This window comes from Tachyglossus aculeatus, chromosome 5, assembly GCF_015852505.1.
Source record: "Tachyglossus aculeatus isolate mTacAcu1 chromosome 5, mTacAcu1.pri, whole genome shotgun sequence".
NCBI lineage: Eukaryota > Metazoa > Chordata > Mammalia > Monotremata > Tachyglossidae > Tachyglossus > Tachyglossus aculeatus.
In genome coordinates, this window is record NC_052070.1 from 7,608,401 (window position 1) to 7,752,579 (window position 144,179).

At 47.7% G+C, this 144,179-nt stretch overlaps 3 protein-coding genes across 6 annotated transcripts in view; 2 read left to right on the top strand and 1 right to left on the bottom strand.

Moving 5' to 3' along the window:
- Positions 1-2,492: 2,492 nt before the first annotated feature.
- Positions 2,493-60,237, top strand: ANXA4 (annexin A4). The gene is made up of 12 exons (XM_038746681.1): positions 2,493-2,580; positions 13,625-13,712; positions 21,842-21,936; positions 30,033-30,146; positions 32,642-32,732; positions 36,780-36,859; positions 41,997-42,053; positions 43,983-44,076; positions 49,400-49,495; positions 51,408-51,466; positions 55,888-56,010; positions 59,907-60,237. Exons 1-12 carry the CDS (start codon positions 2,578-2,580, stop codon positions 59,964-59,966), a joined length of 960 nt encoding a protein of 319 aa, XP_038602609.1. The 5' UTR covers positions 2,493-2,577; the 3' UTR covers positions 59,967-60,237.
- A 7,460-nt stretch (positions 60,238-67,697) lies between these two features.
- Positions 67,698-70,268, bottom strand: LOC119928287 (extensin-like). Its single transcript, XM_038746422.1, has one exon. It carries the CDS (start codon positions 70,266-70,268, stop codon positions 67,698-67,700), a length of 2,571 nt encoding a protein of 856 aa, XP_038602350.1.
- GMCL1 (germ cell-less 1, spermatogenesis associated) overlaps positions 70,266-144,179 on the top strand; it is a 78,347-nt gene continuing 4,433 nt past the window's right edge. Inside the window, exons 1-12 of one of the 4 annotated variants that reach the window (XR_005451097.1) lie at positions 70,267-70,597; positions 81,479-81,602; positions 84,020-84,116; positions 90,904-91,001; positions 102,967-103,079; positions 110,634-110,699; positions 112,282-112,366; positions 116,186-116,276; positions 123,703-123,840; positions 129,586-129,666; positions 134,390-134,465; positions 140,407-140,552. Coding sequence is in view for 3 of the 4 variants with exons in the window: in XM_038747139.1 (XP_038603067.1) it covers positions 70,302-70,597; positions 81,479-81,602; positions 84,020-84,116; positions 90,904-91,001; positions 102,967-103,079; positions 110,634-110,699; positions 112,282-112,366; positions 116,186-116,276; positions 123,703-123,840; positions 129,586-129,655; positions 134,390-134,465; positions 140,407-140,552 (1,400 nt within the window). In the remaining variant the exon portion in view is untranslated. Of the gene's footprint in view, positions 70,598-81,478; positions 81,603-84,019; positions 84,117-90,903; positions 91,002-102,966; positions 103,080-110,633; positions 110,700-112,281; positions 112,367-116,185; positions 116,277-123,702; positions 123,841-129,585; positions 129,667-134,389; positions 134,466-140,406; positions 140,553-144,179 lie in introns of all 4 variants that reach the window. The other 3 variants (XM_038747139.1, XM_038747140.1, XM_038747141.1) reach the window with 3 other exon arrangements.

The window sequence follows — 144,179 nt, forward strand, 5'->3', positions numbered from 1 at the left end:
ACAAGCGGCGGAGCCGGGATTTGAACCCATGACCTCTGACTCCAAAGCCCGGGCTCTTTCCACTGAGCCACGCTGCTTCTCACAAACTCATATTTAAGCAGTTACTATGTGCCGGACACTGTACAAGCAGATTGGGTTGGACACAGTCCCCGTCCCACACGGGGCTCACATTCTTCATCCCTATTTTACAGATGAGATCGCTGAGGCCCAGAGAAGTGAAGCGACTTGCCCAAGGTCACACAGCAGACAAGTGGAGGAGCCAGGATTAGACTGTAAGCAGAGCACTGTGTAAGCGCTTGGGAGAGTACAATACAGCAGTATAACAGACAGAGAAGCAGCGTGGCTCAGTGGAAAGAGCACAGGCTTTGGAGTCAGAAGTCAGGGGTTCATATCCCAGCTCCACCAATTGTCAGCTGTGTGATTTGGGGCAAGTCACTTCACTTCTCTGGGCCTCAGTTACCTCATCTGTAAAATGGGGATTAAGACTGGGAGCCCCCCGTGGGACAACCTGATCACCTTGTAACCTCCCCAGCGCTTAGAACATGGTAAGTGCTTAATAAATGCCATCGTTATTATTCCCTGCCCACAACGAGCTCACAGTCTAGAGGGGGAGAGAGATATTAATAGAACGTCTATAATGTCTGTAAAATAAAATAAAAAAATAAAAATAAGTAAATGACGGATAAGTGCTGTGGGGCTGCGGTGGGGTGATGAATAAAGGGAGCAAGTCAGGGCGACGCAGAAGGGAGTGGAAGACCGAGGTGGCAGAAACGTTCTTTGTCCACAGTGAGCTTATAGTCATTTGATCATATTTATTGAGTGCTTACTGTGTGCAGGGCACTGTACTAAGTGCTTGGGGGTGTACAATATAGCAATAAACAGAATCATTCCCTGCCCACAGTGAGCTTACAGTATGGAGGGTAAGCTTACAGTTTAGAGGACAAACTTACAGTCTAGAGGGGAAGACAGACATTAATATCAGTAAATAATTCCAACATGTTGTTTGGGCAAATAGAAGCGGCCGTGTCCAAGTGATGCATTTTTCCTTGGCTTTGGTTAATGGCGTTCCTGGCTCCGGGTGGGACAGAATGACTAACTCCTCTTGGAAAATCATTTTCCAAACAGTAGGTTTACTTCTGAGACTCATAAATGCAGGGAGGTTTGGGATAGCTGATGTTCCAACCTTCAATCAGTGAATCATCTCATACTGAGCACTGTACTGGGCTCTTGGGATGATGATGATAATAATGATGGCATTTATTAAGTGCTTACTATGTGCAAAGCACTGTTCTAAGCGCTGGGGTGGTTGCAAGGTGATCAGGTTGTCCCACGGGGGACTCACAGTCAATCCCCATTTTACAGATGAGGTAACTGAGGCCCAGAGACACACCGTAAGCACTCAATAAATAATAATAATAATGGCATTTATTAAGCACTTACTATGTGCAAAGCACTGTTCTAAGCGCTGGGGAGGTTACAGGGTGATCAGGTTATCCCACGGGGGGCTCACAGTCTTAATCCCCATTTTACAGATGAGGTTACTGAGGCACAGAGAAGTGAAGTGACTTGCCCAAAGTCACCCAGCTGACAAGTGGCAGAGCCAGGATTTGAACCCATGACCTCTGACTCCAAAGCCTGGGCGCTTTCCACTGAAGTGACTTGTCCAAAGTCACCCAGCTGACAAGTGGCAGAGCCAGGATTTGAACCCATGACCTCTGACTCCAAAGCCCGCGCTCTTTCCACTGAAGTGACTTGCCCAAAGTCACCCAGCTGACAAGTGGCAGAGCCAGGATTTGAACCCAGGACCTCCGACTCCAAAGCCCGGGCTCTTTCCACTGAAGTGACTTGTCCAAAGTCACCCAGCTGACCAGTGGCAGAGGCAGGATTGGAACCCATGACTTCCGACTCCAAAGTCCGTGCTCTTTCCACTGAGCCACGCTGCTTCTCTGAAGCGCTTGACGAACACCGTCGTTATCATTATTCTTATTATCCACCCCAGGGCTCAGTCGAGCGTCTGCCACATAGTAAGTGCTTGATAAGCACCATAAAAAGTCCCCCTGAACCCAGCTCCCTTTGAATGCCCTCTAGATGGTAAGCTCATTGTGGGCAGGGAATTTCACTGTTTATCATTGTATTGTACTTTCCCAAGCACTTTTGTACGGTCTCCCCCTCTCCCCCTCTTCATCCCCCCCCTCCGCCTTACCTCCTTCCCTTCCCCACTGCACCTGTATATATGTATATATGTTTGTACGTATTTATTATTCTATTTATTTTACTTGTACATATTTATTCTATTTATTTTATTCTGTTAATATGTTTTGTTCTCTGTCTCCCCCTTCTAGACTGTGAGCCCACTGTTGGGTAGGGACCGTCTCTAGATGTTACCAACTTGGACTTCCCAAGTGCTTAGTACAGTGCTCTGCACACAGTAAGCGCTCAATAGATACGATTGAATGAATGAATGAATGAAAAGGGAATGTTTCTTTTCTCGTAGTGTGGAATTGCGGCCCTCGTCTCGGAAACTATCCGACTTCTGCCCGGACGTTGCAGGGGTGATCTTGGTGGAGAGTTCGAGTCATGGTAAGGCCCCCCACAGCCCATGTCACGCCCTCCGCACTCTTCCCATCCCCACCCGCCGGATGCCCGCCGTACCAGGCAGGGCCTAGGACCAGATAAGGGGATCAATCATTCATCAACAGGGCAGACAAAGTGCAATTTGCTCAACAGATGGACCCGATTGCAGTCCCCGGGACCTCCTCATTATCTCCTCAGCTTCATATATATATAATAATGATGGCATTTGTTAAGCGCTTACTATGTGCAAAGCACTGTTCGAAGCGCGGTGGGTACAAGGTGATCAGGTTGTCCCAGGTGGGACCAGATAAGGGGATCAATCATTCATCAACAGGGCAGACAAAGTGCAATTTGTTCAACAGATGGACCCGATTGCAGTCCCCGGGACCTCCTTAATCTCCTCAGCTTCATGTATATATAATAATGATGGCATTTGTTAAGCGCTTACTATGTGCAAAGCACTGTTCGAAGCGCTGGGGGGATACAAGGTGATCAGGTTGTCCCACGTGGGACCAGATATGGGGATCAATCATTCATCAACAGGGCAGACAGTGCAATTTGTTCAACAGATGGACCCGATTGCAGTCCCCGGACCTCTTCATTGTCTCCTCAGCTTCGTGTATATATAATAATGATGGCATTTGTTAAGCGCTTACTATGTGCAAAGCACTGTTCGAAGCGCTGGGGGGATACAAGGTGATCAGGTTGTCCCACGTGGGACCAGATAAGGGGATCAATCATTCATCAACAGGGCAGACAAAGTGCAATCTGCTCAACAGATGGACCCGATGGCAGTCCCCGGGACCTCCTCGTTGTCTCCTCAGCTTCATGTATATATAATAATGATGGCATTTGTTAAGCGCTTACTATGTGCAAAGCACTGTTCTAAGCTCTGGGGGGACACAAGGTGATCAGGTTGTCCCACGTGGGACCAGATAAGGGGATCAATCATTCATCAACAGGGCAGACAAAGTGCAATTTGCTCAACAGATGGACCCAATGGCAGTCCCCGGGACCTCCTCGTTGTCTCCTCAGCTTCATGTATATATAATAATGATGGCATTTGTTAAGCGCTTACTATGTGCAAAGCACTGTTCTAAGCTCTGGGGGGACACAAGGTGATCAGGTTGTCCCACATGGGACCAGATAAGGGGATCAATCATTCATCAACAGGGCAGACAAAGTGCAATCTGCTCAACAGATGGACCCGATGGCAGTCCCCGGGACCTCCTCGTTGTCTCCTCAGCTTCATGTATATATAATAATGATGGCATTTGTTAAGCGCTTACTACATGCGAAGCACTGTTCTAAGCTCTGGGGGGACACAAGGTGATCAGGTTGTCCCACATGGGACCAGATAAGGGGATCAATCATTCATCAACAGGGCAGACAAAGTGCAATTTGCTCAACAGATGGACCCGATTGCAGTCCCTGGGACCTCCTCGTTGTCTCCTCAGCTTCATATATATATAATAATGATGGCATTTGTTAAGCGCTTGCTACGTGCGAAGCACTGTTCTAAGCGCTGGGGGGATACAAGGTGATCAGGTTGTCCCACGTGGGACCAGATAAGGGGATCAATCATTCATCAACAGGGCAGACAAAGTGCAATTTGCTCAACAGATGGACCCGATGGCAGTCCCCGGGACCTCCTCGTTGTCTCCTCAGCTTCATATATATATATTAATGATGGCATTTGTTAAGCACTTACTATGTGCAAAGCACTGTTCGAAGCGCTGGGGGGATTCAAGGTGATCAGGTTGTCCCACGTGGGACCAGATAAGGGGATCAATCATTCATCAGCAGGGCAGACAAAGTGCAGTTTGCTCAACAGATGGACCCGATGGCAGTCCCCAGGACCTCCTCCTTGTCTCCTCAGCTTCATGTATATGTAATAATGATGGCATTTGTTAAGCGCTTACTATGTGCGAAGCACTGTTCGAAGCGCTGGGGGGATACAAGGTGATCAGGTTGTCCCACATGGGACCAGATAAGGGGATCAATCATTCATCAACAGGGCAGACAAAGTGCAATTTGCTCAACAGATGGACCCGATGGCAGTCCCCGGGACCTCCTCATTATCTCCTCAGCTTCATATATATATAATAATGATAGCATTTGTTAAGCGCTTACTATGTGCGAAGCACTGTTCTAAGCGCTGGGGGGGATACAAGGTGATCAGTTTGTCCCGCGTGGGGCTCACAGTCTTCATTCCCGTTTGACAGATGAGGGAACTGAGGCTCAGAGAAGTGAAGTGACTTGCCCAAGGTCACACAGCAGACATGTGGGGGAGCCGGGATTCGAACCCATGACCTATGACTCCAAAGCCCGTGATCTTTCCACTGAGCCACGCTGCTCCTGTATATATGTTTGTACAGATTTACTACTCTATTCATTTTACTTGTACATATTTACTATTCTATTTATTTTGTTAATGATGTGCATCTAGCTTTACTTCTATTTATTCTGAGGACTTGACACCCGTCCACGTGTTTTGTTTTGTTGCCTGTCTCCCCCTTCTAGACTGTGAGCCCATGGTTGGGTAGGGACCCTCTCTATATGTTGCCAGCTTGTACTTCCCAAGTGCTTAGTACAGTGCTCTGCACAAAGTAAGCGCTCAATACGATTGATTGAATGAATGAATGAATTCATTCAACTGCTTGAATATTACTCTATTTATTTATTTTATTTGTATATATTTATTCTATTTATTTTACTTTGTTAATATGTTTTGTCTTGTTGCCTGTCTCCACCTTCTAGACTGTGAGCCCGCTGTTGGGTAGGGACCATCTGTATATGTTGCCAGCTTGTACTTCCCAAGCGCTTAGTACAGTGCTCTGCACACAGTAAGTGCTCAATAAATGCGATTCATTCATTCAATCAATCAATCAATCGTATTCATTCAGTTGTATTTATTGAGCGCTTACTGTGTGCAGAGCACTGTACTAAGCGCTTGGAAAGTAAATATAGCAATAAAGAGAGACAATCCCTGCCCACAACGGGCTTCTCCTCAGCTTCTCTTCAGCTCCTTCTCCTCACCTTCATTCATTCAGTCGTATTTATTGAGCGTTTACTGTGTGCACAGCACTATACTAAGTGCTTGGAAAGTACAATATAGCAATAAAGTGAGACAATCTCTGCCCACAATGGGCTTCTCCTCAGCTTCTCCTCAGCTCCTACTCCTCAACTTCATTCATTCAATCGTATTTATTGAGTATTTACTGTGTGCAGAGCACTGCACTAAGCGTTTGGAAAGTACAATATAGCAATAAAGTGAGACAATCTCTGCCCACAACAGGCTTCTCCTCAGCTTCTTCTCAGCTTCTTCTCAGCTCCTTCTCCCCAGCTTCCCCTCAGCTCCTTCTCCTCAGCCTTATTCATTCAGTCATATTTATTGAGCATTTACTGTGTGCAGAGCACTGTACTAAGTGCTTGGAAAGTACAATATAGCAATAAAGTGAGACAATCTCTGCCCACAACGAGCTTCACCTCAGCTTCTTCTCAGCTCCTTCTCCTCAGCTTCTTCTCAGCTCCTTCTCCTCAGCTTCTCCTCAGCTCCTTTTCCTCCGCTTCATTGATTGTCATATTTATTGAGCGTTTACTGTGTGCAGAGTACTGTACTACGTGCTTGGAAAGTACAATATAGCAATAAAGTGAGACAATCTCTGCCCACAAAGGGCTTCTCCTCAGCTTCTCCTCAGCTTCTCCTCAGCTCCTTCTCCTCAACTTCATTCATTCAATCGTATTTATTGAGCATTTACTGTGTGCAGAGTACTGTACTAAGCGCTTGGAAAGTACAATATAGCAATAAAGTGAGACATTCTCTGCCCACAAAGGGCTTCTCCTCAGCTTCTCCTCAGCTTCTCCTCAGCTCCTTCTCCTCAACTTCATTCATTCAATCGTATTTATTGAGCATTTACTGTGTGCAGAGTACTGTACTAAGCGCTTGGAAAGTACAATATAGCAATAAAGTGAGACATTCTCTGCCCACAAAGGGCTTCTCCTCAGCTTCTCCTCAGCTTCTCCTCAGCTCCTTCTCCTCAGCTTCATTCATTCAATCGTATTTATTGAGCGTTTACTGTGTGCAGAGCACTGTACTAAGCGCTTGGAAAGTACAATATAGCAATAAAGTGAGACAGTCTCTGCCCACAAAGGACTTCTCCTCAGCTTCTCCTCAGCGCCTTCTCCTCAGCTTCATTCATTCAATCGTATTTATTGAGCGTTTACTGTGTGCAGAGCACTGTACTAAGCACTTGGAAAGTACAATATAGCAATAAAGTGAGACAATCTCTACCCACAATGGGCTTCTCCTCAGCTTCTTCTCAGCTTCTCCTCAGCTCCTTCTCCTCAGCTTCATTCATTGTCGTATTTATTGAGCGTCTCCTGTGTGCAGAGCACTGTACTAAGCGCTTGGAAAGTACAATATAGCAACGGGCTTCTCCTCAGCTTCTCCTCAGCTCCTTCTCCTCAACTTTAATTCAATTGTATTTATTGAGCATTTACTGTGTGCAGAGTACTGTACTAAGTGCTTGGAAAGTACAGGATAGCAATAAAGTGAGAAAATCTCTGCCCACAATGGGCTTCTCCTCAGCTGCTTCTCAGCTTCTCCTCAGCTCCTTCTCCTTCGCTTCATTCATTCAATCGTATTTATTGAGCGTTTACTGTGTGCAGAGCACTGTATTAAGCGCTTGGAAAGTACACTATAGCAATAAAGAGAGACAATCCCTGCCCACAATGGGCTTCTCCTCAGCTCCTTCTCCTCCGCTTCATTCATTCAATCATATTTATTGAGCGTTTACTGTATGCAGAGTACTGCACTAAGCTCTTGGAAAGTACAATATAGCAATAAAGTGAGACAATCGCTGCCCACAATGGGCTTCTCCTCAGCTTCTCCTCAGCTCCTACTCCTCAGCTTCATTCATTCAGTTGTATTTATTGAGCATTTACTGTGTGCAGAGCACTGTACTAAGCGCTTGGAAAGTACAATATAGCAATAAAGTGAGACAATCTCTGCCCACAACAGGCTTCTCCTCAGCTGCTCCTCAGCTTCTTCTCAGCTCCTTCTCCTCAGCTTCATTCATTCAGTTGTATTTATTGAGCGTTTCCTGTGTGCAGAGCACTGTACTAAGCGCTTGGAAAGTACAATATAGCAATAAAGTGAGACAATCTCCGCCCACAAAGGGCTTCCCCTCAACTTCTCCTCAGCTCCTTCTCCTCAGCTTCATTCATTCAGTTGTATTTATTGAGCATTTACTGTGTGCAGAGCACTGTACTAAGCGCTTGGAAAGTACTTTATAGCAATAAATAAAGACAATTTCTGCCCACAGTGGGCTTCTCCTCAGCTTCTTCTCAGCTTCTCCTCAGCTCCTTCTCCTCAGCTTCTTCTCCTCAGCTTCTGGGGCCTGGCCAGGTAAGGGCGGCTCCATTCAATTATTTACCAAAATGGCCCGTCCTGTCCGGTCGCGGAGTTGTGGGTGCGAGGATGTGTGCGTGTGTGTGTTTAATAATAATCAATATAATTATGGGATTTGTTAAGCACTTACTATAAACCAGGCATCGTACTAAGCGCTGAGGTGGATTCAGGCAAATCGGGTTCAGTCATTCACCCATTCAATCGTATTTATTGAGCGCTTACTTTGTGCAGAGCACTGTACTAAGTGCTGGGGTGGATTCAAGCAAATTGGGTTCATCCAGTCGTATTTGTTGAGCGCTTACTGTGTGCAGAGCATTGTACTAAGCACTTGGGAAAGCACACCACCACCATAAGCATCGTGGCTCAGTGGAAAGAGCCCGGGCTTTGGAGTCAGAGGTCGTGGGTTCAAATCCTGCCTCCGCCAATTATCATCATCATCATCATCAATCATATTTATTGAGCGCCTACTATGCGCAGAGCACTGTACTAAGCGCTTGGGAAGTACAAATTGGCAACATATAGAGACAGTCCCTGCCCAACAGTGGGCTCACAGTCTCAAAGGGGCTGTATGACTTTGGACAAGTCACTTAACTTCTCTAGGCCTCAGTCACCTCATCTGTAAAATGGGGATTAAGACTGTGAGACCCTGTGGGACAACCTGATCACCTTGTATCCTCCCCAGCGCTTAGAACAGTGCTGTGCACATAGTAAGCGCTTAATAAATGCCATTATTATTATAAGCAGTGACATTCCCTGCCCACAGTGAGTCTAGAGGGGTTGGCCACAGTCCCAGTCCCACGTGGAGCTCGCAGTCTCAGATGAGGGAACTGAGGCTAAGAGAAGTGAAGTGACTTACCCAAGGTCACACAGCAGACACGGGGCGAACCTGGGATTAGAACCCATGACCTTCTCACTCCCACTCTAGCCTCTATGGGTCCCACCCTCACCAGCTCCCTGGGGGGCAGCCAGCAAGACGGGGCTGGTGTGTACATGTGTGTGTGTTTGTGTGTGTACACACGTGTGATGATGATGATGATAGCATTTGTTAAGCGCTTACTATGTGCAAAGCACTGTTCTAAACGCTGGCCCATATCCCACTTTCAATAAAAGCAGCGTGGCTTAGTGGTTAGAGCCTGGGCCTAGTTCATGGGGTTTTAATCCCAGGTCCGCCCCCCCTTTTTTTTTTAATCATATTTATTGAGCGCTTACTGTGTGCAGAGCACTGGACTAAGCGCTTGGGAAGTCCAAGTTGGCAACATATAGAGCCGGTCCCTACCCAACATCATCATCATCAATCGTATTTATTGAGCGCTTACTGTGTGGAGAGCACTGTACTAAGCGCTTGGGAAGTACAATTTGGCAACATATAGAGACGGTCCTTACCCAACATCATCATCATCATCAATCATATTTATTGAGCGCTTACTGTGTGCAGAGCACTGTACTAAGCTCTTGGGAAGTACAATTTGGCAACATATAGAGACAGTCCCTACCCAACAGTGGGCTCACAGTCTAAAAGGCTCACAGTCTGAGAAGCAGCGTGGCTCAGTGGAAAGAGCCTGGGCTTTGGAGTCAGAGGTCATGGGTTCGAATCCCACTCCGCCACATGTCTGCTGTGTGACCTTGGGCAAGTCACTTAACTTCTCTGAGCCTCAGTTCCCTCATCTGGAAAATGGGGATGAAGACTGCGAGCCCCACGTGGGACAACACGTGGAGAAGCAGCGTGGCTCAGTGGAAAATGCTCGGGCTTTGGAATCAGAGGTCATGGGTTCAAAGCCCGGCTCTGCCAATTGTCAGCTGTGTGACTTTGGGCAAGTCACTTCACTTCTCTGAGCCTCAGTTACCTCATCTGTAAAATGGGGATTAAGACTGTGAGCCCCCCGTGGGGCAACCTGATCACCTTGTATCCTCCCCAGTGCTTAGAACAGTGCTTTGCACATAGTAAGCGCTTAATAAATGCCATCATTATTTATTTATTTATTATTTGCAACTTGATCCACTTGTATCGCCCCCAGCACTTAGAACAGTGCTCTGCACATAGTAAGCGCTTAACAAATGCCAACATTATTATTATTATTATTAGAAGGGGGAGACAGACAACAAAACAAAACATATTAACAAAATAAAATAAATAAAATAGTAAATGTGTACAAGTAAAATAAATAGAGTAATCAATCTGTACAAACATATATACAGGTACTGTGGGGAGGGGAAAGAGGTAGGTCCAGGGGGGATGTGGAGGAGGAGAGGGAAAAAGGGGCTCAGTGTGGGAAGGCCTCCTGGAGGAGGTGACCTCTAAGTAGGGCAGGTGAGCTCTCAGTAGGGCAAGGCCTACTGTCCGCTGTGTGACCTTGGGCAAGTCACTTTACTTCTCTGGACCTCAGTTCCCCCATCTGCATAATGGGGATTCAGACTATATACCCCACATGGGACAGGGACAGTGTCCAAGCTGATTTGCTTGTATCCACCCCAGTAATAATAATAAATAAATAATAATGGCATTTATTAAGCGCTTACTATGTGCAAAGCACTGTTCTAAGCGCTGGAGAGGGTACAAGTTGATCAGGTTGTCCCACGTGGGGCTCACAGTCTTAATCCCCATTTTACAGATGAGGGAACTGAGGCACAGAGAAGTGAAGTGACTTGCCCTAAGTCACACAGCTGACAATTGGTGGAGCCGGGATTTGAACCCATGAACTCTGACTCCAAAGCCCAGGCTCTTAGTACTTAGTACAGTGCCTGGCACATAGTAAACGCTTAACAAATACCATAATAATAATAATAAGCCCCTTGTGGGCAGGGATTGTCTCTCTCTATTACTGTACTGTACTTTCCAAGCGCTTAGTACAGAGCTCTGCACACAGGGGAGAGAGAGAGAGAAAGAGAGAGAGTAGAGACAGAGGAGCAGCATGGCTTAGTGAGAAGCAGTGTAATTAGTGGAAAGAGCTTAGTACAAGTGCTTAGTACAGTGCTCTGCACACAGTAAGCGCTCAATAAATACTATTGATTGATTGGAAAGAGCCCGGGCTTTGGAGTCAGGGGACATGGGTTCTAATCCCGGCTCTGCCACTTCTCTGCTGTGTGACCTTGGGCAAGCCGCTTCACTTCTCTGGGCCTCAGTAACCTCATCTGCAAAATGGGGATTAAAACCGTTAGCCCCACGTGGGACAATCTGATGACTTTGTGCCTACCCCAGCGCTTAGAACAGTGCTTGGCACATAGTAAGCGCTTAACAAATATCATTATTATTATTATTATTAGTGCAAAGAACCCGGGCTTGGGAGTCAGGGGACATGGGTTCTAATCCTGGCTCCGCCACTTAACAGCTGTGTGACTCTGGGCAAGTCACTTCACTTTTCCGTGCCTCAGTGACCTTATCTGGAAAATGGGGATGAAGACTATGAGCCCCATATTGGACAACCTGATTACCTTGTATTTGCCCCAGTGCTTAGAACAGTGCTTGGCACGTAGTAAGGGTCTTAATAAATGCCATCATTATTAGAGGGAGAGAGAGAGAGAAAGAGAGAGGGGAGAGAGGAAGAGAGAGTATATATGTTTGTACATATTTATTACTCTATTTATTTTACTTGTACATATCTATTCTATTTATTTTATTTTGTTAGTATGTTTGGTTTTGTCTCCCCCTTTTAGACTGTGAGCCCACTGTTGGGTAGGGACTGTCTCTATATGTTGTACTTCCCAAGCGCTTAGTACAGTGCTCTGCACACAGTAAGTGCTCAATAAATACGATTGATTGATTGATTGATTGAGAGAGAGGAAGAGAGGGGGGTGAGGAAAAGAGAGGGGGGAGAGGGAGAGAGAGAGGAGAGTGTGTGTGTTTCTTTGTGTATCCCACCCTCATCAGCTCCTGGCAGGATGGGAAGGAAGCCTTATCCTGGTCAAACGTCATTCTAAAATCCCAATTATCCCCTTAGACCTGACTCCATCCATCAGTTTCCCCTGCGGAGAGTCAACCCGCCCTCTTCTCAACCTCAGTCCGAGCTCTTGGCTCCTCCTCTAGACTGTCAGCTTGTTGTGGGCAGGGACTATGTCTCTTCGTCATCATCATCAATCGTATCTATTGAGCGCTTACCGTGTGCAGAGCACTGGACTAAGCGCTTGGGAAGTCCAAGTTGGCAACATCTAGAGACGGTCCCTACCCAGCAGTGGGCTCACAGTCTAAAAGGGGGATACAGGGAACAAAACCAAACATACTAACAAAATAAAATAAATAGAATAGATAGGTACAAGTAAAATAAATCAATAAATAGAGTAATAAATATGTACAAACATATATACATATATACTCTTCTGTTCTGTTGGACTCTCCCAAGTGCTTAGCACAGTGTCCGGTGCACAGTAAGCACTCAATAAGTGCCGCTGATTGATTGCTTCCCGTGGCCGCCTTGTTCCATGAGGACTTATCCCCAATTTGGAAAATGGAAAAGACAGGGGGGCAGCGCTTCGCATTTGGATTTGTCCCCTTTATTCCCGCTGACCCTCAGCCCTACAGCACTTATATCCTTATAATAATAATGATGGCATTTGTTAAGTGCTTACAATAATAATGATAATAATAATAATAATAATAATGGCATTTATTAAGTGCTTACTATGTGCAAAGCACTGTTCTAAGCACTGGGGAGGTTACAAGGTGATCAGGTTGTCCCAATTCTTATAATAATAATGATGGCATTTGTTAAGCACTTACTATAATAATAATAATAATGGCATTTATTAAGTGCTTACTATGTGCAAAGCACTGTTCTAAGCACTGGGGAGGTTACAAGGTGATCAGGTTGTCCCACGGGGGCTCACAGTCTTAATCCCCATTTTACAGATGAGGTAACAGGCACAGAGAAGTTAAGTCACTTGCCCAAAGTCACACAGCTGACAACTGGCAGAGCCGGGATTCAAACCCATGACCTCTGACTCCCAAGCCCGGGCTCTTCCCACTGAGCCACGCATGTGCTGAGCACTGTTCTGAGTGCTGGGGGGATACGAGGTGATCAGGTTGTCCCACGTGGGGCTCGCAGTCTTCATCCCCATTTTACAGATGAGGTCACTGAGGCTCAGAGAAGTCAAGTGACTTGCCCAAGGTCACACAGCAGACATGTGGCGGAGCCGGGATTAGAACCCGTGACCTCTGACTCCCAAGCCTGGGCTCTTTCAATCAATCAATCAATCAATCGTATTTATTGAGCGCTTACTGTGTGCAGAGCACTGTACTAAGCGCTTTCCACTGAGCCATGCTGCTTCCTTATCCGCAATATAATTAAAGGTCTGCCTCCTCTTCTAGACTGTCAGCTCGTTGTGGGCAGGGAATGTGTCTGTTCATTATTCCGTTGTACTCTCCCAAGCGTTTAGCCCAGGGCTGTGCACACAGTAAGCGCTCAGTAAATACCACGGACTGATTCCCTCCTTCCCCTCACAAATCATCACTTGGGTCCATGCCTCCAATTTATTTCTAGTAAAGTCCGAATCCCCCTCTAGATTGTCAGTTCGTCTGAATATGGGAATATGCCCGTTCACTGTTCGATTGTACTCGCCCGAGCGCTTAGTACAGTGCTCTGCGCATGGTAAGCGCTCAATAAATGTGACCGATTGAGTGAATGAAACCTCTTTCTCCGTGCCCAGGCAACCAAAGGTGGCACAGTCAGAGCTGCTCTGCGTTTCAATGCCGCTGAAGATGCGCAGAAGCTGAGGAAGGCGATGAAAGGCCTAGGTAAGTTTCCCAATCAGCGGCGTCGTTCAAGAGCTGAGAGAGGGAGGTGGAGGCTAGGCGAGACGCCCCTAAACCAAACGGCAACACCCGACTTCATGAGAAGCAGAGCGGCCTAGGAGAGGGCGTGGGTTCTAATCCCGGCGCCGCCACTTATCGGCCGTGTGACTTTGGGCCAGTCACCTCACTCCTTTGCGCCTCAGTTACCCCATCTGTAAAATGGGGATGAAGACTGTGAGCCCCCCGTGGGACAACCTGATCACCTTGTAACCTCCCCAGCGCTTAGAACAGCGCTATGCACATAGTAAGTGCTTAATAAATGCCATCATTATTATTATTATTATCTGTGAAATGGGGATTAAGACTGTGAGCCTCATGTGGGACAACCTACCTTGTAACCTCCCCAGCGCTTAGAACAGTGCTATGCACATAGTAAGTGCTTAATAAATGCCATCATTATTATTATTCTTATATGTAAAATGGGGATTAAGACTGTGAGCCTCGTGTGGGACAACCTGACTACCTTGTAACCTCCCCAGCGCTTAGAACAGTGCTATGCACATAGTAAGTGCTTAATAAATGCCATTATTATTATTATTATCTGTGAAATGGGGATTAAGACTGTGAGCCTCATGTGGGACAACCTACCTTGTAACCTCCCCAGCGCTTAGAACAGTGCTATGCACATAGTAAGTGCTTAATAAATGCCATTATTATTATTATTATCTGTAAAATGGGGATTAAGACTGTGAGCCTCATGTGGGACAACCTGACTACCTTGTAACCTCCCCAGGGCTTAGAAAAGTGCTTGGCACATAGTAAGCGTTTAACAAATACCATCATTATTATTATTAGATAATAATGGGGATTAAGAATGGGCTTAGAAAAGTGCTTGGCACGTAGTAAGCGTTTAGCAAATACCATCATTATTATTATTATCTGTAAAATGGGGATTAAGACTGTGAGCCTCATGTGGGACAACCTGACTACCTTGTAAACTCCCCAGCGCTTAGAAAAGTGCTGGGCACATAGTAAGCGTTTAACAAATCCCATCATTATTATTATTTCTGTTATTATTATAGACCCCAGGCCCAAAAGTCAGAGGACCTGAGCCCTATTCCCATTTTTGCCACGTTTCTGCTGTGTGACCTCTCGACTGTCAACTCCTTTTGGGCAGGGAATTTATCCACCCCGTTGAGGGCAGGGAATTAAATTGTGTGCTTATTGTTGGACTCTCTCAAGTGCTTAGTACAGTGCTCGGCATACAATAAACGCTCAGTAAATGCAATTTTTTATGGCATTTATTAAGCGCTTACTATGTGCAAAGCACCGTTCTAAGCGCTGGGGAGGTTACAAGGTGATCAGGTTGTCCCACGGGGGTCTCACAGTCTTAATCTTATTACTCTATTTATTCATTTATTTATTTATTTTACTTGTACATATCTATTCTATTTATTTTATTTTGTTAGTATGTTTGGTTTTGTTCTCTGTCTCCCCCTTTTAGACTGTGAGCCTACTGTTGGGTAGGGACCGTCTCTATATGTTGCCAACTTGGACTTCCCAAGCGCTTAGTCCAGTGCTCTGCACACAGTAAGCGCTCAATAAATACGATTGATGATGATGAGCCCACTGTTGGGTAGGGACTATCTCTATATGTTGCCAACTTGTACTTCCCAAGCGCTTAGTACAGTGCTCTACACACAGTAAGCGCTCAATAAATACGATTGCTTGATTGATTGATTGATTAACCCCCTTTTCCAGATCAGGTAACTGAGGCTCAGAGAAGTGATGTGACTTGCCCCAAGTCACACAGCTGACAGTTGGCGGAGCTGGGATTCGAACCCATGACCTCTGACTCCAAAGCCTGTGCTCTTTCCATTGAGCCACGCTGCTCCTGACCTTGGGCAAGTCGCTTCACTTCTCTGGGCCTCAGTTCCCTCCCCTGCAAAATGGGGATTCGATCCCTGTACTCCCTCCTACTTCGACTGTGAGCCCCATGTGGGACCTGATTAGCTTGGATCTGCCCCGGCGCTGCTTAAAGTAGCACCACGGCTCAGTGGCAAGAGCTCTGGCTTGGGAGTCAGAGGTCATGGGTTCTAATCCCGGCTCCACCACTCATCAGCTGTGTGACTTTGGGCAAGTCACTTCACTTCTCTGGGCCTCAGTGACCTCATCTGGACAATAGGGATTTCGACTGTGAGCCCTACGTGGGACAACCTGATCACCTTGTATCTCCCCCAGTGCTTAGAACAGTGCTTGGTACATAGTAAGCGCTTAACAAATACCGTCATTATTATTATTGTTATTATTCTCTATGTCTCAGTTACCTCATCCGTAAAATGGATATGAAGACTGTGAGCCCCACGTGGGACAGCCTGATCACCTTGTGTCTCCCCCAGCGCTTAGAACAGTGCCTGGCACATCAATCAATAGATCAATCGTATTTATTGAGCGCTTACTGTGTACAGAGCACTGTACTAAGCGCTTGGGAAGTACAAGTTGGCAACATATAGAGACAGTCCCTACCCAACAGTGGGCTTACAGTCTAGAAGACTGCACATAGCCGACACTTAACAAATTATTTATCATTACAGTGTTTGGCACACAGTAAGCGCTTAACAAATACCACTGTTACTGCTATAATTATTTTTATCATTATTATCGTTATTAAGCGTGGCTTAGTGGAAAGAGCATGGGCTTGGAAGTCAGAGGTCGTGGGTTCTAATCCCGGCTCCGCCACTCGTCAGCTCTGTGACTTTGAGCAAGTCACTTAGCTTCTCTGCGTCTCTGTCAAATGGGGATGAAGACTGTGAGCCCCACGGGGGGCAACCTGATTATCTTGTATCTCCCCCAGTGCTCAGAACAGTGCTTGGCACATAGTAAGCGCTTAACAAATACCATCATTATTATTTATTATCATTATTGGCTTCGGACGATCCTCGCCCCGCCAGTCTTCGATCCTGCAGGTTTTCTTCACTGATTCACCTCACCGTACCTCGTTCTCGCCCATCCCGCCATCGACCCCCGGCCCCCGTCCTCCCCCGGGCCTGGAATGCCCCCAATCCCTCTGCCCATCCGCCGCGCTCGCTCTCTTCCTCCCTTCAAGGCCCTACTGAGAGCTCACCTCCTCCAGGAGGCCTTCCCACACTCAGCCCCTTCCTTCCTCTCCCCCTCGCCCCCCTCTCCACCGCCCCCATCTTACCTCCTTCCCTTCCCCACAGCACCTGTATATATGTATATATGCTTGTACATATTTATTACTCTGTTTATTTTACTTGTACATATCTATTCTATTGATTTTATTTTGTTAGTATGTTTGGTTTTGTTCTCTTTCTCCCCCTTTTAGACTGTAAGCCCACTGTTGGGTAGGGACTGTCTCTATATGTTGCCAACTTGTACTTCCCAAGCGCTTAGTCCAGTGCTCTGCACACAGTAAGCGCTCAATAAATACGATTGATGATGATGATGATGATGATTCGGGGCCTACTGGATAAAGCTCAGCTCTGGGAGCCGGAGGACTTGGGTTCTTCTCCTGGTTCCTCCCCTTGTCTGCTCTGTGACCTTGTGCCTCAGTTACCTCATCTGTCAAACGAGGATTAAGACCACGTGCCCCATATGGAACATGGACTGTGTCCAACCTGACTAGCTTGGATCTATCCCGGTGTTATCAAGTGCCTGGCACAGAGTAAGCGCTTAACAAATACCATATAAAAATAAAAGGGTCTTCCGGCTCTAAGTTGTTCATTCGTAGGACTTGGCAGCATTTAAGCTACTGATTGTCTCCTTCCTCCTTCCACTTATCCGGCCTCCGATCACCTGTATATATGTATATATGTTTATACATATTTGTTACTCATTTATTTATTTATTTTACTTGTACATATCTATTCTATTTATTTTATTTTGTTAGTATGTTTGGTTTTGTTCTCCGTCTCCCCCTTCTAGACTGTGAGCCCACTGTTGGGTAGGGACTGTCTCTATATGTTGCCAACTTGTACTTCCCAAGCTCTTAGTACAGTGCTCTGCACACAGTAAGCGCTCAATAAATACGATTGATGATGATGATGATTCGGGGCCTACTGGATAAAGCTCAGCTCTGGGAGCCGGAGGACTTGGGTTCTTCCCCTGGCTCCTCCCCTTGTCTGCTCTGTGACCTTGTGCCTCAGTTACCTCATCTGTCAAATGAGGATTAAGACCACATGCCCCACATGGACTGTGTCCAACCTGACTTGCTTGGATCTATCCCGGTGTTATCAAGTGCCTGGCACAAAATAAGCGCTTAACAAATACCATATAAAAATTAAAGGGTCTTCCGGCTTTAAGGTGTTCGTTCGTAGGACTTGGCAGCATTTAAGCGACTGACTCTCTCCTTCCTCCTTCCACTTATCCGGCCTCCGATCACCTGTATATATGCATATATATTTGTACATATTTGTTACTCTATTTATTTATTTATTTATTTATTTTACTTGTACATATCTATTCTATTTATTTTATTTTGTTAGTATGTTTGGTTTTGTTCTCTGTCTCCTCCTTTTAGACTGTGAGCCCACCGTTGGGTAGGGACTGTCTCTATATGTTGCCAACTTGTACTTCCCAAGCGCTTAGTGCAGTGCTCTGCACACAGTAAGCGCTCAATAAATACGATTGATGATGATGATGATGATGATTCGGGGCCTACTGGATAAAGCTCAGCTCTGGGAGCCGGAGGACTTGGGTTCTTCCCCTGGCTCCTCCCCTTGTCTGCTCTGTGACCTTGTGCCTCAGTTACCTCATCTGTCAAACGAGGATTAAGACCACGTGCCCCATATGGAACATGGGCTGTGTCCAACCTGACTAGCTTGGATCTATCCCGGTGTTATCAAGTGCCTGGCACAGAGTAAGCGCTTAACAAATACCATATAAAAATAAAAGGGTCTTCCGGCTCTAAGTTGTTCATTCGTAGGACTTGGCAGCATTTAAGCGACTGATTCTCTCCTTCCTCCTTCCACTTATCCGGCCTCCGATCACCTGTATATGTGTATATATGTTTGTACATATTTGTTACTCTATTTATTTATTTATTTATTTTGCTTGTACATATCTATTCTATTTATTTTATTTTGTTAGTATGTTTGGTTTTGTTCTCTGTCTCCCCCTTTTAGACTGTGAGCCCACTGTTGGGTAGGGACTGTCTCTAGATGTTGCCAACTTGTACTTCCCAAGCGCTTAGTCCAGTGCTCTGCACACAGTAAGCTCTCAATAAATACGATTGATGATGATGATGATGATGATTCGGGGCCTACTGGATAAAGCTCAGCTCTGGGAGCCGGAGGACTTGGGTTCTTCTCCTGGTTCCTCCCCTTGTCTGCTCTGTGACCTTGTGCCTCAGTTACCTCATCTGTCAAACGAGGATTAAGACCACGTGCCCCATATGGAACATGGGCTGTGTCCAACCTGACTAGCTTGGATCTATCCCGGTGTTATCAAGTGCCTGGCACAGAGTAAGCGCTTAACAAATACCATATAAAAATAAAAGGGTCTTCCGGCTCTAAGTTGTTCATTCGTAGGACTTGACAGCATTTAAGCGACTGATTCTCTCCTTCCTCCTTCCACTTATCCGGCCTCCGATCACCTGTATATGTGTATATATGTTTGTACATATTTGTTACTCTATTTATTTATTTATTTATTTTGCTTGTACATATCTATTCTATTTATTTTATTTTGTTAGTATGTTTGGTTTTGTTCTCTGTCTCCCCCTTTTAGACTGTGAGCCCACTGTTGGGTAGGGACTGTCTCTAGATGTTGCCAACTTGTACTTCCCAAGCGCTTAGTCCAGTGCTCTGCACACAGTAAGCTCTCAATAAATACGATTGATGATGATGATGATGATGATTCGGGGCCTACTGGATAAAGCTCAGCTCTGGGAGCCGGAGGACTTGGGTTCTTCTCCTGGTTCCTCCCCTTGTCTGCTCTGTGACCTTGTGCCTCAGTTACCTCATCTGTCAAACGAGGATTAAGACCACGTGCCCCACATGGACTGTGTCCAACCTGACTTGCTTGGATCTATCCCGGTGTTATCAAGTGCCTGGCACAGAGTAAGCGCTTAACAAATACCATATAAAAATAAAAGGGTCTTCCGGCTCTAAGTTGTTCATTCGTAGGACTTGGCAGCATTTAAGCGACTGATTCTCTCCTTCCTCCTTCCACTTATCCGGCCTCCGATCACCTGTATATATGTATATATGTTTGTACATATTTGTTACTCTATTTATTCATTTTACTTGTACATATCTATTCTATTTATTTTATTTTGTTAGTATGTTTGGTTTTGTTCTCTGTCTCCCCCTTTTAGACTGTGAACCCACTGTTGGGTAGGGACTGTCTCTAGATGTTGCCAACTTGTACTTCCCAAGCGCTTAGTACAGTGCTCTGCACACAGTAAGCGCTCAATAAATACGATCGATGATGATGACAATAAAGATGTCCCAAGAAAAGAGAACGATAGAGTTCCTGCACTTTATCTCTTCTTTATTGCATTTATCCCGCCGTTCCCAAGTCCTCTCCGTGGTCTGGAATTCCCTCCCCCTCCATCTACGCCAGACCACCCCTCTCCCCACCTTCTCCCCACCGCGCCTCGGTGGAGCCGGGATTAGAACCCGTGTCCTTTGACTCCCTGAGCCCGGGCTCTTTCCACTAAGCCACGCTTAATAATGATAATATCGTCATCATCAATCGTATTTATTGAGCGCTTGCTGTGTGCAGAGCACTGGACTAAGCGCTTGGGAAGTACAAATTGGCAACATATAGAGACAGTCCCTACCCAACAGTGGGCTCACAGTCTAAAAGTAATAATAATGATAATGATAATAATAATAATGATAATGACACCTCGCCCCCTCCTCCCTCCCCTCCCTTCTGTCCGTGTCCATCCCAGCCCGCACCCTCCGCTCCTCCGCTGCTAATCTCCTCCCCGTTAGGCCTCGTTCTCACCTGTCCCGCCATCGACCCCCGGCCCACGTCCTCCCCCGGGCCCGGAATGCCCCCAATCCCTCTGCCCATCCGCCAAGCTAGCTCTCTTCCTCCCATCAAGGCCCTGCTGAGAGCTCACCTCCTCCAGGAGGCCTTCCCACACTGAGCCCCTTCCTTCCTCTCCCCCTCGTCCCCCTCTCCATCCCCCCATCTTACCTCCTTCCCTTCCCCACAGCACCTGTATATATGTATATGTGTTTGTACATATTTATTACTCTATTTATTTATTTTACTTGTACATATCTATCCTATTTATTTTATTTTGTTGGTATGTTTGGTTTTGTTCTCTGTCTCCCCCTTTTAGACTGTGAGCCCACTGTTGGGTAGGGACTGTCTCTATGTGTTGCCAATTTGTACTTCCCAAGCACTTAGTACAGTGCTCTGCACATAGTAAGCGCTCAATAAATACGATTGATGATGATGATGATAACAGTAACAATAACAGTAACAGTGATGTTAAGTGCAAAGATGTATTAAGGTCCCGTCTCTTCCCAACAACCAATCGTTTTAACTGAGGGATTACTGTGGGAAGAGCACTGTACTAAGCGTTTGGGAGAGTTGGTAGCCATGTTTCCTGTCCGCAGGGAGAGACCTTCCCCGATTATAAGCCTTTCTTCTTCCCTGGTTTGCTCGCCCTTCTGCCTCATCTATGCACTTGAGTCTGTGACCTTTGGGGATCTGTTTATTTTATTTTGTTAGTATGTTTGGTTTTGTTCTCTGTCTCCCCCTTTTAGACTGTGAGCCCACTGGTGGGTAGGGACTGTCTCTATATGTTGCCAATTTGTACTTCCCAAGCGCTTAGTACAGTGCTCTGCACATAGTAAGCGCTCAATAAGTACGATTGATGATGATGATGATTTGGTGTCTGCTCATTCATTCAGTGATATTTATTGAGCATTTACCGTGTGCAGAGCACTCTGCTGAGCGCTTGGGAGAGTCCAGTACGACAATAAACACGCACATTCCCTGCCCACAACGAGCTTGCAGTCTGGAGGGAGAGACGGCCACGAACAGAAATAAATCAGTGACGGCCGTGCTGTCCTGAGCGCTTAGTCCAGTGTTCCGCGCACAGCGAGCGCTCAGTAAATACGACTGATGGATCGATTCCCCCCCCGCAGGAACCGATGAAGATGCCATCATCGCGGTGCTGGCTCACCGGAGCATAGCTCAACGCCAGGAAATCAAAATAGCCTACAAGTCGACCATCGGAAGGGTAAGTCCCAGCTGGCGACACCGTTCACGTCCGGACTTTTCAGGCCTAGTGGAAAGAGCCCGGGCCTGGGTTCGAATCTTGACTCCGCCTCGCTTCTGCTGGGTTGACCTTGGCCAGGTTGCTTCACTTCTCTGGGCCTCAGTTCCCTCGCCTGTAAAATGGGGATTGAGACGGTGAGCCCCGCGTGGGACAGGGACTGTGTCCAACCTGATTAGCTTGTATCCACCCCAGCGCTTAGTACAGTGCCTGGCACACAGTAAGTGCTTAACAAATACCACAATTATTATTATTATTATTGTCACTTCACTTCTCTGTACCACAGATTCCTCATCTGTAAATATCGATGAATCAATCATATTTACTGAGTGCTACCATGTGCAGAGCACTGCACTAAGCGCTTGGGAGAGTCCAATGCTCTGTGCCTCAGTTGCCTCATCTGTAAAATGGGGATTAAGACTGTGAGCCCCATGTGGGACAACCTGATCACCTTGTATCTACCCCATCATCATCATCAATCATATTTATTGAGCGCTTACTATGTGCAGAGCACTGTACTAAGCGCTTGGGAAGTACAAATTGGCAACATATAGAGACAGTCCCTACCCCAGCGCTTAGAACAGTGCTTGGAACGTACTAAGCGCTTAACAAATACCATCATTATTATTAGTACAACAGAATTAGCAGACATGTTCCCTGCCCATAAAGGTTTAGAGGTGGAGACAGACATTCATTCAGTAGTATTTATTGAGCGCTTACTGGGTGCAGAGCACTGTACTAAGTGCTTGGGAAATACAATTCAGCAACATATAGGGACAATCCCTGCCCACAACGGGCTCACGGTCTAGAAAGACAGACATTAATATGAATAAGTAATTTATAATACATAATATACAATTTAAAGATATGGACATAAGGTTGGGGGTGGGTGAATATTGAATGGGCAAAGGTCACAGATTGAAATGCTCAGAAAGACAGATATTAATATGAATAAGTAATTTATAATATATATAATATACAATTTAAAGACATGGACATAAGCACTGTGGGGTTGTGGGGGGTGAATATTGAATGGCCAAACGTCATAGATTGAAATGTGTAGAAAGACAGGCATTAATATGAATAAGTAATTTATAATATATAGTATACAATTTAAAGATATGGACATTCATTCATTCATTCAGTCGTATTTATTGAGCGCTTACTGTGTGCAGAGCACTGGACTAAGCGCTTGGGAAGTCCAAGTTGGCAACATATAGAGACGGTCCCTACCCAACAGCGGGTTCACAGTCTAGAAGGGGGACACAAGCACTGTGGGGTCGGGTGGGGTGAATATTGAATGGCCAAAGGTCACAGATTGAAATGCATAGAAAGACAGACATTAATATGAATAAGTAATTTATAGTATATGGTATACGATTTAAAGATATGGTCATAAGCACTGTAGGGTTGGGCGGGGGTGAATATTGAATGGCCAAGGGTCACAGGTTGAAATGCGTAGAAAGACATTACTATGAATAAGTAATTTATATTATATAATATACAGTTTAAAGATATGGACATAAGCACTGTGGGGTTGGGGTTGGGTGAATATTGAACGGCCAAAGGTCACAGATTGAAATGCATAGAAAGAAAGACATTAATATGAATAAGTAATTTATAATATATGGTATACGATTTAAAGATATGGTCATAAGCACTGTAGGGTTGGGCGGGGGTGAATATTGAATGGCCAAAGGTCACAGGTTGAAATGCGTAGAAAGACATTACTATGAATAAGTAATTTATATTATATAATATACAGTTTAAAGATATGGACATAAGCACTGTGGGGTTGGGGTTGGGTGAATATTGAATGGCCAGAGGTCACAGATTGAAATGCATAGAAAGAAAGACATTACTATGAATAAGTAATTTATATTATCTAATATATAATTTAAAGATATGGACATAAGCACTGTGGGGTTGGGAGGGGTGAATATTGAATGGCCAAAGGTCACAGATTGAAATGCATGAAAAGAAAGACATTAATATGAAGCAGCCTGGCTCAGTGGAAAAAGCACGGGCTTTGGAGTCAGAGGTCACGGGTTCAAATGCCGCTCCACCAATTGTCAGCTGTGTGAATTTGGGCAAGTCATTTCACTTCTCTGGGCCTCAGTTCCCTCATCTGTAAAATGGGGATGAAGACTGTAAGCCCCTTGTGGGACAACCTGATCACCTTGTAACCCCCCAGTGCTTAGAACAGTGCTTGGCACATAGTAAGTGCTTAACAAATACCATCATTATTATTATTATTATTATTATCATTACTATTAAACTATGCAGCACAGCATGTGGAGCATTCATTCATTCATTCAGTTGTATTCATTGAGCGCTTACTGTGTGCAGAGCACTGTACTAAGCGCTTGGGAAGTACAAGTTGGCAACATATAGAGACGGTCCCTACCCAACAAGGGGCTCACTGTAATAGGCATTTGGGAGAGTACAATAGTGTAGGTAGACGCCCCCTTCTTGACTGTCAGCTTGTAGGGGGCAGGGAATGTGTCCGTTAATTGTTGTAGTGTACTCTTCCAAGTGCTTAGTACAGGGTTCAGCACACAGTAAGTGCTCCATAAATCCAAGGAATACGATTGATTTCTAGAAACATTCCCTGCCCTCAAGGAGGTGACAGTCTTCTGTCTCTCCCCACTCCAGCGTGGCTCAGTGGAAAGAGCCTGGGCTTTGGAGGCAGAGGTCATGGGTTCAAATCCCAGCTCCGCCAAGCACTTCTCAGTGCCTCAGTTACCTCATCTGTAAAATGGGGAATAAGATTGTGAGCCCCCCCATGGGACAACCTGATCACCTTGTAACCTCCCCAGCGCTTAGAAGCTTTGCACACAGTTAGCGCTTAATAAATGCCATCATTATTATTATAGAGAAACAGTGTGGCTCAGTGGAAAGAGCCCGGGCTTTGGAGTCAGAGGTCATGGGTTCAAATCCCGGCTCCGCCACTTGTCAGCCATGTGACTTTGGGCAAGGCACTTCACTTCCCTGGGCCTCAGTTCCCTCATCTGGAAAATGGGGATGAAGACTGTGAGCCCCCCGAAGGACAACCTGATCACCTTATAACCTCCCCAGCACTTAGAACAGTGCTTGGCACATAGTTAGCGCTTAATAAATGCCATCATCATTATTATAGAGAAGCAGTGTGGCTCAGTGGAAAGAGCCCGGGCTTTGGAGTCAGAGGTCATGGGTTCCAATCCCGGCTCCGCCACTTGTCAGCCGTGTGACTTTGGGCAAGTCACTTCACTTCCCTGGGCCTCAGTTCCCTCATCTGGAAAATGGGGATGAAGACTGTGAGCCCCCCGTGGGACAACCCGATCACCTTGTAACCTCCCCAGCGCTTAGAACAGTGCTTTGCACATAGTAAGCGCTTAATAAATGCCATTATTATTATTATTATTACCTTGTAACCTCCCCAGCGCTTAGAACAGTGCTTTGCACATAGTAAGTGCTTAATAAATGCCATCATTATTATTATTCTGCTGCCCGAATCGTTTTGCTTCCAAAACGTTCGGACCAGATTTCCTCACTCCTCAATAACCTCCGATGGTTGCCCATCCACCTCCGCATCAAACAAAAACTCCTCCCCCTGGGCTTCCAGGCTGTCCATCCATCCATCCATCCATCCCTCCCCTGGCCCCCTCCTCCCTCACCTCCCTTCTGTCCTTCTCCAGCCCAGCCTGCACCCTCCGCTCCTCTAATCCAACCTTCTCACCGGGCCTCCCTCTCGTCTACCTCGCTGCCAACCTCTCGCCCACACCCTACCTCTGGCCTGGATCTCCCTCCCTCCTCATATCCGACGGATCACCATCATCATCATCAATCGTATTTATTGAGCGCTTACTGTGTGCAGAGCACTGGACTGAGCGCTTGGGAAGTACAATTTGGCAACATATGGAGACAGATCATCATCATCAATCATATTTATTGAGCGCTTACTATGTGCAGAGCACTGTACTCATTGCTCTCCCCCGCTTCAAGGCCTTATTGAAGGCCCATCTCCTCCAAGAAGTCTGCCCTGACTGCGCCCTCCTCTCCTCTTCTCCCACTCCCTTCTGTGCCGCTCTGACTTGCTCCTTCATTCATCCTCCCTCCTATCAATCAATCAATCAATCAGTCAATCGTATTTATTGAGCGCTTACTGTGCGCAGAGCACTGTACTAAGCACTTGGGAAGTACAATTTGGCAACATATACAGATCATTGCTCTCCCCCGCTTCAAGGCCTTACTGAAGGCCCATCTCCTCCAAGAAGTCTGCCCTGACTGCACCCTCCTCTCCTCTTCTCCCACTCCCTTCTGTGCCGCTCTGACTTGCTCCTTCATTCATCCTCCCTCCTATCAATCAATCAATCAGTCAGTCGTATTTATTGAGCGCTTACTGTGTGCAGAGCACTGGACTAAGCGCTTGGGAAGTACAATTTGACAACATATAGAGACAGATCATTGCTCTCCCCCGCTTCAAGGCCTTACTGAAGGCCCATCTCCTCCAAGAAGTCTGCCCTGACTGCACCCTCCTCTCCTCTTCTCCCACTCCCTTCTGTGCCGCTCTGACTTGCTCCTTCATTCATCCTTCCTCCTATCAATCAATCAATCAGTCAGTCGTATTTATTGAGCGCTTACTGTGTGCAGAGCACTGTACTAAGCGCTTGGGAAGTACAATTTGGCAACATATAGAGACAGATCATTGCTCTCCCCCGCTTCAAGGCCTTATTGAAGGCCCATCTCCTCCAAGAAGTCTGCCCTGACTGCGCCCTCCTCTCCTCTTCTCCCACTCCCTTCTGTGCCGCTCTGACTTGCTCCTTCATTCATCCTCCCTCCTATCAATCAATCAATCAATCAGTCAATCGTATTTATTGAGCGCTTACTGTGTGCAGAGCACTGGACTAAGCGCTTGGGCAGTACAATTTGGCAACATATAGAGACAGATCATTGCTGTCCCCCGCTTCAAGGCCTTATTGAAGGCCCATCTCCTCCAAGAAGTCTGCCCTGACTGCGCCCTCCTCTCCTCTTCTCCCACTCCCTTCTGTGCCGCTCTGACTTGCTCCTTCATTCATCCTCCCTCCTATCAATCAATCAATCAATCAATCAATATCAGTCAATCGTATTTATTGAGCGCTTACTGTGTGCAGAGCACTGGACTAAGCGCTTGGGAAGTACAATTTGGCAACATATAGAGACAGATCATTGCTCTCCCCTGCTTCAAGGCCTTACTGAAGGCCCATCTCCTCCAAGAAGTCTGCCCTGACTGCACCCTCCTCTCCTCTTCTCCCACTCCCTTCTGTGCCTCTCTGACTTGCTCCTTCATTCATCCTCCCTCCTATCAATCAATCAATCAATCAATCAATATCAGTCAATCGTATTTATTGAGCGCTTACTGTGTGCAGAGCACTGGACTAAGCGCTTGGGAAGTACAATTTGGCAACATATAGAGACAGATCATTGCTCTCCCCTGCTTCAAGGCCTTACTGAAGGCCCATCTCCTCCAAGAAGTCTGCCCTGACTGCACCCTCCTCTCCTCTTCTCCCACTCCCTTCTGTGCCTCTCTGACTTGCTCCTTCATTCATCCTCCCGCCTATCAATCAATCAATAAATCGTATTTATTGAGCGCTTACTGTGTGCAGAGCACTGTACTAAGCGCTTGGGAAGTCCAAGTTGGCAACATATAGAGACAGTCCCTACCCAACAGGGGGCTCACAGTCTAAAAGGGGGAGACAGAGAACAAAACCAACCATACTAACAAAATAAAATAAATAGAATAGATAGGTACAATTAAAATAAATAAATAAATAAATAAATAGAGTAATAAATATGTACAAACATATATACATATATAGTGCTATCCTCACAGCACTAATCCCAGCTCCTCCATTTGTCAGCTGTGTGACTCTGGACAAGTCCCTTCACTTCTCTGGGCCTCAGTGACCTCATCTGGAAAAGGGGGATGAAGACTGTGAGCCCCACATGAGACAATCTGATTATCTCATATCTACCCCAGCGCTTAGAACAGTGCTTGGCACATAGTAAGCGCTTAACAAATACCATAATAATAATGATAATGATAATGGCATTTGTTAAATGCTTACTATGCGTGAAGCACTGTTCTAAGCACTGGGGGGGTTACAAGGTGATCAGGTTGTCCCACGTGGGGCTCACAGTCTTCATCCCTATTTTACAGATGAGGGAACTGAGACCCAGAGAAGTGAAGTGACTTGCCCAAAGTCACACAGCTGACAAGCGGTGGAGCTGGGATTAGTGCTGTGAGGATAGGAGGGAAGATGAATGAAGGAGCAAGTCAAGCAGCCTGGCTCAGTGGAAAGTGGAAAGAGCCCGGGCTTTGGAGTCCGAGGTCATGGGTTCAAATCCCAGCTCTGCCAACTGTCAGCTGTGTGACTTTGGGCAAGTCACTTCTCTGGGCCTCAGTTGCCTCATCTGGAAAATGGGGACTAAGTTGTGAGCCCCCCATGGGACAACCTGATCACCTTGTAACCTCCCCAGTGCTTAGAACAGTGCTTTGCACATAGTAAGCGCTTAATAAATGCTATCATCATCATCATCATCATCATCATGACCTCTGGCTCCCAAGCCTGCGCTCTTTCCACTGAGCCACGCTGCTTCGTCATCACAACTGTATATATCTGGATAGTCCTGTCATTTATTTATTTACCTATTCATTTATTTCTGTTAATGTCTGTCTCCCCCTCTAGACTGTGAGCTCATTGTGGGTAGGAATATGTCTATATGTCTGTCTTCTAGACTGTGAGCCCACTGTTGGGCAGGGACTGTCTCTATATGTTGCCAACTTGGACTTCCCAAGCGCTTAGTACAGTGCTCTGCACACAGTAAGCGCTCAGTAAATACGATTGATTGATTGTTGTTCTGTTGTCCTCTCCCAAGAGCTTAGTACAGTGCTTTGCACACAGTAAGCACTTAATAAATACGACAGAATGAATGAATGAGAGTCTTGGGGGAAGACTGACCCTCACTGACCATCCATCTACACACGGGCGTGGGCCTCGGCTTTGGAGGCGGGGGCGGAGGGTGGGGTAGGGAGTGGGGTGAGTTGAGGTGGGGTTCTGGCCGAGGTCACTGGACGCCTCCCCAGGGACCTTCTCCTCCTCCTCCTCCACCTCCTCCTCCTCCCTCTGTCCTGGAAGCTCATCGTGGACAGGGAATGTGTCGGTTACATTGTTCTGTGGTCCACTCCCAACTGCTTAGTACATTGCTCTGCACACAGTAAGCACTCAATAAATACCATTGACTAACTGATTGACTCATCCTCCTCTTCCCCTCCTCACCTCCTCTTTCTCCTCCCCTTCCTCCTCCTGCTCCTCTTCCTCCTCATTCTCCTCCTCTTCTTCCTCTTTTTCCTCCTCTTCCTCCTCCTCTTCCTCTTCTTCCTCCTCCTTCTCCTCTTCCTCCTCCTGCTCCTCTCCCTCCCCTTCCTCCTTCCCTTCCTCCTCCTGATCCTCTCCCTCCCCTTCCTCCTTCCCTTCCTCCTCCTGCTCCTCTCCCTCCCCTTCCTCCTTCCCTTCCTCCTCCTGCTCCTCTCCCTCCACTTCCTTCTTCCCCTCCTCCTCCTCCTCCTCTTCCTCCTCCTGCTCCTCATCCCCTTCCTCCTCCTGTTCTTTCTGCTCCCCTTCCGCCTCTCTTCCTCCTCCTGCTCCACCTCATCCCCCTTCCTTCTCCTCCTTTTAATCCTCCTCCCCCTCCTCTTCTTCTTTTAATCCTCCTCCTCCTCCCCTTCTCCTTCTCTTCCTCCTCCTCCTCCCCTCCCCTTCTCTTCCTCCTCCTCCTCCTCCTCTTCTTCTCTTCTTCCTCCTCCCCTTCTTCTCCTCTTCCTCCTCCTCCACCCCCCCCTCCTTCTCTTCCTCCTCCCCCTCCCCTTCTTCTCTTCTTCCTTCTCCTCCCCCTTTTCTCCTTCTCTTCCTCCTCCCCCTCCCCTTTCCTCCTTCTCATCCTCCTCCTCCTTTTCCTCTCTTCCTCCTCTCCCCCTCCTCTCCTTCATCCTCCCCCTCCTCCTCCTCCTCCTCGTCCCCCTCCTCCCTTTCTTTCGGCAGGATCTGGTGGAGGACCTGAAGTCGGAGCTGGGGGGGAACTTCGAGAAGGTGATCGTGGGCCTGATGACTCCCCAGATCCTTTACGACGTCCTAGAGCTCAGGAGGGCCATGAAGGTACGTCACTTTCCCCACCCCACCCTGTTCCTGACCTGCCCAACGTCCCACAGCAGACGAGTGGCTGAGCCAGGACTAGAACCCGGGTCCGACTCGCTCCCAGGCCCGGGCTCTACCCGCTAGGCCGCACCGCTTCTCCACTCCCAGCTCCGCCACTCGTCAACTGGGTGACCTTGGCCAAGTCACTTCATGTGGCTCAGTGGCAAGAGCCCGGGCTTAAGAGTCAGAGGTCGTGGGTTCTAATCCGGCTCCACCGCTTGTCAGCTGGGTGACTTTGGGCAACTCACTTCACTTCTCTGGGCCTCAGTTGCCTCATCTGTAAAATGGGGATTAAGACCGTGAGCCCCACATGGGACAACCTGATTACCTTGTATCTCCCCCAGCGCTTAGAACAGTGCTTGGCACATAGTAAGTGCTTAACAGATACCATCATTATTATTACTATTATTATTCTCAGTTACCTCACCTGTCAAGGGGAGATTAAAGCCGTGAGCCCCCGTGTGGGACGGAGACTGATGCCTGACATAATTAACTCGTATCTACCCCGATGCTCAGTAGTAAGCACCAAACACCATAAGGAAAAAAGAAAACTGGTGGGCAGGGAATGTGTCTCTTCATTGTTGCATTGTCCTCTCCCAAGAGCTTAGTACAGTACTCTGCAGACAGTAAGTGCTCAATAAATAAGATTAACTGACTGACTCTCTGGGGGCAGGGAATGTGTTTCTTTATTGTTGTATTGAACTCTCCTAAGAGCTTACTACAGTGCTCTGCACACAGTAAGCGCTGAATAAGTAAGATTGACTGACCCTCTGTAAGCTCACTGTGGGCAGGGAATGAGTTTCTTTATTGTTGTATTGGACTCTCCCGAGCATTTAGTCCAGTGCTGTGCACACAGTAAGTGCTCAATAAATACATTTGACTTGACTGACCCTCTGTAAGCTCACTGTGGGCAGGAAATATGTTTCTTCATTGTTGTATTGGACTCTCCCAAGAGCTTAGTCCAGTGCTCTGCACACAGTAAGCGCTCAATAAGTAAGATTGACCCTCTGTAAACTCACTGTGGGCAGGGAATGAGTTTATTGTTGTATTAGACTCTCCCAAGAGCTTAGTCCAGTGCTCTGCACACAGTAAGCACTCAATAAATAAGATTGACTTGACTGACCCTCTGTAAACTCACTGTGGGCAGGGAATGAGTTTCTCTTTTGTTGTGTTGGACTCTCCCAAGAGCTTAGTACAGTGCTCTGCACACAGTAAGTGCACAATAAATAAGATTGACTGGCTGACCCCCTGTAAGCTCACTGTGGGCAGGGAATGAGTTTCTTTTTTGTTGTATTGGACTTTCCGAAGAGCTTAGTACAGTGCTCTGCACACAGTAAGCGCTCAATAAATAAGATTGACTGACTGACCCTCTGTAAACTCACTGTGGGCAGGGAATGAGTTTCTCTTTTGTTGTATTGGACTCTCCCAAGAGCTTAGTACAGTGCTCTGCACACAATAAGTGCACAATAAATAAGATTGACTGGCTGACCCCCTGTAAGCTCACTGTGGGCAGGGAATGCGTTTCTTTTTTGTTGTATTGGACTTTCCAAAGAGCTTAGTAGAGTGCTCTGCACACAGTAAGAGCTCAATAAATAAGATTGACTCACTGACCCTCTGTAAGCTCACTGTGGGCAGGAAATGAGTCTCTTTATTGTTGTATTGGACTCTCCCAAGCTCTGCACACAGTAAGTGCTCAATAAATAAGATTGGCCGACCCTCTGTAAGCTCACTTTGGGCAGGGAATGTGTTTATTGTTGTATTGGACTCTCCCAAAACCTTAGTACAGTGCTGTGCACACAGTAGGCACACAATAAATAAGATTGGCCGACCCTCTGTAAGCTCACTGTGGGCAGGGAATGTGTTTATTGTTGTATTGGACTCTCCCAAGACCTTAGTACAGTGCTGTGCACACAGTAGGCACACAATAAATAAGATTGGCCGACCCTCTGTAAGCTCACTTTGGGCAGGGAATGAGTTTATTGTTGTATTGGACTCTCCCAAGAGCTTAGTCCAGTGCTCTGCACACAGTAAGCACTCAATAAATAAGATTGACTGGCTGACCCTCTGTAAACTCACTGTGGGCAGGGAATGTGTTTCTTTATTGTTATATTGGACTCTCCCAAGAGCTTAGTCCAGTGCTCTGCACACAGTAAGCGTTCAATAAATAAGATTGACTGGCTGACCCTCTGTAAACTCACTGTGGGCAGGGAATGTGATTCTTTATTGTTGTATTGGACTCTCCCAAGAGCTTAGTCCAGTGCTCTGCACACAGTAAGCACTCAATAAATAAGATTGACTGGCTGACCCTCTGTAAACTCACTGTGGGCAGGGAATGTGTTTCTTTAGGATTGGATTGGACTGTCCCAAACATTTAGTCCGGTGCTTCGCACGCAGTAAGCGCTCAATAAATAGGATTGACTGACTGACTGTCCCGATCCCCCTGGGCTGGCGTGTAGGGTGCCGGGACGGACGAGGGCTGCCTGATTGAGATTCTGGCCTCTCGGACCAACGACGAGATTCGCCGCATCGGGGAGAACTACCAACTCCGTACGTAACACTCATTTCCTCTTCTCCCGCTCCCTTCTTTGTCCCCCCTGCACTTGGATTTGCTCCCTTTATTCCCCCCTTCTCTCAGCCCCACAGCACTTACGTCCGTATCACTCGTTTAGAGGAAAGAGGACAGGCTTGGGAGTCAGAGATCGTGGGATCGAATCCCGGCTCTGCCACTTGTCAGCTGTGTGACTTTGGGCAAGTCACTTAACATCTCTGTCTCCCCCTTTTAGACTGTGAGCCCACTGTTGGGTAGGGACTGTCTCTATATGTTGCCAACTTGTACTTCCCAAGCGCTTATTACAGTGCTCTGCACACAGTAAGCGCTCAATAAATATGATTGATTGATTGATTGATCTCTTAACATCCCTTTTTCCTCTCTTCCTCCCCATCCCCCCCGTCCTACCTCCTTCCCCTCCCCACAGCACGTGCATATATTTGTACAGATTTATTACTCTATTTATTTTACTTGCACATGTTTGCTATTCTATTTATTGTGTTAATGATGTGCGTATAGCTATAATTCTATTTATTCTGACGCTTTTGACACCTGTCTACATGTTTTGCTCTGTTGTCTGTCTCCCCGTTCTAGACTGTGAGCCTGTTTTTGGGTAGGGACCGGCACTATATGTTGCCGACTTGTGTTTCCCAAGCGCTTAGTACAGTGCACTGCACACAATAAGTGCTCAATAAATACGATTGAATGAATGAATGAATCTCTGGGCCTCAGTTACCTCATCTGTAAAATGGGGACTAAGACTGTGAGCCCCATGTGGGACTGCCTGATAACCTTGTATCTACTCCAGCTCTTAGAACAGTACTTGGCACGTAGTAAGCACTGAACAAATACCATCACCGTCATTCTAGATTGTGAGCCCACTGTTGGGTAGGGTCCGTCTCTATGTGTTCCCAACTTGTACTTCCCAAGTGCTTAGTCCAGTGCTCTGCACACAGTAAGCGCTCAATCAATACGATTGAATGAATGAATGAATGAATCATCTTTAGGACATCTCCACCTGGATGTCCGCCCGCCACCTAAAGCTCAACATGTCCAAGAGCGAGCTCCTTATCTTCCCTCCCAAACCCGTCCTCTCCCAGACTTTCCCGTCACTGTGGACGGCACGACCATCCTTCCCGTCTCACAAGCCCGCAACCTTGGTGTCATCCTCGACTCCGCTCTCTCGTTCGCCCCACACCTCCTATCTGTCACCAGCACCTGCCAGTCTCAGCTCCACAACATCTCCGAGATCCGCCCTTTCCTCTCCATCCAAACCGCTACCACCTTAGTACAGTCCCTCATCCTCTCCCGACTGGATGATTGCATCGGCCTCCTCTCTGATCTCCCATCCTCCTGTCTCTCCCCGCTTCAGTCTATACTTCACGCCGCTGCCCGGATTATCTTTGTACAGAAACGCTCTGGGCATGTCACTCCCCCCTCCTCAAAAATCTCCAGTGGCTGCCTCTCAACCTTAGTACCAAGCAGAAACTCCTCCCTCTCGGCTTCCAGGCTGTCCATCCATCCCCTGGCCCCCTCCTCCCTCACCTCCCATCTGTCCTTGTCCATCCCAGCCCGCACCCTCCGCTCCTCTGCCGCCGCTCATCTCCTCCCTGGGCCTCGTTCTCGCCCGTCCCGCTGTCGACCCCCGGCCCACATCCTACCTCTGGCCCGGAATGCCCTCCATCCTCACATCTGCCAAACTAGCTCTCTTCCCCTCTTCAAAGCCCTACTGAGAGCTCCCCTCCTCCAGGAGGCCTTCCCAGATTGAACCCCCTTTTCCTCTGCTCCTCCTCCCCTCCCCATCGCCCCGACTTCCTCCCTCTGCCCTACCCCCTTCCCCTCCCCACAGCACTTTGTGTATATTTGTACATATTTATCACTCTATTTTATTAATGATGTGCATTCATTCATTCAATCATATATATTGAACACTTACTATGTGCAGAGCACTGTACTAAGCACTTGGGAAGTACAAATCAGCAACATATAGAGATGGTCCCCATGTTTATGTCTATAATTCTATTTATCTATTTTAATGGTATTGACGCCCGTCTACCTGTTTTGCTTTGTTGCCTGTCTCCCCACTTCTAGACTCTGAGCCCGTTGTTGGGTAGGGACCGTCTCTATCTGTTGCTGAATTGGACTTTCCAAGTGCTTAGTACAGTGCTCTGCCCACAGTAAGCGCTCAGTGAATATGATTGAATGAATGAATCGTCATCATCATTCATTTATAAATGTCCATATCCCTCATTTATTTATTTCTATTAATGTCTGTCCCCCACCCCCTACCCTGGAAGCTCGTTGTGGGTCAGGAATGTGTCCGTTTTTATTGTTATGTGGTGCTCTCCCAAGTGCTTAGCACAGTGCCTTGCTCCTGGTAAGCACTCAATAAATACAACTGATTGATTGATCAATTGATTGATTGAAAAGACGGTCACTCTCCCCGTCTTCAAGGCCTTATTGAAGGCCCATCTCCTCCCAGAGGCCTTCCCAGACTAAGCCCTACTTTTCCTCTTCTCCCACTCCCTTCTGCGTCGCCCTGACTTATTCCCTTTGCTCTTCCCCACTCCCAGCCCCACAGCACTTAGGTCCATATTCATTCAGTCATATTTATTGAGCGCTTACTGTGTGCAGAGCACTGTACTAAGCGCTTGGGAAGTACAAGTTGGCATCGTATAGAGACAGTCCCTACCCAACAGTGGGCTCACAGTCTAAAAGACTGTCCTTTATTTATCTGTCCTTTATTTATTTCTTTTAATGTCTGTCTCCCCCTCTAGACTGTAAGCTTGTTGTGGGCAGGGAACATGCCCGTTTATTGTTAGATTGTCCTCTCCCAAGCACTTAGTCCAGTGCTCTGCACACAGTCCATATAATAATCATGATGGCATTTATTCATTCATTCATTCAATCGTATTTATTGAGCGCTTACTGTGTGCGGAGCACTGGACTAAGCGCTTGGGAAGTACAAGTTGGCAACATATAGAGATGGTCCCTATCCAAAAGCGGGCTCAGTCTAGAAGGGGGAGACAGAGAACAAAACAAAACATATTAACAAAATAAAATAAATAGAATAAATATGTACAAGTAAAATAAGTAAATAAGTAGAGAAATATGTACAAACATATATACATGTGTATAGATGCTGTGGGGAGGGGGAGGAAGGGGACTATTACTGTGTGCCAAGCACTGTTCGAAGCACTGGGGTACATACAAGGTGATCAGGTTGTCCCACGGGGGGCTCACAGTCTTAATCCCCATTTTACAGATGAGGTAACTGAGGCCCAGAGAAGTTAAGTGACTTAACCAAAGTCACCCAGCTGACAATTGGCGGAACCGGGATTTGAACCCATGACCTCTGACTCCAAAGCCTTTGCTATTTCCTCCGAGCCACGCTGCTTCTCATTAGATTAGAACCCAGGTCCTCTGACCCCAGACCCAGGTTCTTTCCCCTAGGCCGCACTTCTCTGGGCCTCAGTTCCCTCATCTGTAAAATGGGGATGAAGACTGTGAGCCCCCCGTGGGACAGGGACCGCGTCAACCTAATTAGCTTGGATCTACCCAAGTGCCCGCCACGAGATGCAGCGTGGTTCAGTGGAAAGAGCCCGGGCTTTGGAGTCAGAGGTCATGGGTTCGAATCCCGGCTCCGCCCGTTGTCAGCTGCGTGACTTTGGGCAAGTCACTTCACTTCTCTGGGCCTCAGTTACCTCATCTGCAAAATGGGGATGAAGACTGTGAGCCCCCAGTGGGACAACCTGATCACTTGTAACTCCCCCAGTGCTTAGAACGGTGCTTTGCACATAGTAAGCGCTTAATAAATGCCACTATTATTGTTAACAAATACCGTCATTATTATCATCATCATCATCATCATCAATCGTATTTATTGAGCGCTTACTATGTGCAGAGCACTGTACTAAGCGCTTGGGAAGTACAAATTGGCAACATATAGAGACAGTCCCTACCCAACAGTGGGCTCATTATTCTCGTGGCCGTGAGAAGGTGTCCTCCCAAGTGTCTGCGGATATCTAATGGTGTCTTCTTCTCAGAGTTCGGGAGGACGTTGGAAGAGGACATCTGCTCGGATACATCTTCGATGTTCCAGAGGGTTCTCGTGTCCCTGTCTACGGTGAGCCAAGATTTCGCTTTATCTCTTTGGACCGTTGGGATGGCAGATGGCTTTGAAAACTCCCATCCCCGCTCCCACACGGGAAAACAATCCGCCGACCGGGAACTTTAATCGCGTCGGCTCACTTTGCTTCTCTGCGCCTCAGTTCCCTCATCTGTAAAATGGGGATTAAGACTGTGAGCCCCACGTGGGACAACGTGCTTACCTTGTATCTACCTCAGTGCTTAGAACAGTGCTTGGCATATATATATATGTTTGTACATATTTATTACTCTATTTATTTTACTTGTACATATCTATTCTATTTATTTTATTTTGTTAATATCATCATCATCATCAATCGTATTTATTGAGCGCTTACTATGTGCCGAGCACTGTACTAAGCGCTTGGGAAGCACAAGTTGGCAACATATAGAGACAGTCCCTACCCAACAGTGGTTTCACAGTCTAAAAAGTTAATATGTTTGGTTTTGTTGTCTGTCTCCCCCTTCTAGACTGTGAGCCCGCTGTTGGGTCGGGACCGTCTCTATATGTTGCCAACTTGGACTTCCCAAGCGCTTAGTACAGTGCTGTGCACACAGTAGGCGCTCGAGAAATATGATTGAATGAATGAATTAATTTATTTTACTTGTGCATATTCATTCTATTTATTTTATTTTGTTGATATGTTTTGTTTTGTCGTCTGCCTCCCCCTTCTAGACTGTGAGCCTGTTGTTGGGCAGGGACCGTCTCTATATGTTGCCAACTTGGACTTCCCAAGCGCTTAGTACAGTGCTGTGCACACAGCAGGCGCTCGAGAAATATGATTGAATGAATGAATGAATTTATTTTACTGGTACATATTCATTCTATTTATTTTATTTTGTTGATATGTTTTGTTTTGTCGTCTGTCTCCCCCTTCTAGACTGTGAGCCCGCTGTTGGGTAGGGACCGTCTCTATATGTAGCCAACTTGGACTTCCCAAGCGCTTAGTACAGTGCTGTGCACACAGCGCTCGAGAAATATGATTGAATGAATTAATTAATTTATTTTACTTGTACATATTCATTCTATTTATTTTATTTTGTTGATATGTTTTGTTTTGTCATCTGTCTCCCCCTTCTAGACTGTGAGCCCGCTGTTGGGTCGGGACCGTCTCTATATGTTGCCAACTTGGACTTCCCAAGCGCTTAGTAGAGTGCTGTGCACACAGTAGGCGCTCAAGAAATATGATTGAATGAATTAATTAATTTATTTTACTTGTACATATTCATTCTATTTATTTTATTTTGTTAATATGTTTTGTTTTGTCGTCTGTCTCCCCCTTCTAGACTGTGAGCCCGCTGTTGGGTCGGGACCGTCTCTATATGTTGCCAACTTGGACTTCCCAAGCGCTTAGTAGAGTGCTGTGCACACAGTAGGCGCTCAAGAAATATGATTGAATGAATTAATTAATTTATTTTACTTGTACATATTCATTCTATTTATTTTATTTTGTTAATATGTTCTGTTTTGTTCTCTGTCTCCCCCTTCTAGACTGTGAGCCAGCTGTTGGGTCAGGACCGTCTCTATATGTTGCCAACTTGGACTTCCCAAGCGCTTAGTACAGTGCTCTGCACACAGCGCTTGAGAAATATGATTGAATGAATTAATTAATTTATTTTACTTGTACATATTCATTCTATTTATTTTATTTTGTTAATATGTTTTGTTTTGTCATCTATCTCCCCCTTCTAGACTGTGAGCCCGCTGTTGGGTCGGGACCGTCTCTATATGTTGCCAACTTGGACTTCCCAAGCGCTTAGTACAGTGCTGTGCACACAGTAGGCGCTCGAGAAATATGATTGAATGAATGAATTAATTTATTTTACTTGTACATATTCATTCTAGAGAATGAATACTACTAATTCATGAATTATGAATAATTAGAATTAATAATGAATAATAATGAATAATAATTATATTATAATGAATAATTATAATGAATAATGAATAATTAATGAATAATGAATAATAATGAATTCATACTAGAGAAGCAGCGTGGCTCAGTGGAAAGAGCCCGGGGTTGGGAGTCAGAGGTCATGGGTTCAAATCCCGGCTCCCCCACATGCCTGCTGTGTGACCTTGGGCAAGTCACTTAACTTCTCTGAGCCTCAGTTACCTCATCTGTAAAATGGGGATTAAGACTGTGAGCCCCACGTGGGACATCGTGATCACCTTGTATCCCCCCCAGCGCTTAGAACAGTGCTTTGCACATAGTAAGCACTTAACAAATGCCATCATTATTATTATTATTATTATATTCTATTTATTTTATTTTGTTGATGTGTTTTGTTTTGTTGTCTGTCTCCCCCTTCTAGAATGTAAGCCCACTGTTGGGTAGGGACCATCTCTATATGTTGCCGACTTGGACTTCCCAAGCGCTTAGTACAGTGCTCTGCACACAGTAAGCGCTCAATAAATATGATTGAATGAATGAATGAATGAATAGTAAGCGCTTAAAAAATACCGTAATTATAGAATTATTATAAGCTCGTTGTGGGCGGGGAACGTGCCTGAGGAATTCTGTTGGATTGTCCTCTTCCAAGGGCTTAGTACCGTGCTCTGCGCAGAAGAAGCGCTCAATAAATACCATTGATTGATTGAAACGGGGAGATGCGAGGGGGCTCGGCCTGCCCCGAGCGCTTGACGTCTCCAGTCAGTCAGGGGTATTTATTGAGCACCTACCGTGTGCAGAGCATTGTGCTGAGTGCTTGGGAGACGGAATGGGTAGACATGTTCCCTGCCCACCACGTGAGCTTGTTGCGTGGCTCAGTGGAAAGAGCACAAGCTTGGGAGTCAGAGGTTGTGGGTTCTAATCCCGGCTCCGTCTCTTGTCAGCTGTGTGACTTTGGGCAAGTCACTTAGCTTCTCTGTGCCTCAGTTACCTCATCTGGAAAACGGGGGTGAAGACTGTGAGCCCCACCTGGGGCAACCTGATCACCTTGTAACCTCCCCAGCGCTTAGAACAGCGCTTCTACTTCCCAAGCGCTTAGTACAGTGCTCTGCACACAGTAAGTGCTCAATAAATACGATTGATTGATTGATTAGAACAGTGCTTTGCACATAGTAAGCGCTTAACAAATGCCATCATTATTACTGTGGGCAGGGAATGTGTCTGTTTGTTATTGTTTCGTCCTCTCCCACGCGCTTAGTACAGTGCTCTGCGCACTGTAAGCACTCAGTAAATGCAATTGAATGAATGAATAAATGAGCTTCCGGCCCAGCGTGGCTCAGTGGAAAGAGCCCGGGCTTGGGAGTCAGAGGTCACGGGTTCAAATTCCGGCTCTGCCGTTTGTCAGCTGTGTGACTTTGTGCAAGTCATTTCACTTCTCACTCCTTCATTTGTACTTCCCAAGCGCTTAGTACAGCGCTCTGCACACAGTAAGCGCTGAATAAATATGATTGATTGATTGATTCTCTGGGCCTCAGTTACCTCATCTGTAAAATGGGGATTAAGATTGAGAGCCCCACATGGGAAAACCCGATCACCTTGTATCCTCCCCAGCGCTTAGAACAGTGCTCTGCACATAGTAAGTGCTTAACAAATACCAGAATTATTATTATTATTAAACGTTGGCCAGAGGGGAGGGGTGGGCGGTGGTGATAGCTCTCTGCCCTTCACCCTTCAATAAATACGATTGATTGATTGATTGATTGATTGATTGATTGATTCACCCACCCTGCAGACCCCTCCCCGGGTCTCCAGGGACCCTCCACCACTCAAACCCAGTGGAAGAGAGGAGCAAAGGGGGGCTCAGGACCACCCATGCTCTCCCCACCTTGGCCCACTTTGCTCGTGTCTTTCGTGGCCTAGTGGAAAGAACATTCATTCATTCAATCATATTTATTGAGCACTTACTGTGCGCAGAGCACTGGACTAAGCGCTTGGGAAAGTCCAGCACAGCAATAAAGAGAGACCATCCCTGCCCACAACGAGCTCACGGTCTAGAGGGAAGCCGACTGACATCACTTCAAATAAGCAGGCGTCAATAGAAATAAATAAAATTGAAATAAAGAAATAAAATGAAAAGATACATTAAGTAAAGCATGGGCTTGCGAGTCATTCCTTCATTTATTCATTCAATCGTATTTATTGAGCGCTTACTGTGTGCAGAGCACTGGACTAAGCGCTTGGGAAGTCCAAGTTGGCAACATCTAGAGAAGGTCCCTACCCAACAACGGGCTCACAGTCTAGAAGGGGGAGTTTTGAAGGGGGAGTCAGAGGTTGTGGGTTCTCCTTGTGAATAATAATAATAATAATAATAACAATAATTATGGTATTTGTTAAATGCTTACCATGTGCCAGACACTGTACTAAGCTCTGGAGGGAATGAGCCTGCTACATTGTTTTCTCCCAAACGCTTAGTCCAGTGCTCTGCTCACAGTAAGCGCTCAATAAATACGATTGAATGACTGAGCAATCCGGGCACTGCCACATGTCTATTATGTGACCTTGGACAAATCACTGTTCTTCTCTGGGCCTCAGCTCCCTCATCTGTAATGTGGCGATTAAGACAGATACCTGTAATTTTATTTATTTTTATTTTTTTGGTATTTGTTAAGCGCCTACTATGTGCCCAGCACTGTTCTAAGCACTGAGATAGATACAAGATGATCGGATTGTCCCACGTGGGGCTCACAGTCTTCATCCCCATTTTCCAGATGAGGGAACTGAGGCCCAGAGAAGCAAAGTGACTTGCCCAAAGTCACACAGCGGCCAAGTGGCGGAGCCGGGATTAGAACCCACGACCGCTGCTTTCCAAGCCCGGGCTCTTTCCAGTGAGCCACGCTGCTTCTCAGCCACGATGTCTGTTTACTTGTATTGATGTGTCCCTCCCCCATCCTAGACTGTGAGCTTGTTGTGGGCAGGGATTGTCTCTATTGCTGCATCGTACTTTCCCAAGCGCTTAGTACGGAGGTCTGCGCACGGTAAGCGCTCAATAAATACGATTGAATGAATGAATGACAGCGAGCCCCCTATGGGACAGGGACAGTGTTCAACCGAATTACCTTCTATCTACCCCAGTGCTTAGAACAATGCTTGGCACATAGTATATAGCAAATACTGCAATTTACCACAATTTTATTTTTCGTTTTCATCTTTTTCCTCCTCCAGGGCAACAGGGACGAGGGGTCCTATCTGAACGATGCTCTGGTCCGCCAGGACGCCCAGGTGGGTTCCTCCTCTTACCCAGCCCTCCCCGTGCATTTCTGTCCCGTATTGGCCCCTAGGATACCATTTCTTCACGGTGGCATCTTCTCGCTCTCTGAATGTAAATTCGCATCGTGTGACATCGAGACACGGTTGGGGAAACAGCATGGCCCCGGGGGAAAGCACTCGGGGCTGGGAACTAGAGGACCCGGGTTCTAATCCCCAGTTCTGCAACTTGCCTGCTGAGTGACCTTGGCCAAGTCACTTCACTTCTTTGAGACTCAGTTCCTCAGCTGTAAAATGGGGATCAAATACCTGTTGTCCCTCCTACTTAGCCTGGGAGTCCCATGTGGGACAGGGAAAGTACCTCACCTCCTAACTTGTATCTACCCTAGTGCTTAGAACAGTGCCTCAGACACAGGAAGTGCTTAACAAATACTATAAGGAGAAGGAAAAGAGGAGGAAGGAGAAGGGGAAGAAGGAAAAAGGGAAGTAGAAGAAAAAGGAGGAAGAGAAGGAAAAGGAGGAGGAGGAGAAGAAAAGAGGAAGAAGAAGAAGGTAAAGGAAGCAGAAGAGAACAAAAAGAAGATAAAGGAGAAAGAGAAGAGGAAGGAGGAGAAGAAGAAAAAGAAGGAAAGGAGAAGAAGAGGAAGAAGGAGAAATAGAAGAAGAAGGAAAAGGAGAAGAAGAGGGAGGAGAAGAGGAAGAAAGAGAAAAGTGGGAAAAGGAGAAGAAGAGGGAGAAGGTAAAGGAAAAGAAGAGGAAGGGGAAGAAGGAAAAGGAGGAGTAGGAAGGGAAGGAAAAGGAGGAGAAGAAGAAAGAAGAAGAGGAGGTAGAAGGAAAAGGAAGCGGAGAAGAACAGAAAGGAGAAGATAAAAGAGAAGAGGAAGAAGGAGAAGAAGGAAAAGAAGGAAAGGAGAAGAAGAGGAAGAAGGAGAAAGAGAAGAAGAAGGAAAAGGAGAAGAGGGAGAAGGAGAAGAGGAGAAAGAAAAGTGGGAAAAGGAGAAGAAGAGGAAGAAGGAAAAGAAGGAGGAGGAGGAAAGGAGAAAGGAAAAGGAGGAGAAGAAGAGAAAGAAGAGGTAGAAGGAAAAGGAAGTGGAGAAGATCAAAAAGAAGAAGATAAAAGAAAGAGAAGAGGAAGAAGGAGAAGAAGAAAAAGAAGGAAAGGAGAAGAAAAGGAAGATGGAGAAAGAGAAGAAGAAGGAAAAGGAGAAGAGGAGGGAGAAGGAGAAGAGGAAGAAAGAGAAAAGTGGGAAAAGGAGAAGAGGGAGATGGAAAAGGAAAAAGAAGAGGAAGGAGAAGAGGAGGAAGAAGGAAAAGGAGAAGAAGAAGAAAGAAGAAGAGGAGGTAGATGGAAAAGGAAGGGGAGAAGAACAAAAAGAAGATAAAAGAGAAAGAGAAGAGGAAGGAGAAGAAAAAGAAGGAAAGGAGAAGAAGAGAAAGAGGGGAAAGAGAAGAAGGAAAAGGAGAAGAAGAGGGAGAAGGAAAAGGAAAAGAAGAGGAAGGAGAAGAGGAAGTAGGAAAAGGAGGAGGAGGAGGAAAGGGGAAAGGAAAAGGAGAAGAAGAAGATAGAAGAAAGATGGAAAAGGAAGTGGAAAAGAACAAAAAGAAGATAAAAGAGAAAGAAGAGGAAGGAGAAGAGGAAGGAAAAGGAAAAGAAGGAGGAGGAGGAGGGGAAGGAGAAGAAGAAAAGGAAGAAGGAAAGGAGAAAGGAAGAAGGAAAAGGAGAAGAAGAGGAAGAGGAGAAAAGAGGGAAAAGGAGAAGAAGAGAGAGAAGGAAAAGAAGAGGAAGAAGGAAAAGAAGGAGGAGAGGAGGAGAAGAAGAAGAAAGATGTCTGTTACCTGGGCAGACGGCGCAAGGAAGAGACATTGTCTGCACCGTCTGGTGGCAGCTAAGGAAGCTTCTTCCCGGCCCCGCTGTAACGTTGGCCTTATCCCGTTTTGTTTCAGGATCTCTATGAGGCCGGGGAGAAGAAGTGGGGAACGGATGAGGTGAAGTTCCTGTCCATCCTCTGCGTCAGGAACCGAAACCATCTCCTGCACGGTGAGACTCCCGGCAGCGTGGCTCAGTGGAAAGAGCACGGCTTTGGAGTCAGAGGTCATGGGTTCAAATGCCGCTCTGCCAATTGTCAGCTGTGTGACTTTGGGAAAGTCACTTAAGTTCTCTGTGCCTCAGTTATCTCATCTGGAAAATGGGGATTAAGACTGTGAGCCCCCCGTGGGACAACCTGATCACCTTGTAACCTCCCCAGCACTTAGAACAGTGCTTTGCACATAGTAAGTGCTTAATAAATGACATTATTATTATTATCTCCTCCCCCTTCCCCTAAGGGGAGTCCCCGAACAGGTTATAAATAATAATAATAATAATAATAATAAATAATAATTATGGTATTTGTTAAGCACTTATTGTGTGCCGGGCACTGTACTAAGCGCTGGGATGGATACAAACAAATCCAGTTAGGCACAGTCCCTGTCCTCTCATTCATTCAGTTCATTCAATTGTATTTATTGAGCGCTTACTGTTTGCAGAGCACTGTACGAAGCGCTTGGGAAGTACAAATCGGCAGCATACAGAGACGGTCCCTACCCGACAACGGGCTCACAGTCTAGAAAGGGGAGACAGACAACCGAACAAAACAAGTAGACAGGCGTCAATACCATCAGAGTAAATAGAATTATAGCTATAGACACATCCTTAATAAAATGGAGTAATAAATATGTACAAATAAAATAAATAGAGTAATAAATACGAACAAAACAAGTAGACAGGCATCAATACCATCAGAATAAATAGATTTATAGCTATAGACACATCCTTAATAAAATGGAGTAATAAATATGTACAAATAAAATAAATAGAGTAATAAATACGAACAAAACAAGTAGACAGGCATCAATACCGTCAGAATAAATAGAATTATAGCTATAGACACATCCTTAATAAAATAGAGCAATAAATATGTACAAATATATACGAGTGCTGTGGGGAAGGGGGGTGATGGGGAGGTGAGGAAGAGGAGAGGAAAATTGGGGGGCTCGGTCTGGGAAGGCCTCCCAAACTATGGACCCTCTATGGTTTAGAGGGATTCGCCCTTATGTACCTGCTGGTTTGTAGCACACAGAGTAACTCTTTGTACAGAATTTTGACGGTTGTATGCCATTTTCCAGCCCTGCCATAAAACAACGAGTCTTGATAGCAACACCTAAAAAGAAATTCCAAGGGTTCATTCAGTTCATTCAGTTGTATTTATTGAGCGCTTACTGTTTGCAGAGCACTGTACCAAGCGCTTGGGAAGTACAAATCGGCAGCATACATCGAGGGTCCCTACCTGACAACGGGCTCACAATCAATCAATCAATCAATCAATCAATCGTATTTATTAAGCGCTTACTGTGTGCAGAGCACTGTACTAAGTGCTTGGGAAGTACAAGTTGGCAACATATAGAGACAGTCCCTACCCAACAGTGGGCTCACAGTCTAGAAAGGGGAGACAGATAACCCAACAAAACAAGTAGACAGGCGTCAATACCGTCAGAATAAATAGAATTATAGCTATAGACACATCCTTAATAAAATAGAGAAATAAATATGTACAAATAAAATAAATAGAGTAATAAATACAAACAAAACAAGTAGACAGGCGTCAATACCGTCAGAATAAATAGAATTATAGCTACAGACACATCCTTAATAAAATAGAGTAATAAATATGTACAAATAAAATAGAGTAATAAATCCGAACAAAACAAGTAGACAGGCGTCAATACCGTCAGAATAAATAGAATTATAGCTATAGACACATCCTTAATAAAATAGAGTAATAAATATGTGCAAATAAAATAGAGTAATAAATACGAACAAAACAAGTAGACAGGCGACAATACCATCAGAATAAATAGAATTATAGCTATAGACACATCCTTAATAAAATAGAGTAATAAATATGTACAAATAAAATAGAGTAATAAATCCGAACAAAACAAGTAGACAGGCGTCAATACCGTCAGAATAAATAGAATTATAGCTATAGACACGTCCTTAATAAAGTAGAGTAATAAATATGTACAAATAAAATAGATAGAGTAATAAATATGGACAAATATATAAGAGTGCTGTGGGGAAGGGGGGCAATGGGGAGGAGAGGAAGAGGAGAGGAAAATTGGGGGGCTCGGCCTGGGAAGGGCTCCCAGACTATGGACCGTCTATGGTTTAGAGGGATTCGCCCTTATGTACCTGCTCGTTTGTAGCACACGGAATAACTCTTTGTACAGAATTTTGACGGTTGTATGCCATTTTCCAGCCCTGCCATAAAACAACGAGTCTTGATAGCAACACCTAAAAAGAAATTCCAAGGGTAGAACTTGTCAGGGAACTAGACTTTTAAAGCCCAGCAAATCCTGCAAACAGAACTTCCGCAATACTACATAGCCGAAGTAGAATCGTATCATTAAACCTGGCTTTATTATCAAAACTGCAGAAAGATGAACTGAAACCTGCTTCCAAAAGAATGGCCATTTCATTCATCCATTCATTCAATCATATTTATTGAGCGCTTACTCTGTGCAGAGCACTGGACTAAGCGCTTGGGAAGTACAAGTTGGCAACATATAGAGATGGTCCCTACCCAACGACGGGCTCACGGTCTAGATGGGGGAGACAGACAACAAAAGAAAATGTGGACAGGTGTCAATCAATCAGTCAATCGTATTTATTGAGCGCTTACTGTGTGCAGAGCACTGTACTAAGCGCTTGGGAAGTTCAAGCTGGCAACATATAGAGACGGTCCCTACCCAACAGTCTAGAAGGGGGAGACAGAGAACAAAACCAAACATATTAACAAAATAAAATCAATAGAATAGATATGTACAAGTAAAATAAATAAATAGAGTAATAAATATGTACAAACAAATATCCATATATACAGGTGCTGTGGGGAAGGGAAGGAGGTAAGACGGGGGGGATGGAGAGGGGGGCGAGGGGGAGAGGAAGGAGGAAGTGAAGTCGAATGACCCCCTTGTAACCTCCCCAGCGCTTAGAACAGTGCTTTGCACATAGTAAACGCTTATCAAACACCATTATTATTATTATTATTATTAGAACAAATAGAATTAAAGCTAGATGCACATCATTAACAAAATTAATAGAATATTAACTAGTCCTAAGGCTTGATTTATCTGTTGCGCAAATAGAGCTTTCTGGAATTTCGTCATCATCATCATCAATCGTATTTATTGAGCTCTTACTATGTGCAGAGCACTGTACTAAGCGCTTGGGAAGTACAAATTGGCAACATACAGAGACAGTCCCTACCCAACAGTGGGCTCACAGTCTGAAAGGGGGAGCCAGAGAACAAAACCAAACATACTAACAAAATAAAATAAATAGAATAGATATGTACAAGTAAAATAAATAAATAAATAAATAGAGTAATAAATATGTACAAACATATATACATATATGCAGCTGCTGTGGGGAAGGGAAGGAGGTAAGATGGGGGGATGGAGAGGGGGATGAGGGGGAGAGGAAGGAGGAAGTGAAGTTGAATGATCACCTTGTAACCTCCCCATCATCATCAATCGTATGTATTGAGCGCTTACTATGTGCAGAGCACTGTACTAAGCGCTTGGGAAGTACAAATTGGCGCTTGGGAAGTACAAATTGGTACAATTGGTACAAATTGGTCCTCAGTGCTTAGATCAGTGCTTTGCACATAGTAAGCGCTTATCAAACGCCATTATTATTATTATTATTATTATTAGATCAAATAGAATTAAAGCTAGATGCACATCATTAACAAAATTAATAGACTATTAACTAGTCCTAAGGCTTGATTTATCTGTTGCGCAAATAGAGCTTTCTGGAATTTCTAGAAGCATTCAGAATAACTTCATGTACATTTTTCTCTTTGTGTTGTAGAAATCCCTTAATTTTCCACCATGACTGACTAAACTCGTTACCATATGTACTCCCTTTAACAGATGTTCCTCTCAGCGTTTCTTTTATGTGCCGGAAAGAGTGAGCTAGAATGCTGAAAAAATAGCTTCCAACCTTCTCACAAGAATTGCCAAATTAGGAACACCGACTATTTAAATGAAGCAGTAAATGGTTTTTATTTCTCCGCACTAAAAAGTCAGGAAATGTAATCTAAAGCAGTAAAGAAAGCTGGTATATTTCAGTGTGAAACGGGAACAAGGTCACACCATTTATACATTTTAGAACGCAGATTCTACTTGAAGGTGGGCAAAGTACATTCTTAGTCCAAATTTCATAAAATTATCTGAGCAACAAAAGTTTGAATGCCAATGGAGAAGTAACGTGGCTCAGTGGAAAGAGCCCGGGCTTTGGAGTCAGAGGTCATGGGTTCAAATCCTGCATCCGCCACTTGTCAGCTGTGTAACTTTGGGCAAGTCACTTCCCTTCTCTGGGCCTCAGTTCCCTCGTCTGTAAAATGGGGATGAAGACTGTGAGCCCCCCGTGGGACAACCTGATCACCTTGTAACCTCCCCAGCGCTTAGAACCATACTTTGCACATAGTAAGCGCTTAATAAATGCCATTATTATTATTATTATTATTATTAATGAATTTAGGGAAGAGGAACCTTAGAAAGGGCTTTGAAGGAACACACTGACTTCCAATGTGTCCTTTCCATTACTTATTCTACTTCCTATATCATCATCAATCGTATTTATTGAGCGCTTACTGTGTGCAGAGCACTGTACTAAGCGCTTGGGAAGTACAAGTTGGCAACATATAGAGACAGTGCCTACCCAACAGTGGGCTCACAGTCTAAAGGAAGTAGAATATATATATATATATGAAGTAGAATAAGTATATATACACTGTATATATACCTGTATATATGTATATATGTTTGTACATATTTATTACTGTATATATTTATTTATTTTACTTGTACATATCTATTCTATTTATTTTATTTTGTTAGTATGTTTGGTTTTGTTCTCTGTCTCCCCCTTTTAGACTGTGAGCCCACTGTTGGGTAGGGACTGTCTCTATGTGTTGCTGACTTGGAATTCCCAAACGCTTAGTACAGTGCTCTGCACACAGTAAGCGCTCAATCAATACGATTGATTGATTGATTGATTCCTAGGTTAAGGGACAGTACAGCAGAAAAAAGACCCATGTCCCTTGATTTAAGGAGTTCAAAATCTAATGAGATCAACAGGACAAAGTTGTTTTTTTTTTTTCATCTTAACTGGAATTCATCCATTCATTCATTCAGTCGTATTGATTGAGCGCTCACTATGTGCCAGGCACCGTACTAAGCGCTGGGGTAGATACAGGATAGTCCCTGTTCGAAAGCTGCTTAAGGGATGTTCTGTCTTTTCTAATTGCGAACAGTGTTTGACGAATACAGACGGATTTCCAAAAAGGACATCGAGCAGAGCATTAAATCCGAGATGGCAGGCGACTTTGAAGATGCCCTGCTGGCTATAGGTAAGAACCAGTTCCCTCCGCGACTGCTCGTCTTACACGTATCCATCAATCAGTGATATTCATTAGAGAAGCAGCGTGGCTCGGTGGAAAGAGCCCGGGCTTTGGAGTCCGAGGTCATGGGTTCAATTCCCGCTCCTCCAATTGTCAGCCGTGTGACTTTGGGCAAGTCGCTTCTCCGTGCCTCAGTTACCTCATCTTCAAAACAGGGATTAAGAGGGATTAAGATTAGCCCCCTGAGGGACAACCTGATCACCTTGTAACCTCCCCAGTGCTTAGAACAGCGCTTTGCACATGGTAAACGCTTAATAAATGCCATCACTAGTATTATTTGTTGAGCGTCGCCTGTCCGTCACTCGTATTTACTGAGCGCTTACCGTGTGCAGGGCGCTGGATTGAGCGCTTGGGAGAGGGCAGTAGAATGATAGAATGTCCCCTGAGGGACAACCTGATCACTTTGTAACCTCCCCAGCGCTTAGAACAGTGCTTTGCACATAGTAAGCGCTTAATAAATGCCATTAAAAAAAATGATAAGCAGATTCATTCCCTGCCCACAGTGAGCTTACAGTCTAGAGGGGGAGGCTGACAGGAATAGAAATAAATAAATGACAGAGGTGGACATAAGCGGCGTGGGGCTGGGAGGGAGGATGAAGAAAGGGAGCGAGGCAGGGAGACTCAGAAGGGAGTGGGAGAAGAGGGAAGGAGGGCGCAGTCAGGGAAGGCCTCTTGGCGGTGGTGGGCCTTCAATAAGACTTTGAAGATAATAATAATAATAATAATGGCATTTATTAAGCACTTACTATGTGCAAAGCACTGTTCTAAGCGCTGGGGAGGTTACCAGGTGATCAGGTTGTCCCACGGGGGGCTCACAAGTCTTAATCGCCATTTTACAGATGAGGTAACTGAGGCCCAGAGAAGTGAAGTGACTTGCCCAAAGTCACACAGCTGGCAATTGGCAGAGCCGGGATTTGAACCCCATGACCTCTGACTCCAAAGCCCGGGCTTTTTTCCACTGAGCCACGAAGATGAGGAGACTCGTTGCCGGCTTTGAGGAGGGAGGGCGGTCCGGGTCAGAGGCGGGGAGTGGGCGAGAGGTCGGCGGCGAGAAGGGCGAGATGGAGGCCCAGGGAGAAGTTGGGCATTAGAGGAGCGGAGGGTGAGGGCTGGGGTGGAGGAGGAGAGAAGGGAGGTGAGGGAGGACGGGGCCAGGGGATGGACGGCTATAAAGTTGTGTTCACAGCACTCTGTTAGAACTTGGGAGAGTACGGTAGAGTTATTGTTATTATGGTATTTGTTAAACACTTACTATGTGCCAAACACTGTTGCATGTCCCCTGCCGTTAGGAGCTACCAGTCTGCTGTGTGCAGAGCACTGTACTGAGCACTTGGGAGAGCACGGTAATAATAATAATAATGGTATTTGTTAAGCGCTTACTATGTACCAAGCACTGTTTTAAGCACTGGGGGTGGGGATACAAGGTGATCAGGTTGTCCTACGTAGGACTCACAGTCTCCATCACCATTTTCCACCTGAGGTCACTGAGGCCCAGAGAAGTGAAGTGACTTGCCCAAAGTCACACAGCTGACAAGCGGCGGAGCCGGGATTAGAACCCACGACCTCTGACTCCCCCACTGACTCCCCCACGCTGCTTCTAACGATAGAGTTAGTAGACATGATCCTGGCCCTCAAGGAGCTTACTGTCTACTGGGTGCAGAGCAATGGGCCGAACGCTTAGGAAAGATGATCGCCGCCCCCCACCCCAGGGAGCTCACAGTGGGAAAAGAAACGCGGAAATAATTTACAGAGAGGAGGACGAAGGGCGCTTGGATAAAGTTGATGAATTGGAATACCGCAGTTTGCTTTCTCGAACGAGTTTCCTCTAAAGTCGCTTTTCGTTTCCTTTTTCTCTTGGCAGTCCGATGCATGCGGAATAAATCTGCGTATTTTGCCGAAAGACTCTATAAATCCATGAAGGTAAATAATCAGTAGATCAATCAATGGGGTTTATTCAGTCATCATCATCATCAATCGTATTTATTGAGCGCTTACTGTGTGCAGAGCACTGGACTAAGCGCTTGGGAAGTACAAATTGGCACCATACGGGGACATAGTAAGGACTATTACATTATACTCTCCCAATTGCTTATGGTCAATAGATCAATCAATGGGGTTTATTCAGTCATCATCATCATCAATCGTATTTATTGAGCGCTTACTGTGTGTAGAGCACTGTACTAAGCGCTTGGGAAGTACAAATTGGCAACATACGGGGACATAGTAAGGACTATTACATTATACTCTCCCAATTGCTTAATACGGGGACATAGTAAGGACTATGTCCCCGTATTAAGCAATTGAGAGAGTATAATATAATGGAGTTTTGTTGGTTTTGGGTTTTTTTTTTAAATGGCGTTTGTTAAGCACTTACTGTGTGGCAAGCACTGTACTAAGTGCTGGGGTAGATACGGGATGATCGGGTTGTCCCCCATGGGGATCACAGTCTTCATCCCATTTTACAGATGAGGGAACTGAGACCCGGGGAAGTGAAGTGACTTGCCCAAAGTCACCCAGCCGACCTCAGGCTCTAGCAGGGTTGGTGGACATATTCCCTGCTTTAAAGGAAGTTGGAGTCCAGAGGGACAGTCATTGAGTCAGTGGTATTTATTGAGCGCTTACTGTGGGCAGAGCACTGTACTAAGAGTCCAGTAGAAATAATAATAATGATGGCATTTATTGAGAGCTTACTATGTGCAAAGCACTGTTCTAAGCGCTGGGGAGGTTACAAGGTGATCAGGTTGTCCCGCGAGGGGCTCCCAGTCTTCATCCCCATTTTACAGATGAGGGAACTGAGGCCCAGGGAAGTGAAGTGACTTGCAGACACGTTCCCCCACCCACGATGAGCTAGAGGGGGAGAGGGACATGAAGAGAAATAAATAAATGAGAGATCTGGACATAAGTGGTGTAGGGCTGGGGGGGGGAGGATGAAGAAAGGGAGCGAGTCGGGGCGACGCAGAAGGGAGTGGGAGAGGAGGAAAGGGGGGCTTAGTCAGGGAAGGCCTCCCGGAGGAGATGGGCCTTCAAACAGGCTTTGAAGTTGGGGGAAGAACAAATGTCTGTCAGATATGAGGAGGGAGGGGCATTCATTCCAGGCCAGAAGCAGGATTTTCATTCATTCATTCAATCGTATTTATTGAGCGCTTACTGTGTGCAGAGCACTGGACTAAGCGCTTGGGAAGTCCAAGTCGGCAACATCTAGAGACGGTCTCTACCCAACAGTGGACTCACAGTCTAGAAGGGGGAGACAGACAAGAAAACAAAACACATAAAATAAAATAAATATAATAAATATGTACAAATAAAATAGAGTATATATGTACAAACATATATACATATATGCAGGTGCTGTGGGGAGGGGAAGGAGGTAAGGCGGGGGGGATGGGGAGGGGGAGGAGGGGCAGAGGAAGGAGGAGGCTCAGTCTGGGAAGGCCTCCTGGAGGAGACGAGCTCTCAGTGTGGGCAAGAGGATTCATTCAATCGTATTTATTGAGCACTTAGTGTGTGCAGAGCACTGTACTAAGCACTTGGGAAGTACAAGGCGGCAACATCTAGAGACGGTCCCTACCCAACAGGGGGCTCACAGTCTAGGAGGGGGAGACAGAGAACAAAACAAAACATATTAACAGAATAAAATAAATAGAATAAATATGTACAAATAAAATAAATGAATAAATATAGTAATAAATACGTACAAACATATATACATGTATAGAGGTGCTGTGGGGAGGGGAAGGAGGTAAGGCGGGGGCGGATGGGGAGGGGGAGGAGGGGGAGAGGAAGGAGGGGGCTCAGTCTGGGAAGGCCTCCTGGAGGAGGTGAGCTCTCAAAGTGGGCAAGAGGATAATAATAATGATGGTGTTTGTTAAGCACTTACTATGTGCGAAGCACTGTTCTAAGCGCTGGGGGGAGATACAAGGTGATCAAGTTGTCCCATGTGGGGCTCCCAGTCTTCATCCCCATTTTACAGATGAGGGAACTGAGGCTCTGAGAAGTGAAGTGACTTGCCCCAGGTCACACAGCAGACATGTGGCAGAGTCGGGATTCGAACCTATGACCTCTGACTCCAAAGCCCGGGCTCTTGCCACTGAGCCACGCTGCTTCTCATAGCCATAGGGTGTGGGCAAGAGCCCAGCCAAGCACCGTTCTGAGGGCTGAAGTAGTTACAAGTTAATCAGGTCAGACACAGTCCCTGTCCCATATTATTATTATTATGATGATGATGATGCCGATGATGGTATTTGTTATGCGCTTACTATGTGCCAAGCACTGTTCTAAGTGCTGCGGTAGATACAAGGTTATCAGGTTGTCCCACGTGGGGCTCACAATCCCCAGTTTCCACATGAGGTAACTGAGGCACAGAAAAGTTAAGCGCCTTGCCCAAGGTCGCACAGCAGACAAGAGCCGGAGTCGGGATTAGAACCCACATCCTCTGACTCCCAAGCCCGGGCTCTTTCCACTAAACCACACCGCTCGCGCCCTTAATCCCCATTTTCCAGATGAGGGGAGTGAAGTCGAGGGAAGTGAAGTGACTTGCCCAAAGTCCCACCCTCCCTGTGGGACAACCTGATAACTGAGAAGCGGCGTGGCCCGGTGGAAAGAGCCCGGGCTTAGAAATCAGAGGGCATGGGTTCTAATCCCAGCTCCGCCACATGTCTGCTGTGTGACCTTGGGCAAGTCACTTCACTTCTCTGGGCCTCAGTTCCCTCATCTGGAAAATGGGGATTAAGACTGTGAGCGCTTAACAAATACCAAACTTAGGAGGCCTTCCCAGACTGGGCCCCCTCCTTCCTCTTCCCCTTTTCCCCCTCCCCATCCCCCGCCCTTACCTCCTTCCCCTCCCCACAGCACCTGGATATATGTTTGTACAGATTTATTACTCTATTTATTTTACTTGTACATATGTACTATTCTACTTATTTTATTTTGTTAATATGTTTTGTTTTGTCACCTGTCTCCTTCTTCTAGACTGTGAGCCCACTGTCGGGTAGGGACCGTCTCTATATGTTGCCAACTTGTACTTCCCAAGCGTTTAGTGCAGTGCTCTGCACACAGTAAGCGCTCAATAAATACGATTGAATGAATGAATGAATGAATGAATGTGAGCCCCACATGGGACAACCTGATCACCTCATATCCCCCCCAGCGCTTAGAACAGTGCTTCGCACATAGTAAGTGCTTAACAAATGCCATCATCCTTATTATTATTGTTATTATCCCTTCCTCTCCCCCTCCTCCCCCTCTCCATCCCCCACTCCGCCTTACCTCCTTCCCTTCCCCACAGCACCTGTATATATGGATATATGTTTGTACGGATTTATTACTCTATTTTACTTGTACATATCTATTCTATTTATTTGATTTTGTTAATATGTTTGGCTTTGTTCTCAGTCTCCCCCTTCTAGACTGTTAGCCCACTGTTGGGTAGGGACCGTCTCTATATGCTGCCAACTTGGACTTCCCAAGCTCTTAGTACAGTGCTCTGCACACAGTAAGTGCTCAATAAATACGATTGATTGATTGTACAGATTTATTACTCTATTTTACTTCTACCTATCTATTCTATTTATTTTATTTTGTTACTATGTGTTTGGTTTTGTTCTCTGTCTCCCCCTTCTAGACAGTGAGCCCGCTGATGGGTAGGGACCGTCTCTATATGCTGCCAACTTGGACTTCCCAAGTGCTTAGTCCAGTGCTCTGCACACAGTAAGCACTCAATAAATACAATTGATTGATTGATTATTATTGTAACCTCCCCAGCGCTTAGAACAATCAATCAATCAATCAATCGTATTTATTGAGCGCTTACTGTGTGCAGAGCACTGGACTAAATGCTCGGGAAGTACAAGTCGGCAACACATAGAGACGGTCCCTACCCAACAGCGGGCTCACAGTCTAGAACAGCGCTTTACACCTAGTAAGCGCTTAATAATAATAATAATGGCTTAATAAATGCCATCATCAATCAATCAATCAATCAATCGTATTTATTGAGCGCTTACTGTGTGCAGCCCTATCATTATTATTATTATTATTATTATTACGTGGCGGAGCCAGAATGAGAACTCAGGTCCTTGTGACTTTCAGGACCGGGCTGTTTCCACTGATTGGAAATAACCTGGGTTGGTAGCTCTTCATCAATCATCAATCGTATTTATTGAGCGCTTACTGTGTGCAGAGCACTGTACTAAGCGCTTGGGAAGTACAAATTGGCAACTTATAGAGACAGTCCCTACCCAACAGTGGGCTCACAGTCTAAAAGATTGGGCTCACGGTCTTGCCAACGTTTATTTCTTCCTCCTCCTCCTCCTCGTCCTCCTCGCGGCCTTGGGCGCGTTCAGGGCCTGGGCACTGACGACGACACGCTCATCCGAGTGATGGTGTCCCGCGCCGAGATCGACATGATGGACATCCGAGCGGAATTCAAGAGGATTTATGGAAAATCCCTCTATTCCTTCATCAAGGTAACCGGGCCCGGGGAGGCCAGAGCGGGCGGGGATCGTGGGGGCCTTGGCTAGTCCCTTTTTTTTTTAATCAATCAATCAATCAATCAATCGTATTTATTCAATCAATCAATCAATCAATCGTATTTATTGAGCGCTTACTGTGTGCAGAGCACTGGACTGAGCGCTTGGGAAGTCCAAGTCGGCAACCCATAGAGACGGTCCCTACCCAACAGCGGGCTCACAGTCTAGAAGGGGGAGACAGAGAACAAAACCAAACGTACTAACAAAATAAAATAAATAGAATAGATATCATCATCATCAATCGTACTTATTGAGCGCCTACTGTGTGCAGAGCACTGGACTAAGTGCTTGGGAAGTCCAAGTCGGCAACACATAGAGACGGTTCCTACCCAACAGCGGGCTCACAGTCTAGAAGGGGGAGACAGAGAACAAAACCAAACATACTAACAAAATAAAATAAATAGAATAGATATGTACAAGTAAGATAAATAAATAAATAAATAGAGTAATAAATATGTACAAACATATATGCATATATACAGGTGCTGTGGGGAAGGGAAGGAGGTAAGATGGGGGGGATGGATGGTACTGGTAATGGGATGGTAATGGTACTGCATTCATTTATTCATTCAGTCAGTCATATTTATTGAGCGCCTACTGTGTGCAGAGCACTGTACTAAGCGCTTGGGAAGTACAGATAGAGACAATCCCTACCCAACAATGGGCTCACAGTCTTGAAGGGGGAGACGGACAACAAAACAAAACAGGGAGACAGGCACTTACTCTGTGCCATTCATTCATTCAGTCGTATTTATTGAGCGCCTACTGTGTGCAGAGCACTGTACTAAGCGCTTGGGAAGTACAGATAGAGACGATCCCTACCCAACAATGGGCTCACAGTCTAGACGGGGGAGACAGACAACAAAACAAAACAAGGAGACAGGCACTTACTCTGTGCCATTCATTCATTCAATCGTATTTATTGAGCGCCTACTGAGTGCAAAGCAGCGTGGCTCAGTGGAAAGAGCTCGGGCTTGGGAGTCAGAGGTCATTGGTTCAAATCCCGGCTCCACCGCTCATCAGCTGTGTGACTTTGGGCAAGTCACTTCACTTCTCTGTGCCTCAGTTCCCTCATCTGTAAAATGGGGATTAAGATTGTGAGCCCCACATGGGACAACCTGATCACCTTGTATCCTCCCCAACGCTTAGAACAGTGCCTTGCACATAGTAAGCGCTTAACAAATGCTAAAATTATTATTATTATTATTATTATTAAGAGCTTGGGAAGTACAGATAGAGACAATCCCTACCCAACAATGGGCTCACAGTCTAGAAGGGGGGGAGACGGACAACAAAACAAGTAGACAGGCACTTATGTTGTGCCATTCATTCAGTCGTATTTATTGAGCGCCTACTGGGTGTGCAGAGCGCTGTACTAAGCGCTTGGAAAGTCCAATTCGGCAACAGATAGAGACGGTCCCTACCCAATAACAAGCTCACAGGCTAGAAGGAAGTTCGTTGCCCAAGGTCACACAGCAGACAAGTGGCGGAGCCGGGATTAGAACGCAGGTTCTAATTAGACACCGCCCTCACCATCATCATCAATCGTATTTATTGAGCGCTTACTGTGTGCAGAGCACTGTACTAAGCGCTTGGGAAGTACAAATTGGCAACATATAGAGACAGTCCCTACCCAACAGTGGGCTCACAGTCTAAAAGGGGGAGACAAAACCAAACATACTACAAAATAAAATAGAATAGATATGTACCATGACTGTGAGCCCACTGTCGGGTAGGGACCGTCTCTATATGTTGCCAAGTTGTACTTCCCAAGCGCTTGGTACAGTGCTCTGCACACTAAGCGCTCAATATATATGATTGAATGATTGAATGAATGAAGTGACTTGCCCAAAGTCACCCAGCTGACGAGTGGTGGGGCTGGGATTTGAACCCCTGACCTCTGACTCCAAAGCCTGTGCTCTTTCCACTGAGCCACACTGCTTCTCTAATATATGTTTGTATGTGTTTATTACTCTATTTATTCTATTTGTACATATTTATTCTATTTATTTTATTTTGTTAATACGTTTTGTTGTCCGTCTCCCCCTTCTAGACTGTGAGCCCGCTGTTGGGTAGGGACCGTCTCTAGATGTTGCCAACTTGGACTTCCCAAGCGCTTGGTACAGTGCTCTGCTCACTGTAAGCGCTCAATAAATACGATTGAATGAATGAATGAAGTGATTTGCCCAGAGTCATCATCATCATCATCATCAATCGTATTTATTGAGCGATTACTGTGTGCAGAGCACTGTACTAAGCGCTTGGGAAGTACAAATTGGCAACACATAGAGACAGTCCCTACCCAACAGTGGGCTCACAGTCTAAAAGGGGGAACACAGAGTCACACAGCTGATGAGTGGTGGAGCCGGGATTTGAACCCCTGACCTCTGACTCCAAAGCCTGTGCTCTTTCCACTGAGCCACGCTGCTTCTCTAATATATGTTTGTATGTATTTATTACTCGATTTTATTTGTACATATTTATTCTATCGATTTTATTTTGTTAATACGTTTTGTTGTCCGTCTCCCCCTTCTAGACGGACAACAAAACAAAACAAGGAGACAGGCACTTACTCTGTGCCGTTCATTCATTCAGTCGTATTGATTGAGCGCCTACTGTGTGCAAAGCAGCGTGGCTCAGTGGAAAGAGCCCGGGCTTGGGAGTCAGAGGTCATGGGTTCAAATCCCGGCTCCACCGCTCATCAGCTGTGTGACTTTGGGCAAGTCACTTCACTTCTTCACGATTGAATGAATGAATGAATGAATGAACCCAGGTCCTTCTAAGGTAGAGCCGGGCTCTATCAATCAACCAATCAATCAGTCGTATTTATTGAGCGCTTACTGTGTGCAGAGCACTGGACTAAGCGCTTGGGAAGTCCAAGTTGGCACCATATAGAGACAGTCCCTACCCAACAGTGGGCTTACAGTCTACATGTCTTGTTCTGTTGTCTGTCTCCCCCTTCTAAACTGTGAACCCACTGTTGGGTAGGGACCGTCTCTAGATGTTGCCAACTTGTACTTCCCAAGCGCTTAGTACAGTGCTCTGCACACAGTAAGCGCTCAATAAATACGATTGAATGAATGAATGAATGAATGAATGAACCCAGGTCCCTCTAAGGTAGAGCCGGGCTCTATCAATCAATCAATCAATCGGACTTATTGAGCGCTTACTCTGTACAGAGCACTATACTAAGCGCTTGGGAAGTCCAAGTTGGCAACATATAGAGATGGTCCCTACCCAACAGCAGGCTCACAGTCTCCATGTTTGGTTTTGTTGTCTGTCTCCCCCTTCTAGACTGTGAGCCCACTGTCGGGTAGGGACCGTCTCTAGATGTTGCCAACTTGTACTTCCCAAGCGCTTAGTCCAGTGCTCTGCACACAGTAAGCGCTCAATAAATGTGATTGAATGAATGAATGAATGAATGAATGAACCCAGGTCCTTCTGAGGTAGAGCCGGGCTCTATCAATCAATCAATCAATTGTATTTATTGAGCGCTTACTGTGTGCCGAGCACTGGACTAAGCGCTTGGGAAGTCCAAGTTGGCAACATATAGAGATGGTCCCTACCCAACAGTGGGCTCACAGTCTCCATGTTTGGTTTTGTTGTCTGTCTCCCCCTTCTAGACTGCGAGCCCGCTCTTGGGTAGGGACCGTCTCTATATGTTGCCAACTTGGCCTTCCCCAGCGCTTAGTCCAGTGCTCGGCACACAGTAGGCGCTCAATAAATGCGATTGAATGAATGACTAAAAGGGGGAGACGGAGAACGAAACCAAGCCACGCTGCCTCCACGCGTCCCGCTCTTCTCCCCTCCAACTCTGTGTCCGTTTCTTCCAGGGAGACACATCGGGCGATTACAAGAAGGTCCTGCTCGAACTCTGCGGAGGAGACGACTAAAGCCCCGGTGCCGTCAGCCGGGTCGGAGCGGGCCGGGATTCCTCCCCCCGCCTCCGCTTTGTTTTCCGAGCGATAGCAGCGCGACTTCCCAACGCTTGAGTCCAATTCAAGGAAGCCTCCTGGGGATGGATAATTGCATTATTGCCGGCTGTTGGGGCCTTTTCAGCACTTCTTGCACTCCTGGAGTGGATAAAAATTACAGAATAATAATAATAATAGTGATGGTAGTTGTTAGGCGCTTACTAGGGGCCTTCAAGCACTGTTCTGAACGCCGGGGTAGATACAATAATGAGAATTGCCACTTCTCAATAATGAGAATAATGAGAAGCCGCGTGGCTCGGTGGAAAGAGGCCGGGCTTTGGAGTCAGAGGTCGGGTTATCCCAACTCTGCCAGTTGTCGGCTGTGTGACTTTGGACAAGTCGCTTCACTTCTCTGGGCCTCAGTGACCTCATCTGTAAAATGGGGATGAAGACTGTGAGTCGCCCCCCATGGGACAGCCTGATCACCTTGTAACCTCCCCAGCGCTTAGAACGGTGCTTGGCACATAGTAAGCGCTTAATAAATGCCATTATTCTTATTAATAATGATGATGGTATTTGTTAAGCGCTTACTATGTGCCAAGCACTGTTCTCAGCGCTTAGAACAGTGCTTGGCACATAGTAAGCGCTTAATAAATGCCATTATTATTATTAATAATAATAATAATGATGGTATTTGTTAAGCGCTTACTATGTGCCAAGCACTGGTCTAAATGCTGGGGTAGATACAATAATAATGATGGTATTTGTTAAGCGCTTACTATGTGCCAAGCACTGTTCTAAGCGCTGGGGTAATAATAATAATAATGATGGCATCTATTAATCAATCAATCAATCGTATTTATTGAGCGCTTACTGTGTGCACTGTACTAAGCACTTGGGAAGTCCAAGTTGGCAACATATAGAGACAGTCCCTACCCAACAGGGGGCTCACAGTCTAGAAGGACTTACTAATTACTTACATATTAAGCGCTTACTATGTGCAAAGAGCAATCAATCAATCAATCAATCAATCAATCGTATTTATTGAGCACTGTTAAGAGCACTGTTCTAAGCGCTGGGGAGGTTACAAGGCGATCAGGTTGTCCTACGGAGGGCTCACAGTCTTGTAGCTCAGTGCAAAAGAGCCCGGGCTTTGGAGTCAGAGGTCATGAGTTCAAATCCCGGCTCCGCCCATTGTCAGCTGTGTGACTGTGGGCAAGTCACTTCACTTCTCTGGGCCTCAGTTGCCTCCTCTGTAAAATGGGGATGAAGACCATGAGCCCCACGGGGGACAACCTGATCACCTTGTATCCTCCCCGGCGCTTAGAACGGTGCTTTGCACATAGTAAGCGCTTAACAAATGCCAAAATTATTATTATTATTATTCCCATTTTACAGATGAGGGAACTGAGGTCAAGAGAAGTGAAGTGACCTGCCCAAAGTCACCCAGCTGACAGTTGGCAGAGCCGGGATTTGAACCCACGACCTCTGACTCCAAAGCCCGGGCTCTTTCCACTGAGCCACGCTGCTTCCCCATAGAAGGGTAGATAGAAGGGAATCAGGTTGTCATCATCAATCGTATTTATTGAGCGCTTACTATGTGCAGAGCACTGTACTAAGCGCTTGGAAAGTACAAGGGAATCAGGTTGTCCCACGTGGGGCGCCCAGTCTTCATCCCCTTTTTCCAGATGAGGGAACTGAGGCCCAGAGAAGTGAAGCGGCTTGCCCAAGGTCACACAGCAGCCAAGTGGCGGAGCCGGGATTCGAACCCACGTCCTCTGACTCCCAAGCCCGGGCTCTTTCCACTGAGCCACGCTGCTTCTCTCCTACGGCAGGATCTCCCGCCAATCCTCCCGTCCGTTGAATCGGTGCTATTCATTCATTCATAGTCATCCGTTTAATTCATTTTTGATGCCTTCAATCATTCGGTCATATTTATTGAGCGCTTACTGTGTGCCGAGCACTGTACTAAGCGCTTGGGAAGTACCTGTCTACTCATTTTGTTGTCTGTCTCCCCCCTTCTAGACCGTGAGCCCGTTGTTGTGTAGGGACCGTCTCTGTATGTTGCCAACTTGTACTTCCCAAGCGCTTAGTACAGTGCTCTGCACACAGTTAAGCGCTCCGTAAATACGATTGAATTAATGAAAAAAAACGAAGGAATTTAATCGTGTTCATCGTGAGGGCTTACTGTGTGCAGAACACTGTACTAAGCGCTTGTGATGATGATGTTGAAGCACTTACTATGTGCAGAGCACTGTACTGAGAGCTTATAATGACAATCTTTAAGTGCTTACTGTGCACAGGGCACTGTACTGAGCACTTGTGATGATGATGATGTTTGCTAAGTGCTTACTGTGTGCAGAGCACTGTACTAAGCGCTTGTGATGATGATGTTGAAGCACTTACTATGTGCAGAGCACTGTACTGAGAGCTTATAATGACAATCTTTAAGTGCTTACTGTGCGCAGGGCACTGTACTGAACACTTGTGGTGATGATGATGTTTGCTAAGTGCTTACTGTGTGCAGAGTACTGTACTAAGCGCTTGTGATGATGATGTTGAAGCACTTACTATGTGCAGAGCACTGTACTGAGAGCTTATAATGACAATCTTTAAGTGCTTACTGTGCGCAGGGCACTGTACTAAGCACTTGTGATGATGATGATGTTTAAGTGCTTACTGTGTGCAGAGCACTGTACTAAGCGCTTGTGATGATGATGTTTGTTAAGTGCTCACTGTGTGCAGAGCACTGTACTAAGCGCTTTTGTTTAAGCACTTACTATGTGCAAAGCACTGTACTAAGAGCTTATAATGACAATCTTTAAGTGCTCAGGGCACTGTACTAAGCACTTGTGATGATGATGATGTTTAAGTGCTTACTGTGTGCAGAGCACTGCACTAAGCGCTTGTGATGATCATCATCAATCGTATTTATTGAGCGCTTACTGTGTGCAGAGCACTGTACTAAGCGCTTGGGAAGTACAAGTTGGCAACATATAGAGACGGTCGCTACCCAACAGTGGGCTCAGTGTTTACTGTGTGCAGAGCACTGTACTGAGCGCTTGTGATGATGATGTTTAAGCACTTACTATGTGCAGAGCACTGTACTGAGAGCTTATAATGACAATCTTTAAGTGCTTACTGTGCGCAGGGCACTGTACTAAGCACTTGTGATGATGATGTGTAAGTGCTCACTGTGTACAGTGCACTGTACTGAGCGCTTGTGATGATGATGTTTAAGTGTTTACTGTGTGCAGAGCACTGTACTAAGCGCTTGTGATGATGATGTTTAAGCACTTACTATGTGCAGAGCACTGTACTGAGAGCTTATAATGACAATCTTTAAGTGCTTACTGTGCTCAGGGCACTGTACTAAGCACTTGTGATGATGATGATGTTTAAGTGCTTACTGTGTACAATGCACTGTACTGAGCGCTTGTGATGATGATGTTTAAGTGTTTACTGTGTGCAGAGCACTGTACTAAACGCTTGTGATGAGGTTTGTTAAGTGTTTACTGTGTGCAGAGCACTGTACTAAGCGCTTGTGTTGATGTTTGTTAAGTGTTTACTGTGTGCAGAGCACTGTACTAAGCGCTTACGATGATGATGATGATGCTTGTTAAGCGCTTACTATGTGCCAAGTACTGTTCTAAGCGCTGACGGGGGGGATAAAAGCTAATCAGGTTGTCCCGTGTGGGGCTCACAGTTTTCATCCCTATTTGACAGATGAGGGAACCGAGGCCCAGAGAAGTGAAGTGACTGGCCCAAGGTCACACGGCCGGGATTCGAACCCACAACCTCTGACTCCCACGCCCACTGGGCTTCCCTGCCGCTTGGGAGAGGCTAATACAACAAATTCTCAGGCCCATTTCCTTCTCATAATGAGTTTTCAGGCTAGAGCGGAAGGTAGAAATTAAGACAGACAGGATGTTGTCCTCTCCCAAGCACTCAGTACAGTGCACGCAGCGAGCGCTCAATAAATATGACCGTCTAAAACAGTTCTCCTGATGGCAAGACAGCGCTGGCATTTTTTCTGCTTCGTCTGGGTTCTCCTTGCATTTTTTCTGCTTCGTCTGGGGTCTCCTTGTGCTGAAAATGAAGTCTTTCCCGCTTGAATAATAATGATAATAATAATACTAATAATAATGGCATTTGTTAAGCGCTTACTATGTGCAAAGCACTGTTCTAAGCGCTTGAATGATTTGTACTAATTTTCTTCCAAATGTACCTTGGAACGCAAGAAACACCGTATCTATTTTATTACTGCCGGATCTGTGCTTTGATTATAGCCGTCTACGTACCTATAATTTGATTTTCTGAAATCCGCAAATTTCGAGTTTTCAATTTAATAAAATGTGACTTTACTGCTCACTGCATTTTTCTCCAAGCGGCGATACAGCTGAAAATTCCCGCTTGCATGATTTGTACTAATTTTCTTCCAAATGTACCTTGGAATGCAAGAAACACCGTATCTGTTTTATTACTACCGGATCTGTGCTTTCATTATAGCCTTCTACGTACCTATAATTTGATTTTCTGAAATCCGCAAATTTCGAGTTTTCAATTTAATAAAATGTGACTTTACTGCTCACTGCATTTTTCTCCAAGCGGCGATACAGCTGAAAATTAAGTCTTTCCTGCTTGCGTGATTTGTACTAATTTTCTTCCAAATGTACCTTGGAACGCAAGAAACACCGTATCTAGTTTATTACTACCGGATCTGTGCTTTGATTATAGCCGTCTACGTACGTATAATTTGATTTTCTGAAATCTGCAAATTTCGAGTTTTCAATTTAATAAAATGTGACTTCACAGCTCCCTGCATTTTTCTCCAAGCGGCGATACAGCTGAAAATTAAGTCTTTCCCACTTGAATGATTTGTACTAATTTCCTTCCAAATGTACCTTGGAATGCAAGAAACACCGTATCAATTTTATTACTACCGGATCTGTGCTTTGATTATAGCCATCTACGTACCTATAATTTGATTTTCTGAAATCCGCAAATTTCGAGTTTTCAATTTAATAAAATGTGACTTTACAGCTCCCTGCATTTTTCTCCAAGCGGGGATACAGCTGAAAATTAAGTCTTTCCCACTTGAATGATTTGTACTAATTTCCTTCCAAATGTACCTTGGAATGCAAGAAACACTGTATCAATTTTATCACTACCGGATCTGTGCTTTCATTATCGCCGTCTATGTACCTATAATTTGATTTTCTGAAATCCGCAAATTTCGAGTTTTCAATTTAATAAAATGTGACTTTACAGCTCACTGCATTTTTCTCCAAGAGGTGATACAGCTGAAAATTAAGTCTTTCCCGCTTGAATGATTTGTACTAATTTCCTTCCAAATGTACCCTGGAATGCAAGAAACACTGTATCAATTTTATCACTACCGGATCTGTGCTTTCATTATCGCCGTCTATGTACCTATAACTTGATTTTCTGAAATCTGCAAATTTCAAGTTTTCAATTTAATAAAAGGTGACTTTACAGCTCCCTGCATTTTTCTCCAAGCGGCGATACAGCTGAAAATTAAGTCTTTCCCGCTTGAATGATTTGTACTAATTTCCTTCCAAATGTACCTTGGAATGCAAGAAACACCCCATCTATTTTATTACTACCGGATCTGTGCTTTGATTATAGCCGTCTACGTACCTATAATTTGATTTTCTGAAATCTTCAAATTTCAAGTTTTCAATACTGCTCACTGCATTTTTCTGCAAGCGGCCTTACAGCTGAAAATTAAGTCTTTCCCGCTTGAATGATTTGTACTGATTTTCTTCCAAATGTACCTTGGAATGCAAGAAACACCGTATCTAGTTTATTACTACCAGATCTGTGCTTTGATTATGGCCGTCTACGTACATATAATTTGATTTTCTGAAATCCGCAAATTTCAAGTTTTCAATTTAATAAAATGTGACTTTACAGCTCACTGCATTTTTCTCCAAGCGGCGATACAATCACCTATCTTTGAGTTTTCCAGCCATCTCTCTCCTAACCCTAAAAAGGGGGAAATTTTCGGAAGTCTCGTAATTGTTTATTAAACGCCACAGCTGGGAAAGACGGCCTAATAATAATGGTATTTGTTAAGTGCTTACTATGTGCCAAGCATTCATTCACTGAATCGTATTTATTGGGCGCTTACTGTGTGCAGAGCACTGTACTAAGCGCTTGGGAAGTACAAGTTGGCAACATATAGAGACAGTCCCTACCCAACAACGGGCTCAGCAGAGAAGTAGCGTGGTTCTGTGGAACGAGCATGGGCTTGGGAGTCAGAGGTCATGGGTTCGAATCCCAGCTCTGCCACTTGTCAGCTGTGTGACCTTGGGAAAGCCACTTAATGATGATGATGATGATGATGATGGAATTTATTAATCAATCAATCAATCAATCGTATTTATTGAGCCCTTACTGTGTGCAGAGCACTGTACTAAGCGCTTGGGAAGTACAGGTTGGCAACATATAGAGACGGTCCCTACCCAACAGTGGGCTCACAGTCTAAAAGATTAAGATTATTAAGATTATTAAGCGCTTACTATGTGCAAAGCACTGTTCTAAGCGCTGGGGAGGTCACAAGGTGATCAGGTTGTCCCGCGGGGGGCTCCCAGTCTTCATCCCCATTTTACGGATGAGGTAACTGAGGCCCAGAGAAGTGAAGTGACTTGCCCAAAGTTACACAGCTGATAATTGGCGGAGCTGGGATTTGAACCCATGACCTTTGACTCCAAAGCCCGGGCTCTTTTCCACTGAGCCACGCTGCTTCTCTGGGCCTCAGTTCCCTCATCTGTAAAATGGGGATTAAGCCTGTATATATGTATCCTGTATATATGTTTGTACATATTTATTACTCTATTTATATTTTACTTGTACGTATTTATTCTATTTATTTTATTTTGTTATTATGTTTTGGTTTGTTGTCTGTCTCCCCCTTCTCGACTGTGAGCCCGCTGTTGGGTAGGGACCGTCTCTATGTGTTGCCGACTTGTCCTTACCAAGCGCTTAGTACAGTGCTCTGCACACAGTAAGCGCTCAATAAATACGATTGAATGAATGAATGAAGACTGTGAGCCCCACGTGGGACAACCTGATTACTTTGTGTATCCCCCAAGCGCTTAAAACAGTGCTTTGCATATAGTAACTGCTTTGTGGCTCAGTGGAAAGAGCCCGGGCTTTGGAGTCAGAGGTCGTGGGTTCAAATCCCGGCTCTGCCACTTGTCAGCTGTGTGACTTTGGGCAAGTCACTTCACTTCTCTGGGCCTCAGTTCCCTCATCTGTAAAATGGGGCTGAAGACTGTGAGCCCCACGTAGGACAACCTGATCACCGTGTGTCCTCCCCAGTGCTTAGAACAGTGCTTTGCACATAGTAAGCGCTTAACAAATACCATCATTATTATTATTAACAAATACCATCATTATTATTAAGTATTATTATTATTATGAAGCCTAGAAGGGGGAACGGGCGCTGAGATACATGGAAGATAACAATGTTGGAGGAGTGGCGCATGCGCAGAGTTGCAGGGCCGTTGCAGGAGCACGTGGGCGGGGCTCCCTGAGGCGCGGTGGCGCATGCGTGGTACGAAGGGGCGTTGGGGAGCTGGCGGAGTGGCGCATGCGCAGGACGGTGGGGCCGCTGCTGGAGGCCAAGGGCGGGGCTCCCTGAAGCGCGGTGGCGCATGCGTGGTGCGGAGGGGCGGTGGCACGCTACCCCGAGGGCGGGAAGCGGGCGGAGTGGCGCATGCGCAGTGGTGGGGCCATTGCAGAGGACCGTGGGCGGGGCTCCTTTAGGCGCGGAGGCGCATGCGTGGTGCTGAGGAGTGGGGTAGGCGGAGTGGCGCATGCGCAGAGCGGTGGGGGCGTTGAAGGTGGCCATGGGCGGGGCTCCCTGAGGCGCAGTGACGCGCGGCCCCGGGGGGGGGGCGGGGAGCGGGCGGAGTGGCGCATGCGCAGAGTGGCGGGGCTGTTGCGGGAGGCTATGGGCGGGGCGCCCTGAAGCGCGGTGGCGCATGCGCGGGGTAGCTGAGGGAGGCCACGGGGCCGATTCCATGAGGCGCAGGTCCGCCTGGAAGACCCCACCCCACGGGAGGCGTGGCGGACGCAGTGGCGCATGCGCACAGCGGAGGGGCGGTTGAGGGCGGTGTTGGGCGGGGCTCCCTGAGGCGCATGGTGGGGCCTGCGTCCGTCGGGGCGGCGCATGCGCGGGTCGGACGGGCGGTTGAGGGTGACAAGAGGCAGGGCGGTGTCTGGCGGCGGGGCGCAGGCGCTGGTCGGAGGGGCGGTTGAAGTCGGCGGGGGCCGGGGCTCGTACGTCGGCAGGGCGCATGCGCGGTCGGAGAGGCAGTTGAGGGCGGCGGGAGGCGGGGCTCGGCCGTCGGCACGGCGCATGCGCGGGTCGGGGGGGCGGTTGAGGGCGACGGGAGGCAGGGCTCCCAGAGGCGGGGCGCATGCGCGGGTGGGCTCGGTGAGGCGGCCGGCGTCGATGGGCGGGCTGGGCTGCCGCTTGCGCGGCGCATGCGCGGGTCGGAGGGGCGGTTGAAGTCGGCAGGGGGCGGGGCCCGTACGTCGGCAGGGTGCATGCGCGGTCGGAGAGGCGGTTGAGGGCTGCGTTGGGCGGGGCTCGCCCGTTGGCGCGGCGCATGCGCGGGTCGGAGGGGCGGTTGAAGTCGGCGGGGGGGCGGGGCTCGTCCGTCGGCACGGCGCATGCGCGGGTCGGAGGGGCGGTTGAGGGCAACGGTAGGCAGGGTCCCTGAGGCGGGGCGCATGCGCGGGTGGGCTCGGTGAGGCGGTAGGCGTCGATGGGCGGGCTGGGCTGCCGCTTGCGCGGCGCATGCGCGGGTCGGAGGGGCGGTTGAAGTCGGCAGGGGGCGGGGCTCGTCCGTCGCAGCGGCGCATGCGCGGGTCGGAGGGGCGGTTGAAGGCGGTGGGAGGCGGGGCTCGACCGTCGTCGCGGCGCATGCGCGGGTCGGAGGGGCGGTTGAAGTCGGCGGGGGGCGGGGCTCGCCCGTCGGCGCGGCGCATGCGCGGTCGGAGAGGCGGTTGAGGGCTGCGTTGGGCGGGGCTCGCCCGTTGGCGCGGCGCATGCGCGGTCGGAAAAGCGGTTGAGGGCTGCGGGGGGGCGGGGCTCCCTGAGGCTCGGCGCGTGCGCGGGTGGGCTCGGTGAGGCGTCCGGCGTCGATGGGCGGGCTGGGCTGCCGCTTGCGCGGCGCATGCGCGGGTCGGAGGGGCGGTTGAGGGTGACAGGGCGGGGCGGTGTCCGGCGGCGGGGCGCATGCGCGGGTCGGAGGGGCGGTTGAAGTCGGCAGGGGGCGGGGCTCGTCCGTCGCAGCGGCGCATGCGCGGGTCGGAGGGGCGGTTGAAGGCGGTGGGAGGCGGGGCTCGACCGTCGTCGCGGCGCATGCGCGGGTCGGAGGGGCGGTTGAAGTCGGCGGGGGGGCGGGGCTCGCCGTCGGCGCGGCGCATGCGCGGTCGGAGAGGCGGTTGAGGGCTGCGTTGGGCGGGGCTCGCCCGTCGGCGCGGCGCGTGCGCGGGTCGGAGAGGCGGTTGAGGGCTGCGGGGGGCGGGGCTCCCTGAGGCTCGGCGCGTGCGCGGGTGGGCTCGGTGAGGCGTCCGGCGTCGATGGGCGGGCTGGGCTGCCGCTTGCGCGGCGCATGCGCGGGTCGGAGGGGCGGTTGAGGGTGACAGGGCGGGGCGGTGTCCGGCGGCGGGGCGCATGCGCGGGTCGGAGGGGCGGTTGAAGTCGGCGGGGGGCGGGGCTCGTCCGTCGCAGCGGCGCATGCGCGGGTCGGAGGGGCGGTTGAGGGAGGCGGGAGGCGGGGCTCGACCGTCGTCGCGGCGCATGCGAGGGTCGGAGGGGCGGTTGAAGTCGGCGGGGGGCGGGGCTCGTCCGTCGCAGCGGCGCATGCGCGGTCGGAGGGGCGGTTGAGGGCTGCGTTGGGCGGGGCTCGCCCGTCGTCGCGGCGCATGCGCGGGTCGGAGGGGCGGTTGAGGGCAACGGTAGGCAGGGTCCCTGAGGCGGGGCGCATGCGCGGGTGGGCTCGGTGAGGCGGTAGGCGTCGATGGGCGGGCTGGGCTGCCGCTTGCGCGGCGCATGCGCGGGTCGGAGGGGCGGTTGAAGTCGGCAGGGGGCGGGGCTCGTCCGTCGCAGCGGCGCATGCGCGGGTCGGAGGGGCGGTTGAAGGCGGTGGGAGGCGGGGCTCGACCGTCGTCGCGGCGCATGCGCGGGTCGGAGGGGCGGTTGAGGGCAACGGTAGGCAGGGTCCCTGAGGCGGGGCGCATGCGCGGGTGGGCTCGGTGAGGCGCCCGGCGTCGATGGGCGGGCTGGGCAGCCGGTTGCTGGGCCCCGGCCCCTCGGCGGCCCCGTCGGCCCCCTCCTCCACCGCCTCCGGCGGCGGGGGCCCCCCCGGCCCCCCCTGCCCCTGCTGCGCCGGCCGCAAGCGGAAATGGGCCGGTGGGCGCGGGGCCCGGGACCCCCACGGAGACGGGGACGGGGACGGCGACGGCGAGGAGGAGGAGGACGAAGACGACGACGACGAGGAAGGAGGAGGAGGGAGGAGCGGGAGGCCTGACGTGAGGCGGCGCCGCCGGCTCCTCCACAGCCCCTGCAGGTGACGGGGCCCCGGGGGGGAGGGGAGGGGAGGGGGCGCCTCACACACACACACACCCGGGCGTGGGTTCGAATCCCGCCCCCGACCCTTAACAATAATAATAAAATATTTACTAAGCGCTTACTACGCGCCAAGCGCCGTTCTAAGCGCCGGGGAGGTTACAAGGCGATCAGGTTGTCCCACGGGGGGGCTCACAGTCTTCATCCCCATTTGACAGATGGGGTAACTGAGGCCCGGGGAAGTGAAGTGACTTGATGATGGCATTTGTTAAGCGCTTACTATGCGCCAAGCACTGTTCTAAGCGCCGGGGAGGTTACAAGGCGATCAGGTTGTCCCACGGGGGGCTCACAGTCTTCATCCCCATTTGACAGATGAGGGAACCGAGGCCCGGGGAAGTGAAGTGACTTGATGATGATGATGGTATTTGTTAAGCGCTTACCATGTGCAAAGCACTGTTCTAAGCGCTGGGGGGATACAAGGCGATCAGGTTGTCCCTCAGGGGGCTCACAGTCTTCATCCCCATTTGACAGATGAGGGAACCGAGGCCCGGGGAAGTGAAGTGACTTGATGATGGCATTTGTTAAGCGCTTACTATGCGCCAAGCACTGTTCTAAGCGCCGGGGAGGTTACAAGGCGATCAGGTTGTCCCACGGGGGGGCTCACAGTCTTCATCCCCATTTGACAGATGAGGGAACCGAGGCCCAGAGAAGTGAAGTGACTTAATAATAATAATAACGATGGCATTTATTAAGCGTTTACCATGTGCAAAGCAGTGTTCTAAGCGCTGGGGTCGATGCAGGGTAATCAGGCTGTCCCACGTGGGGCTCACAGATTTAATCCCCATTTTCCAGACGAGGGAACTGAGGCCCAGAGAAGCGACTTGCCCAAAGTCCCCCCGCTGCCTCTTTTAGACTGTGAGCCCGCTGTCGGGTAGGGACCGTCTCTCTACGTGGCCAACTTGGACTTCCCAAGCGCTTAGCCCAGTGCTCTGCACACGGTAAGCGCTCAAGAAATACGATTGATTGACAAGTGGAGGAGCCGGGATTTGAACCCACGACCTCTGGCTCCAAAGCCCGGGCTCCTTCCGCTGAGCCACGCTGCTTCCACCGTGCCAGCTGTGCCCACCCGCATCAGGCTGAACCCCCTCGCCCTCCCTCCTTCCTCCCACCGCCCCCCAACCTCCTCCGGTCCCTCAGCCAATAGCCCCGGGGGTCTCGGCATAGACCGGACGGCGGGGACTCACTTGCCCAAAGTCACCCAGCTGACAGTCGGCGGAGTCGGGATTAGAACCCATGACCTCCGACTCCCAAGCCCGGGCTCTTTCCACTGAGCCACGCTGCTTCCCGGGGGAGCCACTCGTCAGCCGGCTCACCGGGGGCGAGGCACTTCGCTCCTCCGGGCCTCAGTAACCTCGTCTGCAAAATGGGGATGGAGACTGGGAGCCCCACGGGGGACAACCTCATCACCTTGCGTCCCCCCCCACCCCCCCAGCGCTTAGAATAGTGCTTGGCACGTAGTAAGTGCCTGACAGATACCGTCATTGTTGTTGTTATTTTCTGGGCCTCGGTTCCCTCATCTGTAAAATGGGAGTACAGACTGGGAGCCCCACGGGGGACAACCTCATCACCTTGTATTCCCCCCCAGCGCTTAGAACGGTGCTTGGCACATAGTAAGCGCTTAACAAATGCCATCATTATTATTATTATTATTTCCTGGGTCTCGGTTCCCTCATCTGTAAAATGGGGATGAAGACTGGGAGCCCCACGGGGGACAACCTGATCACCTTGCATTCCCCCCCAGCGCTTAGAACGATGCTTGGCACATAGTAAGCGCCTAACAGATACCGTTATTGTTGTTATTATTTTCTGGGCCTCGGTTCCCTCGTCTGTAAAATGGGGATGAAGACTGGGAGCCCCACGGGGGACAACCTCATCACCTTGTATTCCCCCTCCAGCGCTTAGAACGGTGCTTGGCACATAGTAAGCACTTAACAAATGCTATTATTATTATTATTATTATTATTATTATTATTATTATTATTATTTTCTGGGTCTCGGTTCCCTCATCTGTAAAATGGGGATGGAGACTGGGAGCCCCACGGGGGACAACCTCATCACCTTGCGCCCCCCGCCCCCAGCGCTTAGAATAGTGCTTGGCGCATAGTAAGCACCTAACAAATGCCATCATTATTATCATTATTTTCTGGGCCTCGGTTCCCTCATCTGTAAAATGGGGATGAAGACTGTGCCCCCTCGGGGGACAACCTGGTTACTTTGTATTCCCCAAGCGCTTAGAACAGGGCTTTGCACGTAGTAAGCAATTAACAGATGCCATCATTATTATTCTCTGGGCCTCAGAGACCTCATCTGCAAAATGGGGATGAAGACTGAGCCCCACGGGGGACAACCTCATCACCTTGTATTCCCCTCCAGCGCTTAGAACAGTGCTCGGCACGTAGTGAGCGCTTAACAAATACCATCATTATTATTATTATTTTCTGGGCCTCAGGGACCTCCTCTGTAAAATGGGGATGAAGACTGGGAGCTCCACGGGGGACAACCTTATCATCTTGTATCCCCCCCTCCCCCCCAGTGCTTAGAACGGTGCTTGGCACATAGTAAGCGCTTAACAAATGCTGTCATTGTTATTATTATTATTTTCTGGGCCTCGGTTCCCTCACCTGTAAAATGGGGATGAAGACTGTGAGCCCCCCCCCCCCCCCCCCCCCCCCGGACAACCTGATTACTTTGTATCCCCCAAGCGCTTAGAACAGTGCTCTTTGCACATAGTAAGTGCTTAACAAATACCATCATTATTATTACAATTATTATTACCCCTCTCATCCCCTCACAATCCCTCCCCCATCCCCTCACAGCCCCCTCCCCTCCTCTCTTCCCCCTTCCCCCCCCATTCATTCATCCCTTCAATTGTATGTATTCATTCATTCAATCGTATTTATTGAGCGTTTACTGTGTGCAGAGCACTGTACTAAGCGCTTGGGAAGTCCAAGTTGGCAACATATAGAGACGGTCCCTACCCAACAGTGGGCTCACAGTCTAAAAGGGGGAGACAGAGAACAAAACCAAACATACTAACAAAATAAAATAAATGGAATAGATATGTACAAGTAAAATAAATAGAGTAATAAATATGTACAAACATCTATACATATATACAGGTGCTGTGGGGAAGGGAAGGAGGTAAGATGGGGGGATGGAGAGGGGGACGAGGGGGAGAGGAAGGAAGGGGCTGAGTGTGGGAAGGCCTCCTGGAGGAGGTGAGCTCTCAGTAGGGCCTTGAAGGGAGGAAGAGAGCTAGCTTGGCGGATGCAGGTCTCGCACTCCCTCCCCTCCTCCCCTCACAGCCCCCTCTCCTCTGTCCTGATGTGATGCCAATTTGTACTTCCCAAGCGCTTAGTACAGTGCTCTGCACATAGTAAGCGCTCAATAAATACGATTGATTGATTGATTGATTGTCCTCCCTTCTCCTCTCCCCCAGCCCTCTCCCTTCCCCCTTCCGCCCCCCCCAGCTCTCATCCCCTCCCCTCCCCCCTCCCACTCCCTCCCATCCTTCCCCCCACCCCCTCGCACCCCCCAACCCCTCCTCACCCTCTTCCCCTCCCACTCCTCCCACCCCTTTCCCTCCTCTCACACCCCCATCCCATCCTCCAGATCCACCACTTTGTGCAGAGCACTGGACTAATCACTCGGGAGAGGACCGGGCAGCAATAAATAGTAATAATAATGGCATTTATTAAGCGCTTACTATGTGCAAAGCACTGTTCTAAGCGCTGGGGAGGTTACAAGGAGATCAGGTTGTCCCATGGGGGGCTCACAGTCTTCATCCCCATTTTACAGATGAGGGAACTGAGGCCCAGAGAAATTAAGTGACTTGCCCAAAGTCACACAGCTGACAAGCGGCGGAGCCGGGATTCGAACCCGTGACCCCTGACTCCAAAGCCCGGGCTCTTTCCACTGAGCCGCGCTGCTTCTCCCTGTGCCCTCCCTCCTCACATCCCACAGACGGTGACTCTTCCCCCCTTCAGAGCCCTACTGAAGGCCCACCTCCTCCAAGAGGCCTTCCCAGACTAAGCCCCACTTTTTCTCTTCTCCCACCCCACTGTGAGCCCACTGTTGGGTAGGGACTGTCTCTATATGTTGCCAACTTGTACTTCCCAAGCGCTTAGTACAGTGCTCTGCACACAGTAAGCGCTCAATAAATACGATTGATTGTTTTCTGCATCTCCCCGACTCGTTCCCTTTCTTCATCCCCCCCACCCCAGCCCCACACCACTTAGGTCCACATCTCTCATTTCTTTCTTTCTATTCACGTCTGTCTCCCCCTGCTCTAGACTGTAAACACTGTTCTAAGCACTGGGGGAAATTCAACGTCATCAGGCTGTCCCATGTGAGTCTTCATCCCCACTTGGCAGATGAGGTCACTGAGGCCCAGAGAAGTGAAGTGACTTGCCCAAAGTCCCACAGCTAAGTGCCCTTAGGCCAGTGCTCTGCACACAGTAAGCGCTCAATAAATACGATTGAATGAATGAAAGTGGCGGAGCCGGGATTAGAACCTACGACCTCTGTGAATGAACGAACACCTGATATGGGATCCGAAACCCCGTGTTTGAGAGGATTTGGGGCCCCTCCCCAGATTGTCCGTGGTTGTCCGTCTCCCCCTTCTAGATCGTGAGCTCGTTGCTGGGTAGGGACCGTCTCTATCTGCTGCCGACTTGGACTTCCCAAGCGTTTAGTACAGTGCTCTGCACCCAGGAAGCGCTCAATCAGTACGATTGAATGAATGAAGGAATGACTGTCTTGGTTGTCTGTCTCCCCCTTCTAGACTGTGAGCCCACTGTGGGGTAGGGACCGTCTCTAGATGTTGCCCACTTGGACTTCCCAAGGGCTTAGTCATCATCATCATCGTCAATTGTATTTATTAAGCGCATACTGTGTGCAGAGCACTGTACTAAGCGCTTGGGAAGTACAAGTTGGCAACATCTAGAGACAGTCCCTACCCCACAGTGGGCTCACAGTCTAAAAGTCCAGCGCTCTGCACACAGTCAGCGCTCAATCAATACAACTGAATGAAGGAATATATGTTTGTACATATTTTTTACTCTATTTATTTATTTGTTTTATTTGTACATATCTATTCTATTTATTTTATTTTGTTAGTATGTTTGGTTTTGTTCTCTGTCTCCCCCTTTTAGAATGTGAGCCCACTGTTGGGTAGGGACTGTCTCTAGATGTTGCCAGCTTGTACTTCCCAAGCGCTTAGTACAGTGCTCTGCACATAGTAAGCGCTCAATAAATACGATTGATGATGATGAAGGAATGATCGCCTCTCGTCTCTGTCTCTGAGCAGCGTGGCTCAGTAGTAAGAGCCCGGGCTTTGGAGTCAGAGGTCATGGGTTCAAATCCCAACTCCGCCAGTTGTCATTTGTGTGACTTCGGGCAAGTCACTTCACTTCTCTGTGCCTCAGTTACCTCGTCTGTAAAATGGGGGTTAAAACTGTGAGCCCCCCCTGGGGCAACCTGATCACCTTGTAACCTCCCCAGCGCTTAGAACGGTGCTTTGCACATAGTAAGCGCTTAATAAATGCCATTATTATTATTAGGGATGGGGAGTGTCCATCCCATAATGCGCTGCCATCGATGGACGCCGCAGGTTGAAAGTGACCACAGGCCGAAACCAAGCCTCACCTTGCCACTCCCTCTCCTGCTCAAAGCGTTTAACAAATACAAATAACAAATAAGTGATTAGTACAGTGCTCTGCACACAGTAAGCGCTCAATAAATACGATTGATGAAATACCATCGTTACTATTACTCGAAGCTCGTGAAATGCCACCGGCTCAGCATCCACGCAAGCACAACCACCGCTTGCTCTTGTGGGTGTCCGCCCTGAAAACCTGCAATTATTGTTATTATTATGGCACTCGCTGAAGCGCTTACCAGGTTCCAAGCGCTGTTCTAAGCTCTGGGTTTGTCTAATCGGATTGGACAAAGGCCCTGTCCCAGGTGGGGCTCAGAGTCCCCCTCCCCATTTTACAGATGAGGGAACTGAGGCCCGGAGAAGTGAAGTGACTCATCATCATCAATCGTATTTATTGAGCGCTTACTATGTGCAGAGCACTGTACTAAGTGCTTGGGAAGTACAAATTGGCAACATATAGAGACAGTCCCTACCCAACAGTGGGCTCACAGTCTAAAAACTCGCAGACTCCCTCGAGGTCACAAGACAGACAAGTGGTGAGCCGGAATTTGAACCCAGGACCTCTGACTCCTGGGCCCAGGTCACACTGGTATGGTGGGTAGAGCACGGGCCTAGGAGTTAGAAGGACGAGGAGTTAAAGCAGTGCGGCTCAGTGGAAAGAGCACGGGCTGGGGAGGAGGAGGCTGTGGGTTCAAATCCCAGCTCCGCCGCTTGTGAGCTGGGTGACTTTGGGCAAGTCACTTCACTTCTCTGGGCCTCAGTGACCTCATCTGCCAAATGGGGATGAAGCCACGGAGAAGCAGCGTGGCTCAGTGGAAAAGAGCCCGGGCTTTGGAGTCAGAGGTCATGGGTTCGAATCCCGGCTCCGCCAACTGTCAGCTGGGTGACTTTGGGCAAGTCATTTCACTTCTCTGGGCCTCAGTTCCCTCATCTGTAAAATGGGGAGTAAGATTGCGAGCCCCCTGTGGGACAACCTGATCACCTTGTAACCTCCCCAGCGCTTAGAACAGTGCTTTGCACATAGTAAGTGCTTAATAAATGCCATTATTATTATTATTAAGACTGGGAGCCCCACGTGGGACAACCTGATGACGTTGTATCCTCCCCAGCGCTTAGAGCAGTGCACATAGTAAGCGCTTAACAAATGCCATTATTATTATTACAAGGGTTCAAGTCACTCATTCAGTCGTATTTATTGAGCGCTTACTGTATGCAGACAATAGAACAATAAGCAGGCACATTCCCTGCCCACAACGAGCTGACAGTCTAGAGGGGGGAGGCGGGACGTGAATAGAAATAAATCAATGAGAGATACGGACATAAGTGGTGTGGGGCTGGGAGGGGGGATGAATAAAGGGAGCGAGGCAGGGCGACGCAGAAGGGAGGGGGAGAGGAGGAAACGGGGGGCTTAGTCTGGGAGGGCCTCCTGGAGGAGACGGGCCTTCAGTAAGGCTTTGGAGGAGGGGAAGAGTCATTTTCTGGTGGATGTTGAGGAGGGAGGGCGTTCCGGGCCAGAGGCAGGACACAACCTGTTTTGTTTTGTCGTCTGTCTCCCCCTTCTAGACCGTGACCCCGTTGGTGGGTAGGGACCGTCTCTAGATGTTGCCAACTTGGACTTCCCAAGTGCTCAGTCCAGTGCTCTGCACACAGTAAACGCTCAATAAATGCGATTGAATGAAGGATAAACGAGAGCAACTCACAGTGTGTTCGGCATTGGAGGAGCAAAGTGTGCGGGCTGGGCTGTAGTGGGAGAGTAGTGAGGTGCGGGGGTGAGGAGATGGAGAGCTTTAAAGCTGATGGGGACGAGCTTTTGTTCTTTCAGGCGTATTTATTGAGCACTTACTGTGAGCCCACTGTTGGGTAGGGACTGTCTCTATTTGTTGCCAGTTTGTACTTCCCAAGCGCTTAGTACAGTGCTCTGCACATAGTAAGCGCTCAATAAATACGATTGGTGATGATGATGATGCAGAGCACTGTATTAAGCGCCTGGAAAGTGCAGTACAGCAATAGAAACAGTCCCTGCCCACACCGGGCTCACAGTCTAGAAATGGGGGAGACAGACAACAAAACAAGTAAACAGGCATCAATATAAATAAATAGAATTATAGCTACGTACATATATATGCAAGCGCCATGGGGTGGGGAGAGGGGGGTAGAGAAAGGGAGAGAGTCAAGGTGATGCAGGTAGGAGACGGAGCTGAGGAAAAATGGGGCTTATTAGTCTGGGAATAGATCCCGGAGGAGGTGAGCCTTCAGTAGGGCTTTGAAGGGGGGAAGTGTGCTAGTTTGGTGAGGAGGGAGGGCATTCCGGGCCAGAGGTAGGACGTGGGCCGGGGGTCGATGGTGGGATGGGTGAGAATGAGGCCCAGGGAGGAGGTGAGCGGCCGCAGAGGAGCGGAGGGTGTGGGCTGGGCTGGAGATGGACAGAAGGGAGGTGAGGGAGGAGGGGGCCAGGGGATGGATGGACAGCCTTGAAGCCGAGAGGGAGGAGTTTTTGCTTGATGCGTGGGTTGGCAGGCAGCCACTGGAGATTTTTGAGGAGGAGAGTGATATGCCCAGAGCGTTTCTGTCCAAAGATAATCCGGGCAGCAGAGTGAAGTATGGACTGAAGCGGGGAGAGACAGGAGGCTGCGAGGTCAGAGAGGAGGCTGATGCAGTCATCCAGACTGGAGAGGATGAGGGATTGTGCTAAGGTGGTAGCGGTTTGGATGGAGAGGAAAGGGCGGATCTTGGCGATGTTGCGGAGGTGAGACCGGCGGCTTTTGGTGACGGATTGGATGTGAGGAGTGAATGAAAGAGCGGAGTCGAGGATGACACCAAGGTTGCGGGCTCGTGAGACGGGAAGGATGGTAGTGCCGTCCACAGTGATGGGAAAGTCAGGGAGAGGACGGGGTTTGGGAGGGAAGATAAGGAGTTCAGTCTGGGACATGGTGCATTTTAGGTGGCGGGCAGACATCCAGATGGAGATGTCCCGAAGGCAGGAGGAGACGCGAGCCTGGAGGGAGGGGGAGAGAGCAGGGGCGGAGATGTAGATTTGGGGGTCATCAGCGTAGAGGTGATAGTTGAAGCCATGGGAGCGAATGAGGTCACCGAGGGAGGGAGTGTAGATAGAGAACAGAAGGGGACCAAGAACTGAACCTTGGGGAACCCCCACAGTAAGGGGATGGGAGGGGGAGGAGGAGCCCGCAAAGGAGACTGAGAATGAACGGCCGGAGAGATAAGAGGAGAACCAGGAGAGGACGGAGTCTGTGAAGCCAAGGTCGGATAGCGTGTTGAGGAGAAGGGGGTGGGCCACATTGTCTAAGGCAGCTGAGAGGTCAAGGAGGATTGGGATAGAGTAGGAGCCGTTGGATTTGGCAAGAAGGAGGTCATTGGTGACTTTTGAAAGGGCCGTTTCAGTGGAGTGGAGGGGGCGGAAGCCAGATTGGAGGAGGTCCAGGAGAGACCTGTTCGATGCGGAGGTGGATGGGCAACCAATGGAGGTACTTGAGCAGGGAGACGTGGCCTGAACATTTTTGGAGAAAAATGATCCGGGCAGCAGAGTGAAGTACGGACTGGAGTGGGGAGAGACGGGAGGCAAGGAGGTCAGCGAGGTGGCCGATACGGCAATCCAGGTTGGAGAGGATGAGTGATTGTACTAACGTGGTAGTGGTTTGAATGGAAAGGAAAGGGCAGAGTTTAGCGATGCTATGAAGCTGGGACCGACAGGATTTAGTGACCGATTGAAGATAATAATAATGATGGTATTTACTAAGCGCTTACTATGTGCAAAGCACTGTTCTAAGCGCTGAAGATGTGGGTTGAATGAGAGAGAGGAGTCAAGGAGAACGCCAAAGTTAGGGGCGTATGAGACAGGAAGATCAGTGGTACCCTCTGCAGCGATGAGAAAATTCTAATCCCGGCTGTGCCACTTGTCTGCCGTGTGACCTTGGGAAAGTCACTTCACTTCTCTGGGCCTCGGTTCCCTCATCTGTAAAATGGGGGTGAAGACTGTGAGCCCCCCGTGGGACAACCTAATTACCTTGCATCTACCCCAGCGCTTAGTACAGTGCCTGGCACATAGTAAGCACTTAAGAAATACCATCATTATTATTATTTTCATGGTGAATATTAGTTTAGAATCCTTCTACTTTTTGTTAGTCCTTTGTGCTCCTGTTCTCCAGTTATCAACACAAGCAGCTAGTGAAAGTTGAGCCCGAGTGCTTGGGGAAGCAAGCAGACAAGGCCCGTGGCTGGGAAATATTCAAGCCGTGACATCGATTTGACCTTTTCCAAAATCTTATTATTATCATTATTATTATTATTTTTGAAGTGGAATTTAAGTGCCCACTCAGGCTGGAGTAGTTCATTCATTCATTCAATCGTATTTAGTGAGCGCTTACTGTGTGCAGAGCACATTTTTGAAGTGGCATTTGAGTGACCACTCAGTGCTGGAGTAATTCATTCATTCAGTCAGTCGTATTTAGTGAGCGCTTACTGTGTGCAGAGCACTGTACTAAGCGCTTGGGAAGTACAAATGGGCAACATATAGGAGTTGCAACATAATCAGATTGGGCCCAGTCCCTGTCGTCCATGGGGCTCCCCGTCTTCGTCCCCCTTTTCCAGGTGAGGGCACTGAGGCCCAGAGAAGTGAAGTGACTTGCCCAAGGTCACGCAGCGGACAAGTGCGTGGCTCAGTGGAAAGAGCCCGGGCTTTGGAGTCAGAGGTCGTGGGTCCGAATCCCGGCTCGTGGGTCCGAATCCCGGCTCCGCCACATGTCTGCTGGGTGACCTTGGGCAAGTCATTTCACTTCTCCGAGCCTCAGTTCCCTCATCTGTAAAATGGGGATTAAGACTGTGAGCCCTGCGTGGGACAACCTGATCACCTTGTATCCCCCCCAGTGCTTAGAACAGTGCTTTGCACATAGTAAGCGCTGAACAAATGCCCATCATTATTATTATTATTATTATTATTGTTATTATTATTATTAAGTGGCAGGGCCAGGATTAGAACCCAGGTCCTTCCGACGCCCAGGCCTTGGCCCCGTCTGCTAGGCCACACGGCTTCTCTTGACCAGGTGGCGATCTAGACGACCAAACTTGAGATGAACGATTCTTAAGCTCTATTAAATGTGATGATGGATGTTGGTCCATAGACACAACTTTGGTTGGTTTTTGTTCCAGGAAGAAAATGAGGAGCACAGCCAACTACATTTATCAGACCCTGTTTCTGAACGGGGAAAATAGCGACATTAAGATTTGTGCTTTGGGAGAAGAGTGGAGTTTACACAAGCTATACTTGTGTCAAGTAAGTGTTTGATTTTGCAGTCCTCGCTGGCCGTATCTGTCTGTCTCTGGGCGTCAGGGGCCCTGGGTTCTAATCCTGGCTCCTCCACTTGTCCGCTGCGTGACCTCGGGCAAGTCGCTTCATTCATTCATTCATTCAGTCGTATTTATTGAGCACTTACTGTGTGCAGAGCACTGGACTAAGCGCTTGGGAAGTGCAAGTCGGCAACATATAGAGACGGTCGCTACCTAACAACGGGCTCACAGTCTAGAAGGGGGAGACAGACAACAAAACAAAACAGGTAGACAGGTGTCGAAGTCGTCAGAACAAATAGAATTAAAGCTAGATGCGCTTCATTAACAAAGTAAATAGAATAGTAAATACGTACAAGTAAAATAAAGTGATAAATCTGTACAAGTATATCAATCAATCGTATTGAGCGCTTACTGTGTGCAGAGCACTGTACTAAGCGCTTGGGAAGTACAAGTCGGCAACATAGAGAGACAATCCCTACCCAACAACAGGCTCACAGTCTAGAAGGGGCGACAGACAACAAAACAAAACATGTAGACAGGTGTCAAAGTCGTCAGAACAAATAGAATTAAAGCTAGATGCACATCATTAACAAAGTAAATAGAATAGTAAATACGTACAAGTAAAATACAGTGATAAATCTGTACAAGTATATCATCATCAATCGTATTTATTGAGCGCTTACTGTGTGCAGAGCACTGGACTAAGCGCTTGGGAAGTCCAAGTTGGCAACATATAGAGACAGTCCCTACCCAACAGTGGGCTCACAGTCTAAAAGGGGGAGACAGAGAACAAAACCAAACATACTAACAAAATAAAATAAATAGAACAGATATGTATAAGTAAAATAAATAAATAGAGTAATGTATATGTACAAACATATATACAGGCGCTGTGGGGAAGGGAAGGAGGTAGGGCAGGGGGGTTGGGGAGGAGGAGAGGAAAAAGGGGGTTGAGTGTGGGAAGGCCTCCTGGAGGAGGTGAGCTCTCAGGAGGGATTTGAAGGGGGGAAGAGAGCGAGCTTGGCAGGTGTGCGGAGGGAGGAGGGCATTCCGGGCCAGGGGGAGGATGTGGGCCGGGGGTCGACGGCGGGACGGGCGAGAACGAGGCCCGGTGAGGAGGTGAGCGGCGGCAGAGGAGCGGAGGGTGCGGGCTGGGCTGGACAAGGACAGAAGGGAGGGGAGGGAGGAGGGGGCCAGGGGATGGATGGACAGCCTTGAAGCCAAGAGGGAGGAGTTTTTGCTTGATGCATAGGTTGACAGCCAGCCACTGGAGATTTTTGAGGAGGGGAGTGACATGCCCACAGCGTTTCTGCACAAAGATGATCCGGGCAGCAGAGTGAAGTAGAGACTGAAGCGGGGAGAGGCAGGAGGATGGGAGATCAGAGAGGAGGCCGATGTAGTCATCCACTCGGGATAGGATGAGCGATTGAACCAGCAAGGTAGCGGTTTGGATGGAGAGGAAAGGGCGGATCTTGGCGATGTCGTGGAGGTGAGACCGGCAGGTTTTGGTGACGGATCGGATGTGTGGGGCGAACGAGAGAGCGGAGTCGAGGATGACACCAAGGTTGCGGGCTCGTGAGACGGGAAGGATGGTAGTGCCGTCTACAGTGACGGGAAAGTCAGGGAGAGGGCAGGGTTTGAGAAGGAAGATAAGGAGCTCAGTCTAGGGCATGTGGAGTTTTAGATCATCATCAATCGTATTTATTGAGCGCTTACTGTGTGCAGAGCACTGGACTAAGCGCTTGGGAAGTACAAGTTGGCAACATATAGAGACAGTCCCTACCCAACAGTGGGAGATGGTGGGCAGACATCCAGATGGAGAGGTCCTGAAGGCAGGAGGAGACCCGAGCCTGAATGGAGGGAGAGAGAGCAGGGGCAGAGATGTAGATCTGGGGGTCAACAGCGTAGAGATGAGAGTTGAAGCTGTGGGAGCGAATGAGTTCACCAAGGGAGTGAGTGTAGAGTCGAGGGTCCGTTCACTTCTCTGAGCCTCAGTTACCTCATCTACAAAATGAAGATTCAGTGCCCATTCTCTCTCATACTTAGACCGAGACCTGATCATCATGTGTTTCTAGACTGTGAGCCCGTTGTTGGGTAGGGACCATCTCTATGTGTTGCCAATTTGTACTTCCCAAGCGCTTAGTCCAGTGCTCTGCACACAGGAAGTGCTCAATAAATACGATTGAGTGAATGAATGTGTTTACCCTGGTGCCGAGTACAGTGCTCAATACGTAACCATCGATGATGGTGATTATTAGCACTCAGTCTTTTCACGAGAGCACGAATCTCTACTGTCGACCGGGATGGCGTCCCAGACTATCCTCGCCTCCGTTGGCGTTCGACGGGAAACGACGCCGGGGACGACGGAAATCCTGAATTTTTCTTTGTTCTTGAATTTCGTAGTCCGGCTACTTTTCGAGTATGTTCTGTGGGTCTTGGAAAGAGTCGACCATGGATGTCATCGAACTGGAAATACCCGATCAGAATATCGACATCGAAGGTAAAAGACCATTTTTATATAGAGAAGCAGCGTGGCTTAGGGGAAAGAGCCCGGGCTTGGGAGTCAGAGGTTGTGGGTTCTAATCCCCGCTCCGCCACTTGTCGGTGGTGTGACTTTGGACAAGTCACTTCGCTTCTCTGGGCCTCCGTTACCTCATCTGTAAAATGGGGATTAAGAGTGTGAGCCCCACGGGGGACAACCTGATGACCTTGGATCTACCCCAGCGTTTAGAACAGTGCTTGGCACATAGTAAGTGCTTAACAAAGACCATAATTCTCTTTATTTGCTGACCAAAAGCGGTTCATGGAAGCCAGAGCCTTCCTGATGAACACAACTCCTCGGAAGGATGGGGGGAAGACTTTTAGACTGTGAGCCCACTGTTGGGTAGGCTCTATATGTTGCCAACTTGTACTTCCCAAGTGCTTAGTACAGTGCTCTGCACACAGTACGCGCTCAATAAATACGATTGATTGATTGATTGAAGGATCGAACGATGGATCTCCGGGCCTGAACCTAGGAGTTGGCCCTGCTAACTTGATCACTAGCTTATAGAACTGCCTGTCCCCCCGCCCTAGATTGTAAGCTCATTGTGAGCAGGAAATATGTCTGTTTTGTTGTTATAAGCGGACAGGGCCTGTGTCTTTATTGTTATGTTGTACAGTGCTTTGCACACAGTAAGCACTCAATAAACATGATCCATTCTGTCGTATTGATTGAGCGCTTACTGTGTGCAAATAATAATAATTACGATATCTGTTAAGCGCTTGCTATGTGCCAGGCACTGTACTAAGCCCTGGGGTGGATACAAGCAAATTGGGTGGTATACAATTAATCAGTCAATCAATCAATCGTATTTATTGAGCGCTTACTGTGTGCAGAGCACTGTACTAAGCGCTTGGGAAGTACAAGTTGGCAACATATAGAGGCAGTCCCTACCCAACAGTGGGCTTCACTGTACTAAGCGCTTGGAAGAGGACAATATAACAGTAAACAGACACATTCCCTGCCCACAACGAGCTCACCGACTAGAGACGAAGGAATGAATATTGTCCTGTCCCGAGCGCTTAGTGCAGTGCTCTGCGCACGGTAAGCCCTCAAAGAATATGATCGACTGACACCCACACGCTGAGTTCAGTGCTTTGCACAGAGTAGGTGCTCAGTAAATGTTGGCCGACTGACTAGCCCGCCCATCCTGCCCGGAATTGTGCCACTCCCGGAGAGCAATCCTATACTGTCTGACGTCGGGAGCCGCCGTCGATCGCTTCTCTAGGAATCGATCGCCCACCGATCAATCATGCATTCATTCATTCATTCAGTCGTATTTATTGAGCGCTTACTCAGTGCAGAGCACTGTACTAAGCGCTTGGAAAGTACAGGTCGGCAACAGATAGAGATGGTCCCTACCCAACAACGGGCTCACATTCTAGAAGGGGGAAACGGGCAACAATGCAAAACATGGAGACGGGTGTCAAAATGGTCAGAGCAAATAGAATTATAGCTCTAATGCACCTCATTAACAAAATAAATAGAGTAGTAAATAGGTACAAGCAAAATAAATAAATAGAGTAATAAGTTTATACAAATATGTACAAGTGCTGTGGAGTTAAGTAGGTTGGACAGAGTCCTTGTCCCAGAGGGGGCTCACACTCTTAATCCCCATTTTACGGATGAGGTAATTGAGGCCCAGAGAAGAGCAAATAGAATTATAGCTATAATGCACCTCGTTAACAAAATAAATAGAGTAGTAAATAGGTACAAGTAAGATAGAGTAATAAGTCTGTACAAATATATACAAGTGCTGTGGAGTTAAGTAGGTTGGACAGAGTCCTTGTCCCAGAGGGGGCTCACACTCTTAATCCCCATTTTACAGATGAGGTAATTGAGGCCCAGAGAAGAGCAAATAGAATTATAGCTCTAATGCACCTCATTAACAAAATAAATAGAGTAGTAAATAGGTACAAGTAAAATAAATGGAGTAATAAGTCTGTACAAATATATACAAGTGCCGCGGAGTTAAGTAGGTTGGACAGAGTCCTTGTCCCAGAGGGGGCTCACACTCTTAATCCCCATTTTACAGATGAGGTAATTGAGGCCCAGAGAAGAGCAAATAGAATTATAGCTATAATACACCTTATTAACAAAATAAATAGAGTAGTAAATACGTACAAGTAAAATAAATAGAGTAATAAGTCTGTACAAATATATACAAGTGCCGTGGAGTTAAGTAGGTTGGACAGAGTCCTTGTCCCAGAGGGGGCTCACACTCTTAATCCCCATTTTACAGATGAGGTAATTGAGGTCCAGAGAAGAGCAAATAGAATTATAGCTCTAATGCACCTCATTAACAAAATAAATAGAGTAGTAAATAGGTACAAGTAAAATAAATGGAGTAATAAGTCTGTACAAATATATACAAGTGCCGCGGAGTTAAGTAGGTTGGACAGAGTCCTTGTCCCAGAGGGGGCTCACACTCTTAATCCCCATTTTACAGATGAGGTAATTGAGGCCCATAGAAGTGAAGTGACTTGCCCATGGTCACACAGCAGACAAGTGGCAGGGCTGGGATCAGTCGGCGGTATTTATTGAGCGCTTACTCTGTGCCTGTGCCGAACACTTGGGAGAGCCCAGTGCAACAGAGTTGGCGGACACGGGACCTGCCCACGAGTCTACAGTCTAGAGGGGGAGGCAGACATTATTAGGAATAATCTATAATGTATAAATTAAAGATCTGTACATTTTGATCAGTCGGTGGTGTTGATTCAGCAACAGACAACTTCCCTACCCGTAGCAAGCTTTCAGTCTAGAGGGGGAGACAGGCGTTAATGGAAGTAATCTATAATATATAAATTAGAGACATATATTTCAATCCATCAGTGCTGTTGATTGAGAGCTTACTATGTGCAGAGCACTGTACTAAGCACTTGGGAGAGAGTAATCCAAAAGGTTACTTCATCCCCATTTTACACATGAGGTCACTGAGGCCCAGAGAAGTGAAGTGACTTGCCCAAAGTCACACCGCTGACAATCGGCAGAGCCGGGATTTGAACTCATGACCTGACTCCAAAGCCCGGGCTCTTTCCACTGAGCCATGCTGCTTTGTACATAGTAAATGCTTATCATATACCCTCAATATTATTATTATTATCATCAAATAATACCATTATTATTGTTATTATTATTATCAAATGCATTGGGCTTCACTTGGGCATTTGATATTCACCCCACCCCCCATTGCACTTATGTTCGTGTCTTAATATTCCATATCATAAATTATTTATCTATTTATATTAATGTCTGCCCCCTCCCCCAATGTTTCCAGGAGAAGGGGGTGGGACACAGTGTCATTCATTCATTCAATCGTATTTATTGAGCGCTTACTGTGTGCAGAGCACTGGACTAAGCGCTTCGGGAAGTCCAAGTTGGCAACATCTAGAGACGGTCCCTACCCAACAGCGGGCTCACAGGCGAGAAGGGGGAGGCAGACAACAAAACAAAACATGTGGACAGGTGTCGAGTCGTCAGAACAAATAGAATTAAAGCTAGATGCACATCATTAACAAAATAAATAGAAGAGTAAATATGTACAAATAAAATAATTAGAGTAATAAATCTGTCCAAACATATATACAGGTGCTGTGGGGAGGGGATGGGGGGGATGGGGAGGGGGAGAGGAAAAAGGGGGCTGAGTGTGGGAAGGCCTCCTGGAGGAGGTGAGCTCTCAGTAGGGATTTGACGGGAGGAAGAGAGCGAGCTTGGTGGATGTGGGGAGGGATTGGGGGCATTCCGGGCCAGGGTAAGGACGTGGGCCGGGGGTCGATGGCGGGACGGGCGAGAACGAGGCCTAACGGTGAGGAGGTGAGCAGTGGCAGAGGAGCGGAGGGTGTGGGCTGGGCTGGACAAGGACAGAAGGGAGGGGAGGTAGGAGGGGGCCAGGGGATGGATGGATGGATGGATGGACAGCCTGGAAGCCCAGGGGGAGGAGTTGCTGCCCGATGCGCAGATTGATTGGGAGCCACTGGAGATTTTTGAGGAGGGGAGTAACATGCCCAGGGCGTTTCTGGACAAAGACAATCCGGGCAGCAGCATGAAGTATGGATTGAAGTGGGGAGAGACACGAGGATGGGAGATGAGAGAGAAGGCTGGTGCAGTAGTCCAGACGGGATAGGATGAGAGCTTGAACGAGCAGGGTAGCGGTAGGGATGGAGAGGAAAGGGCGGATCTTGGCGATCTCGTGGAGGTGAGACCGGCAGGTTTTGGTGACGGATCGGATGTGAGGGGTGAACGAGAGAGCGGAGTCGAGGATGACACCAAGGTTGCGGGCTCGTGAGACGGGAAGGATGGTAGTGCCGGCTACAGTGATGGGAAAGGCAGGGAGAGGGCAGGGTTTGGGAGGGAAGGCAGTGTCGAAGGCAGCTGAGAGTTTGAGGAGGATGAGGATGGAGTAGGGGCCCTTAGGTCATCGGTGACCTCTGGGGGGGGGCGGTTTCTTTGGAGCGAAGGGGACGGAAGCCAGATTGGAGGGGGTCAAGGCAAGGCTTAGAGAGGAATTTCTAAGACTGAGCCCCTTCCTCCCAGATTGAGCCCCTTCCTTCCTCTCCCCCTCGTCCCCCTCTCCATCCCCCCATCTTACCTCCTTCCCTTCCCCACAGCACCTGTATATATGTATAGATGTTTGTGCATATTTATTACTCTATTTATTTATTTATTTATTTTGCTTGTACATAGCTATTCCATTTATTTTATTTTGTTCGTATGTTTGGTTTTGTTCTCTGTCTCCCCCTTTTAGACTGTGAGCCCACTGTTGGGTAGGGACTGTCCCTATATGTTGCCAATTTGTACTTCCCAAGCGCTTAGTACAGTGCTCTGCACATAGTAAGCGCTCAATAAATACGATTGATGATGATGATGATGAATTTGAGGCAGCAGGTGTAGACAACTCGCTGAAGGAGCTGAACAGGGGCACAGAGAAGTTAAGTGACTACCTCAGAGTCACACAGCAAACAGTTGGCAGAGATTCTTACTCCCAGGCCGATGCTCTTTCCTCTAGGCCGTGCTGCTCCTGCAGTGTGACCTTGGGCCTAAGCCACTTCACTTCTCTGGGCCTCGATTTCCTCTGCTGTAAAATGGGGATTCAATCCCTGTTCCCCGTCCTACTTAGACTGTGAGCCCCATGTGGGAGAGGAACTAATCATCTTGAATCTATCCCAGCGCCTAGCTCAGTGCTTGGCACATAGTAAGCACTTAACAAATGCCACGATTATTAGGATTATCATCACTTTTATTGTCAGTGGCGGAGTTGGGATTAGAACCCATGTCCTTTGACTCCCAAGCCCGGGCTCTTTCCACTAAGCCACGCTGCTCATTACAGTTGTACATAATCATTATCATCAATCGTATTTATTGAGCGCTTACTGTGTGCAGAGCACTGTACTAAGCGCTTGGGAAGTACAAATTGGCAATATATAGAGACAGCCCCTACCCAACAGTGGGCTCACACATTCCCTGCCCACAACGAGCTTGCCGTCACTTGTCAACGTCAATGAACTCCGCCACCTGTCAGCTGGGTGACCTTGGGCAAGTCGCTTCACTTCTCTGGGCCTCAGTGACCTCATCTGGAAAATGGGGATGAAGACTGGGAGCCCCGCGGGGGACAACCCGATCACCTTGTATCCCCCCCAGCGCTTAGAACAGTGCTTCACAAATGCCATTATTGTTATTATAATGAGAACGGTGCTTGGCACATAGTAAGCGCTCAGCAGATAATAATAATAACAATAATAATAAACCAAGCGCTTAGTACAGTGCTCTGCACACAGTAAGCGCTCAATAAGTACGATTGAATTAATAATAATAATAATAATGGCATTTATTAACTGCTTACTATGTGCAAAGCACTGTTCTAAGCTCCGGGGAGGTGACAAGGTGATCAGGTTGTCCCATGGGGGTCTCACAGCCTTCATCCCCGTTTTACAGGCGAGGGAACTGAGGCCCAGAGAATCAATCAATCAATCGTATTTATTGAGCGCTTACTGTGTGCAGAGTACTGTACTAAACGCTTGGGAAGTACAAGTTGGCAACATACAGAGACAGTCCCTACCCAAGAGCGGGCTCACAGTCTAAAAGGGGGAGACAGAGAACAAAACCAAACATACTAACAAAATAAAATAAATAGAATAGATATGTACAAGTAAAATAAATAAATAAATAGAGTAATAAATCTGTACAAACATATATCCATATATCCAGGTGCTGTGGGGAAGGGAAGGAGGTAAGATGGGGGGGATGGAGAGGGGGAGAAGTGAAGTGTTAGTATGTTTGGTTTTGTTCTCTGTCTCCCCCTTTTAGACTGTGAGCCCACTGTTGGGTAGGGACTGTCTCTATACGTTGCCAAATTGTACTTCCCAAGCGCTTAGTCCAGTGCTCTGCACACAGTAAGCGCTCAATAAATACGATTGACGATGATGATGATGAAGTGACTTGCCCAGAGTCGCCCAGCTGACAATTGGCGGAGCCGGGATTTGAACCCATGACCTCTGGCTCCAAAATCTGCGCTTTTTTCCCCCACTGAGCCACGCTGCCCCTCCAGCGGCGTCGGCGGTGCCGCTCACGACGGTACCTCTTCAGCGCCGCTCTCCTTTTAGACCGTGAGCCCACTGCTGGGTGGGGACCGTCTCTAGATGTTGCCGACTTGGACTTCCCAAGCGCTTAGTCCAGTGCTCTGCACACAGTAAGCGCTCAATACAGACGATTGATGATGATGATGGTAACGGTACCCTTTGGCTTCCAGCGCTGCAGGTAGCGTTCGGCTCGCTGTACCGCGACGACGTCCTGATCAAGTCCAGCCGGGTCATCTCGGTCCTGGCGGCCGCCTGCATGCTGCAGCTGGTAAGTAAGTGCGTCCGGCCTCCCGTCCGGCCGGAGGACCCGTCTCCGTTCCTCGTCCGCGAGGAACGGCGTCCGGGACGGCGCGGCCGGGGGGCCCGGGACCGTGTCCGTCCTCTACAGCGCCGCTCTCCAAGGGGGGAGGGACCCGTTTGCCCCACCAGTGGCCACGGGGCCTGCTTAGCTCTACCGAGAGCCGGGTAGCCATGTTTTTCCATTCATTCAGTCGTATTTATTGAGCGCTCATTGTGTGCAGAGCACTGTACTAAGCGCTTGATCCGGCCCAGACAGCTGGGTAGCCGTGTTTGCCATCCAACCCAGATATCTGGGTTGCCATGTTTGCCATCCAACCCAGACACCTGGGTAGCCATGTTTTTCCATTCATTCAATCATATTTATTGAGCGCTTATTGTGTGCAGAGCACTGTACTAAGCGCTTGATCCGGCCCAGACAGCTGGGTAGCCGTGGTTTTCCATTCATTCAGTCATATTTATTGAGAGCTTATTGTGTGCAGAGCACTGCACTAAGCGCTTGATCCAGCCCAGACAGCTGGGTAGCCATGGTTCCATCCAGCCCAGACAGCTGGTTAGCCGTGTTTTCCCATTCATTCAGTCATATTTATTGAGCCCTTATTGTGTGCAGAACACTGTACTAAGCGCTTGATCCGGCCCAGACAGCTGGGCAGCCATGTTTGCCATTCATTCATTCATTCATTCAATCATATTTATTGAGCTCTTATTGTGTGCAGAGCACTGCACTAAGCACTTGATCCAGCCCAGACAACTGGGTAGCCATGTTTGCCATCCAGCCCAGACGCCTGGGTAGCCATGTTTTTCCATTCGTTCAGTCATATTTATTGAGCGCTTATTGTGTGCAGAGCACTACACTAAGCGCTTGATCCGGCCCAGACACCTGGGTAGCCGTGTTTTTCCATTCATTCAGTCGTATTTATTGAGCGCTTATTGTGTGCAGAGCACTGCACTAAGCGCTTGATCCGGCCCAGACAGCTGGGTAGCCATGGTTCCATCCAGCCCAGACAGCTGGGTAGCCGTGTTTTCCCATTCATTCAGTCATATTTATTGAGCGCTTATTTGTGTGCAGAGCACTGCACTAAGCGCTTGATCCGGCCCAGACAGCTGGGTAGCCATGGTTGCCCTCCAGCCCAGACACCTGGGTAGCCATGTTTTACCATTCATTCAGTTGTATTTATTGAGCGCTTATTGTGTGCTGAGCACTGTACTAAGCGCTTGATCCAGCCCAGACAGCTGGGTAGCCATGTTTTCCCATTCATTCAGTCATATTTATTGAGCGCTTATTGTGTGCAGAGCACTGCACTAAGCACTTGATCCAGCCCAGACAGCTGGGTAGCCGTGTTTGCCATCCAGCCCAGACACCTGGGTAGCCGTGTTTTTCCATTCATTCAGTCGTATTTGTTGAGCGCTTATTGTGTGCTGAACACTGTACTAAGCGCTTGATCCGGCCCAGACAGCTGGGTAGCCGTGTTTTCCCATTCATTCAATCATATTTATTGAGCGCTTATTGTGTACAGAGCACTGCACTAGGCGCTTGATCCGGCCCAGACAGCTGGGTAGCCATGGTTCCATCCAGCCAGACACCTGGGTAGCCGTGTTTTTCCATTCATTGTCGTATTTATTGAGCACTTATTGTGTGCAAAGCACTGCACTAAGCGCTTGATCCAGCCCAGACAGCTGGGTAGCCGTGTTTGCCCTCCAGCCCAGACACCTGGGTAGCCATGTTTTTCCATTCATTCAGTCGTATTTATTGAGCGCTTATTGTGTGCAGAGCACTACACTAAGCGCTTGATCCGGCCCAGACAGCTGGGTAGCCATGTTTTTCCATTCATTCAGTCATATTTATTGAGCGCTTATTGTGTGCAGGGCACTGCACTAAGCGCTTGATCCGGCCCAGACAGCTGGGTAGCCATGGTTGCCCTCCAGCCCAGACACCTGGGTAGCCATGTTTTACCATTCATTCAGTCGTATCTATTGAGCGCTTATTGTATACAGAGCACTGCACTAAGCGCTTGATCCGGCCCAGGCAGCTGGGTAGCCATGCTTTCCCATTCATTCAATCATATTTATTGAGCGCTTATTGTGTGCAGGGCACTGCACTAAGCGCTTGATCCGGCCCAGACAGCTGGGTAGCCGTGTTTGCCCTCCAGCCCAGACACCTGGGTAGCCATGTTTTTCCATTCATTCAGTCGTATCTATTGAGCGCTTATTGTGTGCTGAACACTGTACTAAGCGCTTGATCCGGCCCAGACAGCTGGGTAGCCGTGTTTTTCCATTCATTCAGTCATATTTACTGAGCGCTTATTGTGTGCAGAGCACTGCGCTAAGCACTTGGTCCAGCCCAGACAGCTGGGTAGCCATGTTTGCCCTCCAGCCCATACAGCTGGGTAGCCATGTTTTCCCATTCATTCAGTCGTATTTATTGAGCGCTTATTGTGTGCTGAGCACTGTACTAAGCGCTTGATCCGGCCCAGACAGCTGGGTAGCCGTATTTGCCCTCCAGCCCAGACAGCTGGGTAGCCATGTTTGCCCTCCAGCCCAGACACGTGGGTAGCCATGTTTTTCCATTCATTCAGTCGTATTTATTGAGCGCTTATTGTGTGCTGAGCACTGCACTAAGCGCTTGATCCGGCCCAGACTGCTGGGTAGCCATGTTTTCCCATTCATTCAATCGTATTTATTGAGCGCTTATTGTGTGCAGAGCACTGCACTAGGCGCTTGATCTGGTCCAGTCAGCTGGGTAGCCATGGTTCCATCCAGCCAGACACCTGGGTAGCCGTGTTTTTCCATTCATTCAGTCTTATTTATTGAGTGCCTACTGTGTGCAGAGCACTGCACTAAGCGCTTGATCCTTCCCAGACAGCTGGGTAGCCATGTTTTCCCATTCATTCAGTTATATTTATTGAGCCCTTATTGTGTGCAGAACACTGTACTAAGCGCTTGATCCGGCCCAGACAGCTGGGTAGCCATGTTTGCCATTCATTCATTCAGTCAATCATATTTATTGAGCTCTTATTGTGTGCAGAACACTGTACTAAGCGCTTGATCCAGCCCAGACAGCTGAGTAGCCATGTTTGCCCTCTAGCCCAGACACCTGGGTAGCCGTGTTTGCCATTCATTCATTCATTCACTCAGTCATATTTATTGAGCCCTTACTGTGTGCAGAGCACTGTACTAAGCGCTTGATCCAGCCCAGACGGCTGGGCTGCCATGTTTTCCTTCTAGCCCAGACAGCTGGGTTGAATGGAAAACGTGGCTATCCGGGTGCATTGGAAGACGGTAAATCCAATCGTCATTTGCTGGTGTTTGAAATACCAAAAAAGGAGGAAATGATAGCAGTAATGGTAATCATTATGGTACTTGTTAACTGCTTACTCTGTGCCAAACTCTGTTCTAAGCCCTGGAGGAGATCGAAGTTAATCAGGTTGGACACCGTCCCCCACAGTCTCAATCCCCATTTTACAGATGAGAAACTGAGGCCCAGAGAAGTGAAGCGACTCGCCCAAGGTCACCCGGCAGACCAGTGGCAGAGCCGGGATTAGAACCCATGACCTTCCGTTTTCCCGATCCCGGGCTCCAGCCATTATGCCGTGCTGCTCCTTCAATCCCAGGGCGGCGTGTCCATTTAATGGGAAATTTGAAAGAACGGGGTCTCAGTGTCCCGGTGTCGCTTACAGTCATTTTCAATTTACCGTGATTGGACGGAGGTCGAAAGGAGAGGTGACCAAAGTCGTCTTTGGGGCACGAGAGCCGTTTTCAGCTTGAGGTGTCTTCTACCACTTCGAATCGAAATCAGCGGTCGGCTTTCGGTTGGCCGCCTCCACGCCGGAGTGGATTCATTCATTCATTCATTCAATCGTATTTACTGAGTGCTTACGGTGTGCAGAGCACTGGACTAAGCGCTTGGGAAGTCCAAGTCGGCAACAGATAGAGACGGTCCCTACCCAACAACGTGCTGCTCACGGTTGAGAAGGGGGAGACAGATGACAAAACAGAACATGGAGACAGGTGCCAAAACCGTCAGAATAAATAGATGTCAGGGAAACGTGCGTCGGAAAGTACCCATTAAGCCATTTAATGATGTCTCCATGCCGGAGTGGATTCATTCATTTAATCGTATTTATTGAGCGCTTACTGTGTGCAGAGCACTGGACTAAGCGCTTGGGTAGTCCAAGTCGGCAACAGATAGAGATGGCCCGTACCCAACAACGTGCTCACGGTTGAGAAGGGGGAGACAGACGACAAAACAGAACATGGAGACTGGTGCCAAAACCATCAGAATAAATAGATGTGAGGGAAATGCGCGTCGGAAAGTACCCATTAAGCTATTTAATGATGTTGTCTCCATGCCGGAGTGGATTCATTCATTCATTCATTCAATCGTATTTATTGAGCGCTTACGGTGTGCAGATCACTGGACTAAGCGCTTGGAAAGTCCAAGTCGGCAACAGAGACGGCCCCTACCCAACGACGTGCTCACGGTTTAGAAGGGGGAGACAGACGACAAAACAAAACATGGGGACAGGTGACAAAACGGTCAGAATAAATAGATGTCAGGGAAACGTGCGTCGGAAAGTACCCGTTAAGCCATTTAATGATGTCTCCGTGCCGGAGTGGATTCATTCATTTAATCGTATTTATTGAGCGCTTACTGTGTGCAGAGCACTGGACTAAGCGCTTGGGAAGTCCAAGTCGGCAACAGATAGAGACGGCCCCTACCCAACGACGTGCTCACGGTTGAGAAGGGGGAGACAGACGACAAAACAAAACATGGAGACAGGTGTCAAAACCGTCAGAATAAATAGATGTGAGGGAAACGCGCGTCGGAAAGTACCCATTAAGCTATTTAATGATGTTGTCTCCATGCCGGACTGGATTCATTCATTCATTCATTCAATCGTATTTATTGAGTGCTTACAGTGTGCAGATCACTGGACTAAGCGCTTGGAAAGTCCAAGTCGGCAACAGAGACGGCCCCTACCCAACGACGTGCTCACAGTTTAGAAGGGGGAGACAGATGACAAAACAGAACATGGAGACAGGTGTCAAAAACGTCAGAAAAAATAGATGTGAGGGAAACACGCGCCGGAAAGTACCCATTACGCTATTTAATGATGTTGTCTCCATGCCGGAGTGGATTCATTCATTCAGTCGTATTGATTGAGCGCTTACTCTGTGCAGAGCACTGGACTAAGCACTTGGGAAGTCCAAGTCGGCAACAGAGACGGCCCGTACCCAACGACTTGCTCACGGTTTAGAAGGGGGAGACAGACGACAAAACAAAGCATGGGGACAGGTGACAAAACCATTAGAATAAATAGATGTGAGGGAAACGTGCGTCGGAAAGTACCCATTACGCTATTTAATGACGGTGTCTCCACGCCGGAGTGGATTCATTCATTCAGTCGTATTTATTGAGCGCTTACTGTGTGCAGAGCACTGGACTAAGCGCTTGGGAAGTCCAAGTCGGCAACAGATAGAGACGGCCCCTACCCAACTACGTGCTCACAGTTTTGAAGGGGGAGACAGATGACAAAACAGAACATGGAGACAGGTGTCAAAAACGTCAGAATAAATAGATGTGAGGGAAACGCGCGTCGGAAAGTACCCATTAAGCTATTTAATGATGTTGTCTCCACGCCGGAGTGGATTCATTCATTCATTCATTCAATCGTATTTATTGAGCGCTTACGGTGTGCAGAGCACTGGACTAAGCGCTTGGGAAGTCCAAGTCGGCAACAGATAGAGACGGTCCCTACCCAACGACGTGCTCACGGTTGAGAAGGGGGAGACAGACGACAAAACAAAACGGAGACAGGTGTCAAAACCGTCAGAATAAATAGATGTGAGGGAAACACGCGCCGGAAAGTACCCATTACGCTATTTAATGATGTTGTCTCCACGCCGGAGTGGATTCATTCATTCAATCGTATTTACTGAGTGCTTACTGTGTGCACAGCACTGGACTAAGCGCTTGGGAAGTCCAAGTCGGCAACAGATAGAGATGGCCCCTACCCAACGACGTGCTCACGGTTTAGAAGGGGGAGACAGACGACAAAACAGAACATGGAGACAGGTGTCAAAACTGTCAGAATAAATAGATAATAATAATAACAATGGCATTTATTAAGCACTTACTATGTGCAAAGCGCTGTTCTAAGCGCTGGGGAGGTTACAAGGTGATCAGGCTGTCCCACGGTGGGGCTCCCAGTCTTCATCCCCATTTTCCAGATGAGGTCACTGAGGCCCAGAGAAGTGAAGTGACTTGCCCAAAGTCACCCAGCTGACAACTGGCGGAGCCGGGACTCGAACCCATGACCTCTGACTCCAAAGCCCGGGCTCTTTCCACCGAGCCACACTGCTTCCCCAAATAGGTGTGAGGGAAATAGATGCGAGGGAAACGCTCGTTGGAAAGTACCCATTAAGCTATTTAATGATGTTGGAGATTCCGAACCCTAATTTTCCCTGAATTCAGACGAGAGGGTTCAAATCCACCCGCCCGGACTCCTTTGGCTCCCGCAAACGGGTAATCCTTTGCCTAATAAAGGTTCGAGTCGGGCCTAGCCGGAGGACTTGCCCCGTCTTCCCTCCCGCAAACAAAAAAATGCCACCCCGTCCCTCCTTCCTCCTCATTCTCCTGAGCGGTGCCCGCCTCAGCAGCGGGATTTAGGAAGTTTGAGGATTACTCTATTTATTTATTTTACTGGCACACATCTATTCTGTTTATTTTATTTTGTTAGTATGTTTGGTTTTGTTGTCTGTCTCCCCCCTTTAGACTGTGAGCCCACTGTTGGGTAGGGACCGTCTCTAGATGTTGCCAACTTGGACTTCCCAAGCGCTTCGTACACAGTCACACACAGTAAGCGCTCAATAAATACGATTGATTGATTGATTCCCCCCCCCCCAGAGTCATCCTTGTCATCCTGAAGCGTCCAAGCGGGGACTTGGGCTCACAGTCTAGACTGTGAGCCTGCTGTTGGGTAGGGACCGTCTCTAGATGTTGCCAACTTGGACTTCCCAAGCGCTTAGTACAGTGCTCTGCACACAGTAAGCGCTCAATAAATACGATTGATTGATTGATTTTCCCCCCCAAAGTCATCCTTGTCATCCTGAAGCGTCCAAGCGGGGACTTGGGCGCACAGTCTAGACTGTGAGCCCGCTGTTGGGTAGGGACTGTCTCTATATGTTGCCAACTTGGACTTCCCAAGCGCTTAGTACAGTGCTCTGCACACAGTAAGCGCTCAATAAATACGATTGATTGATTGATTCCCCCCCCCCCCAAAGTCATCCTTGTCATCCTGAAACGTCCAAGCGGGGACTTGGGCTCACAGTCTAGACTGTGAGCCCGCTGTTGGGTAGGGACTGTCTCTATATGTTGCCAACTTGGACTTCCCAAGCGTTTCATACAGTGCTCTGCACACAGTAAGCGCTCAATAAATACGATTGATTGATTGATTGATTTCCCCCCCCCCACCAAAGTCATCCTTGTCATCCTGAAGCATCCAAGCGGGGACTTGGGCGCACAGTCTAGACTGTGAGCCCGCTGTTGGGTAGGGACCGTCTCCTGATGTTGCCAACTTGGACTTCCCGAGCGCTTAGTACAGTGCTCTGCACACAGTAAGCGCTCAATAAATACGATTGAATGAATGAATGAGTAGGGCAGAGGGGTGCCGGCCCGCGGAGCCCCCCCACCTGAGCAAACTCGAGAGGGCCCAGCCTGGGTTGGCACGCCTATTGGCGTTGGTTCAGTCGATCGTATTTCCGGAGCGCTCACTGTGTGCGGAGCCCTGTACTAAGCGCTCGGAAAAGTCCGATGCAACAATAATAATAATAATGATGGTATTTGTTAAGCGCTTGCTACGTGCAAAGCACTGTTCTAAGCGTTGGGGAGGTTACAAGGTGATCAGGTTGTCCCACGGGGTTAGGGGGGGGAGCTCGCACAATTTTAATCCCCATTTTCCAGGTGAGGGAACTGAGGCCCAGAGAAGTGAAGTGACTTGCCCAAAGTCACACAGCTGGCAGTTGGCGGAGCCGGGGTTTGAACCCATGATCTCTGACTCCAAAGCCTGGGCTCTTTCCACTGAGCCACGCTGCTTCTCTAATAATAATAATAATGATAATAATGATAACAATAATAATGATGGGATTTATTAAGCACTTACTATGTGCAAAGCACTGTTCTAAGCGCTGGGAATAATACTAATGGCATTTATTAAGCCCTTACTATGTGCAAAGCACTGTTCTAAGCGCTGGAAATAATAATAATGGCATTCATTAAGCCCTTACTATGTGCAAAGCACTGTTCTAAGCGCTGGAAATAATAATGGCATTTATTAAGCCCTTACTATGTTCAAAGCACTGTTCTAAGTGCTGGAAATAATAATAATGGCATTTATTAAGCCTCTACTATGTGCAAAACACTGTTCTAAGTGCTGGAAATAATAATAATGGCATTTATTAAGCCCTTACTATGTTCAAAGCACTGTTCTAAGCACTGGAAATAATAATAATGGCATTTATTAAGCCCCTACTATGTGCAAAGCCCGGTTCTAAGCGCTGGAAATAATAATAATGGCACTTATTAAGCCCCTACTATGTGCAAAGCACTGTTCTAAGCGCTGGAAATAATAATAATGGCATTTATTAAGCCCCTACTATGTGCAAAGCACTGTTCTAAGCGCTGGAAATAATAATAATGGCATTTATTGAGCCTTTACTATGTGCAAAGCACTGTTCTAAGCACTGGAAATAATAATAATGGCATTTATTAAGCCCCTACTATGTGCAAAGCACTGTTCTAATCGCTGGAAATAATAATAATGGCATTTATTAAGCCCCTACTATGTGCAAAGCACTGTTCTAAGTGCTGGAAATAATAATAATGGCATTTATTAAGCCCCTACTATGTGCAAAGCACTGTTCTAAGCACTGGAAATAATAATAATGGCATTTATTAAGCCCCGACTATGTGCAAAGCACGGTTCTAAGCGTTGGAAATAATGATAATGGCATTTATTAAGCCCTTACTATGTGCAAAGCACTGTTCTAAGCACTGGAAATAATAATAATGGCATTTATTGAGCCCTTACTATGTGCAAAGCACTGTTCTAAGCGCTGGAAATAATACTAATGGCATTTATTAAACCCCTACTATGTGCAAAGCACTGCTCTAAGCGCTGGAAATAATAATAATGGCACTTATTAAGCCCCTACTATGTGCAAAGCACTGTTCTAAGTGCTGGAAATAATAATAATAGCATTTATTAAGCCCCTACTATGTTCTAAGCACTGGGGAGGTTACAAGGTGATCAGGTTGTCCCACGGGAGGGCTCACAGTCTTAATCCCCATTTTCCAGATGAGGTCACTGAGGCCCAGAGGAGCGAAGTGACTTGCCCAAAGTCACACAGCTGACCATTCTGTTGCCAACTTGGACTTCCCAAGCGCCTAGTCCAGTGCTCTGCACACAGTCAGCGCTCAATAAATACGATTGAATGAATGACAACCGGCAGGGCGGGGATTTGAACCCAAGCCCGCGCTCTTCCCACTGAGCCGCGCTGCACGATAAACGGTGCCATTCCCCGCCCGCAGCAAGCTCCCAGTCTGGAGTTGGGAAGGCAGGCACGGATACAAGGAACTAAAATTACGGACACGGGGGCGGCTCTCACTGAGTAGTCCGTCAGCGCGAAGCAGCGTGGCTCAGTGGGAAAAGCCCGGGCTTGGGAGTCAAGAGGTCATGGGTTCGAATCCTGGCTCCGCCACCTGGCTGCCGTGTGACCTTGGGCAAGCCACTTAACTTCTCTGTGCCTCAGTTACCTCATCTGTAAAATGGGGATTACTACTGTGAGCCCCATGTGGGACAACCTGATTACCGTATATCCTCCCCAGTGCTTAGAACAGTGTTTTGCACATAGTAAGCGCTTAACAAATGCCAATATTATTATTATTATTAGTACAGTCCTTGGCGCGTAGTGAGCGCTTAACAAATGCCATTATGGTTGGGTGAGGGAGAGAGGGAGGGGGAAAAGGAGGCGGGACGGAGAGACAGACGGGCACGTGGGGTTGGCCGCTGTGAGCGTTTAGCACAGCGCGGGGCAACGTTCGCACGCGGGCCAACTATGAGCCCACTGTTGGGTAGGGACTGTCTCTATGTGTTGCCAATTTGTGCTTCCCAAGCGCTTAGTACAGTGCTCTGCACATAGTAAGCGCTCAATAAATACGATTGATTGATTGACTACTAGGTGAACTCCACAGGCGGGCGGACTACCAGGTGAACTCCACCGACAGTGGTGCCTTCTTCACGTCGAAGGAACCCCCTCGAGACGGAGCAAGAAGGCCGGGCTGTCCCTCAGGGAGGCTCCTCCGTCCGGGCTAGACTTTGCCCGTCCCCCCGCGGGCGCCCGCAGACCCCACCGTGGCCTTGTGGAAATGGCCCGGGAGGCCGAGGTCGTCGTCATCATCATCGTCAATCGTATTTATTGAGCGCTTACTATGTGCAGAGCACTGGACTGAGCGCTTGGGAAGGACAAATTGGCAACACATACAGTCCCTACCCAACAGCGGGCTCACGGTCTAAAAGGGGGAGACAGAGAACAAAACCAAACATACCAACAGAATAAAATAAATAGGATGGATATGTACAAGTAAACTAAATAGAGTAATAAATATGTACTATTTATTACTATTTACTATGTAAATAAATAATAAATATAAATAAATAAATAGGCCCCGAGTTCTAATCCCCCCGGCCGCTGGGCGACCTCGGGCAAGCCCCTTCACTGCTCTGGGCCTCAATGACCACATCCGTAAAACGGGGGATCGGGAGCGGGAACCCCTCGGGGGTCACGGACTGGGTCCGACCGGGCGAGCCCGCATCTAGACTGTGACCCCTTTGTTCATTCATTCATTCAGTCGTATTTATTGAGCGCCTGCTGGGTGCAGAGCACTGGACTAAGCGCTTGGGAAGTCCAGGTTGGCAACCTATAGATACGGTCCCTACCCAACAGCGGGCTCACAGTCTAGAAGGGGGAGGCAGACGACAAAACACATTAACCGAATAAAATAAATAGAATAAATAGGTACAAATAAAATAGAGTAACAAATATGTACGAACGTCTATACAGGTGCTGTGGGGAGGGGAAGGAGGGAGGGTGGAGTCGGGGCTCAGTCTTTGTTGAGTAGGGATTATTATTAATAATAATAATAATAATAAAGAGCCCACTGTTGGGTAGGGACTGTCTCTCTATGTTGCCAACTTGTACTCCCCAAGCGCTTAGTCCAGTGCTCTGCACACAGTAAGCGCTCAATAAATACGATTGATGATGATGATGATGAATAATGGCATTTAAGCGCCTACTGTGCGCAAAACACTGTTCTAAGCGCCGGGGAGGTTACAGAGTGATCAGGTTGTCCCACGGCGGGCTCACAGTCTTCATCCCCATTTTCCAGACGAGGGCACTGAGGCCTAGAGAAGTGAAGCGGCTCGCCCCAAGTCACCCAGCTGACAATTGGCGGAGCCGGGATTTGAACCCGTGACCTCTGACCCCAAAGCCGGGGCTCTTCCCAACGAGCCACGCTGCTGTCTGTTGCCGAAACGTACTTTCCGAGCGCTTAGTGCAGTGCCCCTGTAAATAATAAATACGTAATAAATAATGTAAATAAATGCGACGGATTGCTCTGCACACAGTAAGCCCTCGATAAGTTCAGTTGAATGAATGAACTCACCCCAGCGCTTAGTACAGTGCCTGGCACATGGTAGGTGCTTAATAGATACCGTTAAAAAAGAAGGGGACCACTGTATTCTCTTTTTAGGTTTTGTTTTTTTTTTTTCCCCAGTTGCCTCTTAATCACGCGAACACTTCGTCAAGCCGTGTTTTCTAGCTTTTGTTTCCCCTGCGAAGCGGAAGAAATGTCCAAAGCTGCTTATTCGTGTTTACAGGACTGTTTGATACAGCACTGTGGGGAGACAATGAAAGAGACAATTAATGGGAAAACTGTATGTGGCTATTACACAGCAGCAGGGATCTATGGATTAGATTCTGTAAAGAAAAAGTGAGTTGTGTTCCGTTATTGTTTTTTATGTTGTTGGTTTTTTTCCTCCTTTGGGGATGTGAGTCGCGCAGACCCGTAAAAGGGCTAACCAGAGAGCCGGAGCGACTGTGGTAGGAAAGTGGAATTTTCAATCAATCAATCAATCGTATTTATTGAGCGCTTACTGTGTGCACGGCACTGTACTGAGCGCTTGGGAAGTCCAAGTCGGCAACATCTAGAGGAGGTCCCTACCCAACAGCGGGCTCACAGTCTAGGTAGCAAAATAATCGGATTGGAGACAGTCACCGGCCCACGTGGGGTTCATTCATTCATTCAGTAGTATTTATTGAGCGCTTACTGTGTGCAGGGCACTGGACTGAGCGCTTGGGAAGTCCAAGTTGGCAACACCTAGAGGCGGTCCATACCCAACAGCGGGCTCGCAGTCTTGATAGCAAAATAATCGGATTGGAGACAGTCTCCGGCCCACGTGGGGTTCATTCATTCATTCATTCAGTCGTATTTATTGAGCGCTTACTGTGTGCAGAGCACTGGACTGAGCGCTTGGGAAGTCCAAGTTGGCAACATCTAGAGGCGGTCCCTTCCCAACAGCGGGCTCATGGTCTAGATAGCAAAATAATCGGATTGGAGACAGTCGCCGGCCCACGTGGGGTTCATTCATTCATTCATTCAGTCGTATTTATTGAGCGCTTACTGTGTGCAGAGCACTGGACTAAGCGCTTGGGAAGTCCAAGTTGGCAACATCTAGAGGTGGTCCCTACCCAACAGCGGGCTCGCAGTCTTGATAGCAAAATAATCGGATTGGAGACAGTCGCCGGCCCACGTGGGGTTCATTCATTCATTCAGTCGTATTTATTGAGCGCTTACTGTGTGCACGGCACTGTACTGAGCGCTTGGAAAGTCCAAGTTGGCAACATCTAGAGGCGGTCCCTACCCGACAGCGGGCTCACAGTCTAGATAGCAAAATAATAGGATTGGAGACAGTCTCCATCCCACGTGGGGTTCATTCATTCATTCATTCATTCATTCATTCAGTTGTATTTATTGAGCGCTTACTGTGTGCAGAGCACTGTACTAAGCGCTTGGGAAGTCCAAATTGGCAACATCTAGAGGCGGTCCCTACCCAACAGCGGGCTCACAGTCTAGATAGCAAAATAATCGGATTGGAGACTGTCGCCGGCCCACGTGGGGTTCATTCATTCATTCAATCGTATTTATTGAGCGCTTACTGTGTGCACGGCACTGTACTGAGCGCTTGGAAAGTCCAAGTTGGCAACATCTAGAGGCGGTCCCTACCCGACAGCGGGCTCGCAGTCTAGATAGCAAAATAATCGGATTGGAGACGGTCACCGGCCCACTTGGGGGTTCATTCATTCATTCATTCAATTGTATTTATTGAGCACTTACTGTGTGCACGGCACTGTACTAAGCGCTTGGGAAGTCCAAGTCGGCAACACCTAGAGGCGGTCCCTACCCAACAGCGGGCTCACAGTCTAGATAGCAAAATAATCGGATTGGAGACAGTCGCCGGCCCACGTGGGGTTCATTCATTCATTCATTCATTCATTCATTCATTCGTATTTATTGAGCGCTTACTGTGTGCAGAGCACTGTACTGAGCGCTTGGGAAGTCCAAGTCGGCAACATCTAGAGGCGGTCCCTTCCCAACAGCGGGCTCACAGTCTAGATAGCAAAATAATCGGATTGGAGACAGTCACCGGCCCACGTGGGGTTCATTCATTCATTCATTCAGTCGTATTTATTGAGCGCTTACTGTGTGCAGAGCACTGGACTAAGCGCTTGGGAAGTCCCAAGTTGGCAACATCTAGAGGCGGTCCCTACCCAACAGCGGGCTCCCAGTCGAGAAGGGGGAGAGTCAGAATTTAATTTCCGTGTGGCCCGTTTTTTTAAAAAGTAACATTGCCTACTCACCACCCACCTCATCTGGGGAGCGTCCTCGTCGGTGCTATTTATTGAGCGCTTACTGTGTGCGGAGCGCTGGCCTAAGCACCTGCAAAGGCCCGATGGAATAGAGTCGGAGGACCTGTTCCGTGCCCACGGGAAGCTTACAGTCTAGAGGGGGAGACAATCAATCAATCAATCGTATTTATTGAGCGCTTACTATGTGCAGAGCACTGTACTAAGCGCTTGGGAAGTACAAGTTGGCAGCAGAGATGTGAGCGTAAAGAATCGATAATTTATTTATATCATCATCATCATCAATCGTATTTATTGAGCGCTTACTGTGTGCAGAGCACTGTACTAAGTGCTTGGGAAGTACAAGTTGGCAACACATAGAGACAGTCCCTAAATGCCATTATTATTAATATCTGTCTCCCCCTTCTAGACTGTGAGCCCACTGTTGGGTAGGGACCGTCTCTATGTGTTGCCAACTTGGACTTCCCAAGCGCTTAGTACAGTGCTTTGCACACAGTAAGCGCTCAATAAATACGATTAATATATAGATATGAACATAAGTGATGTGTGGATTACCCTTTCATCTCTTGGGAACTTGCAAAATCGATGGGAAATCAAGCACAGGGGCCTGGGATTTGAGGCCCAGGTCTCCCGTTGGCCGGCTGGGTGTGCCTGACTTTCCTCATCTGTAAAATTATTATTATTATTATTATTATGGTATTTGTTAAGCGCCTACTATGTGCCCAGCACTGTCCTAAGCGCTGGGGCAAGGTAATCAGGTTGTCCCACGTGGGGCTCATAGTTATAATCCAGATTTGACAGATGAGGTCACTGAGGCCCAGAGAAGTGAAGCGGCTCGCCCCAGGTCACACAGCACACAGGAGGCAGAGGCGGGATTAGAACCCACGACCTCTGACTCCCAAGGCCGGGCTGTTGCCACTTTCCGCCGAGTTAAGACTCACTCAAGTTGATCGCACAGAAAGAATGAGTACAGTTGGGACTCGGTAGTGCAAGAGTGGTCTGGGAATCAATCAATCAATCAGTCGTATTTATTGAGCGCTTACTGTGTGCAGAGCACTGTACTAAGCGCTTGGGAAGTCCAAGTTGGCAACATATAGAGACAGTCCCTACCCAACAGTGGGCTCACAGTCTAGAAGGGGGAAATGAAAGAGCTATTCAAATTCAAGTTGGCATTATAGTCTCCTCTCTCTTACCAACAACAATAATAATAATAATGATGGCATTTATTAAGCGCTTACTATGTGCAAAGCACTGTTCTAAGCGCTGGGGCTTATATGTTGCCAGTTTGTACTTCCCAAGCGCTTAGTACAGTGCTCTGCACACAGTAAGTGCTCAATAAATACGATTGATGGTGATGGGGCAGTTACAAGGGGACCAGATTGTCCCACGGGGGGCTCACAGGCTTAATCCCCATTTTACAGATGAGGGAACTGAGGCCCAGAGAAGTGAAAAGATGATGATGATATTTATTAAGCACTTACTATGTGCAGAGCACTGTTCTAAGTCGCTGGGGAGGTCACAAGGTGATCAGGTTGTCCCACGGCGGGCTCACAGTCTTCATCCCCATTTTCCAGATGAGGGAACTGAGGCCCAGAGAAGGGAAGTGATGTGCCCAAAGTCACCCAGCTGGCAGTTGGCGGGGCTGGGATTTGAACCCATGACCTCTGACTCCAAAGCCCGGGCTCTTTCCACTGAGCCACGCTGCTTCTCAATAGTAATAGTCACTCGGTCGGTCCTATTTATTGAGTGCTTACTATGTGCAAAGCACTGTTCTAAGCGCTTGCTTGTGAGTGTACACTATAATCGATATATTCCCTGCCCTCGTCGAGTAATATTTATTCAGTTGTATTTATTGAGCACTTACTGTGTGCAGAGCATTGTACTAAGCGCTTAATAATAATGACAATAACAATTGTTCCCTGCCCATGATGAGTAATAATAACTGTGGTAGTACTTCCCAGGCGCTTAGTCCAGTGCTCTGCACACAGTAAGCGCTCAATAAATACGATTGAATGAATGAGTAGTAATAATAATAATAATAATGGTGGTATGTAATAATAATAATAATAATGGTATTTGTTAAGTGCTTACTACGGGCGAAGCACTGTTCTAAGCAGTGGGGGGGATACAAGGTAATCAGGTTGTCCCACATGGGGCTCACGTTCTTAATCCCCATTTTCCAGATGAGGTCACTGAGGCCCAATGAAGTGACTTGACTTGCCCAAAGTCACACAGCAGACAGTTGGCGGAGTCAGGATTTGAACCCATGGCCTCTGACTCCAAAGCCCGGGCTCTTTCCACTGAGCCACGCTGCTTCTCCTAGTAACGCTCATAGTAAGCACTTACTATGTGCCCAGCACTGTGCTAAACTACCGGGGTGTGTAGAAGCACCCGGCGATTGGATGCAGTCCCTGCCCCACGTGGGGCTTGTGTTCCAGGTGTTGGGGGGGGAGTAGGATAATAATAATAATGATAATAATGGCATTTGTTAAGCGCTTACTCTGTGCAAAGCACTGTTCCAAGCGCTGTGGAGAATACAAGGTGATCAGGTTGTCCCACGGGGGGCTCACAGTCTTCATCCCCATTTTCCAGATGAGGGAACTGAGGCCCAGAGAAGTTAAGTGACTTGCCTAAAGTCACACAGCAGATGGAGTCGGGATTTGAACCCATGACCTCGGACTCCAAAGCCCGGGCTCTTTCCACTGAGCCACGCTGCTTCTCCTAGTAACGCTCATAGTAAGCACTTACTATGTGCCCAGCACTGTGCTAAACTACTGGGGTGTATAGAAGCACCCGGGGATTGGATGCAGTCCTTGCCCCATGTGGGCTTGTATTCCAGGTGTGGGGAGAGTAGGATAATAATAATAATAATAATGGCATTTGTTAAGTGCTTACTATGTGCAAAGCACTGTTCTAAGCGCTGGGGAGGTTACAAGGTGATCAGGTTGTCCCACGGGGGGCTCACGGCCTTCATCCCCATTTTACAGATGAGGGAACTGAGGCCCAGAGAAGTGAAGGGACTTGCCTAAAGTCACACAGCAGACGGTGGAGCCGGAATTTGAACCCATGACCTCTGACTCCAAAGCCCGGGCTCTTTCCACTGAGCCACGCTGCTTCTCCTAGTAACGCTCATAGTAAACGCTTACTATGTGCCCAGCACTGTGCTAAACTACTGGGGTGTATACAAGCGCCCGGGGATTGGATGCAGTCCCTGTCCCACGTGGGGCTTGTGTTCCAGGTGTTGGGGGCGGGGGAGTAGGATAATAATAATAATAATAATAATAATAATAATAATAATAATAATGGCATCTGTTAAGCGCTTACTCTGTGCAAAGCACTGTTCTAAGCGCTGTGGAGAATACAAGGCGATCAGGTTGTCCCCCCTTGGGGCTCACAGTCTTCATCCCCATTTTCCAGATGAGGTCACTGAGGCCCAGAGAAGCGAAGTGACTTGCCCAAAGTCACCCAGCTGACAAGCCGGGATTTGAACCCATGACCTCTGACTCCAAAGCCTGTGCTCTTTCCACTGAGCCATGCTGAGGATATTAATAATAATAATAATGATGGCATTTATTAAGCACTTACTATGTGCAGAGCACTGTTCTAAGCGCTGGGGAGGTTACAAGGTGATCAGGTTGTCCCATGGGAGGCTCACAGTCTTCATCCCCATTTTACAGATGAGGTAGCTGAGGCCCAGAGAAGCGAAGTAACTTGCCCAAAGTCACCCAGCTGACAAGCTGGGATTTGAACCCATGACCTCTGACTCCAAAGCCTGGGCTCTTTCCACTGAGCCATGCTGAGGATATTAATAATAATAATAATAATAATATTGGCATTTATTAAGCACTTACTATGTGCAGAGCACTGTTCTAGGCGCTGGGGAGGTTACAAGGTGATCAGGTTGTCCCATGGGAGGCTCACAGTCTTCATCCCCATTTTACAGATGAGGGAACTGAGGTCCAGAGAAGTGAAGTGACTTGCCCAAAGTCACCCAACTGACAGTTGGCGGAGCCGGGATTTGAACCCATGACCTCTGACTCCAAAGCCCGGGCTCTTTCCACTGAGCCACGCTGCTTCTCTCCATTTTGCAGGTGAGGAAACCGAGGCCCAGAGAAGCGTAGCGGCTTGCCCAGGGTCACACAGCGGGTGAGGGGCAGAGCCGGGATCCGAACCCGAGTCTTCTGAAAGAAGCTATCAGTCTGGCCCTCAGTCCCGGACTCTATTCCGGGAAGAGAAGAAGAAGAGAAGCAGCGTGGCTCAGTGGAAAGAGCCCGGGCTTTGGAGTCAGAGGTCATGGGTTCAAATCCCGGCTCCGCCAACTGTCAGCTGGGTGACTTTGGGCAAGTCACTTTACTTCTCTGCGCCTCAGTGACCTCATCTGTAAAATGGGGATGAAGACTGTGAGCCCCCCGTGGGACAACCTGATCACCTTGTAACCTCCCCAGCGCTTAGAACAGTGCTTTGCACGTAGTAAGCGCTTAATAAATGCCATTATTATTATTATTATTCCCAGAAAAGCAGACCGGCGGAGTGGCGAGAGCCCACCCCTGGGAGTCAGAAGTTCGCGGGTTCTAATCCCGGCTCCATCACTCAGCTGCTGGGTGACCTTGGGCCAGTCACTTGACTTCCCTGAGCCTCGGTTCCCGGCTCAGTGGAAAGAGCCCGGGCTTTGGAGCCCGAGGTCACGGGTTCAAATCCCGGCTCCGCCACTTGTCAGCTGGGTGACTTTGGGCAAGTCACTTCGCTTCTCTGGGCCTCAGTTCCCTCATCTGGAAAATGGGGGTGAAGACTGGGAGCCCCCCCCCCCGTGGGACAACCTGATCACCTTGGAAACTCCCCAGCGCTTAGAACAGTGCTTGGCACATAGTAAGCGCTTAATAAATGTACATAAAATGGGGATGGAGACCGGGAGCCCCATGGCAACGGGGACCGTGCCCAACCCCATTAGCTTGGATCCACCCCAGCGTTTAGTACAGTGCCCGGCACACAGTAAGCACTTCACGGACAACCGGCGTGGCTTAGTGGAAAGAGCTCAGCGCTTAGAACAGTGCTTTGCACATAGTAAGCGCTTAACAAATACCATCATTATCATTATTATTATTAAGAGCCCGAGCTTGGGAGTCGGAGGTCGCGGGTTTTAATCCCGACTCCGCCACTTAGCTCTGTGACCTTGGACGAGTCGCTTCACTTCTCGGTGCCTCAGTTCCCCCATCTGTAAAATGGGGGTGAAGGCCGTGAGCCCCCCGTGGGACAACCCCATCGCCTGGTAACCTCCCCAGCGCTTAGACCAGCGCTTGGCACAGAGTGAGCTAGACTCCTCCAGACTGTGAGCCCACTGTTGGGTAGGGGCCGTCTCTCTACGTTGCCGGTTTGTACCTCCCGAGCGCTTAGTACAGTGCTCTGCGCGCAGTAGGCGCTCAATAAATACGATCGATTGATGGATAGTGAGCGCTTCACAAATACCATCGTTGTTATTATTTCTTTGGGAGCGTTTTCTTTCAGGAACGCCGCCTCCCCCCCCCCCCCCCCCCCCCCCCCCGAGTTGTTTGAGCTCCGCGGCGCTTAGTTGGGACCATCGGTCAGTGGCGTCCTAACCGTGTCCCCCTTCCTCTCGCTCCAGGTGCCTCGACTGGCTCCTCAACAACCTGATGACTCGTCAGAGCGTCGACCTCTTCAAAGAGCTCAGGTATTTTCATCATCAATCCTGTCTATTGAGCGCTTACTGTGTGCAGAGCACTGTACTAAGCGCTTGGGAAGTCCAAGTTGGCAACATCTAAAGACAGTCCCTACCCAACAGCGGGCTCACAGTCTAAAAGGGGGAGACAGAGAACAAAGCCAAACATACTAACAAAATAAATAGAATGGATATGTACAAGTAAAATAAATAAGTAAATAATCATATTTATTGAACATTCATTTATCGCTCAATGAACACAATTGGGGAAATGAATTCATTCATTCATTCCATCGTATTTATTGAGCGCTTACTGTGTGCAGAGCACTGTACTAAGCGCTTGGGAAGCACAAATTGGCAACATCTAGAGACGGTCCCTACCCAACAGTGGGCTCACAGTCTAAAAGGGGGAGACGGAGAAGAAAACCAAACATACTAACAAAATAAAATAAGTAGAATAGGTATGTACAAGTAAAATAGAGTAATAAATCTGTACAAACATCTATCCGTATATACAGGTGCTGTGGGGAAGGGAAGGAGGTAAGATGGGATGGAGAGGGGGACGAAGGGGAGAGGAAGGAAGGGGCTCAGTTCATTCATTCAGTCGTATTTATTGAGCGCTTACTGTGTGCAGAGCACTGGACTAAGCGCTTGGGAAGGACAGGTCGGCAACATCTAGAGGCGAACATCAGCCGATACGCGACCCCTCGTTCTAAGTAAAAACGGGTCGATCTTTCATCATCATCAATCGTATTTATTGAGCGCTTACTATGTGCAGAGCACTGTACTAAGCGCTTGGGAAGTCCAAATTGGCAACATATAGAGACAGTCCCTACCCAACAGCGGGCTCACTCTCTAAAAGGGGGAGACAGAGAACAAAGCCAAGCATACTAACAAAATAAAATAAATAGAATAGATATGTACAAGTAAAATAGAGTAATAAATCTGTACAAACATCTATCCATATATACAGATGCTGTGGGGAAGGGAAGGAGGTAAGATGGGGGGATGGAGAGGGGGATGAGGGGGAGAGGAAGGAAGGGGCTCAGTTCATTCATTCAATAGTATTTATTGAGCGCTTACTGTGTGCAGAGCACTGGACTAAGCGCTTGGGAAGGACAGGTCGGCAACATCTAGAGGTGAACATCAGCCGATACGCGACCCCTCATTCTAAGTAAAAGCGGGTCGATCTTCCATCATCATCATTCATTCATTCATTCATTCATTCAATCGTATTTATTGAGCGCTTACTGTGTGCAGAGCACTGTACCAAGCGCTTGGGAAGTCCAAGTTGGCAACGTCTAGAGACGGTCCCTACCCAACAGGGGGCTCCCAGTCTAAAAGGGGGAGACAGAGAACAAAACCAAACATACTAACAAAATAAAATAAATAGAATAGGTAGGTACAAGTAAAATAAATAAATAAATAATAACTAGTAATAATAGTAATAATAATAATAATAGCAGCTTCGAGTTGGGGGTTTTTGAGAGGGGCGAGAGAAGGGTGCGAAGTTCCGGCTGCCCCTCTGCCCACTTGGGAGACGACTCTCGGCATCTCGGCATCGTTTCGTTTCCCGTTCGGCCTCTTCTTGCAGCCTCAGCCTGGTGACGCAGCTGATCTGCTCCTCCAACCTCTTCGTGATGCAGGTGGAAATGGATGTGTACACCACCCTCAAGAAGGTATCCGCCTCTTGTCAGCTGGGGGACCTCGGGCAAGTCACTTCCCTTCTCTGGGCCTCAGTTCCCTCATCTGTCAAATGGGGACGAAGACGGCCAGCCTGTATATATGTTTGTACATATGTGTTACTCTATTTATTTATTTATTTATTTTACTTGTGCATATCTATTCTATTTGTACATATGTGCTACTCTATTTATTTTACTTGTACATCTCTATTCTGTTTGTACATGTGTGTTACTCTATTTATTTATTTTACTTGTACATATCTATTCTATTTGTACATGTGTTTATTTATTTATTTTACTTGTACATATCTATTCTATGTGTACATATGTGTTACTCTATTTATTTATTTTAGTTGTACATATCTATTCTATTTGTACATATGTGTTACTCTATTTTACTTGTACATATCTATTCTATTTGTGCATATGTGTTACTCTATTTATTTTACTTGTACATATCTATTCTATTTGTACATGTGTGTTACTCTTTATTTATTTATTTATTTTACTTGTACATATCTATTCTATTTGTACATATGTGTTACTCTATTTATTTTACTTGTACATATCTATTCTATTTGTACATGTGTGTTACTCTATTTATTTATTTATTTATTTTACTTGTGCATATCTATTCTATTTGTACATGTGTGTTACTCTATTTATTTTACTTGTACATATCTGTTCTATTTGTACATATGTGTTACTCTATTTTACTTGTACATATCTATTCTATTTGTACATATGTGTTACTCTATTTATTTATTTTACTTGTGCATATCTATTCTATTTGTACGTGTTACTCTATTTTGCTTGTACATATCTATTCTATTTGTACATATGTGTTACTCTATTTATTTATTTTACTTGTACATATCTATTCTATTTGTACATATGTGTTGCTCTGTTTATTTATTTATTTTACTTGTACATGTCTATTCTATTTGTACATATGTGTTACTCTATTTATTTATTTTACTTGTGCATATCTATTCTATTTGTACGTGTTACTCTATTTTGCTTGTACATATCTATTCTATTTGTACATATGTGTTACTCTATTTATTTATTTTACTTGTGCATATCTATTCTATTTGTACATATGTGTTGCTCTGTTTATTTATTTATTTTACTTGTACATGTCTATTCTATTTGTACATATGTTGCTCTATTTTGCTTGTACATATCTATTCTATTTGTACATGTGTTACTCTATTTATTTATTTATTTTACTTGTACATATCTATTCTATTTGTACATATGTGTTACTCTATTTTACTCGTACATATCTATTCTATTTGTACATGTGTGTTACTCTATTTATTTATTTTACTTGTACATATCTATTCTATTTGTACATATGTGTTACTCTATTTATTTATTTTACTTGTACATATCTATTCTATTTGTACATATGTGTTACTCTATTTTACTTGTACATATCTATTCTATTTGTACATATGTGTTACTCTATTTTACTTGTACGTATCTATTCTATTTGTACATATGTGTTACTCTATTTTACTTGTACATATCTATTCTATTTGTACATGTGTGTTACTCGATTTATTTATTTATTTTACTTGTACATATCTATTCTATTTGTACATATGTGTTACTTTATTTATTTATTTTACTTGTACATATCTATTCTATTTGTACATATGTTACTCTATGTATTTATTTATTTTACTTGTACATATCTATTCTATTTGTACATATGTGTTACTCTATTTATTTTACTTGTACATATCTATTCTATTTGTACATATGTGTTACTCTATTTATTTATTTTACTTGTACATATCTATTCTATTTGTACATATGTGTTACTCTATTTATTTATTTATTTTACTTGTACATATCTATTCTATTTATTTTATTTTGTTAGCATGTCTGGCTTTGTTCTCTGTCTCCCCCTTTTAGACTGTGAGCCCACTGTTGGGTAGGGACTGTCTCTATATAATAATAATTATAATAATTATGGCATTTATTAAGCGCTGACTATGTGCAGAGCACTGTTCTAAGCGCTGGGGGGGATACAAGGTGATCAAGTTGTCCCACATGGGGCTCACAGTCTTTATCCCCATTTTACAGATGAGGTCACTGAGGCCCAGGGAAGTCAAGTGACTTCTTAAGCGCTTAGTACAGTGCTCTGCACATAGTAAGCGCTCAATAAATATGTTTGTACATATTTTTTACTCTATTTATTTATTTATTTCATTTGTACCTATCTATTCTATTTATTTTATTTTGTTAGTATGTTTGGTTTTGTTCTCTGTCTCCCCCTTTTAGACTGTGAGCCCACTGTTGGGCAGGGACTGTCTCCATATGTTGCCAACTTGTACTTCCCAAGCGCTTAGTACAGTGCTCTGCACATAGTAAGCGCTCAATAAATACGATTGATTGATTGATTAAAATAAAATAAAATAAAATAAATGCGATTGATGATGATGAAGTGACTTGCCCAAGGTCACCCAGCAGACACGTGGCGGCGCCGGGATTCGAACCCACGCCCTCTGACTCCAAAGCCCGGGCTCTTTCCACTGAGCCACGCTGCTTCTCTATATGTTGCCAGCTTGTACTTCCCGAGCGCTTAGTCCAGTGCTCTGCACACAGTAAGCGCTCAATAAATGCGATTGATGATGATGATGATGATGATGATGATGATGATGATGGGCCCCCCCCGGGGGACAACCTGATCCCCTTGTAACCTCCCCAGCGCTTAGAACAGTGCTTGGCACATAGTAAGCGCTTCACAAATGCCAACATTAGTATTATTATCAGGGGAGAAACGCAAACGTGCCCGGCCTAGCGGCAAGAGCCCGGGCTTGGGAGCCAGAGGACGTGGGTTCTAATCCCGGCCCCGCCACCTGTCTGCTGTGTGACCTCGGGCAAGTCGCGTCACTTCTCTGGGCCTCATCTGGAAAATGGGGATGGAGATCGGGAGCCCCACGTGGGACAGGGACTGTGCCCATCCTATTTACCTCGTATCTCCCCCAGTGCTCAGTACAGTGCTTGGCACATAGTAAGCGCTTAATAGATACCAGAATCATTATTATCCCGTGGAGAGCTGGGCGAGGTCGGGCTTCCCACGGACTCGCGTGTATTTTAGCGACGTTGCAAAGCAGCGACCTCGAGAAGCAGCGTGGCTCGGTGGAAAGAGCCCGGGCTTGGGAGTCAGAGGTCACGGGTTCTAATCCCGGCACCTCCAGCTGTCAGCCGGGTGACTGTGGGCAAGTCACTTCACTTCTTAAGCACTTAAGCACGTGGCTGCTCAGTGGGAAAGAGCCCGGGCTTTGGAGTCAGAGGTCGTGGGTTCAAGTCAGCTGGGTGACCTTGGGCAAGTCACTTCACTTCTCTGGGCCTCAGTTCCCTCGCCTGTAAAGTGGGGATGAAGACTGTGAGCCCCACGTGGGACAACCTGATCACCTCGTATTCCCCCCAGCGCTTAGAACGGCGCTTTGCACAGAGTAAGCGCTTGATAAATGCCATTAAAAAAAAAAGTCACTTCATCATCATCATCAATCGTGTTTATTGAGCGCTTACTGTGTGCAGAGCACTGTACTAAGCGCTTGGGAAGTACAAACTGGCAACATATAGAGACAGTCCCCACCCAACAGTGGGCTCACGGTCTAAAAGACTTCACTTCTGTGGGCCTCAGTTTCCTCATCTGTGAAATGAGGGTTAGGACTGTGAGCCCCACGGGGGACCACCTGATGACCTTGCATCTCCCCCAGAGCATTTAGAACAGTGCTTGGCACATAGTAAGCGCTTAACAAATATTATTATTATTATTTTTTTTTTATCCAGTGGATGTTCCTGCAGCTAGTACCGTCCTGGAATGGATCCTTAAAAGAGCTCTTAACGGAAGCCGACGGCTGGTTTTCCAAATGGCGGAAAGGTATGGCCCTGCGTGTCCCTGTATGTGTGCGTGTTGTCTCTGTGTGCGTGTTGTCTCTGTGTGCGTGTTGTCTCTGTGTGCGCGCACGCCTGTCTCTGCGGGCTCGCGCTTACCCGCGTGGGCCTGCCCGTCAGCCGTGTTTATTGAGCGCTTACTGTGCCAAGCGCTGGACTAAGCGCTCGGGAGAAGATTCATTCAGGAGGGAGAGCGGAGCTCGGTGGAAAGAGCCCGGGCTTGGGAGTCAGAGGTTGTGGGTTCTAATCCCGGCTCCGCCACGTGTCTGCTGCGTGATTTGGGGCAAGCCGCTTCAATCAATCAATCAATCGTATTTATTGAGCGCTTGCTGTGTGCAGAGCACTGGACTAAGCGCTTGGGTAGTACACAAGTTGGCAACATCTAGAGACAGTCCCTACCCAACAGTGGGCTCACGGTCTAAAAGGGTGGCTTCACTTCTCCGGGCCTCGGTGACCTCATCTGTCAAATGGGGATGAAGACTGTGAGCCCCACATGGGGCAACCTGAATACCTTGTATCCTCCCCAGCGCTTAGAACAGTGCCTTTCACATAGTAAGTGCTTAACAAATGCCATTATTATTATTAATAATATAATATTATTATAATATAATAATGTAATTATAATATAATTATAATTATTAATATTATTATAATATTATTTCTGTAGTTTTCATGAAAATTCATTGGCCTGGTGACAGTCATCATCAAAGTAGCCTCTTTATTTTGGGGGACTGGACCACTGTTCTTATTATTGTTATCCTTATTATTATTATTATTATTATCATTTTTTGGTACTTGCTAAGTGCTTACTATGTGCCAAGCACCGTTTCTAAGCACTTTATTTTGGGGGACTGGACCGCTGTTCTTCTTATTGTTATCCTTATTATTATTATTATCATTTTTTGGTACTTGCTAAGTGCTTACTATGTGCCAAGCACCGTTTCTAAGCAGTTTATTTGGGGGGACTGGGCCGTTCTTATTATTGTTATCCTTATTATTATTATTATTATTATTATTATCATTGGTACTTGCTAAGTGCTTACTATGTGCCAAGCACTGTTTCTAAGCACTTTATTTTGGGGGACCGGACCGTTGTTCTTGTTATTGTTATCCTTATTATTATTATTATCATTTTTTGGTACTCGCTAATTGCTTACTATGTGCCAAGCACTGCTTCTAAGCACTTTATTTGGGGGACCGGACTGTTGTTGTTCTTATTGTTATCCTTATTATTATTATTATCATTTTTTGGTACTTGCTAAGTGCTTACTATGTGCCAAGCACTGTTTCTAAGCACTTTATTTTGGGGGACCGGACCGTTGTTTTTCTTATTGTTATCCTCATTATTATTATTATTATTATCATTGGTACTTGCTAAGTGCTTACTATGTGCCAAGCACTGTTTCTAAGCACTTTATTTTGGGGGACCAGACCGTTGTTCTTCTTATTGTTATCCTTATTATTATTATTATCATTTTTCGGTACTTGCTAAGTGCTTACTATGTGCCAAGCACTGTTTCTAAGCACTTTATTTTGGGGGACCGGACCGTTGTTCTTCTTATTGTTATCCTTATTATTATTATTATCATTTTTTGGTACTTGCTAAGTGCTTACTATGTGCCAAGCACCGTTTCTAAGCACTTTATTTTGGGGGACCGGACCGTTGTTCTTATTATTGTTATCCTTATTATTATTATTATTATTATCATTTTTTGGTACTTGCCAAATGCTTACTATGTGCCAAGCACCATTTCTAAGCACTTTATTTTGGGGGACTGGACCGTTGTTCTTATTATTGTTATCCTTATTATTATTATTATCGTTTTTTGGTACTTGCTAAGTGCTTACTATGTGCCAAGCACTGTTTCTAAGCACTTTATTTTGGGGGACCGGACCGTTGTTCTTATTATTGTTATCCTTATTATTATTATTATCATTTTTTGGTACTTGCTAAGTGCTTACTATGTGCCAAGCACTGTTTCTAAGCACGTTATTTTGGGGGACCGGACCGTTGTTCTTATGATTGTTATCCTTATTATTATTATTATTATCATTTTTTGGTACTTGCTAAGTGCTTACTATGTGCCAAGCACTGTTTCTAAGCACGTTATTTTGGGGGACCGGACCGTTGTTCTTCTTATTGTTATCCTTATTATTATTATTATCATTTTTTGGTACTTGCTAAGTGCTTACTATGTGCCAAGCACTGTTTCTAAGCACTTTATTTTGGGGGACCGGACCGTTGTTTTTCTTATTGTTATCCTCATTATTATTATTATCATTTTTCGGTACTTGCTAAGTGCTTACTATGTGCCAAGCACTGTTTCTAAGCACTTTATTTTGAGGGACTGGACCGTTGTTCTTCTTATTGTTATCCTTATTATTATCATTTTTTGGTACTTGCTAAGTGCTTACTATGTGCCAAGCACTGTTTCTAAGCACTTTATTTTGGGGGACCGGACCGTTGTTCTTCTTATTGTTATCCTTATTATTATTATTATCATTTTTCGGTACTTGCTAAGTGCTTACTATGTGCCAAGCACTGTTTCTAAGCACTTTATTTTGGGGGACCGGACCGTTGTTCTTATGATTGTTATCCTTATTATTATTATTATTATTATCATTTTTTGGTACTTGCTAAGTGCTTACTATGTGCCAAGCACTGTTTCTAAGCACTTTATTTTGGGGGACCGGACCGTTGTTCATATTATTGTTATCCTTATTATTATTATTATCATTTCTTGGTACTTGCTAATTGCTTACTATGTGCCAAGCACTGTTTCTAAGCACGTTATTTTGGGGGACCGGACCGTTGTTCTTCTTATTGTTATCCTTATTATTATTATTATCATTTTTTGGTACTTGCTAAGTGCTTACTATGTGCCAAGCACTGTTTCTAAGCACTTTATTTTGGGGGACCGGACCGTTGTTGTTCTTATTGTTATCCTTATTATTATTATTATCATTTTTTGGTACTTGCTAAGTGCTTACTATGTGCCAAGCACCGTTTCTAAGCACTGGGGTAGATACAGATAGTGAGGCTGGACAGAATTCCTGTCCCACATAGGGCTCACAGTCTTCATCCCCATTTTCCAGGTGAAGGAATAACCGAGGGCCGGAAAAGTGAAGTGACTTGTCCAAGGTCACCCAGCAGACGTGTGGCGGAGCCGGGATTAGAACCCATGACCTTCTGACTCCTGGGCCCGTGCGCTATCCACTAAGCCAGGCTGCTGATCTAATTATTGTTGTTTTTGTATTTATAATAATAATAATAATGGCAGTTATTAAGCGCTTGCTATGTGCCAAGCACTGTTCTAAGCGTTGGGGAGGTTACAAGGTGATCAGGTTGTCCCACGGGGGGCTCACAGTCTTCATCCCCATTTTCCAGATGAGGGAACTGAGGCCCAGAGAAGTGAAGGGACTTGCCCAAAGTCACACAGCTGACAATTGGCAGAGCCGGGATTTGAACCCGTGACCTCGGACTCCAAAGCCCGGGCTCTTTCCACTGAGCCACGCTGCTTCTGTAGCCTGTGAGACCGGACAAGCTCACCCTTATCTCTAAACCCCGGCCCCCAAACCAGTCCACGTTTGGCGGCCTGATTCAAGGGAAGCGGTGTGGCCTAGTGGGGAGAAGGACCTGGGTTCTAATCCCGACTCCGCCGCTTTTCTGCTATGTGACCCTGGGCAAGTCACTTGGCTTCTCTGGGCCTCAGTTCCCTCAGCTGCAAAATGGGGATGAAGATTGTGAGCCCTACGTGGGACAGTGCTCTGCACACAGTAAGCGCTCAATAAATACGATTGATGTTGATGATGACCGGGACTGTGTCCAACCTGATTGGCTTGGATAATAATAATAATAACAACAATAATGGCATTTATTAAGTGCTTACTATGTGCAAAGCACTGTTCTAAGTGCTGGGGGGGACACAAGGTGATCAGGTTGTCCTACGTGGGGCTCACAGTCTTCAGCCCCATTTTACAGATGGGGGAACTGAGGCCCAGAGAAGTGAAGTGACTTGCCCCAAGGCACCCAGCTGACAATTGGCAGAGCCGGGATTTGAACCCACGGCCTCTGACTCCAAAGCCCGGGCTCTTTCCACTGAGCCACGCTGTTTGTATCCACCTCAGCGCTCAGTACAGCACCTGGTCCATCCCCCTCCATCCCTCTCCATCCCCCCCATCTTACCTCCTTCCCTTCCCCACAGCACCTGTATATATGGATATATATTTGTACATATTTATTACTCTATTTATTTTACTTGTACCTATCTATTCTGTTTATTTTATTTTGTTAGTATGTTTGGTTTTGTTCTCTATCTCCCCCTTTTAGACTGTGAGCCCACTGTTGGGTAGGGACCGTCTTTATATGTTGCCAGCTTGTACTTCCCAAGCGCTTAGTACAGTGCTCTGCACACAGTAAGCGCTCAATAAATACGATTGATTGATTGATTGATTGGTACATAGTAAGCATTTAACAAATGTCATTATTATCATTATTCCCGTTGTTGGGTAGGGACTGTCTCTATATGCCGCCAACTTGTACTTCCCAAGCGCTTAGTCCAGTGCTCTGCAAACAGTAAGCGCTCAATAAAGACCATCTCTATATGTTGCCAACTTGTACTTCCCAAGCGCTTAGTCCAGTGCTCTGCACACAGTAAGCGCTCAATAAATAGTTGAATGAATGAATACGATTGAATGAATTTGAATGAATTATTATTATTATTATTATGATAGCATTTGTTAAGCACTTACTATGTGCCAAGCACTGATTATTATTATTGAGAAGGAGCACGGCGTCGTGGTCAGAGCACTGGCCTGAGAGTGAGAAAGTCATGGGAAGCGCTTAATACAGTGCTCTGCACACAGTAAGCGCTCAATAAATACGGTTGAATGAGTGAATACGATTGAATGAATTTGAATGAATTATTATTATTATGATAGCATTTGTTAAGCACTTACTATGTGCCAAGCACTGATTATTATTATTGAGAAGGAGCACGGCGTCGTGGTCAGAGCACTGGCCTGAGAGTGAGAAAGTCATGAGAAGCGCTTAGTACAGTGCTCAGCACACAGTAAGCGCTCAATAAATACGATTGAATGAGTGACTATGATTGATTGAATTTGAATGAATTATTATTATTATTATTATAGCATTTGTTAAGCACTTACTATGTGCCAAGCACTGGTTATTATTATTGAGAAGGAGCACGGCGTCGTGGTCAGAGCACTGGCCTGAGAGTGCGAAAGTCATGGGAAGCGCTTAGTACAGTGTTCTGCACACAGTAAGCGCTCAATAAATACGGTTGAATGAATGAATACGATTGAATGAATTTGAATGAATTATTATTATTATTATATTATTATAATGATAGCATTTGTTAAGCACTTACTATGTGCCAAGCACTGGTTATTATTATTAAGGAGCACGGCGTCGTGGTCAGAGCACTGGGCTGAGAGTGAGAAAGTCATGGGAAGCGCTTAGTTCAGTGCTCTGCACACAGTAAGCGCTCAATAAATACAGTTGAATGAATGAATACGATTGAATGAATTTGAATGAATTATTATTATTATTATTATTATGATAGCATTTGTTAAGCACTTACTATGTGCCAAGCACTGATTATTATTATTGAGAAGGAGCACGGCGTCGTGGTCAGAGCACTGGCCTGAGAGTGAGAAAGTCATGGGAAGCGCTTAGTCCAGTGCTCTGCACACAGTAAGCGCTCAATAAATGCGATTGATCGATTGATTCTAATCTCGGCTCCGCCTGTGCGACCTTGGGCAAGTCGCTTGGCTTCTCTGGGCCTCATCTGGAAAATGGGGATGGAGACCGTGTCCAACCCGCCGTGCTTGCATCCACCTCAGAACAGCGCTTGGCACATAGTAAGCGCTTAAGCAGCGTGGCTCAGTGGGAAGAGCCCGGGCTTTGGAGTCAGCGGTCCTGGGTTCTAATCCCGACTCCACCAACTGTCAGCTGGGTGACTTTGGGCAAGTCGCTTCACTTCTCTGGGCCTCAGTGACCTCATCTGTCCAATGGGGATGAAGACTGCGAGCCCCCCGTGGGACAGCTGTGCGATGTTGGGCAAGTCACTTTTTACTTTTCGGGGCCTCAGTTCCCGCATCTGGAAAATGGGGATTAAAACTGTGAGCCCCCCACCGTGGGACAACCTGATCACCTTGTAACCTCCCCAGTGCTGAGAACAGGGCTTGGCACATAGTAAGCGCTTAAGCAGGGTGGCTCAGTGGAAAGAGCCCGGGCTTTGGAGTCAGAGGTCATGGGTTCTAATCCCGCCTCCGCCACGTATCAGCTGTGCGATGTTGGGCAAGTCACTTTTTACTTTTCTGGGCCTCAGTTCCCTCATCTGTAAAATGGGGATTAAACCTGTGAGCCCCCTGTGGGACAACCTGATCACCTTGTAACCTCCCCAGCGCTGAGAACAGGGCTTGGCACATAGTAAGCGCTTAAGCAGCGTGGCTCAGTGGAAAGAGCCCGGGCTTTGGAGTCAGAGGTCCTGGGTTCTAATTCTGGCTCCGCCCCGTATCAGCTGTGTGATGTTGGGCAACTCACTTTACTTTTCTGGGCCTCAGTTCCCGCATCTGGAAAATGGGGATTAAAACTGTGAGCCCCCCCCGGGGGACAGCCTGATCACCTTGTAACCTCCCCAGCGCTGAGAACAGGGCTTGGCACATAGTAAGCGCTTGAGCAGCGTGGCTCAGTGGAAAGAGCCCGGGCTTTGGAGTCAGAGGTCATGGGTTCAAATCCCGGCTCCGCCACTTGTCAGCTGTGTGACTTTGGGCAAGTTACTTGACTTCTCTGTGCCTCAGTTCCCTCATCTGTAAAATGGGGATTAAAACTGTGAGCCCCCCCCCCGTGGGACAACCTGATCACCTTGTAACCTCCCCAGCGCTGAGAACAGGGCTTTGCACATCATCATCATCAATCGTATTTATTGAGCGCTTACTGTGTGCAGAGCACTGTACTAAGCGCTTGGGAAGTACAAATCGGCAACATATGGAGACAGTCCATACCCAACAGTGGGCTCACAGTCTAGAAGAGTAAGCACATAGTAAGCGCTTAACAAATACCATCATCATCATCATTATTATTATTATTATTATTATTGTTACCATCCGTCTTATTTATTTTATTTTGTTAGTATGTTTGGTTTTGTCCTCTGTCTCCCCCTTTTAGACTGTGAGCCCGCTGTTGGGTAGGGACTGTCTCTAGATGTTGCCAACTTGTACTTCCCAAGCGCTTAGTACAGTGCTCTGCACATAGTAAGCGCTCAATAAATATGATTGATTGATTGATTGATTGATTATTTAAGTAGTCCCCGGCGATAGTGGGGAATGGGGCGGGGACGGCGACCGGCGCGGTCACCCTCAGCGCGTTGCCCGGTCCCTTTCGGCAGAGTCCGGCGGGGCCGCCTTCCTCGAGTCGGATCGCGGGAGGATTTTCCGGCCGGTTTTCCAGCAGTTGAGGCTGCAGTACATCGTCAGCGACCTGGCGTCGGCCAGGATCGTGGAGAGCGACGCTCTTATACCTTCAGGTAACGCCATCCAGCCATCCACCGGTCGGTCGGGAGGGATTTTTCATTGTCAGTCGGATTTATTGAGCGCTGACTGTGTGCAGAGCACTGTACTGAGCGCTTCGGAAGTCCAAGACGGCAACAGGGATGGTCCCGACCCGACGATGGGCTCACGGTCTAGAAGGGGGAGGCACACAACAAAACAGAAGAAGCAGACAGGTGTCAATACCGTCAGAATAAATAGATAGCTATTGAGCGCCGACTCTGCGCAAAGCACTGGGGAAGCAGCGTGGCTCAGTGGAAAGAGCCCGGGGCTTTGGAGTCGGAGGTCATGGGTTCGAATCCCGGCTCCGCCAATTGTCAGCTGGGTGACTTTGGACAAGTCGCTTTTTTTTTTTTTTGCATTTATTAAGCGCTTACTATGTGCAAAGCACTGTTCTAAGCGCTAGGGAGGTTACAGGGCAATCGGGTTGTCCCACTTCACTTCTGTGGACTCCACTGAGCCACGCTGCTTCTCTAATAATAATAATGATGGCATTTGTTCAGCGCTTACCATGGGCCAAGCACTGTTGTAAGCGCTAGCAGCGTGGCTCAGTGGAAAGAGCCTGGGCTTTGGAGTCAGAGGTCATGGGTTCGAATCCCGGCTCCGCCAATTGTCAGCTGTGTGACTTTGGACAAGTCGCCTTTTTTTTTTTTTTGCATTTATTAAGCGCTTACTATGTGCAAAGCACTGTTCTAAGCGCTGGGGAGGTTACAAGGCAATCGGGTTGTCCCACTTCACTTCTGTGGACTCCACTGAGCCACGCTGCTTCTCTAATAATAATAATGATGGCATTTGTTCAGCACTTACTATGGGCCAAGCACTGTTGTAAGCGCTAGCAGCGTGGCTCAGTGGAAAGAGCCCGGGCTTTGGAGTCGGAGGTCATGGGTTCGAGTCCCGGCTCCGCCAATTGTCAGCTGGGTGACTTTGGACAAGTTGCTCCACTTCTCTGGACTCAACTGAGCCACGCTGCTTCTCTAAGAATAATAATAATAATAATAATGATGGCATTTGTTAAGCGCTTACTACGGGCCAAGCACTGTTGTAAGCGCTAGCAGCGTGGCTCAGTGGAAAGAGCCCGGGCTTTGGAGTCAGAGGTCATGGGTTCGAATCCTGGCTCCGCCAACTGCCAGCTGTGTGACTTTGGACAAGTCCACTTCTCTGGACTCCACTGAGCCACGCTGCTTCTCTAATAATAATAATGATGGCATTTGTTAAGCGCTTACTATGGGCCAAGCACTGTCGTAAGCGCTAGCAGCGTGGCTCAGTGGAAAGAGCCCGGGCTTTGGAGTCAGAGGTCATGGGTTCGAATCCCAGCTCCGCCAATTGTCAGCTATGTGACTTTGGACAAGTCACTTCACTTCTCTGGACTCCATTGAGCCACGCTTCTTCTCTAATAATAATAATGATGGCATTTGTTAAGCGCTTACTATGGGCCAAGCACTGTTGTAAGCGCTAGCAGCGTAGCTCAGTGGAAAGAGCCCGGGCTTTGGAGTCAGAGGTCATGGGTTTGAATCCCGGCTCCGCCAAGTGTCAGCTGTGTGACTTTGGGCAAGTCGCTTCACTTCTCTAGGCCTCAGTTCCCTCATCTGTAAAATGGGGATTAAGATTGTGAGCCCCCCGTGGAACAACCTGATCACCTTGTAACCTCCCCCAGCGCTTAAAACAGTGCTTTGCACATAGTAAGCGCTTAGTAAATGCCATTATTATTATTAAATCAGCAACAGATAGAGACGGTCCCTCCCCGACAACGGGCTCGCAGTCTAGAAGGGGGAGACGGACAACAAAACAGAAGAAGGAGACAGATGTCAATACCGTCAGAATAAATAGATAGCTATTGAGCGCCGACTCTGCGCAAAGCACTGGGGAAGCAGCGTGGCTCAGTGGAAAGAGCCCGGGGCTTTGGAGTCAGAGGTCATGGGTTCGAATCCGCCACATGTCTGCTGCGTGACCCTGGACAAGTCACTTCACTTCTCTGGGCCTCAGTTACCTCATCTGTATACGGGAGTACTGAGGTAGATACAAGGTAATCAGTTCAGGCACAGTCCATGTAGCACAGGGGGCTCGCAGTCTTAATCCCCATTTTACAGATGAGGGAACTGAGGCCCAGAGAAGTGAAGCGACCGGTCCAGGGTCACACAGCAGACAAGTGGCGGAGCCGGGATTGGAACCCAGGTCCTTCTGGCTCCCAGGGCCGGGCTCTGTCCTCTGATTTTAGACACCATCATCACCCATAGCACCAGAATTATTCATTCATTCATTCAGTCGTATTTATTGAGCGCTTACAGTGTGCAGAGCACTGTACTAAGCGCTTGGGAAGTCCAAGTCGGCAACATCTAGAGACGGTCGCTACCCAACAGCGGGCTCACAGTCTGGAAGGGGGAGACAGACGACAAAACAAAACATGTGGACAGGTGTCAAGTCGTCAGAATAAATAGAATTAAGGCTAAATGCACGTCAGAATAAACAGAATTAAAGCTAAATGCACGTTATTAACAAAATAAATAGAATAGTAAATATGTCCAAGTAAAATAAATAGAGTAATAAATCTGTACAAACATATCTACAGGTGCTGTGGGGAGGGGAAGGAGGTAGGGCGGGGAGGATGGGGAGGAGGAGAGGAAAAAGGGGGCTATTATCAAGCAGCGAAGCGGCGTAGCATAGTGGAAAGAGCCCAGGTCTGTGAGCCAGAAGGTCACGGGTTCTAATCCCGCCTCCAGTATTTATGTAGTGTAAGACCTTGGACAAGTCACTTCACTTCACCGTGCCTCAGTTACTTCATCTGCACCCTTTTTCGCCTCTCCGTCAGCCCTACACCACTTACGTATTCATTCAGTCGTATTTATTGAGCGCTTACTGTGTGCAGAGCACTGGACTAAGCGCTTGGGAAGTACAAGTTGGCAACATATAGAGGCGGTCTTTATTGAGCACTTACTGTGTGCAGAGCGCTGTACTAAGCGCTTGGGAAGGACAAGTTGGCAACATATAGAGGCGGTCTTTAGTGAGCGCTTACTGTGTGCAGAGCACTGTAGTAAGCGCTTGGGAAGGACAAGTTGGCAACATATAGAGGCGGTCTTTATTGAGCGCTTACCGTGTGCAGAGCACTGTACTAAGCGCCTGGGAAGTACAAGTTGGCAACATATAGAGGCGGTCTTTATTGAGCTCTTACTGTGTGCAGAGCACTGTACTAAGCGCTTGGGAAATACAAGTTGGCAACATATAGAGGCGGTCTTTATTGAGCGCTTACCGTGTGCAGAGCACTGTACTAAGCGCTTAGGAAGTCCAAGTTGGCAACATATAGAGGCGGTCTTTATTGAGCGCTTACCGTGTGCAGAGCGCTGTACTAAGCGCTTGGGAAGGACAAGTTGGCAACATATAGAGACGGTCTTTATTGAGCACATACTGTGTGCAGAGCGCTGTACTAAGCGCTTGGGAAGGACAAGTTGGCAACATATAGAGACGGTCTTTATTGAGCACTTACTGTGTGCAGAGCGCTGTACTAAGCGCTTGGGAAGGACAAGTTGGCAACATATAGAGACGGTCTTTATTGAGCACTTACTGTGTGCAGAGCACTGTACTAAGCGCTTGGGAAGTACAAGTTGGCAACATATAGAGGCGGTCTTTATTGAGCGCTTACCGTGTGCAGAGCACTGTACTAAGCGCTTAGGAAGTACAAGTTGGCAACATATAGAGACGGTCTTTATTGAGCGCTTACTGTGTGCAGAGCGCTGTACTAAGCGCTTGGGAAGTAGAAGTTGGCAACATATAGAGGCGGTCTTTATTGAGCGCTTACTGTGTGCAGAGCACTGTAGTAAGTGCTTGGGAAGTACAAGTTGGCGACATATAGAGACGGTCCCTACCCAACAGCGGGCTCACAGTCTAGAATCTATCTGTAATTTATTTCTTAAGATTAATGTCCATCTCCCCCTCTAGACGGTAAACTCGTTGCGGGCAGGGAACGTGACTACCCACTCTGTTGCATCGTCCTCTCCCAAGCGCTCAGTACAGTGCTCTGCACACAGTAAGTGCTTAATAAATGCCATCGATTGATTTGTCCACGATCACGCAGCTCACACGGCAGACAAGTGGCGGAGCCAGGATTGATGATGGCATTTATTAAGCGCCTACTATGTGCAAAGCACTGTTCTAAGCGCTGGGTGGGGGGGGGAATACAAGGTACTAAGCGCTTAGTACCGTGCTCTGCACATAGTAAGCGCTCAATAAATGCGATTGATGATGATGAGGTTGTCCCACGGGGGGCTCCCAGTCTTCATCCCCGTTTTCCAGGCGAGGTAACTGAGGCCCAGAGAGGTGAAGCGACTTGCCCAAAGTCACCCAGCTGACAGTTGGCAGGGCCGGGATTTGAACCCAGGACCTCTGACTCCAAAGCCCGGGCTCTTTCCACCGAGCCACGCTGCTTCTCTAAAGCAGAGATTTCTAAAGGATTAGAAATCGTGTCCTCTGCTGCTGCTGCCCGTGTGATAAAAATGTGTGATTTACTAGCGGGGGGCTTCAATCGGCTCAGTGGGGGTTTTCCCCTCCTCTCTCGCCCTCCACCCCCACTCTCAATGGAAAGAGCCCGGGCTTTGGAGTCCGAGGGCATGGGTTCGAATCCCGGCTCCGCCAACTGTCAGCTGGGTGACTTTGGGCAAGTCACTTCACTTCTCTGGGCCTCAGTTCCCTCGTCTGCAAGATGGGGGACAACCTGATCACCTGGTAACCTCCCCAGCGCTTAGGAACAGTGCTTTGCACAAAGTAAGCGCTTAATAAATGCCATCATCATCATCATTATTATTATTATTGTTATTATCATAGAAGATTATTATCACAGATTATCATCAGAGAAGCAGCGTGGCTCAGTGGAAAGAGCCTGGGCTTTGGAGTCAGAGGTCATGGGTTCGAGTCCCGGCTCCACCACGTGTCTGCTGTGTGACCTTGGGCAAGTCACTTCACTTCTCGGAGCCTCAGTGGCCTCATCTGTAAAATGGGGGTGATGACTGTGAGCCCCCTGTGGGACAACCTGATCACCTTGTATCCCCCCCGGCACTTAGAACAGGGCTTTGCACATAGTAAGCACTTAATAAATGCCATTATTATTATTATTATTCTGGGGATGAAGACTGTGAGCCCCCCGTGGGACAACCTGATCACCTTGTATCCCCCCCAGCGCTTAGAACAGGGCTTTGCACATAGTAAGCGCTTAATAAATGCCATTATTATTATTATTATGGGGATGAAGACTGTGAGCCCCCCGTGGGACAACCTGATCACCTGGTAACCTCCCCAGCGCTTAGGAACAGTGCTTTGCACATAGTAAGCGCTTAATAAATGCCATTATTATTATTATTATTATTATTATTATTATTATTATTATTATGGGGATGAAGACTGTGAGCCCCCCGTGGGACAACCTGATCACCTGGTAACCTCCCCAGCGCTTAGGAACAGTGCTTTGCACATAGTAAGCGCTTAATAAATGCCATTATTATTATTATTATTATTATGGGGATGAAGACTGTGAGCCCCACGTAGGACAACCTGATCACCTGGTAACCTCCCCAGTGCTTAGGAACAGTGCTTTGCACATAGTAAGTGCTTAATAAATGCCATCATTATTATTATTATTATTCTAATTATTATCCCGTCCCCTGGTACACGTGGCGGATATGCCCGGAAGCTCGGTTTGTCCCTGGTGTGTAACCATGTGCCGTTTTTTTTCCTTTTAGGCTGGCTGGCCTCAGTTTACAAACAGCAGTGGCTGGCGATGCTCAGGGCCGAACAAGACGATAATCCCGGGTGGGTACGAGGCACGTTTCGTCTCCTCTCTCTCTCTCCCGCTGTCTCTCGCTGTCTCTGTGTCTCTTTCCCTCCCCCCCGCCTCCCCCAGCATTTATGAACTGGACACACTGGGCAAACTGGGTGTTTGTCCCTTATGGAACAACTTGTCACCAAAATGCCGGGCCGGTGGAGCGGCGGCCCCCGTGGCATTCCCCGTCCCCGGCATCGTGGTCATCCTGGAGGGCTCTGAGGGCTCCCTGGGCATTCCTTCATTTTTTTTTAGACTGCGAGCCCACTGTTGGGTAGGGACTGTCTCTATACGTTGCCAATTTGTCCTTCCCAAGCGCTTAGTACAGTGCTCTGCACACAGTAAGCGCTCAATAAATACGGTTGATGATGATGATTCATTCAGTCCTATTTATTGAGCCCTTACTGTGTGCAGAGCACAGTGGAGAAGCAGCGTGGCTCCGGGGAAAGAGCCCGGGCTTTGGAGTCAGAGGTCATGGGTTCAAATCCCGGCTCCGCCGAATGTCGGCTGGGTGACTTTGGGCAAGTCACATAATCAATCAATCGTTTTTATTGAGCGCTTGCTGTGTGCAGAGCACTGTCCTGAGCGGTTGGGAAGTACAAGTTGGCAACATAGAGACAGTCCCTACATAACTTCTCTGCGCCTCAGTTACCTCTTCTGTAAAATGAGGATGAAGACCGTGAGCCCCACCGTGGGACAACCCGATAATAATAATAATAATAATAATGTCATTTGTTAAGCGCTTACTATGTGCAGAGCACTGTTCTAAGCGCTGGGGGGGATACAAGGTGATTAAGTTGTCCCACGTGGGGCTCACAGTCTTAATCCCCATTTTACAGATGAGGTAACTGAGGCTCAGAGAAGCTAAGTGACTTGCCCAAGGTCACACAGCAGGCATGTGGTGGAGTCGGGATTCGGACCCATGACCTCTGACTCCAAAGCCCGGCCTCTTTCCATCACCTTGTAACCTCCCCAGCGCTTAGAACAGTGCTTTGCACATAGTAAGTGCTTAATAAATGCCATTAGTAGTAGTAGTAGTAGTAGTAGTACAAGTCGGCAACATATAGAGACAGTCGAAGCAGCGTGGCTCAGTGGAAAGAGCCTGGGCTTTGGAGTCAGAGGTCATGGGTTCGAGTCCCAGCTCCACCACGTGTCTGCTGTGTGACCTTGGGCAAGTCACTTCACTTCTCTGGGCCTCAGTTCCCTCATCTGGAAAATGGGGATGAAGACTGTGAGCCTCACGTGGGACAACCTGATCACCTTGTAACCTCCCCAGCGCTTAGAACACTGCTTTGCACATAGTAAGCGCTTAACAAATACCATTATTATTATTATTATTATTACTCCCCCTCATCCCCCTCTCCATCCCCCCATCTTACCTCCTTCCCTTCCCCACAGCACCTGTATATATGTATATATGTTTGTGCATATTTATTACTCTATTTATTTTACTTGTACATATCTATTCTATTTTATTTTGTTAGTATGTTTGGTTTTGTTCTCTGTCTCCCCGTTTTAGACTGTGAGCCCACTGTTGGGTAGGGACCGTCTCTAGATGTTGCCAACTTGGACTTCCCAAGCGCTTAGTCCAGTGCTCTGCACACAGTAAGCGCTCAACAAATATGTTTGATTGATTAGTACAGTGCTCTGCACACAGTAAGCGCTCAATAAATACGATTGATTGATTGATTGATTACCCAACAACAGGCTCACAGGGTCAGCCACCCTAGTACCCAGAGCCCGGGCCTGAGTAGCAGAAGGACCCGGCGTCTAATCCCGGCTCTGCCACGTCTGCCGGGAGGCCTTGGGTTAGTCACTTCACTTCCCTGTGCTTCAGTTCCCTTAGAATAATAATAATAATAATAATAATAACAATAATAATAACAATGGTGTTTGTTAAGCACCTGCTGTGTGCCAAGTGCTGTTTGATACAGGGTAATCAGGTTGCCCCCCGTGGGGCTCACACTTTTAATCCCCATTTTCCAGATGAAGGATCCGAGGCCCAGAGAAGTGATGTGACTTGCCCAGACTCACACAGCTGACAAGCTGCGGAGCCAGGATTAGAACCCACGTCCTCTGACTCCCAAGCCCGGGCTTTTTCCACTGAGTCACGCTGCTTTTCTTAATGAATTCATTCATTCGATCGTAGTTATTGAGCGCTTACTGTGTGTAGAGCGCTGTACTACCTGTATATATGTTTGTACATATTAAGAGAGAAGGAGCGTGGCTCAGCGGAAAAGAGCCCGGGCTTTGGAGTCAGAGGTCATGGGTTCAAATGCCGGCTCTACCAATTGTCAGCTGTGTGACTTTGGGCAAGTCACTTAACTTCTCTGTGCCTCAGTTACCTCATCTGTAAAATGGGGATGAAGACTGTGAGCCCCCCATGGGACAACCTGATCACCTTGTAGCCTCCCAAACGCTTAGAACAGTGCTTTGCACATAATAAGCGCTTAATAAATGCCATCATTATTATCATTATTAGTATTTATTACTGTATTTTACTTGTACATATTTATTCTATTTCTTTTATTTTGTGAATATGTTTTGTTTTGTTGTCTGTCTCCCCCTTCTAGACTGTGAGCCCGTTGTCGGGTAGGGACCGTCTCTATAGGTTGCCGACTTGTCCTTCCCAAGCGCTTAGTACAGTGCTCTGCACACAGTAAGTGCTCAATAAATACGATTGAATGAATGAATACTAAAGGCTTGGGAAGTACAAATCGGCAACATAATAGTAAGGAATGACTCGCCCAAGGTCCTGCAGCAGCAAGCGGCGGGGCCGGGATTAGAACTCAGGCCCCCCAACTCCCAGGCTTGGGCACGTTCCATTATATATGTTTGTACAAATTTATTACTCTATTTTACTTGTCCATCTTTACTCTTCTATTTATTTTGTTAATGATGTACATTTAGCTTTAATTCTATTTGTTCTGACGACTTGACACCTGTCCACATGTTTGGTTTCGTCGTCCGTCTCCCCCTTCTAGACCGTGACCCCGTTGTCAGGTAGGGACCGTCTCTAGATGTTGCCGACTTGTCCTTCCCAAGCGCTTAGTACAGTGCTCTGCACACAGTAAGCGCTCAATAAATACGATTGAATGAATGAATGAATGAATGAATTAGTCCACTTGGCTTTTTTTTTTTTTTTTTTTAGTTGTATTCGATAAGCACTCACGGTGTGCTGGGCACCGTGCTGAGCGCCAACTAGGGAAGATAGAAGATGAGTGGGTTGGACGCAGTTTCTTAAAGTCCTTTTAGGAGAATCGTGGGCCAGTCACCCCAAAATAGGTTTGGGGCTTTAGTTGCTCTGACCCCAGCTACCCTTGAGAAGGACAACTCGGGAGCTATCACTGAGGGGAGAAAGCAAAGAAGCAGTGTGGCTCAGTGGAAAGAGCCTGGGCTTGGGAATCAATCAATCAATCAATCAATCCATCGTATTTATTGAGCGCTTACTGTGTGCAGAGCACTGGACTAAGTGCTTGCGAAGTCCAAGTTGGCAACATATAGAGACGGTCCCGACCCAACATTGGGCTCACAGTCTAGAAGGGGGAGAGAGAACAAAACCAAACACATTAACAAAATAAAATGATTAGAATAGGTACAAGTAAAATAAATCAATAGAGTAATAAATCTGTACAAACATCTATCCATATATACAGGTGCTGTGGGGAGGAGAAGGAGGTAAGACGGGGGGGGTGGAGAGGGGGACGAGGGGGAGAGAAAGGAGAAGGAAGAGTCAGAGGTCATGGGTTCTAATCCCACTCCGCAGCTTGTCAGCTGGGTGACTTTGGACAAGTCACCTCCTCCAGGAGGGCTTCCCAGACTGAGCCCCCTTTTTCCTCTCCCCCTCCCCACCCCCTCCCGCCCTACCTCCTTCCCCTCCCCACAGCACCTGTATAAATGTTTGGACAGATTTATTACTCTATTTATTTTACTTGTACATATTTACTATTCTATTTTTTTTTTATAATGGCATTTATTAAGCGCTTACTATGTGCAGAGCACTGTTCTAAGCGCTGGGGAACTTACAAGGTGATCAGGTTGCCCCATGTGGGGCTCACAGTCTTAATCCCCATTTTACAGATGAGGTAACTGAGGCCCAGGGAATTTAAGTGACTTTTGCAAATGAGGTGCATTTAGCTTTAATTCTGTTTGTTCTGACGACTTGACACCTGGCCACATGTTTGGTTTTGTTCTCTGTCTCCCCCTTCTAGACTGTGAGCCCGCTGTTGGGTAGGGACCGTCTCTAGGTGTTGCCAACTTGGACTTCCCAAGCGCTTAGTCCAGTGCTCTGCACACAGTAAGCGCTCAATAAATATGATTGAATGAATGAAGTCACTTCACTTCCCTGGGCCTCAGTTCCCTCATCTGTAAAATGGGGATTAAGACTGTGAGCCCCACGTGGGACAACCTGATTAAGTCACTTCACTTCCCTGGGCCTCAGTTCCCTCATCTGTAAAATGGGGATTAAGACTGTGAGCCCCACGTGGGACAACCTGATTACCTTGTATCAATCAGTCGTATTTATTGAGCGCTTACTGTGTGCAGAGCACTGTACTAAGCGCTTGGGAAGTGCAAGGTGGCAACCTAAGTATCTCCCCCAGCGCTTAGAGCAGTGCTTGGCACATAGTAAGCGCTTAACAAATACCATCATTATTATTCTCCATTCTGCCGACTGTTGCGAGCCGGCCTTCGGTTAAGACCCGTTTTTCCCCGCGTCCTCGTAGGCCTCAGGAAATCAACCAGGAGGAGCTGGAAGGGAACAGCATGCGGTGCGGCCGGAAGCTCGCCAGCGACGGGGAGGTAAGTCCCACCCGGGCCCCGCTTCCCGACGGTTTTCCCTCATGCCGAAGCAGGGCGGCGTCCACTACAGCGGACAGAGCCGGGGGCCCAGCTCGCTCTCGGGCCAGCGGGCCCAGCCGCGGTTGAGTCGGTCGGTCGGTCGGTCAGCGGGATTGATTGAGGGCTCACCGTGTGCTGAACGGTCGGGAGAGGACATATATGTTGCCAACTTGTACTTCCCAAGCGCTTAGTACAGTGCTCTGCACACAGTAAGCGCTCAATAAATACGATTGATGATGATGACAATAGTAATAGTTAGGGCGTTTGCTTACTATGTGCCAGGTAATAATAATAGTAATAATGTTGATATTTGTTAAGCGCTTACTATGTGCAAAGCACCGTCCTAAGCGCTGGGGGGATACAAGGTGATCAAGTTGTCCCATGTGGGGCTCGCAGTCTTAATCCCATTTTACAGATGAGGTCACTGAGGCACAGAGAAGTTTAAGTGGCTTGCCCAAGGTCCCACAGTGGACAAGTGGCGGAGCCGGGGACTGTACTGGACTAAACACCGGGGTGGGTACAAGCAAATCAGGTGGGACAGAGTCCCTGTCCCACACGGGGCTCCCGGTCTCAATCCCCATTTTGCAGATGAGGGAACTGAGGCCCAGGGAAGTGAATGAAATAAATAATTGGCATTTGTTAAGTGCTTACTATGTGCAAAAGCACTGTTCTAAGCACTGGGGAGGATACAGGGTGATCAGGTTGTCCCACGTGGGGCTCACAGTCTTAATCCCCATTTTACAGACGAGGTAACGGAGGCCCAGAGACGTTAAGTGACTTGCCCAAAGTCACACAGCTGACAGTTGGCGGAGCCGGGATTCGAACCCATGACCTCCGACTCCAAAGCCCGGACTCTTTCCACTGAGCCACGCTGCTTCTCTAAAGTGACTTCAATCAATCAATCAATCGTATTTATTGAGCGCTTACTGTGTGCAGAGCACTGTACTAGGCGCTTGGGAAGTACAAGTCAGCAGCATATAGAGACGGTCCCTACCCAGCAGTGGGCTCACAGTCTAGAAGTCACCCAGCAGACAAGTGGCAGAGCCAGGATTAGAACCCATGACCTTCTGACTCGGGCACCCGGGCTCTACCCACTACGCCACGCTGACAGTCCCTCAGAGTTGGTGACACCGACAGTCTCTAGCCCACCAGGCCAGACTCTTTTTTACGGTATTTAAGTGCTTACTATGTGCCAGGGACTGTACTAAGCGCCGAGGGAGACACAAGCCAATCAGGATGGGTGCCGTGCCCCTTTGACCGCTTCCTGCCTGTTGCCTGGATCGCCCTCCCTCCTCAAATCAATCAATCGTATTTATTGAGCGCTGACTGTGTGCAGAGCACTGTACTAAGCGCTTAATTCTGGCGGACAGTTCCTCTCCCCCACCTCAAAGCCCAATTGAGAAGCCGATTAGAGAAGCAGCTGTGGCTTAGTGGAAATATCATGGGCTTTGGAGTCAGAGGTCATGGGTTCGAATCCCAGCTCTGCCACTTGTCACCTGGGTGACTTTGGGCAAGTCACTTAACTTCTCTGGGCCTCAGTTCCCTTATCTGCAAAATGGGGACTAAGACTGTGAGCCCAATGCGGGACAACCTGATAACCTTGTATCTTCCCCAGCGCTTAGAACAGTGCTTTCTTTTAGACTGTGAGCCCGCTGTTGGGTAGGGACTGTCTCTATGTGTTGCCAATTTGTACTTCCCAAGCGCTTAGTACAGTGCTGTGCACATAGTAAGCGCTCAATAAATACGATTGATTGATTGATTGATTGATTGATTGAAGGCCCACCTCCTCCCAGAGGCCTTCCCTGACCGCGCCCTCCTTTCCTCCTCCTGCCTTGACTCGCTCCCTTTCTTCATCCCCCATCCAGGCGGTGAGCCCGTTGTCGGGTAGGGGACCGCCTCCGTTTGTTGCCGACTTGGACTTCCCAAGCGCTTAGTACAGTGCTCTGCACACAGTCAGCGCTCAATAAATACGATTGATTGAATGAATGAATCCTCCCTCCCAGCCCCACACCGCTTATGTCCATCATCATCATCAATCGTATTTATTGAGCGCTTACTGTGTGCAGAGCACTGTACTAAGCGCTTGGGAAGTCCAAGTTGGCAACATATAGAGACGGTCCCTACCCACCAGTGGGCTTACAGTCTAAACACACGTCCATATGTGTCATGGCAAAGTGGGGGGCGGCTTTGAAGCCGATGGTGAGGAGTTTTCGTTTGATGTGAGGGTGGATGGGCAACCGCCGGAATTTTTTCAGGAGGGGGGTGACATATCCTGAACGTCCTTGTTGAAAAATAATCCGGGCGTCAGAGTGAATTATAATAATAATGACGATGGCATCTATTAAGCGCTTACTATTTGCCAAGCACTGTTCTAAGCGCTGGGGAGGTTACAAGGTGATCAGGTTGTCCCACGGGGGGCTCCCAGTCTTTATCCTCATTTTCCAGATGAGGATATGAGGCCCAGAGAAGTGAAGTGACTTACCCCAAGTCACACAGGTGATAAGTGGCAGAGCCGGGATCATCATCATCATCAATCGCATTTATTGAGCGCTTACTATGTGCAGAGCACTGTACTAAGCGCTTGGGAAGTACAAATTGGCAATATATAGAGGCAGTCCCTACCCAACAGTGGGCTCACAGTCTAAAAGGGGGAGACAGAGAACAAAACCAAACATACTAACAAAATAAAATAAATAGAATAGATATGGACAAGTAAAATAAATAAATAATAGAATAATAAATATGTACAAACATTTATCCATATAGACAGGTGCTGTGGGGAAGGGAAGGAGGTAAGATGGGGGGGATGGAGAGGGAGACGAGGGGGAGAGGAAGGAGGGGGCTGAGTGTGGGAAGGCCTCCTGGAGGAGGTGAGCTCTCAGTAGGGCCTTGAAGGGAGGAAGAGAGCGAGCTTGGCGGGTGGGCAGAGGGATTGGGGGCATTGCGGGCATTCAGTAAGGGTTCTAATCCCGGCTCCGCCACTTGTCTGCTGCGTGACCTTGGGCAAGTCGCCTCACTTCTCTGGGCCTCAGTTCCCTCATCTGGAAAATGGGGGTGGAGACTGTGAGCCCCCACGGGGGTCCAACAGAAGAGCCCGGGCTTTGGAGTTCAAATCCCGGCTCCGCCAGTTGTCACCTGTGGGACTGTGAGCAAGTCACTTCACTTCTCTGGGCCTCAGTTCCCTCATTTGGAAAATGGGGGTGGAGACTGTGAGCCCCACGGGGGACAGGGACTGTGTCCAACCCAACATAAGCAGCTTACAAGCGCTTAGTACAGTGCTCTGCACACAGTAAGTGCTCAATAAATACGATTGATTGATTGAATGGCTCAGTGGAAAGAGCCCGGGCTCTGGAGTTCAAATCCCAGCTCCGCCACTTGTCGGCTGTTTGACTTGGGACAAGTCACTTCACTTCTCTGTGCCTCAGTTCCCTCATCTGGAAAATGGGGATGAGGACTGTGAGCCCCCCGTGGGACAACCTGATCACCTTATAACCTCCCCAGTGCTTAGAACAGTGCTTGGCACGTAGTAAGCGCTTCATAAATGCCATCATCATTATTATTATTATTATCCATCCCAGTGCTTAGTACAGAGCCTGGCACATAGTTGAACACTTAACAAATGCCATCATTATTATTTATTAAGGCTTTGAAAGGGGAGAGAGTACATATTTATTCTATTTATTTTATTTTGTTATTATGTTTTGTTTTATCGTCTGTCTCCCCCTTCTAGACTGTGAGCCCGCTGTCGGGTAGGGACTGTCTCTATATGTTGCCAACTTGGACTTCCCAAGCACTTAGTACAGTGCTCTGCACACAGTAAGCGCTCAATAAATACGATTGATTGATTGATTGTCTTTCCCAAGCACTTAGTGCAGTGCTCTGCACACAGTAAGCGCTCAATAAATACGATTGATTGATTGTCCTTCCCAAGCACTTAGTGCAGTGCTCTGCACACAGTAAGCGCTCAATAAATATGATTGATTGATTGATTGTCCTTCCCAAGCATTTAGTGCAGTGCTCTGCACACAGTAAGCGCTCAATAAATACGATTGAATAAACGAATGAATGAATGAATGAATTAGAGGAGGGAGGGCATTCCAGGCCAGAGGCGGGACGTGCTCTGCACACAGTAAGCGCTCAATAAATACGATTGAATGAACGAACGAACGAATGAATGAATGAATTAGAGGAGGGAGGGCATTCCAGGCCAGAGGTGGGATGTGCTCTGCACATAGTAAGCGCTCAATAAATACGATTGATTGATTGATTGTCCTTCCCAAGCACTTAGTGCAGTGCTCTGCACACAGTAAGCGCTCAATAAATACGAATGAATGAATGAATGAGTGAATTAGAGGAGGGAGGGCATTCCAGGCCACAGGCGGGACGTGCTCTGCACACAGTAAGCGCTCAATAAATACGATTGAATGAACGAATGAATGAATGAATGAATGAATTAGAGGAGGGAGGACATTCCAGGCCAGAGGCGGGACGTGCTCTGCACACAGTAAGCGCTCAATAAATACGATTGATTGATTGATTGATTGATTGTCCTTCCCAAGCACTTAGTGCAGTGCTCTGCACCCAGTAAGCGCTCAATAAATACGATTGAATAAACGAATGAGTGAATTAGAGGAGGGAGGGCATTCCAGGCCAGAGGTGGGACGTGCTCTGCACACTGTAAGCGCTCAATAAATACGATTGAATGAACGAATGAATGAATGAATGAATGAATTAGAGGAGGGAGGGCATTCCAGGCCAGAGGCGGGAAGTGCTCTGCACACAGTAAGTGCTCAATAACTACGATTGATTGATTGATTGATTGTCCTTCCCAAGCACTTAGTGCAGTGCTCTGCACACAGTAAGCGCTCAATAAATACGATTGAATAAACGAATGAGTGAATTAGAGGAGGGAGGGCATTCCAGGCCAGAGGCGGGACGTGCTCTGCACACTGTAAGCGCTCAATAAATACGATTGAATGAACGAATGAATGAATGAATGAATGAATTAGAGGAGGGAGGGCATTCCAGGCCAGAGGCGGGAAGTGCTCTGCACACAGTAAGCGCTCAATAACTACGATTGATTGATTGATTGATTGTCCTTCCCAAGCACTTAGTGCAGTGCTCTGCACACAGTAAGCGCTCAATAAATACGATTGAATAAACGAATGAATGAATGAGTGAATTAGAGGAGGGAGGGCATTCCAGGCCAGAGGCGGGACGTGCTCTGCACACAGTAAGCGCTCAATAAATATGATTGAATGAACGAATGAATGAATGAATGAATTAGAGGAGGGAGGGCATTCCAGGCCAGAGGCGGGACGTGCTCTGCACACAGTAAGCGCTCAATAAATACGATTGATTGATTGATTGATTGTCCTTCCCAAGCACTTAGTGCAGTGCTCTGCACACAGTAAGCGCTCAGTAAATATGATTGAATAAACGAATCAATGAATGAATGAGTGAATTAGAGGAGGTAGGGCGTTCCAGGCCACAGGCGGGATGTGCTGTGCACACAGTAAGCGCTCAATAAATACGAATGAATGAATGAATGAATTAGAGGAGGGAGGGCATTCCAGGCCAGAGGCGGGAAGTGCTCTGCACACAGTAAGTGCTCAATAAATATGATTGAATGAATGAACGAACGAATGAATGAATGAATTAGAGGAGGGAGGGCATTCCAGGCCAGAGGCGGGATGTGGGCGGTGGGTCGTACGTGCATTCAGTCGTATTTATTGAGCGCTTACTGTGTGCAGAGCGCTGGGGTCGCAGCGAAGGGCTCTCCCCAGGGGGCCGGCCGGGCTGAGAGGGTCCAGCAGGCTCTCGCTTGGCCCGGGCGGGGGGCCGCGGGGGCGCGGCGGGCATTTCCGCGGGTGAGGGCCTTGCTTCCGTTGGGGTCCCGCAGTACTGCTGGCGGTGGACGGGCTTCAACTTCGGGCTGGACCTGCTCGTCACTTACACCAACCGGCACGTCCTCTTCAAGCGCAACACTCTCAACCAGCCCAGCAGCGGCTCCGTCAGCCTGCGGCCTCGCAGGAACCTGGCTTTCAGGTAGGGCGGGGGGCTCCTCGCACGGCGGGCACCGGGGCGCGAGGGACGGGGCCGGCCTCCCCCCGCCCACCCTACCCGTTCACTCATTCATTCAGTCGTATTCATTGAGCGCTTACTGTGTGCGGAGCACTGGACTGAGCGCTTGGGAAGTCCAAGTCGGCAACGGATAGGCGGTCCCTACCCAACGTTCATTCATTCAGTCGTATTTATTGAGCGCTTACTGTGTGCGGAGCCCTGGACTGAGCGCTTGGAAGTCCAAGTCGGCAACGGATAGGCGGTCCCTACCCAACGTTCATTCATTAAATCGTATTTATTGAGCGCTTACTGTGTGCAGAGCCCTGGACTAAGCGCTTGGAAGTCCAAGTTGGCAACAGATAGGCGGTCCCTACCCAACGTTCATTCATTCAATCGTATTTATTGAGTGCTTACTGTGTGCAGAGCACTGTACTAAGCGCTTGGGAAGTTCAAGTCGGCAACAGATAGGCGGTCCCTACTCAACATTCATTCATTCAGTCATATTAATTGAGCGCTTACTATGTGTGGAGCCCTGGACTAAGCGCTTGGAAGTACAAGTCGGCAACAGATAGGCGGTCCCTACCCAACGTTCATTCATTCAATCGTATTTATTGAGCGCTTACTGTGTGCAGAGCCCTGGACTAAGCACTTGGGGAGTCCAAGTCGGCAGCAGATAGACGGTCCCTACCCAACATTCATTCATTCAGTCGTATTTATTGTGTGCTTACTGTGTGCAGAACCCTGGACTAAGCGCTTGGAAGTCCAAGTCGGCAACAGATAGGCGGTCCCTACCCAACGTTCATTCATTCAATCGTATTTATTGAGTGCTTACTGTGTGCAGAGCACTGTACTAAGCGCTTGGGAAGTTCAAGTCGGCAACAGATAGGCGGTCCCTACTCAACATTCATTCATTCAGTCATATTTATTGAGCGCTTACTATGTGCGGAGCCCTGGACTAAGCGCTTGGAAGTACAAGTCGGCAACAGATAGGCGGTCCCTACCCAACGTTCATTCATTCAATCGTATTTATTGAGCGCTTACTGTGTGCAGAGCCCTGGACTAAGCACTTGGGGAGTCCAAGTCGGCAGCAGATAGACGGTCCCTACCCAACGTTCATTCATTCAGTCGTATTTATTGTGTGCTTACTGTGTGCAGAACCCTGGACTAAGCGCTTGGAAGTCCAAGTCGGCAACAGATAGGCGGTCCCGACCCAACGTTCATTCATTCAGTCGTATTTATTGAGCGCTTACTGTGTGCGGAGCCCTGGACTAAGCGCTTGGAAGTCCAAGTCGGCAACAGATAGGCGGTCCCTACCTAACGTTCATTCATTCAGTCGTATTTATTGAGCGCTTACTGTGTGCAGAGCCCTGGACTAAGCGCTTGGAAGTATAAGTCGGCAACAGTTAGGCGGTCCCTACCCAACATTCATTCATTCAGTCGAATTTATTGAACGCTTACTGTGTGCAGAGCCCTGGACTAAGCGCTTGGAAGTCCAAGTCGGCAACAGGTAAATGGTCCCTTGTATTTATTGAGCGCTTACTGTGTGCGGAGCCCTGGACTAAGCGCTTGGGAAGTAGAAGTTGGCAACAGATAGACGGTCCCTACCCAACATTCATTTATTCATTCAATCTTATTTCTTGAGTGCTTACTGTTTGCAGAGCCCTGGACTAAGCGCTTGGAAGTACAAGTTGGCAACAGATAGACGGTCCCTACCCAACATTCATTCATTCAGTCGTATTTATTGAGCGCTTACTGTGTGCATCAGCCTTCTGTCTTACTGCATCAGCCTTCTATCTGATCTCCCATCCTCGTGTCTCTCCCCACTTCAATCCATACTTCACGCCGCTGCCCGGATTGTCTTTGTCCAGAAACGCTCTGGGCATGTTACTCCCCTCCTCAGAAATGTCCAGTGGCTACCGATCAATCTGCGTATCAGGCAGAAACTCCTCCCCCTGGGCTTCCAGGCTGGCCATCCATCCCCTGGCCCCCTCCTCCCTCATCTCCCTTCTGTCCTTGTCCAGCCCAGCCGGCACCCTCCGCTCCTTTGCCACCGCTAATCTCCTCACCGTTAGGCCTCGTTTTCACCTGTCCCGCCATCAACCCCCGGCCCACGTCCTCCCCCGGGCCCGGAATGCCCCCAGTCCCTCTGCCCCTCCGCCAAGCTAGCTCTCTTCCTCCCTTCAAGGCCCTGCTGAGAGCTCACCTCCTCCAGGAGGCCTTCCCACACTCAGCCCCTTCCTTTCTCTCCCCCTCGTCCCCCTCTCCATCCCCCCCCGTCTTACCTCCTTCCCTTCCCCACAGCACCTGTATATATGTATATGTGTTTGTGCATATTTATTACTCTATTTTACTTGTACATATCTATTCTATTTATTGTATTTTGTTAGTGTGTTTGGTTTTGTTCTCTGTCTCCCCCTTCTAGACTGTGAGCCCACTGTTGGGTAGGGACCGTCTCTATCTGTTGCCAACTTTGTACTTCCCACGCGCTTAGTACAGTGCTCTGCACACTGTAAGCACTCAATTAATACAATAGAATGGGATGTGCTTTCAGTAAGGCTTTGAAGGAGGGGAGAGAGGGGAAGAAAGCAGAATAATAATAATAATGATGGCATTTATTAAGCGCTTACTATGTGCAAAGCACTGTTCTAAGTGCTGGGGAGGTTACAAGGTGATCAGGCTGTCCCACGGGGGGCTCACAGTCAATCCCCATTTTCCAGATGAGGGAACTGAGGCCCAGAAAAGTGAAGCGACTTGCCCTTGGTCCCACAGCAGACAAGTGGCGGAGTCGGGATTAGAACCCAGGACCTTCCAACTCCCATGTCAATGCGCTATCCACTAGGCCACCCCGGTTCTCCTACATGTCAAGCACCGTTCGAAGCGCTGGGAAAGATACGTGTCAATCGTATCTTAATATCAGTCACCCGTTCTAGAAGATAAGCTCATTGCGGGCAGGGAATGTGTCGTACTCTCCCAAGCGCTCAGTCTGGTCAGCCGTGTGACCTTGGGCAAGTCACTTCACTTCCCTGGGCCTCGGTTCCCTCATCTGGAAAAGGGGGATGAAAACTGGGAGCCCCACGGGGGACAACCTCATCACCTTATGAGAAACAGCGTGGCTCAGTGGAAAGAACACGGGCTTGGGAGTCGGAGGCCATGGGTTCGAGTCCTGGCTCTGCCACTTGTCAGCTGTGTGACCTTGGGCAAGCCGCTTGACTTCTCTGTGCCTCAGTTCCCTCATCTGTAAAATGGGGATTAAGACTGAGCCCCACATGGGACGACCTGATCACTTTGTATCCCCCCCCCAGCGCTTAGAACAGTGCTTCGCACATAGTAAGCGCTTAACAAATACCACCATTATTATTATTGCTATTATTATTATTATTACTATTATTATTATTATTATTATTATTATTATCATACCTCCCCCAGTGCTTAGAACAGTGCTTGGCACATAGTAAGTGCGTAGAGAATCAATCAATCAATCATATTTATTGAGCACTGACTGTGTGCAGAGCACTGTACTAAGCACTTGGGAAGTACAGAAGCAGCGTGGCTCAGTGGAAAGAGCCCAGGCTTTGGACTCAGAGGTCATGGGTTCAAATCCCGGCTCCGCCA

Excerpts from the sequence above, each read along its gene's own strand:
- ANXA4 (XM_038746681.1), top strand. Across the intron at positions 30,147-32,641 it reads AGCTCAGGAGGGCCATGAAG|GGTGCCGGGACGGACGAGGG; the intron begins GTACGTCACTTT and ends GCTGGCGTGTAG. Across the intron at positions 32,733-36,779 it reads CGGGGAGAACTACCAACTCC|AGTTCGGGAGGACGTTGGAA; the intron begins GTACGTAACACT and ends TCTTCTTCTCAG.
- LOC119928287 (XM_038746422.1), bottom strand. The coding sequence starts at position 70,268 with ATGCGCCCCGCCTCAGGGACCCTGCCTACCGTTGCCCTCAACCGCCCC.